Source organism: Leucopleurus acutus, assembly GCF_964270905.1.
Source record: "Leucopleurus acutus genome assembly, chromosome: 6".
Lineage (NCBI taxonomy): Eukaryota > Metazoa > Chordata > Mammalia > Artiodactyla > Delphinidae > Leucopleurus > Leucopleurus acutus.
The window spans coordinates 52,491,683-52,635,861 of record NC_139149.1 but is presented as its reverse complement, the minus strand read 5'-3'; the positions used below and the strand labels follow the sequence as shown (position 1 = coordinate 52,635,861).

At 35.9% G+C, this 144,179-nt stretch overlaps 1 protein-coding gene across 8 annotated transcripts; it reads right to left on the bottom strand.

Moving 5' to 3' along the window:
* Positions 1-51,019: 51,019 nt before the first annotated feature.
* LOC309963232 (sodium channel protein type 2 subunit alpha) lies at positions 51,020-141,052 on the bottom strand (the record flags this gene model as incomplete). 8 transcript variants are annotated; one of them, XM_082841503.1, is made up of 26 exons in its annotated part: positions 51,020-52,394; positions 54,124-54,394; positions 59,179-59,276; positions 59,645-59,786; positions 62,800-62,853; positions 64,151-64,432; positions 65,430-65,552; positions 69,256-69,429; positions 71,028-71,182; positions 79,505-79,625; positions 89,319-89,798; positions 95,350-95,706; positions 97,616-97,789; positions 103,670-103,908; positions 108,162-108,294; positions 114,048-114,434; positions 119,360-119,647; positions 121,438-121,644; positions 121,786-121,927; positions 123,491-123,554; positions 126,470-126,742; positions 127,813-127,904; positions 128,292-128,420; positions 129,149-129,238; positions 139,785-139,903; positions 140,786-141,052. In XM_082841503.1, 26 exons carry the CDS (start codon positions 141,050-141,052, stop codon positions 51,199-51,201), a joined length of 6,057 nt encoding a protein of 2,018 aa, XP_082697629.1. In that variant the 3' UTR covers positions 51,020-51,198. The 8 variants fall into 8 exon arrangements, with proteins under 8 accessions (XP_082697629.1, XP_082697630.1, XP_082697632.1 ...); XM_082841504.1 differs by having other exon boundaries at positions 114,087-114,434; XM_082841506.1 differs by having other exon boundaries at positions 114,138-114,434.
* Positions 141,053-144,179: the final 3,127 nt, after the last annotated feature.

Sequence of the window (144,179 nt, the reverse complement as noted above, 5' to 3'; positions counted from 1 at the left end):
AAAATCCCATATGCTGCGGAGCGGCTAGGCCCGTGAGCCATGGCCGCTGAGCCTGCGCGTCCGGAGCCTGTGCTCTGCAAGGGGAGAGGCCACAGCAGTGAGAGGCCAGCGTACCGCAAAAAAAAGTAAACGTAAGTTTATAAAAGGATAAAAATGAATACTATTTTTGTCACCTAAGTATTTGAAGCAAATAGCATTCAGAGGCATATATAATTAGCATTGAAATGTCTCCGCATCCTACCTTTGTTTTGTGAATTTCAGGAAAAATTCTTCTGGATTAAGGTACATACTCTCGCTTCAAGAGGAATAACAGAAGTTAAAATGTTTAAAGGCCTCTCAGATAAAAGAACTAGATATACCAGAGAAATCTTAGAGAAAACAGGAATAAAGGTAACTGTTGTCTCGTTGTGAAGATAAAAACACACCTTAAAATCATGGCAACAGGGTATAAATAAGCAAAGTCCTAGGCCATTATCAGTCTCCTGACCCTCCACCTGACATGGATCCCAGACTAACCTCTTGGTCCTCTTTGCTTTTGCCGTACTCATCTGGTTCAAACAATTATAAAAAGGGGTCTTTATCCTGCCTCTAACTTCTAGGCCTTTCCTTAAGGTAGGTTACCAAATGACTGTGCATGTTAAATATGGGCATTTTATGTGATCCTTAGTTCTAGATTCCTTCCTTTTCCCATTCCCTTCCCTTCCACTAGGAGGGTCCTGATATAATAAATCTGCCCATAGTTAGACAACACTCCTCATTTTTCTTTATTAATGTTTCTATCTGTGCACTTTCTTCCAACCAAAACAGGATCTTGGATTGGAAATTCTGAGAGTTCCTCTGGAAAACCTGATTAAAAAAAACCTTTTTTCTTCAGTCTGCCAAGGCACACATTTTATGAGCTTCCTAGATAATTGGGCCTGAGAAATAACTTTTTTGGCAAAGAGTAAATTGGTCTCAGGCCAATACTGGGCCTCTAGGAAAGGTTGCTTAAAAAGGAAATTCCAAGAGAGTTATAATGTCGGAGTGGCCTGTGACCAAATAGGCATGTTCCCCTTTTAAACGCCATTACTATCATCGAAAAATATGTGTTTTTCTACAGATGAAAACACTATTATGTCATGGTTTCCTCCTGTTTTAAGGCTTTGGGCTCAAATTATGGAAGGAGGAAAAAACTCCATTTTCATGAGATGTTGCCCAGTGTATTCCATCCTCTACTTTAAATTCTGATGTGTGAAACAAACATTCATACCCGGATAGCTCCCTAGTTACCACGCAGGTGCAGCTGCCAAACATAGCACGATTGTAACCGGTTTTGACACCAGCCATTTGTGCTTGAAGAAACGTCTGATTTTTTGCTTCCCTCACATGGTTTCCCACTCCTGTAGCAAGCAGGGGCTTTTATCGCAACACTCATTTGGGGTCAAACTACATCCATTTTTGGGAACCCACCAACACAAATGTTAATGATATGCAGATCTGGCCTTTCCTAAGATGGCATTGCATCAGCCAAACTTCATTTCCTGGGGACGTTGCTAAGACAATTCATAACTCTTGCCAAAATTCATTAATGTGCTGAGTAGACCTGACGTTATCATATGCGTGTTTGTCAAGAGCCAAAACTCTGTACATACATATTGATCATCTCCTTTTGGTGTGTTTTTCCTGACTACTAATTTCCATAAAAATAGAAAGTTTGAGGAGTCTCAACAATGTGTATTCCCTTTCAACAATATCCATCACAATATTTTTATGTACTTTCTCACTTGAAAGTCAAATAACTCACCATTCCCTAGAAATAGCCTCATGATTTAAGGCAGACTCTGCTTCCCCTGCTGGTCTTGGGTCCTCAGTTGTTACAGGTCATAAAATCTACCTCTGTGAAAAACATTTCTTTTCAAAAGTTGGCAAACTGGACACTTCCACCTCCATGTGTCTCACAAGCTGCATACCTGTCCTGGCTGATCACTTGCTGTGGCTTTTGTTTGTTTTCTGGAATTTCAAGTTTATCAGTACTTTGTAATTATGGAATATTCTATCATTTCCATGCAGTCATACATTTTATTTCCTCTGCTCTCTTGCATTGAAAAACATGGCAAAATTCCACTCAGCCGTAGAGCCTCAGACCAAATATTGCCTGGTTTACAGCCTTTCCCATTTCTTTCAGGGAGACTTGGGCAGTCTGTTTTCCCTCTGTCCTCATCTCCATTATAGAAATGCTCTTTTGTGTGGTATTTGTTTCATGCCTGATTCATGCAAGGTGGGCATGTATGGCTGTCAAATATTTTTTGAATTTGACCCACTGGGGAAAAAAAAAACAGACTTTTGTTAAAACAAGTATCCTACTTATGCCCAGATTCCAACGTAGAAAAAAAACAACCACCACACAACAATAAAGTGCCTCCTTTTTTTTTTTTTAAAAAGTAATTTTATTTATTTATTTTTCTTTATGATCTAGCTTTTTTTTTTTTAACATCTTTATTGGGGTATAATTGCTTTACAATGGTGTGTTAGTTTCTGCTTTATAACAAAAGTGCCTCCTTTTAAGAAAATCTGGGAAGTGGAATAACGTACACATTTTCTATCGACAGGCGTCATCATGTTTGTTATGGACTGAAAGTCTGTGTCTCCCCCAGATTCATATGTTGAAATTTTAACCATTTAATTCAGTAGATGGGGCCTTTGAAAGGTGATTAGGTCATGAGGGTGGAGCCCTTATGAATGGGATTATTTCCCTAATAAAAGAGGCCTCAGAGAGCTCTCTTGTTCCTTCCACCAGGAAGCAGGCTCTCAGCAGACGCCGAATCTGCTTGTGTCTTGATCTTGGACTTCCCAGCCTCCAGAACTGTGAGAAATAATATTTTGTTGTTGTTTATAAGCCACCCAGTCTGCAGTATTCGGTTATACTAGTCTGAATGTACTAAGACAAAAGCTTACACTATAACATATATTAACCTTCAGGTAATATTTTTAAAATTATAGGCCAAAAATATTACTAATGCAAACACTGGACATTCCAGATGAATGAGGTTAGCCAAAAATTTTACAACCAACTAAATATGTAATGAAGATAAGCTAAAAGTAATTAAAATTTTAAAGTAATAAATAACTTCAAATAAAAATCTCAGACAACTCGACATACTTATAACAAAATCTTCACAAAAACTGAAGAAGTTTCAAATGTCTTTATGTTTATGTGCAGTAGGATTGCAAAACTGCCAAGTGTTTTGAGGTAAATAGAACTTTTAGAAACTTAAAATTACTGAGCGGATGGATTCTCAAAGCGCCCAGGAAAAGGACAAACATTCCTAACATTGCCTATGGTCCAGCACAGTCTGGCCTCTAATACTTCACAGATTTCATTAGATTTCATGCCAGTTTCTCCTGGCTTGAGGTGTCTCAGCCATTTTGGATTTCCTTTAATTTCCTCTGCCTCACAGTCTTGTCCTCTGTCTATGAATACTTTAACCTCTAACGGCTTTTCCACTACACGCACCGATTTAAAGCTCGCTAATACTTCAGAAAGAAGCTCAAATCTAACTTTGTCAGAGATGTTTTCTCTTACCCTGTCAGATTATATCTTGTTCCCCATGGTAGTTTTGTTCTAATGTCCTGTATTTGCACTTCTGAGTACCTATTACTGTTTGTGTTTATATATTTGTATGATGATTTAGTTAGTATCTGTCTCCCTAATTAGACTCTAAGCTCCATGAGGTCAGGAGAGGTGTTTGATTTGCTCATCATTCAATCCCCAACATCTAGTACAATGTAATTAAAGCATGGGCTCCAGATCCAGACCCTGATTCCAGTCCTGGCTCTATGATGTAAATTTCCCTAAGCTTTAGTTTCTTCTTCTGTATAATGGGTTTAATAATAATACCTTCTTTGTAGGGTTTTTTTGTGTATATTTAAAAAGACAATATTTATATTTATACATATGCATATTTAGTACAGTGCATGTAACATGAGTAAATAAATGCTAGATATTTTTAAAATAAATATTTGCTGAAAGGATACGTAATAAAAATCGATATAGAGACTTCGGTACATATTAGTAGTGTGCCGATTTTAGTTTATGGATACTCAATGTAAGAAACTCTTGATAACTCAGTTCTGAGTTTGAAATCTGACCCTTGGGTGTATATAAAAAGGAGAACCCATAGAAGTTTCTATCATTTTTCCACCAGATGGAAGGAAACAGGTTAGCATGTAGCTTAGCCCTGGAAGCTTCTTAAAGGCAGAAACTAGGGAATTCTCTGGCAGTCTAGTGGTTAAGACTCTGTACTTCCACTGCTGGGGGCACAGGTTCAATCCCTGGTCGGGAAATAAGATCCCACATGCTGCACAGCCAAAAGAAAAAAAAAATCCTATCAAAAGCAGAAACTTGGGCTTCCCTGGTGGCGCGGTGGTTGAGAGTCCGCCTGCCGATGCAGGGGACACGGGTTCGTGCCCCGGTCCGGGAAGATCCCACATGCCGCGGAGCGGCTGGGCCCGTGAGCCATGGCCGCTGAGCCTGCGCGTCCGGAGCCTGTGCTCCGCAATGGGAGAGGCCACAACAGTGAGAGGCCCACGTACCGCAAAAAAAAAAAAGCAGAAACCTTTATTTATCATCAGGTCTTCATTGTTTAGCACTGTGCCAGATGTGTAAAAAGGTGTTCCAAAATATAATTGAATAAATAACACTACTTCATATCAACTTACATTCGGGTCCAAGACCAAATGTATAGTTTTATTTCTGTCAGTTTATCTTGATTTATAGGAAATGGGAGATTTGTTAAATGAGGGTAGGTCGGTAAAAGGGGTTATTGTATCGACTACTTCAATAACTTAAAACAAATCCTCCTAAACTTTGAACTGATGAAACAGATTCTAAATGCTTACATTCTTTTCAAAGTTCACAGAAAGGCAGAAACTAGTAAACCACATGAATCAGATACAATGGGCAGCAAACTGCATATAAGGTGTACATTGAATATAATACTGTATTCTGAAAACAGATTTTCTTTTTCCAGAAGTGAGAATAAACACAGCTAATAGGAAGAACTTAATAACAGAAGTGTACACTTAATCACACAGGCAGTATCTGGTGCATATTAAGCAGTCCATGAAGACGCATTGAGTAAAGGAACAGAATGTGTTTATTTTGACCTCTCTTTTAAAATGTTTAGGTCTTGATGTTACAGCAGTAGTGAACAGTAACACAGCTTGAGCAAGTACAGCCCTAAAGAGTAAAACAGCGTGAGCACAATTTGCACAGTACCCAAGGTAAAAGCAGACACGTTTAGCACAGAAAGCATACTTGGAAGTCGCCACCTACTAACTTCTTCTGGAATCATTCAGACAAGCCCACTTAGGGAAAAAAGAAAGAAAAAGAAAGAAAGAAAATGTCTGGCATTAGAAGTGCAAGGCTTGCAAATAAAGATTAACCAATTCCCACCTAGCTGGGTTTTTTCCTTATTGTTCTTATAGGGCGGGAGACTGAGAAACAAAGAACTGAATTTTGTACGTATACATCATGTACATGTACACACATACACCAAGCACACATGTTTGTTTCTGTGCTAAGTCAAGATCAGTGGTGTTTTCTATTTAGTAATATGCCTGAGAAAGAAACCATTTCTGATAAAGGTAATACAGGGATCGATACAGCATTCCTTGAACACAATATCTTTTTGAGGAAACTTAAATAGTGTGTGTGAGGGAGTGGGGAGCATGTATCCTAGTGAGAAGGGATAGAAGTTTTCTTGCTTTATTCCTTCACTTGCTGGGTAGGTGCAGACAAAGCTATGAGGCTTGACCAGCCTATCTAAACAGCTCTGTCACAGAAAAGCAACCACTTTCCTATTACTACTTGACTATTATGGAAAGTGTATAGAGAGTGAGCTGTCGGAGCATCACGTCATTATTTTCTTTCAAAAGCCAAACAACATATTCCATAAGCACATGGTGGATATCAACAGAAACTGAAATCATATATTCATAACCCAACAGGATTTATTTCATTTTGGGCCTAATGACTTCATTAGTTTGCCAGGTAGGAAAAAATTAAAAGAGAGAAGGAATAAAATCAGAGGAAGACAAAAATTATAAGAATGTATAGTGCTTAGAATAAACAGATCAAAAGCATATTGATATTCCATTGTATATATGTACCACGTCTTCTTTATCCATTCATCTGTCGATGGACACTTAGCCATGAAAAGAAACGAAACTGAGTTTTTTGTAGTGAGGTGGATGGACCTAGAGACTGTCATACAGAGTGAAGTAAGTCAGAAAGAGAAAAACAAATACCGTATGCTAACACGTATACATGGAATCTAAAAAAAAAAAAAAATGGTTCTGACGAACCTAGGGACAAGACAGGAATAAAGACACAGACGTAGAGAATGGACTTGAGGACACAGAGAGGGGGAAGGATAAGCTGGGACGAAGTGAGAGAGTGGCATGGATATATGTACACTACCAAATGTAAAATAGATAGCTAGTGGGAAGCAGCTGCATAGCACAGGGAGATCAGCTCGGTGCTTTGTGTCCACCTAGAGGAGTGGGATAGGGAGGGTGGGAGGAAGGGAGACGCAAGAGGGGGAGGATATAGAGATATATGTATGCATATAGCTGATACACTTTGTTGTGCAGCAGAAACTAACACAACATTGTAAAGCAATTATACTCCAATAAAGATGTTAAAAATAAAAGCGTATTGATAAAAGCCATATGGAAATACTAGCAGGAAGCATGGTTTCCTCATAATTGTGCAGTTCAATAAAACCTGTTTAATCGTTTTACAGAGTTAAACATGTATTATTTACTCATTCATTCAACTGACGTGGAGAATCATATATTATATTTCTGAAAAAGAGGAAGTTTCATTTATAAAACAGAAAATAAACTCCTGGTGCTTTTATGGACCAGGAACTTTAAAAGCATGATCTCTTTTAATTCCAATGACACATCAAGGTAGATATCATGGCCTCCAATTTACAGGTGGAAAAATGAGATCAGAGAAATTAAATAAATAGCATGAACTAACCCAGTAAGGAATAAGAACACAGAAACATCTGGTCTCAAGAATATATCACTAACATCTTTGAAAACCTTGAAACCTATAAAGTCTCTTGCCAGTAAATGACATACACACAATATTTTGTACACAATATGTGTCCGCTGATCCCCCCCAGCTCCACACACAGTCAGATAAGAAACCTGTGCCATTTCAGGCTTCATAGGAGTGAATACTCACATCGAGTGAGTCACCATTTTTCTTCCTTAGAATTGAAAAGTTAGTGGTAAATACACATATTCATATCAAATACTTGGATAAAGGTGGCTTACTCTAAGATTGTTTTTTTTGAAGTTTGAACAATTATTTCAAAGGAAAATATTAAAATGGTTTAAGTAAGATTTGGTAATGTCATACCCATTAATATAAAACATGGGAAAAATACATTAAGGCTCACCTCTTTTTTCAACGTATTAGGATCTCAAGCCTATAGTGTCAATGTTCGACTATATGGAACTTAATAAATAATATAATGCTATTATGCCGTTTAAGTGATTATATATTCACAGTAACAGATGTATTTATTGACATGAAAAGAATTCATAATATGTACTTTATGAGTCAACTCTTTAGTGCCTGTATATGTTTGTGTATAAGAAGAATTTTAGAAGGATGTATCAAAACATTTGTAATTTTATTTTTGAAAGCAAGGTCATGTCATGTAGGGTTTTTCCCTTTTCCTTTTGCTTATTTGCATTTTACAATTTCTATATAGTAAATATACACTATATACAATTACATAGTAAGTTAGCATAGTACATCATCACTCAAATGTCAAAACTTCACGGATATTAAAAATCATTTGGTTAAAGCCAGAAGTTCCTTTTATGACTTGGAATCATTTCAACACACAGATACTCCATCAGGTTGGAGGAGAGAGAAGATTTTTTTGCCAGGAAACTGAAGGCATCTTTCCTGCTACTGTGCTCTGCTAAAAAAAAACCTTAATCCTGACTCAAGAGTGGGGTGACATCTAGTGAAATGTTTCTGCAGACAATTGCCGGGTTATCTCCTCTATGGCTCCCTCTCCTGCCTCTTTTCTTTCAGTGCACAGTCCTCAATAACTGTTCTTTTACAAAGCATGCATGTTTCCTTAATATAGAGAAGGAAATATTTGAGTCATTCATATGCATATAAAAGATTCCTCATTTTGTGGACCTTGGCAAGAGAGAGCTGTTCAGTTTGCCATGTAAATAACACACACTCTTTTCTGTGGAAAACAATGGTAGAGCTTCAGACTTTGGATCATGATTCATCTAGCTTCTCATCTGTTAGTAGTTAATAAGATGACTCCATATTTGCTAAGGCTTAGGATAGGCAGGAAGTCCGTGTCTATAGTCAATCAGCAGGTCACAGACCAACTCTCCCGCCACCAGCAAGCTTCAGTTTTGGAGAACAGACAACTGTCCCTGTGGAGTGCCCACAGACGCAAAACCAAGTACCTTAATCCTTGGGTTCAAGACAGATAAATTAGTGATCAGTACTGAAGTTCAAGACTGGACTAGCAGGACCTGCAACTGAATGCTAAGCTATAGATTAGTGAGATGGAAACTGTTGTCTAAAGTCAGGACTGGTCCTAAAGAACAGGGTGGATAGTGGCCAAGTGAGAAAAATATTGCAGGCAGAGCTTGGCATTATACGAAATAGTCCTCTGTAATGCTCTTCCATAATTGTCTAGTCCCTTTACACCTTAATTTAAAAATTATCAGGATCCGAGTTAAAGGCTTTCCATGGGATAAATTATTGATATAAGTTTGAGATCATGACTCTTCTGGGTTTTAGAGAAACTTAAACAACCTTGGCCAGCCATAAGCTGAGATTTGAGCACTAGATATTGTGTGGCATCATTCTTGTACTAAAAAAAATTGAGATCCGCTAAAGTACAAAATTCAGAGGGTAGAATGGGGCCGGGAAGTGGTAAAAGAGGAAAGGGTTGGAGTCACATGACAAAGCTTGCTCGTCATCCTAAAGAAGTGTTATCACATGTTATCAATATTTGCCCTAAAACATGAGGTTGGCTGAAGAGCCTATAACACTGGAGATTCAGATTCAGATTCTAGTCAATAAATATCAAAAGAGTAAAATAAACAGCTTGCACACTTGCATAAAAATAGACAGTAAACCATCATACTTAAAAATCTGGAAATTAAATAAAATTGCCTTAAAGCAAACTGAAGGTACCAGTATGTACCCATTAAACTAGCAAAAGCAATAAAGATCCATTGGTGACAGGTTAGGGTAAAAAAGGTGCACATATATTTTAAGTGACATTGTAAATTGGTTCAGATTTCTGCAGAGCCATTTGTGAAAAAAGCTATACAATGCTTTCTTTCTTTTGACCTAGGAATTGCACTTTGGGGAATATACTCCCAGAAAATAGTCTAAAGGCAAACAAGTAATTTTTTCCAAGTTGTTCATACAAAGCTGTTTATGAAAAGGAAACTTTGAAAATAACTCAAATGTCCAACAGTAAGCGATAGTCCAAGGAAACTAGTGTCTAATACCATAGAATGCTAGCTGGCCTGTTAAGTTGTATGGACTACCTTAATACAGGCCCGTCTTTATAGCAAATAATTAAGTGAAGTAAGAACAAGATCTATATGTGAAATTTGGTTAGAATCATATAAATACATATGGATGTGCATGAAGGGCCATCAGAAGGGACTCAAGTGAGAGGAGGGAGTGAATTCAGATTTCTTGATATATTGAGGACTTCTGTATTTCCATTATTCCAAGATATTTACATAATTCATATCTTTTAATCTCAGATCAATCTTGTGAGGCAGATATTATTTATCCAATTCCTACACAAGAAATCAGTTGAGTAGCTTGTCCACAGTCACGTTGATGGACAAGTGACAAAGTTGGAATTTGAATACTGTCTGGGATTTCAAAATCCATGGCTTTTCAGTATATCATGTAGAACACATTCTTCTGAAGTTCTTTTAAAAAAACACTAATCTCATCACATGACCCTCCAAGGTGGATTGATTGGTTGAATAATTTTGAAAACATGTTAAAATATATCCTCCTAACGTTAATTGGCATAAGCTTTTCAATTTTTGGAGTAATTAAGCCAGTTTGCATTTACTTAAGACAGCATCTCCCAGTCTAGTAAATTCTGTGTGTGTGTGTGTGTGTGTGTGTGTGTGTGTGTTTACATTGGTACATGAGTGTATGGGCAACTGCTAACAAACCATAGAACCCTAGGTCTGCAGAACACAGTTTCGGAAATACAGACTTAAAAGTTTTGTGTTCACTAGATATATCCTTTTGATGTTAAGTATTAAAACTTAAAATATTAAAATTTATAAAAGTTGGTTATCTCTACTGCGTAAATCTCTATCTGTAGGTTCTCAGAGGATTAAATGCAAATTAGGGAATTACTCAGAGCTTAAACGGAAATAAATGTATGTATCCATATTTTCTCTCTTCCTTAAAGTGATAAGTGACAACTCTAAATATTGGCACAGAAAATTACTAAGGAATCCTTTAACAGAAGCCAGTTTGTGGCAGTTTGTCCTAGTTATCCTGTAGATAAGGATAATAAGAATTTCGATGTTCTGAAGGTCCAAATATTAACTGTCAGAGTGGACATTTAGGAAGAAGTAGAAGGTGAGGATTCTGAGTCCATAACGTGGCATGTACCGGAAACAACACTGACCCAGCACCTTGGGAGATGTTGATGAACTTAAATAAACTAACACTAGGAGCTGTAACCCTCTGAGGTCAAGTCTAGTCAGGAATAAACTTTTCACCACTGAGTGTCATTCAGAGTATTGATGTTTTTCCCAAACCCATCACTTTAAGGCCTGTGCCAGTGGCCATACTAGAGCATTCAGCCTCCCTCTCTGCCCCTGACCTTGTGTTTAAGAATTGCTTTGACAACCAGCCAGCTCTTAAACTAAACCATCACAGACATCACAGATAGATGGCTGGCTGGGATATTTGGTTAAATCCATAATCTCCAACAGCCTTTCATGGCTCTATAACTTCTTGTATTGCAAATAAACATATGTTCCAGGTAAAACAAGTGATTTGTTTTGCAAATGTAACTTTAAGACAGGTTTCAAAGGACTATTCTCCTCCCTGCCAGCCAGAGTTCAGCCTCCTATGCAGAATTCTGGTGCTCTCTGGAATGCTTTTACATTTTCTGTTAGGTGGACTCTACTACAACCTCGTCCCTGAGCATGTCCAGCAAGTGGTGCTTCGTTCTGTCAATGTCCTAATCTCCTCTACTGCTTTGAGGCCCCAGAGAACTAAAAGGACTTTAGTCTTATTGACACAAGCCACTTTATCTGGAAACTGCTGTGCTGGCCAGGGAAATAGACACTGAGAGGGAATCATGAACTCGATCAGCTTTGGCACTTAAGATGCAATTAACTAAGGCTCTCGGTTCCCTCTTCTGTAGTCAGCGCATCACTATGGAACTGAGATGGATTTGTCCCTCCTCTTTAGTTACTGATGCTGGACATCCTGGGATGCATGACAAGGACTGATATGAGCACTTAGAGGAGAACTTACCTACTTCTGGATCCCTTGTTATTTCCACCATGTATCAGTACCACTGGAGGTGGTACTTATCTCAGTGGAGCTGCACTGGGATAAGATATCTGTATGCCCACCTCCCAGATCAATTCAATCAGAATTCTTTGTTGGGCACTGGTTTTTTTTTGTTTTTTTGTTTTTTAAGTTTCCTGGGTGATCTGGGCTGAGGAACACTGATGTAGAGTCTTTTTATTAAACATTTGAAGTGTGCTTTGTGATGTATTTTGTGATTTTGGCCTTTCTTAATCTTTGCAGCCATACTCTCATCTTCAGATTTTAGCCATTTCTGGTCTGGTTGATCCTGTTTCCAATCTTGTGTAGTTTGTGAGACAAGGAGCAATGCATGATGGGCCATTTTAATATAAAATCTCTTCAGTGGACAAAATTTTATCTAAGGATATAGAAACCTTACTTTTTATAAGGAAGGTCTAGTTGATTTTACCAGTGATGTATTGGAATTTTCTCGAGACTTTAGGGAAAAAACACTTTAAATGCAGAAAACAAAATGCAATGTAATAATATAAATGCAGGGAGAGAGATTATTCTTGTAATTTCGGTAGATAATTTTCTCTTTCTCTAAATTACAAATCCTAAAGCATTCATGAAAATAATAATCTAATAGAAGTAATATAAAATATATCAATTTCCTTGCATTAGCGAAACGTTAACTGTAATTCAGAGACTGCTATGTTATTCTACACAAAAGAACTTGGAGTTATTTTAAAAATGCAGTGAAGACAAATTAAGCATTATTACTCTACATTGCATCTCAGATGTTGGGCCATATCACCTACTCAAACAAAGCCTTGTTGTCACTTTCTAATCCACAAAACAAATGCCTTCTTGCTTCCATGATCAAAGATATAAAACAGTTTCCGGACACTCCATCCCCACAGAGTACATGCTTGCAAACTTCCTTCCTGACTTGTTTAGAAAATATCTCTATCAAGTCACCAACACTTATGGTTGATAAACTGAAGTTTCTGTCTAAGATCCAGGATGGTCTTAAGGCAAGTTTTCATATTAGTCTGAACTTTAGTTTCCTCAGCTATGAAACGAAAGTTTGGTCTAAGCACATTCTGCGACCTGGTAGCTCATGGACTAATTTTGGCCTGAGGATACGTTTTTTTGGACAAAAAGTACTTTTTTTGTGTGCATCAGTTGCCAGCATTTAAAAGAGAGGATGTTACTGGACAGCTACATGTAAAAAAAAGAAACTAGAAAATTTTCTCACACCATATACAAATATAAACTCAAAATGGACTAAAGACTTAAATGTAAGACCTGAAACCATAAAATTCCAATAAGAAAACATAGGCAGTATAGTCTTTGACATCAGTCTTAGCAATATTTATTGGATCTGTCTCATCAGCGAAGGCAATAAAAGCAAAAATCAACAAATGGGACCTTGGGACCTAATTAAACCAAAGCTTCTTCACAGTGAAGGAAACCATCAATAAAGCGAAAGGGAATTTCCTCCATTTCTACTAAATGGAAGAAGATATTTACAAATGATATGTCTGATAAGGGGTTAATATCCAAAACATGTGAAGAACTCATACAACCCAATATCAAACAAACCACCCAATTAATAAGTGGCAGAGGACCTGAATAGGTATTTTTCCAAAGAAGACACACAGATGGCCAACAGGCACATGAAAAGATGCTCAACATCACTAATCATCAGGGAAATGCAAATCAAAACCACAATGAAATATTACCTTCCACCTGTCAGAATGGTTATTGTCAAAAGGACAAGAAGTAATAAGTCTTGGTAAGGTTATGGAGAAAAGGGAACCAATGTATATTGGTACAGCCACTATGGAAAACAGTATGAAGTTTCCTCAAAAAACTAAAAATAGAACTAACCATACAACTTAGCAATTCCACTCCTGGGTATTTATCCAAAAAGTCAAAACAGTAATTTGAAAAGATATATGTACTTCTGTGTTCATAGCAGCATTATTTATAATAGCCAAACTATGGAAGCAACCTAAGTGTCCATCAATAAATAAATGGATAAAGAAGATGCGGTGTATGTGTACATATATAAAATAGAATATTACTTTGTCATAAAAAAGAATGAAATCTTGCCATTTGTGACAACATGGATGGACCTGGAGGGTATTACGCTTACTGAAATAAGTCAGACAGAGAAAGACAAATACTGTATGTTTTCACATATATGCAGAATCTGAAAAACAAAACAAGGAACAAATATAACAAAACAGAAACAGACTCACAGATACAGAGAACAAACTAGTGGTTATCATAGGGGAAGGCGGTGGGGGAAGGGACAAAATAGATGAAGGGGATTAAGAGGTACAAACTGCCAATTATAAAATAAATAAGCAACAGGGATATCATGTACAGCACAAGGAATATAGCCAATATTTTATAAAAACCTTGTACGGTATGTAATCTACAAAAATATTGAATCACTGTGTTGTACCCCTGAAACTAATACAATATTGTAGGTCAACTATACTTCAATTTTTTTTAAGTTTAAAAAAATAAAATTAAAATTGGGATGTTTATATAAAAATCCATTTTTGAATTTTCTTGAAGGAACTGGCAGAGCTGGCCTACATTCTCTCTTGGCAATAACTGCCTGGATCTGAGTATGCACTGCCTCCTTTGGACGGGGCTTGTGTTTTCCAAGACAACACAGTCCTTGGCAAGCCCACTGCACCCACTGCCCAGCTCCAGGGGGCACTGGAGATTGTAACCTAATAGTCTCTTAGGTCCCTTTCAGCTCTGAAATCCTATGATTCTTCTTTTCCTAAAAGACCAACCCATAGAGGAGAGGATGAGAGGTGGGTGGAAAGGAATAGAACAAGATGAGGAGAAAGGGGACTCTTTTCTTCCACTTCCTGATTGAGTGTGGATGTATAATTTCTCTAGAATAAACAGACTTCATCACTTCAAAAATTTTATCCATAATTTCAGAGGGGCTGGAGGGTGATAAAAACATACAAACACCACTGCTGTGTTTACCAGGTGATGTAGAACTGAGAGGAACATCAAGGCAGAAAGGTAGCTACTGAATTTCACTTTTGTTGTTATTTTTTTTTATTTTTATATTTTGCAGTACGCGGGCCTCTCACTGCTGCGGCCCCTCCAGCTGCGGAGCACAGGCTTCAGACGCACAGGCTCAGCGGCCATGGCTCACGGGCCCAGCCACTCCGCGGCATGTGGGATCTTCCCAGACTGGGGCACGAACCCGCGTTCTCTGCATCGGCAGACGGACTCCCAACCACTGCGCCACCAGGGAAGCCCTACTTTTGTTGTTATTTTAAAGCATAGTTTCCTTTCAGATTATGAAAATAATGTTAATTTTAGAATCTGGAAAATTCAGAAATCTAGAAAGTAATACCAGATTGACATTCATTCAATTGAAATCTACAGGAGGATAAAATATTTTATTTCAATTGATTATAATAAGGATTAATTGTGCACCTATGTTTGTATTAGGTACTACAAGGGATACAAAGACAAACCAAAGAAATAATACTGAACTTTAGGAAGCACATAATCTACAAGGAGGAAAGAATAAAAATACACACACCACTGATGCCTTGCAATAAGATACAACTGGTAGAAGAAAAATACCAAATATAATTATTTCAAGGTCTATATTTCAGAGAAAGTTGCCAATGAAAGAATATAAAGACTTTTTTTATTTTCCAGAACAAAGAAAAAAGAAAATATTTTCAAATTTTCATTGAGTTATAACCAATTCAAAAAATAAAGAATTAAAATGGAATAATTACCTATCAATGTAATGCATATACATGATTATATTTAGTCAAAAATATTTCAAGGCAAAAACTTTTAAAGTATTGCAAAAACAAGTAGAAAATAGAGCCCATCCCTAATTACTTTTGTAGTAGAAGAAATGCAGTTAGATTTCACAGCTTACTGAATGAACATACTTTGACCCTGACTTCATGAGACCTAGAACTGAAAGTAATTACCATAATTTAAAATACCTCTGTTTGAAAGATTTTCATTCTTATATAGGTCATAAACCAACCAGAACAGGTTTTCAGTATGTTGTGAATAATAATTGAGAGAAAACTTGTCATGTCCAGACATATACTGGTAGGAAAAAAAAAAAAAAAACCCAAAACTGTCTCCTGGTTTAATTTAAAAATAATTGGTTCATTTTTCAAAGGACCTTAATTCTGAAAATGTTTTGCCATAGCATTTTTGTGAATGTAAAACCTAATGATACCTTAGATAACAAGTTCCCTAATGAAATTACCAACAATTAGATGCTACATATATTGCTTTCAAATCTACAATGTTATTAAATTATCATTGCTTTGCAAATTAATACTTGCTTTCATTTTGTAGAATGACCAAGGGGAAAATAGTTTCAAAATGAGTGTAAAACAGTAACTATGAATCACCAAAATCTGTAGCTTTTTTCCCCTGAAGTCATTTTCTCCTACATGAAAAATATGGTTTATAAGAATAAGAAAACATTTCCCCCAGCTTTTTATAGTTTTAAAGACTGATATGTTTACCATAGGCTCTTTATTTGTCTAGAAAATTTAGTGGAAACAGCATACAGTCCACTGGATAAAGCATGTATAATAAATGTGATTGTGCAAATTTACTGCTGATTTATCAAATGTACAGTTGTCAACTAAATCAATTCATTTGATGGATCAACATTTTCATTACTAAGGAAAAAACATACACCTCTGAGCTGTATACTATTCTCTGCAGACCAAAAACTGTGGTTGTCATGGCAACTGCAAACCTTGCAGAGTCTGTCATGACCCAGTAGCAGTATAATGGAAAACATCTGCTGGGAAATCACAGACTAGCGCAAGGTCTTTGGGAGGAAGTATTTGTGAGAACTTAACCTTAAAAGATTTCCTCAATTCTGATCTCAGGCTCCCCCAATACAGTATTTAAAATGGTGCTATTCTTGCCAATCTCTGCAGCACATAACTTAAGGGAAACACAGAGAGAAGGCATGAGGTTTTATTCATTGTCAATAATACAACTTTTAAGAAATTAATTTAGTTTTTAAATAGGAAATTATTATAAAGTCCCTCCCCACCAAAAACTGGGGCAGGTAATTTTCATGATTTGACCTCAACCAGTAGTCTCCAACTTAAGCGTGCATCAGAATTACATTCAGAGGTCCTTACAGCACAGAGTGCTCAGCCCCACCCCAAAGTTTCTGATTCAGTGGGTTGGGATGCGGTCTGAGAATTCGTATTTCTAAGGTTTTCAAGTCATGCTGCTGCTGCTGGTCTGGGATCCTCACTTTGAGAACCACAGATCTAAACTAAGAACCTCAAAGAACTCTAAAAGCTTGTTAGCAAATTGAATCCTGAGAGGAATAAGAAAAATGTCAGTTCTTATTACAAAGCTCACTTCAGTGATATAGACTGCAGTGGTTTCCATACTGGGTCCTGCATGAGAAATCACGTAAAAAATACAAAAGTCTGGGTCCTACTCTTAGAGATTTGGTTTTAGCTGCTCTCGGATGGAATCCAGTGTCTGGATATTTTTAACAAGCATCCCAAGTTAATTCTGATATAAGCCTGTTTTTCTACTTTGCTTGGGAATCACTGATTCAAGACAAATTGTCACTTTGTTGTGTAAAGTGGTGACCTGTAAAGCTTGTTTTAAAACTCTGATCATTGCCCCAGTAGGTCTGGATGGGACTCAGGAATTGAAATTTTATCAAGCATCACCAGGACTTGGTGAAGGTGATGACCAACATCAATCTTCAAAGGGAATTGTTCAAGACGTCTATTGAAGATGGGGAAAGAAAAAACTAAAAATATTTTATTAATTTAATTTAATTTTAATTTGAAAGCTAAGAAAGGCATTAGGCTTTACTCATACTCTGGCCCTCACAGTGAGCCCATCAGCAGGGGCAGTCATGGGTCACCTACTGAGGTAGGGAAAGTGGGTTTTTAGAATGGAGGAGGGGTTGACAGAAACATTCTCATTCAAACGTTATTACAACACAAAGCATTTCACTGGGACTCATTTAGGTGGATGTATGGATTTTCCCCCCTGATTTTCACTGGCCTAAGCCTTCAGAAAATGGACTAGTGGCTTAAAAAGAATTGTGATTGAAGACATTGCAAGTAATGCGGTATGCGGGCCTCTCACTGTTGTGGCCTCTCCCGTTGCGGAGCACAGGCTCCAGACGCGCAGGTTCAGCGGCCATGGCTCACGGGCCCAGCCGCTCCGCGGCATGTGGGATCCTCCCGGACCGGGGCACAAACCCGTGTCCCCTGCATCGGCAGGCGGACTCTCAACCACTGCACCACCAGGGAAGCCCACATTTCCTACTCTTAATGCAAGCTGTTTCTCAACCTAATTAAGAGGAATAATCTACTAAGATCCAAGAAGTTTATCAATAAAAAGAACTCTTTTCTGAAATAAATGCAGGCTATGGAAAGAGCATTTTGAAAATGGATGTTTCCATCATTACATAATTTTGTTGCTAAAAATCTGCACACTTAAAAACATGGAAAACAAATTTTCTACCCTGATAAAAAGTTTTCAAAAGTGGTTCAGTGGGTTTTGAACCATTATTTAAAGATATAATTAACACTTGATTAGTTTACAAGAAAAACTGATGGACTTCAGGGAAGATTAAATCTTGATTGAATTTCAACAAAAATCTTTAATGGACAACATAGAGAAATGAGTGGGATGGTTTGAGAAGAAAAGTAAAAAAAAAAAAAAAAGACATGGTTTTTTTGTCTGTATCTGCATCCTTTTTTTGTCAGCTAAGATGGGCTACTAAACCCAAGTGTCTAAGTAAACTGAACTTAAACTCATATCTGCAAATTCCTATATTATAAAGCGTTAGGCTAAAATATTTTTATAAATAATGAGGCACATGAAATGTTAGTTTTGTACCCTATAACATAATATATATATATTTTTAAAAAGCATTTTGTTCCCCTTCATATTAAAATAGTTATTAAAATAATGTTTATGGCTTCCTCAGTTCATTTTTTAAAAATTCTGTTGCATCCTTTGTAATGTAAGGAATATAGACATATATTTATTTATAACATAAATAAATAAACACCCATAAACTGAGGATATTTGTTTGAAAATATCTTACTGACTTGAGTATGCAGATTAAAAAAGTTTGCAGATCTGACTTTTGGAAACTGGATTAGAGAGAATACTTTTCCTTTGACCTCTAGTCAATAAGTTAGAAATTCTTCCTTTTCTCAGCTATGAGTTAGAAATATGTACCAACTGATGATAATGAAGTGGTATTAGTTATCTGGGTATTGTAAGCATTGTCTTAATGCTACCTGTTATAGATGTTAAAAACTTTGGTAATTATTAAGCAATTATTGGGCTAAAAGTAACTGACATTTATTATTCTTTTTATGAGTAAATAGTGTTTAGTGTCAAAAAAGGTTTTGGCATTATAGTTGAATGGATATTAATCAGGATCTTGAAAGTCCTAGAAATAAAATGAATATTTTAACTAAATTATAGTAACCATCCTTGGGAAACTGGTGAAAGAGCCATCAAGGAAAAAAAATGTCATTTGCTTTCGTCTATTATACACTGAATAGACTTAAAGCAAAATACATTATAAATACTTTTTAAATGGTTACAAAAATTTCACAGCACATGCTCCCCCCAGATGGAATGCACAATCTAGGTGGATGGAAAGACATAAAAGTGTATACTGTGTATCTTTTTACTTGAAGGGAAAGAATATCACCCATCTGGGTCTTTGACTGTTTCCTCTACACTAGTTGAAGGTGCACACTGTGGGTAGTGGGAAATTCTCGCCACTTCAGAGGGACAGATAGCACTGGCAACAAAGAAATGCTTTGAGAGAGTTTATGTCATAATGACCAGAATGAAACTCCAGCACCAACTCTAGATAGGCATATTCATTTTCTATTGCTGTGTAACAGATGACCAGTGTCTATGTGTCCAAAGTCCGAACACCACATTACTGTATTTTCTGCTCAATCAAGGTGTCAGCCAGAGCTGGAGTCTCATCTGAGGCCCGGGAATCTCCTCTTCCAAGCTTATATGGTTGTTGATAGAATTCATTCCCTTGTGTTGATAGAACTTATAGTGGCTCATTCTTCAAGGTCAGCAGAATGGCTCTCTTAGATACCACCTCTTTTTAAAGGGCTCACCTTGGTTAGATCAGATCCAGGAACGATAACTCCGTTCTTTATTAACTCAAAGTGAACTGATGGGTAACGTAATTGCTGGAGCGCTCTGCCATGACCAGTCCTGTCCACACTCATGGGGAGGGGATTGTGTAGGATGTGTACACCAAGGAGATGCTAATAATGGAGACCGTCTTAGAGTTCTGTCTTCCACAGCAGGCATGGATACAGTCTTTAGTCACTAAGTTTTTTGGAATCATTTATTCACGCATTCTTTGGCTTCTATTCAGTATTATTCTTTCAGCTAGGCACTGTATTCATGTTTGTGGCTTATAATCAAAAACCTAGTTTAGAATAACCTTGGTCTTTAACAGTTTAGACTAGTGTTTTTTTTTTAACATCTTTATTGGAGTATAATTGCTTTACAATGATGTGTTAGTTTCTGCTTTATAACGAAGTGAATCAGCTATGCATATACATATACATATATCCCCGTATCTCCTCCCTCTTTTGTCTCCCTCCCATCCTCCCTATCCCACCCCTCTAGGTGGTCACAAAGCACCGAGCTTTTTTAATCAAAGACCCAACCTTATACTTCTTGGCAGAGAGCCTTTAATGAAAATTAAATCATAAAGCTGATAATTTTTGAATGAGATGAGGAAGACTTTTGTTCCTGGCCGCCGAGAGTAATGGGCCGAAGTTTAGAGGACAGTGAACCTCTGGGGGTCAGGGAGCTCCATGATACCTCCTCATAATCACACCCTTCCCCTCCACCTCCATCAGGGGGAATTATTGCTCTGTTTTCTGTCATTATAATTTTGCCCTTTATAGAATTTTATAGGAAGGGGATCATGCAGTAGATAGTCTTTCTTCAGTAGATAGTCCTGCTTCATTTAGCATAAATGATTATGAGATTCATCCATGTTGTTGCATGCATTAGTTCATTCTCTTATTGCTGAGTGGTATTCCATTCTATGGATATACCACAATTTGTTTATTCACCAGTTGGTGGAAATTTGGGTTGTTTTCTGCTGGGGCTATTAAGAATAAAGCTTCGGGACTTCCTTGGTGGCACAGTGGTTAAAAATCTGCCTGCTGGGCTTCCCTGGTGGCACAGTGGTTGAGAGTCTGCCTGCCGATGCAGGGGACACGGGTTCGTGCCCCGGTCCAGGAAGGTCCCACATGCCGCGGAGCGGCTGGGCCCGTGAGCCATATCCGCTGAGCCTGCGCGTCCGGAGCCTGTGCTCTGCAACGGGAGAGGCCACAACAGTGAGAGGCCCGCGTACCGCAAAAAAAAAAAAAAAAAATCTGCCTGCTGATGCAGGGGATATGGGTTCAATCCTTGGGCCAGGAAGATCCCACATGCCACAGAGCAACTAAACCCCTGCGCCACAACTACTGAGCCTGTGCTCTAGAGCCCACGAGCCACAACTACTGAGCCTGTGTGTCACAACTACTGAAGCCCACACGCCCAGAGCCAGTGCTCTGCAACAAGAGAAGCCACGCAATGAGAAGCCCATGCACCACAATGAAGAGTAGCCCCAGCTCACCGCTAGAGAAAGCCTGTGAGCAGGAACGAAGACCCAACGCAGCCAAAAAAATAAAAAAGAATAAAGCTTCAATAAATGTACACATACAAGTTAAAATATCTAGTAATTGAATTGCTGGATTTTATGGTAAATGTATATTTAACCTGGAAAGAAATTCTTAAATTGCTTTCCAAAGTGACTCCAAGGTATTTTGCACACTCATATGTAAGGCAATATATTACCCTCACCAACACTTGATATTGTCAGCCTTTCCTTGTTTTTTGTTTTGTTTTGCTTTGCTTTGTCTAAAGTATCTTTATTCCTCATTTTCTTCTTTCTTTATATTTTTATAAAAGAATATTTTTATAATTTTGTTTTATCTCCATATTGGCTTATTAGCAATACCTTATTATTTTATATTTAAGAGGTTGCAAGGGGTAAAGTATACCTTTTTAATGTATATTATAAAGTAATATTATACCATTTTATACCATTTTATGTTTAGTATAAAAATGTAAAATTAGTTTATTTCCATTTCTCTCTATTTTTGTAAAATATTTTACTTCTACATATGCTTAAACCCTTCAACATGTTATTTTTGCACTGATTATCTTTTAAAGAACTTAAAAATGAGAAAATATATTTTTTATATTTACCTAAATATTTAACATTTCTGGTGTTCTTCATTTTTTGGTGAAGATTCAAATTTCCCTCTAACATAATTTTCCTTGTATTTGATGAACTCCTTTCAATATTTCTGGTGGTGAAGGTATACTGGTGATGAATTCTCTAAGCTTTTGTTTTTCTAAAAAGATTTTTAATTCACCTCTATTTTTGAAAAATAGTTTTGCTGAATATAGAATTCTAGGATGAAAGGATTTTTTTCCCTTTTTAAGTATTTAAAATATTGCTTTATTGTGTTTCTGACCAGAATCTGCCATCATTCTTTTCTTTTGACTTTTGTATTCAGTTTGTCTTTATTCTCTGGCTATTTTCAAGATTTTCTTTTTATGACTTGGTTTTCAAAAATTTGATTATAATATGCCTTATATGGTTTTCTTTTATTCTGTTTGGGGTTGTTAAGCATCTTTGAAGTATTATTTTATAAGTTTTATTAAACTTGGAAAACTTCAACCATTATATCCTCAAATATTTTTTCTGTTCCTACCACCTTCCTTGTGGGACACCAATTACACATAAATTTGGCCAAGTGATATTGTCTCGCAGGTCACAGATTCTCTGTTCATCTTTTTTTTTCTTCTTTTTAATCTTCATGACTTTTAACCTATCACAGCTCCAGTTAGCCAGTCCCCGTACCATGGAAGCACTTGGTAGCTTTGATCTGTCTGCTTCTGCCAACTGTGTTGACAAAGAAGCAAATAAAACTTCTCTGCAGAAGAAAGAATAATGAAGTCTATTCACTGAGAGAAATAAAATTGAGAAACAGAGAAAGCATGCTTTCTGAACTCTTGATATTTTTCTATTTCTGGATTTAAGTTCCTTTCTGAGGCTTTATTAATTCTTACCCTTGTAGTAACAGGCTCAATTCTTGCCCACAGTTTTGTTCTTGGTTTCTGAGAAATGCCCAGTTTCTTTATAATAAATCATCTTTATCTTCCTTAAGCTGGCTGAATTTAGTTTTCAACAACAATCCTAAAACACTGACTATTTTTTGTTTCAGCAGAGGAAAAGTTTTTTCAAAATGAGTTATATATGGAACCTCAATATATATAGAAACAAAAATAGAGGTGGTCTAGTGTTTTGGGTGTTGAAGGGCTCTCTGAAGATCCAGTTACTTAGCATTCCTCCCCTTTATCATGGCACTTCATTTACCTCTACATGACTGTAGGGTTTCCTGGAACACAATTTGACAACCGCTGTCCTATAGGACCACTCTAGATACTCACTATTTTCCATATATATGCTTTTTGCTTCCTCATATCTGTGTTTTAGCCAATTCTGTTCCTTTGTTCTATTACATTCTTTTCCTTAACATTTTCTTTATCTATGCTTTGATCATTCCTCAGGGTCTATGTTGCTTAAATGGTCAACCATTCTGGCAGCCTTAATCATTCTTCTGTCTTCTGAACTCTTATTCTATTTAATAACTCAAGGCATATACACTCTTTGTATTATAATATAAGCTATTTATTTAAGTTTCAACTATATTATATAAATTCTGTGAGTGCACATACCCTCTGCACTCACATGGAGCCTATTGTGGTACCTTATACTTGGTAGATACTTGATAAATATTTGTTAGTTAATTTTCACCTTTTAATTACCCTCCTGGATTTCTTTGTTTTTTAAATTAATTTATTTCTTTATTTTTGGCTGCATTGGGTCTTCGTTGCTGCATGCAGACTTTCTCTTGTTGCAGCGAGCTGGGGCTACTCTTTGTTGCGGTGCGTGGCCTTCTCACTGTGGTGGCTTCTCTTGTTGTGGAGCATGGGCTGTAACACGTGGGCTTCAGTAGTTGTGGCTCACAGGCTTTAGAGAGCAGGATCAGTAGTTGTGGCGCATGGGCTTAGTTGCTCTGCGGCATGTGGGATCTTCCCGGACCAGGGCTCAAAGCTGTGTCTCCTGCATTGGCAGATGGATTCTTAACCGCTATGCCACCAGGGAAGCCCTCTCCCAGATTTCTTTAGTAGAGTTTTAGCATTACTTTCAACACTACTCAATCTGACACACAAATAATCAATTGAATGCAGTGACTGATCCATATAAACCTTAATGGCTAAAAAGCCAGTATTAATCGAATATTTTTTAAATGGGTAAATTTCAGTTAAATTTGAGATAGGAAGTATGAAAATAAAACTTCTTATAAACATAAACATGGTGGAAAAGAAATTTTATTTTAATTTTTTTGTTCTATTGACAGAGACGTGTAGGTATAGAGATATTGTAATCATTTTCAAACTGTACTCTGCAAAGTCTTAGGAGTTCATTGAAGCCCCTTTAAGTATCACAATTGTTGGTGGATAGGTATGTATAGAAAGAGATAGAAGTGAGGAGAAGCCAAGATTTGGTGGTGTTTAAACAAATTGTCCCTTGTTTATTTTTTTTAAGTTTGAAAATCAACTAATTCCTCAGAGAAAAGTGAACCAAAATAATTCCAGTTAGATGTTATCAAATCTTTGTCATACTTTCTCCACAAAGGAAATAACTGCATGCTTATTTAAGTACTTGGAAGGAAAACTTCTAGAGAACAGTGTTGATTTTATACATTTACAAAGACTGCACAGCTATTGTTCTAAAAGACTATCAGACTTCGATGCTCTGAAAATTTTGCATGAAGCCATTACTCCATCACATCAATAGGGGAGGGGGAATAGAACTAATATTGAATAAAATTACTGTACACCAGCCAACGTGTTCAATTTAATTTAAAAAAAATTTTACAATATAATGCATGGTCAACTTTCAAAAATTTTGCATTTGTTAAGTTGTGGAGTCAGGATTCAATTGAATGCACTTATTGAGATTAACAATGAGTAAAAATAATCCAGCATATTAAAATTCTTATGTTAATTTTTTCTTGGAATCCAAAGATTTTTTATATATTCTAAGTTTATTCTTTTTAAAGAACAAAGTAGCCTCAGCCTAATTTTTATTGTTAGAAGAAATGAAACAAAATCTCGATATACAGCAATAACTACTTCTTCCTAATGGGGTTTTATAAATCACACGTGTCAAGTATAAATCATTTAATATCAACACAGCTCTTGAAGTAAGAGCAGGACAGATTTTGTATGTAATAGCAGTTTTGTGGTTGTTTGGTAATATGTATCCAAGTTTCTGCTGCAGCCATTTCTTTTCTTTTGTTAATCAACTATCAAAAATACTAAATGGGGAGGGGGGTAGTGGAGGGAAGAACTGGGAGTTTGGGAAGAGCACATGTAAACTATTATATATAGGATGGATAAGCAACAAGATCCTACTGTATAGCACAGGGAACTACATTCAATATCCTGTGATAAACTGTAATGGAAAAGAATATTAAAAAAAGAATGTCTATATGTGTATAACTGAGTCACTTTGCTGTACAGCAGAGATGGACACAACATTGCAAATTAACTATACTTCAATAAAAAAAATAAAATTAAAAAAATACTAAATGGATGGTATAGTATCCTGTGAGAGATGGTCTCTTCAATCATGTAGAAACATGCATGATAAAATAAAATATCTATAGATTTAGCATAATGTAGCATAACTGCCAATGATAAGCCCACGGATTCAAAATAGTGATAACTAAATTACTATAAAGTCACATCTTTTATAAAAATGTATTGTAATAATAATCTTTGCATTGTTCTGCCATGAACAGCAAATACTAAAGCTTTCCAAATCCCTTATACATCAACTTCCCAACCTATCTGCAACTTTCAAATATACTTGTCAAATATTAAAGATTAAGAAGGTAGTATTAGTAGTAGTAATACCAGGTGTGGAATTATGCTTTGCATTGGGAAAGAAATATGATAGATATAGTCTTTGCTCCAAGAGTTTGTAACCTAAAACATTCAATATGAGATCTGAGATAATGTCACCATTACACTAACACACACTTAATGTAGTAGCTTCTTCAGAAGCTCAGTTTTTAACTGCGAGTTGCTTAGTTTTCGCCATATTAAGTACTTAATGGAAAAGCACTCTACAAATGGGCTTTCATAAACAACTTAAAGTTGCTTGTGAAGTATTTGGGGGACAGGGAAAGCAAGTACATTTTGCTGGACAGAAAGTATATGGCCTTTATCACATTCTTAATTAGTGTGTGTTACCCCCAAAAGTTTTAGAACTATTAATATAGGAAATCAATTTGAGTACTATTTTATTGTTAATGGGAATTACTGTTGTTTTTGTATAATGTTGCCATAGCAAAAATCTGCTGAAATGCAACTTAACGATATGGATTTAGGCCTAGCTCTCTGTTTAGGTTGATATTATTCAGAATTTAGTGGATATTTACAGTTATCTTGAGCAATCTAGTTAAAATCAGGAGACACTTGCTCAACTGCCTTCAGGTGCTATAAAGTTATTAAAAATATGTAAGAAGCAAGTATGTCGAATACTACAGAGGGGCGGGAATGATATAAAACCAGAGTATATGCCTCTCGTAAAGGTAGTCAAGATTCGGCGTTTCTTTTAATACCATGCGGCTGAAGAAAACACCAATGTGTGAGCCCTGAATGGTTAAAGAATCAGAGTCACGTAAATGCACTGTTGGTGTCCCTGATGCTAATCCACGCTTCCTATGGTTCTATTGATTATGCAGAGTGAATTCAGCTCACATTTGCCAAAATTTTAAAGAGTAAATAGTTATAAAATGGTTAAATCATACTAATTCTGGTCTGGGTACGCCTGCCATTTTAATACCAATTTAGATTGCCTCAAATTTGATAAGATTGAATATTGTCTGCAAACCAAAAACTTTACCCTCTTATGTTAAGTGTTTGGGACCTCCAATTAAACTGACAAGTGACAGATTAGCAAGAAGAAAGAAACCAGATTTAATTACATGTGTATACAAGGGAGTTCACAAAGAAATGTGACTTAAGGAGGCGAATTTGGGGCTTATATACCATCTTAAGAGGGAGTTGGGGGGAGCAGAGTGGCACTTCTGGGAGAACAAATGACTCCTTAGAAGGGGATTAAAAAGGCCACTTATGGAAAAACAAATGACTTTTTAAAAGATAAATGGGCTTTAGGAGAATAGATGGGAGATAGGATGGTTGTGTAGCAATGTCTGCTTGGGTGCAGTACTGACTACTGGTCTCCAAGAAGAAATTAGCATTGCCCCCGGGAGGTGATTTGTGACAGCTGGGTTCTTTTGGGGAGGCTCTGCTTTTAGGCAGATAAGGGATTTCAGCAACTCAAAGGTCTTCAGCTCAAAATAATTTTTTATGCCACAGTGGTTTATTCTGGATCCCTTTAATATAAAGCAACAAGCTATGAATATATTTTTTTTAAAAAAAGACAGCGTGCATTGTGAAAAGTCAACATCTAAGGCTCCTTCGATTGTATCAGATTCTTATTGAAGTTCATATTTTTGCTAAGTGTAATGAGTTAGAACCACAAGTCAACAGTTTAATAAGCTTAGGGAAAAACACATTTTTTTTTTTTTTCTTAAGGAGACACTTCTGAATTGCTAAATCACAGATCACAGACAGGTGAGCCGAGATACAATAATTAGAGTAAATCAGTGGTTTATCCTTCTACTCTTTAAAAATCAGAGACTTTACAATGTTTTTCTGAACTCTGACCATCACCAATGGTGATTTAGTAGTTTTGTTTTAATTAATACTGTTTCCAAAAAGCTGAATCTGAGCAGAGTAATCTGGATTCTAATAGGGAAGTAGTTTTCTTCAAGAGTGTACACTTTTTAAAAAGATAAAAGTAAAATTTGTTCTATTTTTCACTGACTATACAACAAACCATAGATGTTCCAGAGTAAACCACTCACACCTACAAGCACCTTCCCTCTTCAGATTTGCTTCTTCCTCATCCTTCCCAGGGTCCTTTTCTTCTTACCTTCACAGTCCTTCCTTCCTCTGTAGAAGGATGGGGATGAGGTGGGATTTGTTTTACTTTCTAGAAATATCTCTGTTACCCATTGGCAGAAATTTAGAATCACAGAGCACCCATACATGAGAGATATGGGGACAGCTGCTTTGAAAACAATGAAAATGAGAGAAATGGATGAAGGTGATTTTTAAGAAGTTAGATTAGTCCTTTTCAATCATTAACAAGCATACAAATCTCCTGGGGATTTTGTTAAACTGGATATTTTGGGACTGGGAACTGAGATTTGGCATTTCTAATAAGCTCCCAGTGAAGCTAATGCTTCCATGGACCACTCTTTGCCACAGTATCAAGGAGTTGGGCTGTTACCTTTATGAAAGCACACTTTCCTTGAAGTTTCTGGAAAACACGGAAGAATTAAACTGCTTCTTATTGTTTTTCTTGCTGCTTTATTATCTTTTTGTGTGTACTCAAGGCAGGACTGGACCACATGTTGCCAGGATTTATATAGCATTTATGAAATCTGGTTCTCTGAGGTGATAATGTATCTCATAGTGGAGCATATATCATGAGGTATCTGTATGATAATCAGAAGATAAAACAACTTTGCTTAGATTCTCTCAACAGGATAATAGTATTGACTTAAAAAACAGCAACAACAACAATCTCAAAGACCATTTGTTAAATATCTATTTTGTTTCAGGCACTGTACCAGGTCCTGGGGACCCAAAGTTGACGATTACATCATCCCTGCTGGTAAAGATCTAAAATTCATCATGATCAGTGCTGCAGCAGGGTATGTATAAATGACAGGGGGAAACAGATGGAAACATAACTTGCATGTGGGGAAGACCACAAGGCCATAGAGAAGAGATGAGACTGGAGTTAAGGCTTGAATGACAGGTAAGGTTTTAGGGGGGGAGGACATTCTCTGCAGAGAAAACAACAGGTGCAAATGCGGGGAGGCACTTGCCCTTGCAGCATGGCTTTTGATGGGGATGTTATGCTCTCCATCAGACAAGTTCATTACGGAATAAATACAGTCAGAGCTGTGGTGAAAAATACTCTATTATTCACAGCAACTAATAATTGAAATAAGAAGCAAGTACTTTTTTTTTTTAAGTGCTTGAAAAGGCAAGTGGACATTAAATGTTTTATAATTACCCTCCCCACTGCCTTTTTAAGGGAAGCTATTGTCAAGGAAAGAAAAAAAAAGGAAAGAATGTGTTTTGCACCATTTGTTATAGAGGTTGCCATGGAAAAGCTGACCTTCCATGCAGGGCTCAAGGATGGGAAGTTACTAGAGCATGCATCAGAAGCCACTTCTGCGTTCAGGCACGAGACCAGTTCCACTATGGAATTAGAGACGATCTCTTTTGACTGTGTAATTTTTAGGATATCATCACATGCAGGGTAAGCCTTTTAAGAGACCAGCTTTATCGAGTCTGCTTTTTTGTTTGTTTGTTTGTTTTGTTTTGTTTTGTTTTGTCTTATCAGCCAAAATAACTGATAGACATTTATTAGGGGAACACTGAAAGCAAAACAGTGGAGTGCAAGCTTCAAATATGACTAACATTAAATTCATCGTTTGTTATATACATATTTACTTTGCAATATTTCATGCTGAGCAGTTTTCTAGGCTTTGAAACTAAAATGACAAACAAGACAGGAGTGAACCGACTCCAAGAAGCTTATATTTTAGTGGAAGCATCACTAAGCAACAGGGAGTGCTATTTCATCAGCAGTTTTCAAAGTGTGTTCCATGGACACTCTGGGGCCCCCAGTACTCTCTCAGTGGGTCCATGAGGTCAAAATGCTTTTCATAATACCACTAAGACATTATCTGCTTTCTTTCCCACTTTGTTGACATTTGCATAGATGATGCAGAAGCAATAATGGTAAAACTGCTGGTGCTTTAGCACAAAGACCATCAGTGGCACCCTACTGTCCTCCATTTCTAGTAATTTTATTCTTCCTGCCACAAACACGTGGGAAAAAGAAAGATAGAAAAAGCCAGTTTCACTTAAGAATGTTAATGAAGCAGTAAAAATTAATTTTATTAGACCTTGACCCTTAAGTACATGTCTTTTAAATACTTGGTGTGATTAGAGAGACAGATCTAGGACTTTAGCAAGCAGACAGAGTAGGAAATCCTTACTTTTCATCCTCCCATAAAAACAGATTGCTATTCATGAATAAAAATAGCCCTGGGAGGGCTCAAGCATTCAATTAAGATCCTACAGCAACTCAGTGGAGGGAAGAAAAAGAGAGTATGACGGCACAGAAAGGATTGCCGAGGAGACTGGATTGGCTGAAACATCTGGAGAAAGCGGGAAACAGAAAAGAAGATCAGGGGCTCTCAGAATCAGCATCGACACCAACCACGTGGCGGGTGCCATCAAGATCCTCAGTGACCTGCTGCACAGAGGACACCGGCAGCCTTTGTCCCCGAGGAGCTCAACAGCTCCGGTGACAGCTGCGAACTCTGCAGCTTTCCCAGCAGAGGACCCCAAAGTCTTCACCTCCGCTCTGCAGAGGGCACTGGCAGCTTTTGTCACTGCTGTGATCTGGTATAGTGCCTGGAACAGAATAGATGTTTAATAAATGGTATTTGGGAGTGTTGTTTGCTTGTTTTTTAAGTCAACAGAGTATTGCCAACCAGGGGAACTCACCCAAGCTTCAGTGTCTAGAATTTGTATTGGGTTCCCTTTACATAGGCATGAATGAGTGAGTCACGGGCCATATGATGGAACTAAATCTATACCCACCCTCCTCTTCCTGGATATTGGGCTTCTGTCACATGGCTCAAAGCCCCAACCCTCTAATTACATGGTTGGTCCTGAGTCATCTCAGCATAAACTCTCTAGGGCCCCCCTATGAGTAGGGAACTAGTAGGTCACAAGTATAAAGTGTCAGGGACCACCACCGTGAATAACAAAAATACCCTTATCACTTGGAAAATTCCAAGGATTTAGAGGCTACTTCCCAGAAACCGAAGACAAAGACCAGCTAAATTCTTCACTATACAACAGGGACCAACCCATAGGCATTGAAATATAGAGACTTGAACATGCGTGTGTTGCATGAGTAAAGACTTCTGGTCTGTGTGGCTTGACTCCAAGGTATTTTGAAACATAAAAATGAATGCTAAGCTATGGACAGAAGTTTGGGGACATTTTATGAAGCATCTTTGAAAGTAGCCTAAGAATTTTATCTTTTTAATAATAGAAAATCTCTTCCTAATACCAGATATATTTCCATATATTCCATACCTGAATTACTTCTGTTTGGTGAGACTATAGCATCTAAAAAGATTCTAACAGGGAGAATGGCCCTTGACCATGTATCTGAAGATCTACCTCATACTTATAAACTGTTTCCAATTGGTCCAAGAAAAGTCACTGAGAAACTAGCAGTTTAACAAAACTAACAAGGGCCATCCTGATGCAGTTATTTAGCTGAGTACCTATTTAGCTTCATCCCTGCGTTCTCTATCTGCTCTGGTCTCTGTTAGAGAGCTACCCATTTTTTTTCCTGACTCAATTTTTTCTCTAGGATTCCAGATTCCTGGCTCCTCCCTGAAACCTTTTTCTGTGCCTCAACTTAATGGCCCTGCTGACCTGTTAACTTACCTTAACTTAATGTTAACTTAATGTTACCTGTTAACTGACCTGCTGACCTGTTAACTTACCTTAACTTAATGTAACTTAATGTTACCTCCCAGGATGGCGACACAGCCAGAGGCCTAATTATACATCCCTGTGATCAGTGTGTCCATGCCAGGACAAGGTGCTACCTCTCAGCTCTTTAGCCTTGCACCCCTTTCCTGCGGTGCTTGAATGTTTCTTGGACAAGAGCCCTTCATTCCATTCCAGCTCTCAGCTCTCAGTCATGGGGTGAGATTCCTGCCCTTGCACACTGCTTGGGCAGGCACAATGCGTTGTACAGGATGGGCACACTGATTCTGTCACATTATATCCACAAGTACTACTTCTGCTGAAGTCATTGACTACTATACTGATTTACCCCTTTCTAAAAAAAACATGGATCCTCAGGACTGTGGTATACAATAAACCAACTAGTATCTGGTCTGGCTTACAAGAGCTTCTCAACATGGTTAAATGCTAGGTGCTAAGTGAGAAATGTGGATAAATGAAAGGAGCCCTGACTTCATAAAGCTGACAGTCAAGTGGGTAGCTTATAACTTTTTTGAATGTAAACACTATCAGTTAATTTTTAAACATATCCCTAATTACATATGGCTACTTAGTAATTACTAATCTAATAGTATATTAGTATATTGTGTATATTATAAAATATATATAAACCAGAAAATCAGAAGGATAAATTACATAATATTTTTCTAGACTTGATAATGTCTAATGTTTTTTGGACAACTCTTTATTAGATATGATTTTTTTAATCAGGTAAGATTCATTGCTTTTACCTGATTATATGGCTGAAGGAGAGGTCTAAATCGTAATAGCAGAAGTGTCATTTTCTTGTTATTATATAAATTCCACAGTTCCTTGCAGAGATCTTTTAAAGCTATTTAGGCAAAAAATCCAGAATAATTCTCTCACTTTTACACATTGGCCCCAACCTATGGTAAGTCAGGTCTATATTCTCCAATCCTTTATGTGCACAAGACGGGTTCCTATCCCAAAGGCAACCATCCAAAGTGGCCTGGAATAGAAATCTCTAAGCACAGGTAAGTCATGAGGGGAGCTAGTTTCCTTCTCTGGAATTTAAGCCAGGAAACAGAGAGAGAATCTGCAGGAGAAGACCATGTGGGAACAGAAGCCGAGAAGATACCCAGGAGACCATATTGAGGCAGGGCCATGAGAGCCATGAGTGAAGTGAAGACATGAAGGAGAAGAAGAAGCTACAAATGAGATGCACGAGCTGGGTGGGGGCTGGTGGGAGCAGAGATAAGTCTCCATCATTGCCCAAGAAGGATGTGCTCGGTTAATGAGGTGACCAAATAAATGAACCCTAATGCTGTGTGGATAATTCTACCTCACTTTGTTCAATTTCACTGCATCTCAACCATTCAACTCTTCCCGAGTTTCTGTGGGGTTCTTGCCTTCCTGATTTCCACACATATCCCTTTATTAAACTTATACAGTGTGAGGTAGTCTGAGTTTCTGTTTTTGACCAACAGACAGCACCACCCACTGATCCAGGGCCATTTGTTAATGATTTGATTACTGATTAGTAAAAAGGGAGAGATGGTGGGGGTAGGAGGGGTCTTTTTTGTCTTTTGAGTTTAAGAGGCATGTTCCAGAACTAAGGCTAGGGGATATACTCAGAAGCTTTTTATTCACTTAATTTAGAAAAAATTCATATAAGTGGGGCAAACAGAATGAACATCACACACTGCAAAAGGCTGATATGCTTCCTCGTCTCCCTGACATTCAACTGTGATCAACCTGAATGAAGCCATTCAGGAAATATCCATTCTTGTTGGGAAGATATCATGAAAGTAGGCAAACAAGTGAAAGAACAGATTGGTACGTCCTTTAAAATTCCTATTAGTAATATTCTATTATTAAAAACCCATGCTTGTGGCCAAAACAAAATCATCCAGATGAGTGTAATATAAAAGAAAAGTTTCCAGCCCAACCTCTAGGCCCTATTTCTATTGATACTTGCCAGAAGTAATGAGTAACGGTTTCATGTTTATCCTTCCAGAATATTTCTTTTTGTATATACATTTTTATACAAATAAACTCATTCTAAACATGTTATTCTTTTTTTTTTTTTTTTTTTTTTTTTTTTTTTTTTGCGGTACACGGGCCTCTCACTGTTGTGCCCTCTCCCGTTGTGGAGCACAGGCTCCGGACGTGCAGGCTCAGCGGCCATGGCCCACGGGCCCAGCTGCTCCGCGGCATGTAGGATCTTCCCGGACCGGGGCACGAACCCGTGTCCCCTGCATCAGCATGCGGACTCTCAACCACTGCGCCACAGCAACTATCCATTTCTGTTAATATAAATCTGCCTCATTCTATCAACAGTTGCGTTGTATTATATTAAGTAGTTGTCACATTATTTAACCAGAACTCTACTGACAAGCATTAAGTTATTTTCAGTTCTTTGCTCTTATAACTAATGCAGAAGCGAACATTCTTCTTTTTGTGTCATTGTGTATTTGAGTAAATATATTTAAAGGATAAACACCTACCAATGGATTTGCTGGGTAAAGGAGATATGTTAATTTAAAACGTCATAAATATTGTGAAATTGCCATCCCAAAATGTTATTTCAATTTACAAGAATCTTGTAAAAAAAAAGCCTGTTTTCCCACACCCATGTTAGACAGAATATTATCAAATTTTTTCATCTTTGCCAATATAATGGTTAAAAATGTGCTGTTTTGATTTGCATTTTTAAGCGCTAGTGATGCCAAACATCAGATATTTATTGGTTATTTGAATTTTGTTTTCTGTGAATTCTTTTTTAAAAAAATTAATTCTTTGTCATTTGTGTTGAAAATATTGTTCCACTTTATTATTTTTCCTGTTGATTTATTTATTGAATGTTATCCTGAATACGCATGTCTTTTAAAAAATATTTATACATGTTCAAGAGAATCAGTCATTTGCTTTGGACTTTGCGGATTTTTGTATACTTGGAAAGTCATTTTCTACTCAAGGATAATAAAAAAAATGACGTGTTTTTCTATATTTTTATGTTTTTATTTTAATATTTAAATTTTGGTAAATTTAGAATTTATTTTGTTATAAGGAGGGAGATTGGGATTCACTTCTCTTTCAGATGACTATACAGCTGCCCAACTATATGCATTAAATAATCCATATTTTCCCAACTGATATGAAATATCATCTATCATATCTTAAATCCTATACATATTTAAATCTATTTCTGGATTTGAATGAATATAATTGCATTGATATATCTATTCCTGTGCCAGTACAAGCGATTTAAGTTTCTGTAGCTTTGAAAATGCCTTAATATTTGGTAGGAGGTTAATTCTTTTTCTTTCAAGGGCAACTTGAAAATGTGTGTCAAAAATGACAAAGTTAACTACAATCTTTGGCCCAGCAATTTCACTTCTAGAATTTTTAACTAAGAAAATAATAAAATGTATATATAATTTTAAAATGTATGATCCAAACTTCCCCAGGTCTAACCAGAATATAGGACAAGTTGGAACACAGTAAGAGTTATAACTAGGGTGACCAACCCTTCTCCTGGGACTGAGGGATTTCCCAGGACATGGGACTTTCAGTGCTAAAACCAGGAAATTCTCAAGTAAACTAGATGGTTGGTCACCTTAGCTACCCAAATATTTCTAGTTTTTGTTCTTCCTGTTCTACATGGTCTCCAGCCTTACAACTATTTCTAGGAGGTCCCAATTTTCACAAATTTGTGTTTTGCATAAATACATATACGTGTTCATATTTACTCCCGCTGGCACTGCCACTGCCACGTTCCCCAACTGTTGCTGTTCTATTCTGTGCTACTTCATAGTTAGAGTTTCCTGCTTCTCTGTTGGGTATAGTGAACATCACTGTCTCTCTGCTTAGTACAGCATTACCTACCTGGTGGTAAGATATCTCTCAAGCTGTAAGTCTCTGGTTTCTCTGACTCTATTGCTGCCACTCTTCGGCCAAGAGCACAGACTCCAAGAGACGGATTGCCAGACTTCTAATCCTGAGACATTAGGAAGGCTACCCAGAGGACATAATGTCAGACCCAGATTGTCTAGGGAACAAATTATTTCCATGTTCCCCATTAGCTAACTGGAAGAGCTCCTCTCACTTGTTCATAGCAGGAAGCCAAGCTTCTCCCCAGGACTGGGTCTACTCTGCCTCTAAGCTGCTGAGTGAACATGGCCTGTAAACCCAGATGATTACCCAGGGGTGACACGATCTTAGACTCTGAAGTTTGGACTCACTGCCAATTTACATGTATGAATGTGTACCCTGCCACTTTTCACCAGTGAGCTTGGCGTAAGAAATGAATGACAACAGGAGACTTGAATTACTCCTCTGTGTTGAGCTAAAGTGGGACCAGAAGAAGAGTAGTAGAGCGAGACTGAGCAATAAGCATTGGGAGTGCTGCTACCCATGAGAGCAACACAGGAACTGAGGCAGAGAGACTCACGTGGCCACAGCAACACGGCAGGTGGGCGAGGCATGTGCTTTGGTGATATCAGTAATTGTTATCCCAGTGACTAAGTACTAAACACAATGATAACTTCAAACAGAAATGCATACAATTGTTAGTTTTTAACCATTCTCTGTAGCCTATTTGGACTTATATTTTTTAGCAATGAAAAGCAAGAATCAGCAATACATTATCAATCCAATTTTAAACTCTAAAGCAGGTGAGTTTCATCATAGGTCACACTATTAATATGTGTCTCATGAAATATTTTACATTTTGGAGATGTAATGAAGGTATCCAACTGGTTTAAATTTATTTAAAGGACTTAATTATTTTAGAGCACTTTTAGGTTCACAGAAAAATTGAGAGGAAGGGACAGGAATTTCCCACATATCTCCTGCCCCTACACATGCACAGCCTCCCTCATTATCAATGTCCTCCACCAGAGTGGTACATTTGTTACAATTGATTCACCTACATGACACATCATCATCACCCAAGTCCATAGTTTACATTATAGTTCACCCTTGGTGTTTTACGTTCTGTGGGTTTGGACAAATGTAAAATGACATGTGTCTGTCATTAGAGTGAACTCAGAGACTTGAAGCAGAAAAGACTCTCTTCTGCTGGCCTTGAAGAAACAAGCCATCATGGGTCTACTGCTAAAAGAAACTGAATTCTACCAATGACCACATGAGCTTTAAAGAGGACCTCAGGCATCAGGTGAGACCTCAGCCCTGGCCAATACCTTGACTACAGCCTTGTGATGTCCTAAGAAGAGGATCCAGGTAAGCGGTCCCCAAACTCCTGATCCATAGAAACTGGGAGATAATAAACATGTCTGAACCACCATGTTGTGGTTATTACTCAGAAATTGAAAACTAATATGCTATCATAAAAGTATCTGAAAATGGGCTTCCCTGGTGGCGCAGTAGTTGAGAGGCCGCCTGCCGATGCAGGGGACACGGGTTTGTGCCCCGGTCCGGGAAGATCCCACATGCCGCGGAGCGGCTGGGCCCGTGAGCCATGGCCGCTGAGCCTGCGCGTCCGGAGCCTGTTGCTCCGCAACGGGAGAGGCCACAACAGTGAGAGGCCCGCGTACCGCAAAAAAAAAAAAAAAAAAATATATATATATATATATATATATATATATATATATGTATATCTGAGAGTTATTTGGTGGAGATGACAAATAGATATTCCATTTGTTGGTTTTAGAATGACTGAATTGAAACACCTTAGGAAAATCTATATATGATTTATATATTGATTATAGAGTAGATTCTGGTATATTTCCAGATGTTGCTAAAGGCCTATGATTAAGTTTATGTTTCTGGATTTTGGGAATTTTTTTTTTTTTAGCCAGGCCCCTATTGAGTCTTGTCCCAAACTGTCTATACTGATATGCCTGCTTCTTGTTTCATAGAGGACTTAGTATCATTCTGATTTTGTTCAGAGCATGGTCTTTATAGTGTTTATCAGCTGATTCCCGAGGAAGTCTTTGCTTCCTGTTAGTATGCCTTGGAAAAGGCTGACTGCCCACTTTATAAATTAACCCAACAATGGCTGTACAATACTATAATTGTATGGTACTAATCAGAGCCCTTTGGATCAGATTTACTTTGTGGACTCGTTTTCTTGGGCTAATTTTTCCCTGCTGCAATTGGAAGTTGTTGTGTATGGTGGCAGGAAGACTTTCGTTTTGTAGGAAGAGTAACTTATTGTGTGGTTTTGGAGCTGAAAATAAATATTCCACACATGTGGATACATGACATTTCCTGTGTTACTTTGTTAAAAGCCCTAGCCACAGTAGCTCAGGGAGATTATGGTCTAATTATTTTATTCCTGATATGACTTCCACAAATGTAGCTTTATTTATTTTAATACATGATGAAGTACTTCATGAATCAGAGAAAGAAATTAAGACATGAGCTGAGTTGTATAACTAAATGTTACTGTGCTCATGAAAATATGGATAAACACTTTCAAGACTCTCTCAAGTACTTACAGTAGTAATGAAAAAGTATTTGAAACTTTGTATTTATACGAATGCTTGGACACTTTGTTCATTAAGTTTTATATGAGTCTCTGAAATGCTTTCCATTAACCTTTTCTTTAGTTTCATAATTTATTCATGTTGTTTTACTTTTTGAACTAAGAGGTCTTCTATATGCAAGGAAAGAAATATTTTCTTAATACACGTTTCACAAACTTTTTTTCTTGAAGAGGTATATTCAAATGCAAATTCATAGTTTTTCCAGGAATGTTTCCTAGAAAAAATTGGCTACTTTTTTTTTAACACCTAAAATAGAAGGAAAATAAGCAGAAAATGTTTTTGCAAGGCTAACTCCTTCTACTCCACCAAAAACTAGTCATGCTTCTCAATGGAAGCAGCGTCCTCTAGTGGATAGAGTTTCAATAATGTAAAATTTTTTTAAAAACAAATTTTCTTTGAGGTGAAATTCACATAATATAACCATTTTAAAGTGTATGATTCAGTGGTATTTCGTGTACTCACAATGTTGTGCAACCACCAGCTCTCGCTAGTTTCAAAACTTTTTAATCGCTCCATAAATAACTCATAACCATTGAGTAATCACTCCCTATTCTGCCCTTCCATCCCCTTGTAAGCTCTATTATGCTTTCTGTCTCTATGGATTTGCTTATTCTGAATATATCACATAAAGGGAAACATACAATATGCGAACTTTTGTGTCTGGTTTCTTTCATTTAGCATATTGTTTTCGAGGTTTATATCAGTACTTCATTCCTTTTTATTGTAGAATAATATTTCATTGTATGTATATACCACAATTTGTTTACCTGTTCATTCAATGGTGAAATTTGTGTTGTTTCCACGTTTTTTCTGTTATGAGTAATCCTGTTATAAACATTTGTGTACAAGTTTCTGTGTGAATATATATTTCCATTTCTCGTGGTTAAATACCTTGGAGTGGAATTGTTGGGTCATATGGTAAGTCCATGTTTAACTTTTTGAGGAACCACAAAAAGAAAAAAAAAAGGGGGGGGCCAACCAAGACACATCAGAATATGGTTTCCTAAAATACTGGCATGTTTTGCAAGAGAATGCTTGTTAGTGGGGAAAATAATGGCAATAGTTATAGCTACTTATATTTCCCTCTAATAATGCCAATCTTTTATAGAAAGCCTTTCTAGAATTGAGCATGTGGTGATAATCCCTCTTAGCCCATGAAGATTGAGTTCAATGATATGCTATAAGAGTTATCAATTAAAATATATATGATTATTTATGTATACCAAAATGTTTGAGTTATCTCCTGTTGCATTTTGGCTTCTAAATAAGTTTTTCTCCTTTTCTTGAATCCTTTCTATCTGAAAAACATGACATTTTCTTGTTTCAAATAACAGGAATTCATATATCAATTACAACAATTTGGAGGGGAAAAAACATTGCTCCCCTCCAAATTTGATATTTATAAATTTATAGTAATGTTGAGTTTTTGCATATTAAGACTCAAAGTTCAGAGAATTGAATAAAGTATAGGCTCTAGAATGGGAAGAATAGTTTATTATATAAGGTAAGTTCTTGTCTCACAGGAAAGAGAAAACATTTCCTGTTACTGGTCAGTGGAGCAAAAGAAGAGAAAAAATTAAGAGAAGGGGATTAGATATGAGTGACCTGATTCTCTCTCCCACCTCATAGTTGAAACTAATATTGGAGGTGGTGGTGGTAGACCATTACCATTCAAAGATAGATTTAAGTGACTCTCAAGCAGAGGGCATATTCTGCACTTTTCAGGACATAGCCTAAGACATTTGAAAGATGTTTAGAGATGACCCCATTTGGCAAATCCTGGGAGCAACGTGGTGCTGTCCTGTAGGTACAGGAAGAATCGAGAGGGTGGTTACAATGTCACATGGTCTGCTCCTAACAGGTACGAGGATCCAGAATTTCATTGGAGCTCTGGCATGGGAGAGGTAGAAAGCAAAGTATGAAAGAGCCAAAAGCACAGTGGATCAGAGATATCTGGAGGCACTATGTGGAAAAGAGGGAATTTGAATCAAGAAACTGCAGTGTCTCTGTTCATGTATTGAAATCCATCTGCGGCCAGCAAATGATTCCTGTTTATAGCAAAGCAAATCAGTGTTGTCAGATAGAGATCATAGATCTCTGTAAGTCAGTCCTCACTTGATCCTGCTGTTTGGGTTCTTATGGATTTTCTCATTAATTAAGGAGTTAAATGAAATCTTGGACTTTTAAAAAATTTGTATGAGAACATGGTTTTAGGTGTTTTGGGGGGAAATCATCATTTTACAGAAAATAATGTCACCCTCAAAATACTAAAATAGAAAAAAAATATTACCTTAGAAATCTATATCTAGTGAAAATATCCTTCAAAATTGAAAATAAAAAAGAAACACTTTTTGGCAAATTAAACTTCAGAGACTCAATAAGAGTGGACCCACAGTAAAGAAAATACTAAAGGGAGGTTTTTTTCAAGCAGAAGACAAATGATTCATAAGTAAGGAAATTCAAGAAGGAATAAAAAGCATTAATATTATGGGAAATCTAAGTGAGTATTGGCTGTAACAATAATGCCTTCCAGAGTTTAAATATAGGTTGTGTTCCTGTCTTGCTACTTGTTTGGCCTGGGGCATCCAGCACTGGAGCTTCCTGGCCATTGAGTGGAGCTGGGTCTTAATGTTGAGACAGATATCTCTGGGAGAGCTCTCACCAGTTGATATTACGTGGGGCCAGGAGGTCTCTGGTGGTCCAATGTTCTGAACTCGGCTCTCCCACCTCAGAGGCTCAGGCCTGACACTAAGCTGGAGCATCAAGACCCTGTCAGCCACACAGCTCAGAAGAAAAGGGAGAAAAAAAAGAAAGAAAAATAAATAAATTAAATAAAAGTATAAAAAAATGATTAAAATAACAATTTAAAAAGTAATAATAATAAAAAAGAGAGCAACAAAACCAATAAATAAATCTACCAATGATAACAAGCGCTAAAAACTATACTAAGATAAACATAAAAATCAGATACAAGTCAGTTGCAGACAGCAAATCCCAAGTCTACTGTTGCTCCCAAAGTCCACCGCCTCAATTTTGGGTTGATTCGTTGTCTATTCAGGTATTCCACAGATTCAGGGTACATTAAGTTGATTTTGGGGATACAATCCAGGGCTCCTGAGGCTGCTGGGAGATATTTCCCTTTCTCTTCTTTGTTCGCACAGCTCTTGGGGTTCAGCTTTGGATTTGGCCCCGCCTCTGCATGTAGGTTGCTTCTGTTCCTGCCCAGACAGGATGGGGTTAAAGCAGCGGCTGATTAGGGGGCTCTGGCTCACTCAGGCCAGGGGAAAGGAGGGGTATGGTAGTTATAATTGGAATGCGAGGCAAGCCTGTGGCAGCAGAGGCTGGTGTGATGTTGCAACAGCCTGAGGCATGCCGTGTGTTCTCCCGGGGAAGTTGTCCCTGGATCACGGGACCCTGGCAGTGGCGTGTTGCACAGGCTTCCAGGGTGGGTGTATGGATAGAGACCTGTGCTTGCACCCAGGCTTCTTGGCTGCTGCAGCAGCATTAGCGTCTCATGCCTGTCTCTGGTGTCCAGGCTGATAGCCTCGGCTCGTGCCTGTCTCTGGAGCTCATTTAGACGGTGATCTGAATCCCCTCTCCTCGCGCACCAGGCAACAATGGTCTCTTGCCTCTTAAGCAGGCGCAGACTTTTTTCCGGACTCCCTCCCGGCTAGCTGTGGTGCACTAGCCCCCTTCAGGCTGCCAACCCCAGTCCTCTCCCTGGGATCCGACCTCCGAAGCCCGATCCTCAGCTCCCAGCCCCCGCCCGCCCCGGCGGGTGAGCAGACAAGCCTCTAGGGCTGGTGAGTGCCGGTCGGCACAGATCCTCAGTGTGGGAATCTCTCCACTTTGCCCTCTGCACCCCTGTTGCTGTGCTGTCTTCCGAGGCTCCAAAGATTCCAACCCCCACCTAGCCCATGTCTCTGGCCGCGAAGGGACTTCCTAGTGTGTGGAAAGTTTTCCTCCTTCACAGCTACCTCTCAGACGTGCAGGTCCAGTCCCTATTCTTTTGTCTCTATGTTTTCTTTTTTCTTTTGCCCTACCCAGGTACGTGGGGAGTTTCTTGCCTTTTGGGAGGTCTGAGGTCTTCTGCCAGCGTTCAGTAGGTGTTCTGGAGGAGTTGTTCCACATGTAGATGTATTTTTGATGTTCTTGTGGGGAGGAAGGTGATCTCCACGTCTTACTCCTCTGCCATCTTGAAGGTACCCCCCTAATTTATTTTAGAATTTAATAAGTCACAGAAGCATGTGGCAGTTGGTGGGGTAGCTAAAAACAATATAATAACAAAATGTATAAAATTTTAAAAAATACCAATAATGAATCCAAAAGAAGTCATCAATTTAAATCCAAATGTATTGTGTGTGTGTGTGTGTGTGTGTGTGTGTGTGTGTGTGAAAGATTGTTAGATGAGGATTGTCAGACTGGATACAAAATAAAACATCCATATTCAATATTGAATATGAAGTTACAGAAACATTAAAGGTAAAACAATGAAAAAAGATATACCATGCAACCGCCATCTAAGTGAAAGCCACTGTAGATATAGTAATATCAGACAAAGTGAATTTAGGGCAATTACTAGAGATTATTACTAGCAATTATTATGACTATTATTACTAGAAATTAAGGAGCCTATTTCATAATGATAAAAGGGTCTATCTACTACAAAAATGTAGCAATTATAAATTTTAGGTGCTAATAAATATCAAATAACCAAATAAAAATCAAAAAATATATAGCAGAAGTTAACAGGACTTAACAGTGAAACAAACAAATTCATAAATACATTGGGAGATTTTTACATACCCTTTTGGTAAATGATTGAAGAAACAGACAGAAGAAATCAATAAAGATGTATTCTGAATGAGAAGGCCAATAAACTTGATCTTTTAAACATATAAAACACTGCATCTAATAAATAAATAATGCATTTCATTTTCAACTATACATGAAACTTATGTTACATTTGATAGATGCAGAGCTGAAAAGCAATTCTTCTCAAGTGTTAAATGGTTAAAATTATTCAGGGTATATTATCTGAATAAACAGAAATTAAATTGGAAGTCAAAACAAATATATCTAGATATTCCTGAAGTATTGGAAATTTAGCAGTACTCTTCTAAACTTCCAATAAGATAAGACGAAATCACAATAGAACTTAGAAAATATTTTTAACTGAATGGTAACAAAATAAAATATAACAAAATTTGTAGATGTTATTAAAGTCATGCTTAGAGAGAAATACATAGCCTAAATGCATTTACTAAAAAAACAATAAAGGCTACAAATCAATTTCAATAATTTAGAAAATAATGGAAAATAAAAATCATAGAAATAGAAGAAAGTTATAAATATAAATGCAAAAAAAAAAAAAAACCCAATGAAATAAAAAGGATATACAGTAGAAAAGATGTCAAAAGCCAAAAGTTGGTTCTTTGAAAGATTGAATAAGAAGAAGAAAAAAGTCACAAAATACCAATATCAAGAATCAAAAAGGGTCATTAATACAGATTCTACAGATTTGTAGAAGATAACAAAGTTATAAACAACTTTATGTGAATAAATTTGAAATTTCATTTGAAATGGACAAATTCCTTGAAAAATTTGTTACAGAAACTGAAACAAGAAACAGCAAATCTGAATGGTTCTCTATTAAAGAAAAAAACTAAAAACTTGTACACAAAACCAACTCAGCCCCAGAAGCCTTCACTAGTAAATTATCCAAACAGTTAAGGGAAAATTAATACCAATCTTAATCTCTACCAGAGAACAAAAAGGTGAAAACCTTTTTCATCTTGTTTTAAGAGGTTAGCATAACTTTAAAATCAAAATCTAACCAGCACATTAAAAGAAAGAAAAATTACAAGCCAAACTCTTTCACAAAAATAGATGTAAGAATATGAAACAAAATATGAAAAAAAAGAAACACAGCAATATATGAAATTGATAATGAAAGTGACCAAACTGAATTCAATTCCAGGAAAATAATTAGATCTAACATTCTAAAATCAATGAATGTTATTTACTGCAATATAAAAATAAAGGAGAAAAACACTATGAATACCTAAATATAATACAATAAAAATTTAATAAAATTCAGTATTATAAGTGGTTTTAAAACTTCTTAGAAAATTAGGAACTGAAGGGATCCTCTTTAAGATGATAAAGGATAGCTATTTTAAAAACCTACACCAAACAGCATACTTAATAGTGAATTATTAAAATCTTCCCCATACTCAGATCAAAAGTAAACAAGCTAACCATTATCATCATACCTCTTAAATGTTATAATGGATGTCTAGTCAGTCCAGTAAGGAAAGAAAATGAAAATGATGGTAGAGGAATTGAAAAGAGCAGAAATCAATGGAACAGAAAACTGAAAAACTGTAGAGAAAATCAGTAAACCAAAAGTTAGTATTTTTGAATACATTAATAAAATTGAGGAAATCCCTAGATAAGCTAATCAAGAAAAAGAGATAAATTACAAATTTTCAATATCAGAAATGAAAAAAGGGATATGACTAGAGAGGCCACAGACATTACAAGAATAAAAAGGGAGTGATTTGAATAATTTATGCAGTAAATGCAATAACTTAGATGAGGAAATTCTTAGAAAAATGCAACTTATCAAAAGGAAAAAAAAAAGGAAAAAATCTCAGTAGCCCCATATCTGTTAAAGAAATTAATATCTTTAAGTTAAAATTTTGCACAAGGAAGATTCAAGTTACAGATGGCTTTACTAGTGAATTCTATCAATATTTAAGTGAGAAATAATTCCACTCTTACAGAAATTCTTTCAGGAATGAATGAACACTTCCTAACTTGTTTTATGAAGACAGCATTATCCTGATACAAAAAATCTGACAAATTATCCAGAAAAAGCACTAAAAATAAGAGAGAGACATTAAGAGACATGGGAGAAAGATTTAGAAATTTCAACATGTAATCCTCAAAAGTTCCAGATGGAGAGAATAGAAAAGTATGGGATGAGAAAATATTTCTAATGCTAAAAGCTAAGAGTTTTCCTGAAATTGTCTTAATTAAAGATACTAATAAATATCTTCAAATTACATTAGCATAAATTCTAAGTCAGATTAATAAAAGTAATTTTATAATGATGCAAAAAATTTAAAAACATCAAAAATAATTATAATATAAGCTAATGTATTAAAAATGTGGCTGACTAGTCATTTTCAGGAAAAGAAAAACTGAGTGAGTTTGCTATCTACAAACTTTGCTAACAGAATTCCTCATCTATTTCAAGAAGGAAATAGAACACAAAATGAAGAAGTAAGCAAAAGAAGCAAATTTAAAGAAAGAAATGGATTAACATCTAAATAAGTCTAAATAAGCACTGCCGGGCTTCCCTGGTGGCGCAGTGGTTGAGAATCTGCCTGCTAATGCAGGGGACACGGGTTCGAGCCCTGGTCTGGGAGGATCCCACATGCCGCGGAGCAACTAGGCCCGTGAGCCACAACTACTGAGCCTGCGCGTCTGGAGCATGTGCTCCGCAACAAGAGAGACCGCGATAGTGAGAGGCCCGCGCACCGCGATGAAGAGTGGCCCCCGCTTTCCACAACTAGAGAAAGCCCTCGCACAGAAACGAAGACCCCACACAGCAAAAATAAATAAATTAATTAATAAACTCCTACCCCCAACATCTAAAAAAAAAAAAAAAAAAGCACTGCCTACATAAATCCACAATAATAATGTTTAATTCATTGGGTGCCAGACAAGGTAGAATTAAAATAGTAGACAAAAATAACACAAGAAGTGAGCAATGATATGAAATCAGTCTTGGAACATCATTGCTCCAGATAAGGGTGCAACTATTGATTATATTTCACTAATTAAGTATACATGTTAAAATTTAAAAGTAATCACTTATAAAAAGAAATAAGGAAGAAGGAAGGAAGGAAGATAATGTGCATCTTCACAATAGTAGAGATGGGGGGAAAATGATGATAACAAAATTAATGCAAAAGAGGACAAAGCAAAGAAGGAAGAAACAAAGAAAAAAGCTTGAAAAATAGAAAGCACAAAATAGTGATAAAAATAAAATAAAATACATCTGTACCTAAAATAAATGTAAGTAGATTAAGATAGGCTATTAATAGAAAATATCAAATTGGGTTTTATAAAATAAAAGCTAGGTATATTCTTTTAAAAATATGTACTAAAAAGATAAAAACACAGACACCTTTAAAAAAAAAGAGATGGGAAAATGAGATCTCTGTAAAATATTAGCAAAAAACTGGCAAGGTACCCTTATTACTATCAGCTTAAATAGGTACAGATGTATCTGATTTCACTGCTCATTCTACTGCTTGGAGCAATCAATCACTTCTCATTGCCAACAGAATAAATTCCAGACTCTTTAGCATAACTTTCAAGCTTCTTCACCTTTGGCTACAACCCTCCTTTGGACAGTTAAGTTCATGTTTGATCTCTCAGCTCCTATCATAAAGCTGATATGTAGTAGACTCAAATATTTATTTAGTTCAGATGAAATAAAAAAACTCACGAGGGACTTCCCTGGTGGCGCAGTGGTTAAGAATCCGCCTGCCAATGCACGGGACACGGGCTTGAGCCCTGGTCCAGGAAGATCCAACATGCCGCGGAGCACTAATCCCATGCGCCACAACTACTGAAGCCTGTGTGCCTAGGTTCCGTGCTCCACAACAAGAGAAGCCACCACAATGAGAAGCCCGTGCACTGCAACAAAGACTAGCCCCCACTCACCGCAACTAGAGAAAGCCCACGTGCAGCAATGAAGACCTAACGCAGCCAAAAATAAATAAATAAATAAAACTCACGATTCATGCAATCATAACATTTACTTGCATAATGTCCTCTTCAACTTTTTCGTAGGTGTTTTTTCTTTTAAAAAAAGAGAGGAGAATCACATTTATATTGTGGATCTGACATATTGACAACTAAGCAAAATTTCTTTCACCCACACCTCTTCCTTCCCTCTTCCCCCACTATTGCTGTACATATTAACAACAAAAGACTTTTTTTTCAGAGGATAATTCATGAAGCACCCCCTCCTATTTCTTATACTCCCCTCCTTTCCTCGACTTTCCCATTTTTCTTCCCTCTTCTTCCTTCTCCTCTCCCTTTTCATCCTCTCCCTTCTTTTTTTCACTCCTCCCTTCTCTTTGTACATTGATCTGTATTATACCAGAGCTTAGGAAAACAAGTGATGATGAGGGGTGCCCAAGATAAGAATGGAAGCCTTTCCTGTTTAGATGTGACTTGACAATGACAAATCGAATGAACGTTTTATATAAGCTGCCTCCCATTGTCCAGATTTAATGGTTCTTACCCAACAGGGCATCTGGAGGACTATTTCTATGAATCCATACCGTTTCCTAAACCACCCCCATACGCACTAGGGATAGATGGGGTGCCATTTTGTATGTGTGTGTATGTATAATTTGAAGATCTCTAAACTATTCTGATAGAATTCCCTTTCCACCAACTACAGTCCTAGAAAAGAACCCCTGATACAAATGGGTCAATGTCACACTTCAAGATAAACACCTCTTGGGACTTCCCTGGTGGCGCAGTGGGTAAGACTCCACACTCCCAATGCAGGGGGCCTGGGTTTGATCCCTGGTCAGGGAACTAGATCCCACATGCGTGCCACAACTAAGAGTTTGCATGCCACAACTAAGGAACCCGTGAGCTACCACTAAGGAGCCCTGGAGCTGCAACTAAGGAGCCCGCCTGCTATAACTAAGACCCGGCACAACCAAATAAATAAATAAATAAATATTTTTGAAAAAAAAGATAAACACCTCTCTCCTACTGTATAGCACAGGGAACAATATTCAATATCCTGTGATAAACCATGATGAAAAAGAATATGAAAAAGAATACATATGTATAACTGAGTCACTTTGCTGTATGGCAAAAATTAAACACAAGATTGTAAATCAACCATACTTCAACAAAATAAAAAAAAAGATAAACACCTCTCTCACTGCAAGATAAACACCCCCAAGGCCATCATATCGGGAACTTGTATATGATGACTTATACAATGAAGTGCTGAAGGGAACAGGTGCATTTTCTGCAGAACATTTTTTCATATTGAGCAAGGATACCCTAACTCATTGGTCCTCGACCCTAAGTATAAACCAAAATCAATGGGGAGCCTTAAAAAAATTAGATGCTTAAGTTTCATCCCCAGAGATATGAATTCAATTGGTCTGCTTTTGGTTCAAACATTGGCATTTATTAAAGCTTCTCAGGTATTTCTAATAGGTAATCAGAACTCAAAAACATTTCAAACTTCTCATAATTAAATGGAAAAACCAAATCTGTGTCATTTGGGGAATTTTGTTTATATATTATAAAGAGTGAGATCTAAGCTCACTTGGAATTTTTGCTTCCAAAATTATAGAAATGAATATGAAGATATTATATGAACTTTTTCTAGTGCAGCAGATTATTAGGGGCCTAAGTGTACAGATCTGTTGTCTACAGACTATAATAAGCAAGAGATTTGGTGAACAGAAAAGAAAAAATGAGAATATCCTTAATGAAAAATACTGAGAGCCCAAGGAAGTGATGGAAAAGTATATAGAAAGTACATCAAGAATACATAGGGAAGGAACCAAAATGGAAAAGAGAATAACAAAACAAAACAAAGCAGTAGGTAGACGGGAAGGAGAAAGGATGCACAACTTAAAATGCTAGTCAATCTTTTATTAATTTTTGTAATTTTCCACTACTCTATCCAATACCATATCTAGGTTTTGGGCCAATATTAAAACTAGATATCCAGTACACTCTTCTTAATTAATTTCCATTAAACGAAAAAATTTAAAGATGAATTATTATATTCAATGTGTATTTTTACATTTTTTCTGACAGATCATTTTACATGATAGAAATTTACCTTTAAATGGCATTTCAAAGATAGAAACAATGACAGAACAATTAAATACAAAAACAAAAGCAAAAACTTTATTCTTTTGGCTTGATTGTAATGTGGTTTACCGTTCTTTATGGTAATAGCATTTTCCTGCATGCATTTCACCAACATACTACAAGTCAATAGCCTTAGTGTAAAGAATCTACATTTAATGTTGCTTGTGAAAGAAACACAAAGTGTTTTGCTGTAACTGGTAATATAATTTCACTTATATAATTTTTGTTGAAAAGAAAAGCTTGGACCTCATATCATATCTGATAAAGTTCTAATGCCATATGGGTCAGTAAGAATAAGATCGACCTGTGTGAACAAACACTGGAAAAGACTGATGATTTACTGAATAAAAAGACTAGGTGGAAACATCTGATTCAAGCGATGCCAAGAATATCAACTGATCGTTCCTTAAGCCTCTTTTGATAATAAGGCATCACTATTTGAAAGCAAATAAATGCTGAACTCAGTCTGAGATTTGTTTCACATTGAAATGTGTGCGAAGTTTACTGTACTAATAAAAAAAAGCAGGAACCTACACTGCATGTTAGTCTTTGTTTCTTATTTTGTGAAGTGCTTTAATTTAAAAGTGCTAGGAACAGAAACTAACAGTAGTGACTGTGACATCAACCTGAAGATACTTTTAATTTCTCATTTTATGTACAAAAAGCTGAAAAATAAAATAAAATGAACTTTGTACAGTATTTATATTTTCTTAGAAAACTCTAACCATATATTCTCAACAGAATTAAGCAGCTTGCAACATGTTTGTACATCGGACTTTTTACCATAGAGTATTCAATTAAGATTGGAAGGATAAAAACCAAGAAGCTCTTTATTGTTTGCTGCAACCTATTGCTTAATGACACGAAGAATGAGGTCTTGATAGAGCAATTTGCTTCACTTTACCACTGACATATATGGCTTCCCATATTAGACTTCTGAACAGTGGAAGGAATAAGATGCAGCAGCAGAGGCAAGATAAACATGCAGCAGTGACAGCTTCAAACTATAATGGAACCAATTACATCATATTACCTGTTGAAAGCTTGCAAACTATACTTACTGTGGTACATATTTGATGCAATAAATACTGTGCTTAAGTCATCATTTTTGTTTGCTCAAACATGCACCACTGGGTAAAATTACTATTTACAAAGCAGACTTTTATTTTTTAAATTGACATGTACTATGTCAACCTTACCAAGAGCAGAAGATGGCTAAACAATACTGCAGGAAAAAGCAGAATCAACTTTATAAAGTGATGGGAGGGGATGCTTTTTGGTCAATTCAGGTTTTAGAAAGGACTGATAGGATATTTTTTATTTTACGCCAAAGGACACTTATCAAAAATGTTAAAGTCATGCTGCCAGGACTCTGAATGACTATGTAATGGTGTGTGTGTGTGTGTGTGTGTGTGTGTGTGTGTGTGTGTGTGGTGTGTGGTGTGTGTGTGTATACATATATATGTATATACACGCACATATACATATATACAGGTACATGTAATGGATTATGAAAAAATAAAACAACTTTTTAATGCTTGTGAATTCTATGAAACATTTACAGGCACAGTAAAATTTTTCTGGATGAGACACCTTAAAAACATGAATAGCTATTTAAGCACCTCAAAAATCTGAAAACATCCTGACACAAGAAGTAAACTCTTTCCTTTTGTGATGTGATTTCTTTTCATGTGAGAATGAGAAGTGCAGCATGCCTTCATTTAAAATATATCCAGTTATACAGTAGAGAAACATAGAATTTCTTACCTTTACTCCCTCTCCCCAAACATAAACCCATTTACAAAAATAGTCACATATAATAGTAAACAACCTGTGAATTAAAAAGAAAGTGATAAATTCACAGCATACATTTCATAAAAATATGGCAGGTGTGGCAGTTAGAACATAAACAGTGGTGACAATTACTGTTATCAAGTGTCACGTGTTGAATTTACATAAAAATTTAACTTCCCTCCCCCCTTTAAATTGGTTCCTAGAGTCTGAGTAGCCATTACTCTCTGCTCTTCAGCAGTGTCAGCTGGTTGTGAACACAGAAACCTCCTGTCGATGTTGTTTCTCTGGTTTGTTGAGTCTCAGTTTGCTGACCAGAGGCCCCTGTCTTGTTATAGGCACTGACCTTAAGTATACAGTTGTAAAAACAGTCAGTTTGGCATTGACCTCCTGTGGGAGTCCTGTTGACACAAACACATCACCATCACAGGCTGTAAACAATTGATCACAAAATGGAATATTTTTTGTTTCTTTTTACTTTTTACTTTCCCTGATATCTTTCCCTTTGTCTTCCTTTTCTGACTTGTCTTTTTCAAATTTTTCTTTTTCTGGTTTGGTCACACTGTCATAGGAAGGTGGAGACGTGGTAGAAGGTGTCACATCGGTTTTCTCTGGAGTTGAATTCTCATTTAGTTTATCAGTGAGGATATCTTCTTTGATGGGTGTTCCATCACCTTCCTTACCTTTGTCCTTCTTATATATACATGAAACTTTTTTAACTTTTTGCTTCAAGAGGTAGCGTCTATAAGCCCTCTGGATAACAATAGCAGACACCTCCTCTTGTTTGCGTTTCAAAGTGGTTGTAATGGGCTCATAGGAGACTTTGGAGGGGTTGGATGCCATGAATCTCTCTTCCATCTGTATTCGAAGGGCATCCATCTCTCCACTCTCACCCAAAACACGCTTTGTGAAGGCAAATAAAATGTCGAGGCAGTGGATCCTGTCCCCACTGACCATGGGCAGATCCATGGCAATGAGCTGGACTTTGTTCGGTTTTGCTATGAGAAGAGGAGGATCCAGGGCAGCCGCAAAATCAGAGAGCTTGGAGAACTCTATGAACTGTGTGGCATCAGGATCAAACTTCTCCCAAACCTCATAGAACATCTCAAAGTCATCCTCACTCAGGGGCTCTGCACTTTCTTCAGTAGCAACACTGAAGTTCTCCAGGATGACAGCGATGTACATGTTCACCACGACCAGAAATGATATAATGATGTAACTGACAAAAAAGAAGATCCCCACAGATGGGTTCCCACAATCTCCCTTAACTGAGCTGCCAGGGTGATCTTTTTCAGGGTCACAGTCTGGAGGTCCACTATTAAGAATAGGTGCTAGCAATCCATCCCAGCCAGCAGAGGTGGTAATCTGGAACAGGCAGATCATGCTGTTGCCAAAGGTCTCGAAGTTGAACATGTCATCAATTCCAACCTCCCTCTTAACATAGGCGAAGTTGGACATCCCAAAGATGGCGTAGATGAACATGACCAGGAAGAGCAGGAGGCCGATGTTAAACAACGCAGGAAGGGACATCATCAAAGCAAAGAGCAGCGTGCGGATCCCCTTGGCCCCTTTGATCAGACGCAGGATTCGGCCAATCCTGGCAAGACGGATCACTCGGAACAGGGTAGGGGACACAAAATATTTCTCTATCAGCTCAGCCAGAAACATACCTATGGAAAGCCAAGATAAAACAAAAATAAGGTTATACTTAATGGCAACAAATGAAAATTTACATTTCTAAGATAAGCACTAACTAGTTTTACAAAATGTGGACATGAGAATTAGGTATACACATACACACACACACACATTTACATACACACAATCTGTAATATTTGTTTAGCAAAATGAAACTGGTATGTTTAGTGTTATAACATTAACACCTTTATACTAACTGAAGGTACTAATGGTCATTTTTTCTGGTTCAAGAAAAGCATCCATAAAGGACACAATGTATATGGCAGCCAAGCACAGAAATTTATGTTTCTTTTTTTTTTTTTCTTTGCGGTACGCGGGCCTCTCACTGTTGTGGCCCCTCCCGTTGTGGAGCACAGGCTCTGGAGGCGCAGGCTCAGCGGCCATGGCTCACGGGCACAGCCGCTCCGCGGCATGTGGGATCTTCCCGAACCGGGGCACGAACCCGTGTCCCCTGCATCGGCAGGCAGACTCTCAACCACTGCGCCACCAGGGAAGCCCAAGAAATTTATGTTTCTTAAATACTAGTTCTAGTGTTTGCATAAGATTTAATGGATAAAGCATATGATTTTTGGATCAGGAATATGAGAGTTCTTATTCTTCTGAGATCCATCTTATTTGGGAGGCGGCAGCACAACGTACTGGAGACAATCCAGGCTTTCAAGACAGACATACTTGGGACTGAATCCTGGCAATGATTTTATGCATTGCTAAATGATGATAATAGGTACTTTTGTTGTCGTTGTTAGGCTTAACATTTACTAAGTCTTTTCTTTGTGCTAGGCACAGTGCTAAGTGCATTTACTTTCATAATCTCATTTAATCTTCATAACACCACTTCACAAAAATGTTCCTTGGAAAACTAAGGATTGGAAAGGTGAGGTACTTGCCATAGGTCACAGAGCTGGTAAGTAGTGAAAATAGGGAAGCGCTCGGTCAGGTCTGTATGACCCAGGAGTCTCATCCCTTAATCACTGTATTATCCTGCATACCACAGTCGTCAGGATCAAATGGAATGCTACCTTGTCTTTCTATTTAACCAGCAGAAGTGTATAAATAGTGGAATACTATTTGTCTCTCTATGTATATGTTCTCTTTCCTCAAACAAGCAGAACCTTACTTCTAGCACCTGATTTAATGTCCTACACACAAACACTTAATATGTATTGATGAAATGAATTTGCTTTGAATTTTTGAACAAAATATGTACTTGTGAAAAAGAATATTACACACCATAGAAAACTATCTGAACCCAAAGATAACATGAAGCTTGTATGAGTGTGAATATATATAAACACACAACATGATATTCCAATTATCAAGGACAATTATTTATGGACTATTTGACTACTTGTAAGGATTTATATGTGTACGTGTGTGTGAATTGTTTATTCAAAACAATACTTGTCTATACTACAGGAGTATGACTGAGTACAGGAGTATTATGCTAAAGTTGCAGTTATTTTCTTCTGAAATGAGACAAGATGATAAATGAAACCTGCAGAATATAAATTCCTTTTTTTATACATCATTTCATACACAGCATGCAATTAGAGAAATGACAAGCTGAAAATGGACTAATAATTAGACTTTTATTTGAAATTTCGGGGTGAATGAGTAAGATTAGCGGAAAAAACTTTAAAGCTTTAAAACACAAATTTTCACTACTAAATTCCTTAACTGAGTAAAAGCAGCTCTTCTTACCTACAATGGAGAGAATGACCACCACAAAATCAAAAATATTCCATCCAATGGTGAAATAGTAATAACGAAGAGAGATTAGTTTCAGCACACATTCTCCAGTGAACAGAACAATAAACACCAGATTAATCCAGTACAGAATGTTTGTCATTTCTTGACTCTGGTCATCAGTTTCTACCATCATGGTGACCATGTTGAGGCAGATGAGGATCATGATGCTGATATCAAAGACTTGTTTGGTTACAAAATCAAAGACCATCCCTTGAAATTTGTTCTGAAACAAAGAGTATGTAAAGTTCACTTAGAAACTGAAAAAAAAAAATCAAGTTCAACTTATCTGATTTTAATATAGCAATATGAAAATGTAGCTTTTATTAGAAACCACTATGTTTGTTTTACACTTGGAAGAAAATGTGTATATTGGAATATCCAGCTCTTTCCAAATGTATTTGTTTTATTTATACTGTTCATGATACCAGATTTTATAAACTGATTTTATGTTAAGAACCACCTGTTAAGTTTTCAGTGCCCAGAACATCACCATGTGTACAATGGACAGTTAGTAAATATTTGCCACTATAATGAGTCTTTGTTATTGCCTGTGTTGGGGGTGAGCATCAAAATTAACTTTGAAGAACTAATGAATAAGTACTTCTCTTGCTTTTCCTGTCATTCCCCCCCCTCCAGTTTCCCCCTTTATATACCCCCCAACCCCCAGCAAAGCCAAAGCGTCTTAAATTCTACCTTAATTCTACCTCAAGGTTCAGTTGAGAAGATGTTTCTAGAATTATAGTTCAAGAAAAAGGACATTAGTGGAATAGTTGGTGAAATCCAGTTAAATTCTACATTTTATTTTATGGTATTACAGCAAGATTAATTTCTTAGTTTTGCTAACCAATCTATGGTTATGTAAGAGGTTAAAATAAAGGAAAGTAGGGTGAGGATTTTGTGAGGTAACTCTTCTATAAGAATAAATTATCTTTAAAAAATTACAGTTCACAATTCAAATGTTCAAACTCTGCCCTATTCAATTTGGACCTTATTCCAAGCACTAACTGGTCTTACATCTTGTTTATGAAATTAAGTCCTCATCTTGTAAACCAATTAAGCCCACTGGACCCTATTTTCTTCCTTTTTGCCCCTATCTGCTTGGTATTGAGGCACTCTAGAGCTTGGGCCTTGGCTTACCTCTGCTAGGTTGTCCTCTACCTTCTCAACTAGAACTACAGACGTTCTGCTACCTCTATGCTCATAGTCTGCTTTCGCAGATCGACACATTTATTGGTCTGGATTCTCTATGTTAGTGTTTGGTCCTCTCCCTAGTAGAAGCATCCATTACTCCCTATTGAAATTCTGGGACATCAAACACCACCTGTTTGTTATATTTTGCTATTTTCTCTGAATACATATTTAGCCTGCTGGGTTGGACTTACATTGTTCCAGCTGGGTCTGTCCTTCTAGGGCCTTCTTCAACCTAATAAATGCATCTAATTCCAGTTCTAAACACTTCGTTCTTAGCTCTTGTGTACTGAAGTTTACTTTTCCAAGGCTAGTTATGGTCCCCTTATTTCTACCCTTCTGATACTTCCTACCACTCTTGTACCATATCATTTTATCTTGTTTATCTGTCTCCTCTGTCCTAACACTTCTGTCAAGGGATATTATCAGACAGCCCTTCTCAGTCTGGTGAATCCTAACTCAGTTTTAAGTTTTAAGCACTCTGTGATCTCAGAGAACTTTGTGCTTACATTTGTCATAAAAGTGATGACATTTTATGACATCAATTGCTCTTATTTAATTAAAACCTTTTTCTCTTCCACAGATATAGCACCTACAGTGTAGTAGATTCAAAATTGCATAAAATCAGAAACTTGGTGTTTATTTTCATATCAGTATGATCAATAAAAAGCTCCTTAGATTCCCTGTCCATTTAGTTTTCCAGTGGATTACCTCAACATACAACTCCAATTCCCAGTTATAGATCACTGTCTCCAATTTAAATCCCAGAATATGCTGGAGGAAGCTATATAACCTTGGAGGCCTTGTTCACCAAAGATTTATGTTCTCTCACTTTACCTTGACCCTTGACAATGATTAGCAATCCTTTGTCCCTCACTTGGTCCCAGGATAATTTCAAACTTCTCAGAAATTTCCCATTCTCTTGCCCTCTATTCTTCTTTTTTGAGAACACCAAAGTCAACTGGTGTAAAGAAACTCTTCTACTTCCTTTTTCATTTCCTATTATCTTGTCTCCCGCACCTATCTTTTTTATATATTACTCCAAATTCATTGGAGGACTCAGTCCCTTTTGCTCTCTAACCTAGACTACACTGTTCTTGAGCCACATCCTGCGCAACTTTATTCTATATTTATTCCCTTTCTCTTCAATCTCTTCTTCTTCAGAACTCCTGCTTTGCTCTGCACCTGATCTCTCAATCTTTAGAAACTTTATTTTACTACTTCTTCTAAACATTCATTCTCTTTCAGACTCCCTTTTTGATTGTAAAATTCTGTAAACTAGCATCCCCAATTTTTTCTCCATTCATGTCCCTACTTCATATTCTGCATGACACCATTATTCATCCAGTTGTGTGAGGCAGAAACTCATAAGTCATCTTTGTTGCTTCCTTCTTCACCTTTCATATTCAATTAATAAACCTTTTAATTTCATTCCTGTGATAGCTTACAAATCCATCCATTTTATTCTTCTCCATACCACTCTACCTATCATCTCTGAAATAGTTCCAAAACGAGTCTACAATGCACATACTGCCTCTGTCAGTGCTGGTTGAGTGATATTCACAAAACCCAAACGGACCAGGTCCCCTTCAATGACTTCCCATTGCTCTAAGGACAAAGACTACTCTTGAACATGGCCTATGAAGCCCAGAAAAGTGTGGACCATCCTAACCTCTTCATTCTCCCCATGTCCCAAATGAACCACCACCCTCTGCACTCCAATTCACTGGCTTTCCTACCTCAGGGCCTTCACCTATACATTCCTCTTCTCTTCCCACATTGCCTACTGATGCTTCCTCATTCTTCTCCATGCCTCAGCTCATGCTTCAGTGAAGCCTTCCCTAACTTCCCTGATTCATCAGTCCCCTCTTTCTTATCAGCTCTCATAGCCAAATGGATCTTTCCTTCTTGGATATTTCTATATTTGTTGGGGTGACTATTTGATTACCAAATAGACTCTTTATTGCTCGATATTTAAATCCAAATGTTTAGCATAGTACATTGTTAATAAATGACTGAAAGGATGGATTTTACCAAATCATTTCTTAATTTGCCAAATTGTTGCCAATAATAGTCTAGTTAAGTGCACTGATCATTTCCTGTGCATCCCTGTCCCTGTCCAGGCAAACCTATGTCATTTGATGTAATTAAACAGCCATTTAAAAATTTCTTTCTCAATCATTTATCTACATATATATGTTACCTATTGATAAATCTCACTCCTTCACTGATTTACCTCTTCCTATAATGGTGAAGTGCCCAAGGCTTCATGCTCAGAACTTTTGGGGTCTTTTTTTTTTAATATATATTCTAATTATCTTTCAAAAATGAATCTAAGCTTCAGAGCTCAACTGAATTATGTCTGACAATGACAACTCTAAAATCTTTGTCTCATATTCATAAGACCTAATTTTTCCAAATGCCTTTATAAGACTTTATGTTAGTGCAATCAGTAATTTCACAAAACATTAACTGTTTTACATTTTTCATTATCTACATAATGAAATGTAGATAACAATAATCCTCCCTCTTTTCCTATATTTTATAGCTGCCTCATCCCACTGAGTCTTCTTGTTGGCTCATTTATTTCCTATGTTCCAGTCCTACTGGCATGACCCCATATTGTGGACTCATCTTCTTGTATATAAGGGTTCATCTTCTTGTCCAAGGCCCAGCACTATTTTGTCTCTAACATCTTCTCACGCCAGTCTCTAAAATTCTTTTTCTTCACATTACTATGCTGTTCACTTAATTATATTATATTTTCATTTGGCTTAATTAAGATCGATTTCTTCAGACTCATAGTGGTAACCTTGACTCATTTAACCCAGAAAACCTTGTGTTTACTACTCACTATTTCAAATATATCACTATTCTCCACTGCAATATTTATTTCCATGGCTTTGGAGTATATTTTTTTTATATAGGGCATTACTCTGCTTTACTCCCCATCCATTCAAGTTGTATTATTTCTCAAAGAGTAGGCTCAAATTGTCCATTCCTAATGTTTTGTCCAATATAACTATCCACTTTCTTTGAGCTTTTGGCTAACTTACAAACAAAACATGGGCATGGCCAGTTTTAGCTTGGCCAGTTTTACATCGTCACTAATGGAGTCATAGAGTCATGATTCCTTGGGAACACTGGATTGCCTTGTACCATGTATACCTTGGGGGAGGACTTCTGAAACATAGAAAAACTCAGGAACTCTCCTGACAACAATTCCTCGAAGCAACCAAACAGAACCAGTAGCCATTGGCAAATATACAATTGGAATAGCCATGAAAAGTCTTAAAGAATGATGTCATCTGATTTAGGGGCAAGATGCTAGGAGGAAATAGATTTTTCTTAAAAACCAGGAAAAAACAAGACCTGTGACTTTTTCCATTAATGATCCCATTCAATCTGCAAAGTGGGACAGAATATGGGACATATCCAAGAGGTACCAATTATCCCAATTGGTCCCCACTGCACTCTGAGAACATTCAATATTCCCACACTATGTATATATGAATATGTTTTCTTCTCTGCATTATTAGAAGCTCCTCAGAGACATCAATCCTATGGAATAATATTGGCATATAAGTCTGAACATTATTATTAATATGTATTTTATGTCTGTATATAAAATATATTACATAATTTCTACATAGTATGTATATATAAATTACAAATACTTAGGCTATTTAGGCTAGCTAGTCACATTGCTAAGGCAAAACTTTGTTTTGCAAATGCACAAAAATTAGTATGTAGCAATTTGGGCTGTAAAAGTGATAGATAGCATAGCTTTTATTGATGATGAAAGTATGTTATTCTTACAGCAGGTCGAGGTATGGGCTTTTGTGGTTTCTTTGAACCCAGTTTTTTCATTGCATTGTAGTATTTCTTCTGTTCTTCTGTCATAAAAATGTCTTGACCTCCAAAGTAAAGAAATGAAAGAAAAACTTGTAAAAATCACGTTCTTTGCTAGCTACAAAATTCATCTTAGTAATTGTGTGAAAAATGGCTCCACATCCTATTCTAATGCTACTAATTAATATACGTATTTTAGAGATGCATATATTCAATGCATAAATTATGCCATATTAGTCAGATTTCTATACTGGAAATATCAGTACATGCTATCTGAATTATCAATCACTTAAAAACTCATAGATGATTAAGTCTCTCAAAACAATTTCTGGATTTTATATTCTTTCTTTTTGTTGACTGCATTTGGAGCCAAAAGGAAACGGTGTGATATGTTTAGTTCACATTTTAGAACAAAGATGAAGTTTTAGTATACTTATCTTCTTTTTCTGTTGGTTGAAGTTATCTATGATGACACCAATGAAAAGATTCAGAGTAAAGAATGAACCAAAAATAATAAAGATGACAAAATAAAGATACATGTACAGATTGTCTTCATACTTGGGTTGTAATTCTACCTACAAAATATGAAAAATGATAACTATTAGATCTACTCCATGTTTCATAAAAAAGACATCAGTGAATTTTTGATTCTCAAAGCATGTCTCTATCACTGGAAATTAAAAAAAATTAAACAGATTTTATGAAACATCAAATTTAACACCTATTGAAGAGTCTCTAATAAGGTTCACTGACTTAAGAAAATGAAACAACTCATAGAAAAGTCTGAATAATTAAAATTAATTTCACCCAATAAATGCCTAGATTATGAATGCACTTGCAATGCAGTTTCAAGACCCCAATGGGGCATGCAAAGTGAGGATTTCCTCTTCCTACAGAAGAGGTGTTGTAGTCACACTGTTCTATGTTAAAAACTTTCAGATTTTACCCTCTCTGACTCAGCTTCTTCATTCTGTAAAATGGACAAATATAGAACCTACTCCTCATATGGTAGTTGGGAAGGTTAAATGTTACTATTGTATATGAGAGGTGTTAGAACAGCACCTGGTCAACAGTAAAAGGTTAAGAGTAAAGGTTTGATTTCTATTACATATTTCTGTTGATAGACTAGAATTATTACTGTACGTGTGGACATAGGTACATCAGTAGGATCTTTCCATTCTGAAAATGAGTCTATTGATTCATCCTATTCTGCCGGCCTTAGGCATTGTTTTTGTAACAATGATGCCCTCTCTCATCCAGCACAGTTCTGATGAAAAAAGTATGATGGCTGGTTTAAGCTTTGGCTGTAATCTGTAGTTCAGGTCTCACAGGACATTGTTCTAACCAACTCAGTTAACTAGTCACAGGTGACAATGAATGCAGGTAATGACCCATTGTGTCATGAAATCAATTTAGAGGGTAATGGCCAACATGGAATTTTTTTTTCCTAATGAAATAGGGTAAAATAGAAAATATTGGAAATATTGTAAAACTGCCTATTCTTTGATAAGACTTCTATTTTATTTATGCATCTGTGTAGTGGACAGTGATATAAAATATTTTAAAATGTCTTAAAATTAAATACTATGTAAACACAAAAGTGCACAGTACATAAGTGTTAGATGTAATAAACTCTTTTAAAGTAAACTTTACAACCCAAGATGTCAGAAACCCTTGGTATATCCTTCCCAAACATAAATTCTACCATCCCTGCTAGAGGTAATCATTATCCTGACTTTTACAGTAATTATTTCCTTGCTTTTTCTCTAGAGTTAGAACCTAAGTATGCATTCTTGAACAATAAGGTTAGTTGTATCTACATTTTGTCTAGTAGACACATTTGTTATAACAGTTACATTTTAAGATTCATCTGCATTATTATGTATACTGGATTCATATATCATTTTCAATACTGTTTAATATTCAATATTTGCCTATTTCTACTACTTTTGAGTTATTTCCAGTTTTTCACCAATGAAAAAAAAGTTATGCTCATTCTTTTTTTTTTTTTTTATGCTCATTCTTATACATAGATTCTCCTATATATTACACAAGTTTCTATAGAATATATTGCTAAAAATGGAATTGTGGGGTTAAAGAATATCTTGAACTTTAATGAATAATGTTGGTAATGCTCAACTTTTTTAAAGGAATATTTATCCATTTCCCCCCAACCAGCATACTAGAGTTCTTGCTGCTGTTTATTCTTAGCAGCACTTGGTACTGTCAAACTTTTTAATATTGCCAATCAGGAAGGTTTGTAAGTAATATCTAATTTTGGTTTAAATTTGCATTTCTTTATTAACTACTGAGAGTAAGAGTGAATAACTTGTCATAATTATAGTGGCCAATTGGACTCCATCTTTTGTGAAGTGCTTGAATGCTGAGGGGTTACATAGCAGATAGTGTATGCTAGGTTATTAAGGAGGAAACTGAAAGCAAGTTGTGTGTCATGTAGGTTATTGATAAGAAAGGTGGAGAGAATTTTAAATGAATTAATCAAATAGGTAGGAAACCACTGCAAAAAATGAGATAATGTAAGAAAGCCAGCACAGTGAGTGGTAATACATAATAAATTGTAACTATTATTCAAAAAAACCCATAACTGGGATTCCTGATAGTAATAGATACAATGCAGGGTGTTAAGCGCTTTCATTCTTTTTTTTTTTTTTTTTTAAATAAGGTGAAAAAAAAATCAGGAATTCTTTCTAAGTTACCACCTGGTTTTTGGTGTCAGGGATATAATATTTTGAGCTTAATTACTATACTCTGGCAATATATCAGAAGCCAATCTCTTTTTCAAAATGTGATTTCCTCCCTTATTGTTAGTGAGAAATTAATGGAGATTATACAAAAAATTTCAAAAGTGCTGATGTGTATAAGGTAGATTATGAAAGCCCCTTTTTCTACCACTTCCTAGAGAGAAACACCATTAGGATTTTTTTTTTTTTTTTTTTTTTTTTTTTGCGGTACGCAGGCCTCTCACATTGCGGAGCACAGACGCCGGACGCGCAGGCTCAGCAGCCATGGCTCACGGGCCCAGCCGCTCCGCGGCATGTGGGATCTTCCCAGACCGGGGCATGAACCCATGTCCCCTGCATCAGCAGGCGGACTCTCAACCACTGCGCCACCAGGGAAGTCCAGGATTTTTTTTATATGTTTATTTTGCTTTCTGTTTGCTTTTTTCACCACTAGTCAGATCCTTCCTATCAGAGGAAAGATCAAAAGCTGGAAGAAATCTGTGACAGATGAAGAAAGTGCCTGTGCAGGCTTTTAATTCATGGCCAGAACTATCAGAACCAAAAATAAGATGTCTCATTTTACAAATAGAGTCAACAAATTTTTAAGTGCCAGGTACCATGCTAGATACTAGGAAAGATATGTTAAAAGATTCACAGTGAGTAGAGAAATACATTTAAATCAAATTTTGGAAAGTGTAATATAAGGTTGAATATTTTATTTTTCTAATATAGATGTAATCTATAAATTAACCTATGATTTCACTTTATTGACAATATCACTAAATAACAACACTTCAGAAATATTCACTGGATCAAATTAAACAATTTTCTCTCTAAACAGACTTACATTTCGTGAATCAACAGCTGCATACATGATATCCATCCATCCCTTAAATGTGGCCTGTAAAAAAAGTCACATCATTTAATTTTTTCCCTCACAAATTATAATTCTAGAAAAGAGATTAACTATCAGATTGATTGACCAAGATTCATTCAAAACGGGTATATAAAATAGTTTTGAATTAATATTTAAACTCTTTGGGCAAAGTTTTATAACATATGCATTGAAAACTCTTCCTTTGCATTCTTCTATAACATCTTTTTATGCAACTTTAACATCTATAATGAAATCATGATGGATTACAACAATATGCTATCATAAAAGCAATTATCAATAACTTTTGACTCTGCTGTATCTAAAGAATATAACATGAAATAATTTCACGTATATAGTACTACCTTCAGACAAATGAAAAAATATGCTGTGTTGTTTGATCTTAATGCTTTCTTTTCTGCTCATCCCTTTCTAAGTGGTATTATCACTAACCATCAATCATGATGGTTTGTTCTTGAAACTCTCCTCAGTATTGCTAAATATACTATTTTGAGGCAGTTATTCTAGAAAAAGCAGCATTATAATCTGAAGCAAACATTATATTCAATTGCAATTTACTTTTTAAAATATTTTGGTTCTGTGTGTTTGTGTGGGCATAGTAATCCTGAAGACAAGTCTTGTACATTTTTTTTCAGTTCCTTAGTGCCACAGGACCCTGCAATATTTACCTAGTGTTGGGTATTGTGTAGGTGGATCATCTCAGGGAGCATGTGGACATGACTTAGAGTGGTCAATTGAGAAGTTGAATGGATTTTTATGAAATTATAGCAGACATAGTAGACTTGATAGGAAGGTCTTCATTTGCAAGAGAGCAATCTCCTATCTGAAAGCATTCAAGCAGCAGGAAGGAAGAGGGGAATCAAGGTAGAGTTCGTGTGAGGGTACATTTGGTTACGGTGTTGGTGAAGGTTGGGCGGGTGGAGACTTGGCGAGGGTTTAGAGACTGTCTGGTACCTGAGAAGGACAGAAATCTACCACGCCTCTCCCCACCACCTTTCAACCCCACCCTCAGGCCACTGCCTCTACTTTGCTCAGATTAGGGATGGGGGAAAACAGTAGGAACCTACACAGAAATCTCGGTAACAAAGACCTGTGCTGGGAACCTAAGGCTTAGTCTGAGAGACTATAAACTTTGTAGAGCTGTCCAGTTTTCAACATGGCGCAGAAAAGACAGTTCGGCCATGACTGAGGAAGAATCTAGGCAAATGGGCTTGAGGAAGTATGTATTTGCAAACACTGAGAAAGAAGAATTTTGGACTCCTTTTCATAATACATCACAGTGAATAATAAGGTGGTTACTTACTACTTGAAGTAGAGAAAGATACCCGAGTCCCACATTATCAAAATTGACTTTCACATTCTTCCACCGGGCAGTTTGGTTGCTCTCTATGAGGGCCTTACACTCACTGTAGTTGTTGACCACGCTGACATCAAACATTTCTCCAGTGGTGTAGTTAATACAGTGATAAAACTTGCCAGCAAAGAGATTCACTCCCATGATACTGAATATTAACCAAAAGATCAGACAAACCAGAAGTACATTCATTATGGATGGAATGGCTCCTAAAAGAGCATTGACAACAACCTGGCACAGAAATGAGATGGAAAAAGAAGTGAAGAGAGTCAGATCTATGGAAGGACTAGGAATTTAGGTCATTATATATGCAAACTTGATATAGAAAATATGAAAATCATTCTAGTACTGAAAGTTTGATTCTCTTTTTAAAAAATTAAAACAGCTACTTCAAAAACAGTAGATTTTAAATTGGTAAAGTGAAAAGAATTTAAGAGCTAGCCATTCCTTTCTATGCAATCATGTGCATACAAACATAGGAGCACACACACCTACACACATCATCTGTTTCTGGTTGTTTTTGCAACATTCAGAGAAAGTCCTAAGTAACTATTTTAAAATATCACAAAAAAAAGCATCTAAAAGTTCTTTTTTGAATAGCTAAATGTAGGGAGACAGGGCATCACCATTTCCTCAGTGCTGAGGGTATGTGGTCTCAGGTTTTGTGCCCCAGGGGATGACAAATGGCAGCACAAATTCCTCTGCGTTCTTTTGTACCACCTTTCTAAATGAGTGTTAGATTTCCACAGCTGACCTACTTTTTAGCCATCTCAGCCTTCGTTTGAAAGCTAAAAGGCCAGATTTGAACTTTAAAAGGCTCAAAATACATCATATGGAACAGGGAAGAAAAATGATGAGGAACGATGTGGTGGTTTCAAATTACAGTGAGTGGGATTTTGTGCACCTTTATAAATGGAAGGAATATAACTAATCTTGACTCACATCAGAAGCCTATACAACATGCTAGAAATTTCCCACAGAGTGAACAACTCTAATTAGAAGCAATCTAATTGTTTCTAATCAGAAGCAACCATTCAGGCATTATGTTCTGTGAGTGCCTCCAACAATGTCAAGTTTATGGATGTCTGACAAATATTACTGATTGATTGGCTATGTGAGTCTGAACGTAGAAGACACAAATTCAGCATGGATTTGTCATGTCTAAGGTTCAAAGCAGCAGTTTGTTCTCAATTCTAATTCCAACAAATTCTAAAGCATTTGGTCTTACCCTCATTCCTTCAAACCGGGATAAGGCTCTCAATGGCCTCAGAGCTCTTAGTGTTCTGAGGGATTTGATGGCACCAAGTTCTGAGTAACCCAAAGCATTTGCAGTTAAGCTAACCAATGAGACCTATACAGAAAAAGCAACACAGTTTTCTCATTTACAAATAAAAATGCTTATACAATTCAACCTTGCTCTATGTAATAAACCAGTAGTTCTCAAACTTTGGTATCAGAATCACCTGGACAGCTTGCTGTAAACACAAATCGCTGGCCAAGGTTTGAGGTAGGGCCTGAGAATTTGCATTTCTTCGAGTTCCCAGGTGAGGCTAATGATACTGGCCTGTGAGCCACACTTTGAAAACCACTGCTATAAACTTATGAAAAAGAAGAAGCTATATGTGTTTTTTTTTCAAGATTCTTGACAAGAAAATTTTTAGAAATTAAATGTAAAGCAAGAAAAAGAATGACACCGAAATGAAATTTTCATCTATAGATCTGTAAAACTTTATCATTCCTCATATTACTGAGCAGACCTGAAAGAGAAATTAAAACTTAGTACAAGTATGCAAGTAAACTACGCAAACCACTATTGACTCTGAATATAAACACATTCAGAAAGATCTAGGTTTCTAAACAGTGGCTTAGTCTTCCTGTAAATGTCAGTGTGAGGGCATAAGATCATTAATTAGGGAAAATTAAAATAATTCATTAAAAAAATGTTGAGATTTTAGTACAACTAATTAGAAATTGTCAGAAAAATGTTTTCTTTAGTCATTTACACAGATGACTAATGCAGTTGATAGAAGTTCTAAAATCTCAACTAAAAAGGAAAAGAACTGCCATAGGTGGCACAGAAATGTCTGATTTCCTTTGAAAATACATAGAAAACTCATTAAAGCCATATAAACTAAAAAAAGATATTTTCTCCTAAAGTGCAACTGAATTTCAAAAGTAGGAAACTGAAAACAGATGTGTAATATAGGTTTTAAGAATATGGTGTTAGTGTATATTTAAAAAATACATTTTTTAAGAAAAATAAGTGAAGCACAGAGAAAATTTTTACAACAAAACTTGACTTATTTGAACTAATTTTGCACATGTCCTCTGAGATAGAAAAACCTTTAAATTTAGAAAAAAATAATCTATAAAAATTTCTGAGGTGGTTTTTATATTTTTCCTAGAATCTAAACTTTTAGGCTTTGTAAGTCTCCTCTTCACAGATAACTGAAAAATAGTTACTGAATTATCATTTGTTGTGAAGATCTTCTACATATAAAACAAGAGGACATATAGTACTTTATCTTCTCTAAAGACAAAATGAAAAAGAGGCATAAATTAAAGGAGGAAAGATAAAAGTTAGACATAAGAAAAAAAATTCTGACACAGGGCAGTATTTATTGGCTAGAGAAGTAGTAAAATATTCAAATTTACATGCCTTGTGTAGCTGAATATGAAAAGGAGATACCTGTTTCTCTTTTTTTTTTTTTTGCGGTACGTGGACCTCTCACTGTTGTGGCCTCTCCCTTTGTGGAGCACAGGCTCTGGACGCGCAGGCTCAGCGGCCATGGCTCACGGGCCTAGCGGCTCCGCGGCATGTGGGATCCTCCCGGACCGGGGCACAAACCCGTGTCCCCAGCATCGGCAGGCGGACTCTCAACCACTGTGCCACCTGGGAAGCCCCCTCTTCTCTTTTTGATCTTTATTGGTCTTTGGCCTGTAAATAGTAATCTCCTTCTATTCCATCACTGACACCTCCACCAAATTTCTCTCCCAGAAAGAGCGAGCTTTTCTTGTCACTTTCCATAGACAATTCTTTAGCGGCTTCATTACTAAATCGTAAATCTAAATCTCTTTGTATGGCATCTCAGGTCCTTCAACCTCTTCTCCAACTTACCTTTCTTACCTTATCATCCAATTACAGAACGCTTTCCCTCACTTGTTTTGTGAACAAGCCCTGCTTGGCATGCATCAGTGTCTTTAAGGCTTTGGTGTCCTTCCCCTCATCTGTACCTGCTGACATATCATCCCTCAAAAGCCAGCTCACACTGCCCTGGCCTCATGAAGCCTTTGCTCCTTCCTCAGTGAAGCAGATGGCACTTTTAATATAGATGTCATCTTCTCGCTGTATACTATCTGTCCTCACTAGTTGTCTGTAAGCTCCCATAGGCCCAGAAAAATGGCATTCATATTTGTCTCTTCCATAACAAAATAGATGCTCAATAAATATATTTGACATAAAGCAAAGTATGGATTAGTTTAATACATTATCATAATAGTTTTCTTAAATCTAAGAAGGTAAATATCAGGGTATGCTAGGTAATATGAGTAGCAGCTTATAGACTTCAACTAGATTTCTCTTAAGAATTTCTTCATATTTAGGTAGTGTTGACTTAATGCCTTTATTATCACATAGATATATTAAATGCCAGATATTTTTATTAAAAATCATAACCACATACAGAAAATAAAGAAAAGTATCATCCATAATCTCATTATACAAATAAAATAACTGGTACTGTCTTGGTATATTTTTCCTTTGTTTGTAATGTCCACACAGATGTGGTTTTAAGTATTAGTTATTGTCTTATTTCATTGCCAGTAAACTTTTGATATAATTCTTCATGTAGCTCTATATGTTATTTAAGAATAGATTTGCTTTAGGCAGATTCAAGGGAAAAAAGATATTTTTGTCTCTTAAATTCAAAGAATTCTCTTTGTCTCTTACAAATTTTTTCCTCTGTTTGGTGATCAGAAAACTCCTACTAAATTAAAAGTTGATATATTTTTCACCTGAAGTTGTAAAAAATAATTTTCTCCATGAAAGGGTCCATTTTTTTCTTTGCTAGCAACATATGTAAATTTTATATTTCAAAATACATCTTTAATTGCCAAGGAATTATTATAATCAACAGAATATTATCTTTAAAGTACACTACTTAACACATTGTGCTTTCCTGAAAATTCCAGAGCCCTCCTCCTCCCTTAGCTCTGAGCATCACCCGTCCCCTCCCCGCAGGTGTTCTGTCCCCTATTCTCACTGGCTCGCCTAGTCTTTTCTAGACAAAAGGCCTTTAAGTTCCTTTCTAGTCTTTCAAAATGGACTATTAATTTAAAAGGGGTTTAAGAAGTAAATCTCCAAAACTAAATGAAAGTGATTTAAATTTTTTTTTTTAGTTAAGATATTATATGCATTAAAAAAGGTGAGATCTTCCTCAGAATTTTCCCTCAAAAATCAGGGAATAACCTCATATTCATATTTTTAAAGCTTCATATTCTGATACTGCATCTTTATTTTCAACACCATCGTGGTTTCACTAAACTTTTAAATAATTGGTCCAATAGCCAATCTGTTTCTGCCATCATACAAATCAAGAAGTGTCTCTTGCTATTTGGACTTTCAAATTTTTTGGAATTAGTAATCCACCTGTGGGACAAACACTTTGCAACAGGCTCTGGTGATGATGAATACAGTAACATCAAAGATGCCCTTGAAGAATTTAAATACAGTTATTGTATGAAATGTGAGAGTGATAAAAGCAAAACTTCTATGGTAATATATTATTTTGTACAACTTGGAATCTTAAATATTAATTTAAACTAAATCAATACATACAATAAGTTCCATTTGACTGTTTCATCTCTGAAAGTATATACATTTAAACCAGCAAAAAAATTGTTTTAGGGCATTTTCTTATTGGGAAGATGGGAACCATCATTTATATTTGGGGCCATGCAGTACTTACTGAGTGCCTTTTATGTGCCAGGCACCATTGCTAGCACATATCATTCACATGCCAACAGAATGAATCAAGAATGTGCAGAATACTCACATCGACAATCAGGAAATCTAGCCAGCACCAGGCATTGGTAAAATACACTTGAAAGCCGTATGCAACCCACTTGAGAAGCATTTCCAGGATGAATATATAAGTGAAAACTTTGTCAGCATATTCTAACATGGTCTTAATGGTTTTTCGCTGTTCAATATATATATCTTCAAAGGCCTGTAAGTGAAAAAGCTTCACTGAATTTCATTTTCATAAACTGTCTCTAATTGGTATTTTATTAGAGAAAAACGTGCTGCAAGCCTGTTCTCAGGTGCTTAAGGGTGGAACACTTTGTGCTTCCCAGAGCTGCACTTTGCTTTATAGTTATCTATATGCAAATGACTGTTGACTGAGCATTTATCAACCAATTAATTCAAATAATTTTTAAATTTTGGTATCAGGGTACCCCAAAAGAGCTTAAAAGTTTTGAGACACTGCCAGCTGCTTCTCTCTACAGCAGGAGGCAGAAAATCATCTGCAAGCAGATCTGCTTTGTTCAGTGCAGAGTTGTGGACTGTAGCATTTCAGTAATGCAAATGTAAGGCAAGGAGCCCCCTTAGCCTGGGAAAGGGGAATGGATTATGATCTCTAGTTTTCTCCTCTATCTCTCTTGCTCAATCTGGGCATGTGTGTGGTGTATATCTAGAACCTCCCTTTGCCATTATTTTGCAGAGCTCTTTGGAAAGGGAGGGGGACTTCATTTGCAGGAGTCCCTAGGCCTTCTGGAATGAAAAGAGCATTTATCTGATTCAGTCCTCTTACAAGAAAAACTATCAGGGTAACCTGGTGGTCTGGATCAAGGAGAAAGGAGAATTTTTTTTTTTTTTTGGAGAAAAGGGGGATCTGGGCTTGTAAGTGGGGCTCAATACAAGGGCCTAAATGCTTTTCAACTCTATCTATAGCTGAAGCTAGAAGCCCCTCAGAAGCCAGCCTTTGTGCATGTTGGTGCATTTTGGTGATCTCTGACTGGGTGTAATTGATAACAGTGAGCTGCTACAGCAAGGGCACTAGTCACCAACAAGATGTCACAGTTCCCTCTCTACTTGGCATTAAAACACAGAGCTGACCTTCTTTGCTCCAAGTACATGACAGGCTGCAGAATCCTTAATCAAATCAGAGGTGGGCTTTGAGGCCTCCAGATATAATGCCATGATCCTCCTACTAAAATCAACTCACCAAACACTAGCAACTAATAGAAAAATAAACAAATAAAAGAAATGTAACCACATTTACATTACCAAATGGAAAACGGGACACACTGTTTTCATTATATTAATCAATATTTTGACCAAATTGACCATTCTGTGGAATGAAATCAGATATAAAATAAGTTTGTAATGCTTTCACTTTGCTACTCATTGGTAATTAAGTTAGTTTACTATTTGCCATTCAATGTGATTGGCACTAGTGAATCAGCATGAACAAGACAGGTGGGTTTTATGTAGCAGTGGAGCTTATGTTAAACAGTTTGATATTTAGCTGATAATCCTATATCATGTCTACATACTCATTCTTAACAGGAACTGGTTCTGATGACTAAAAGAAAGATCCTTCCTTAAATATTCACAAAAAATCATACTGATCTAAATTTGATTCAATTTGAGGCCTATTCCAGAACAATGAAAATTGCTATTTAAGTACTGTGCTAAAAATGTCATACAATGTCTCTCATATTCACAAACACCTTGCTGTAAAAACATGTAAGAGGAGGTTCATTAAGGGGAAAGGTGAAGGATTTCAGGTAAAAGTAAAAGAGCAAATCATATTTCACCTACCAGTGCCCCACTGCTGAGTAGAATCATGAAGACGATGAAGGTTTCAAACCAGTTATGCTCCACTATCTTATAGCAAGTTTTTCTCAAGTTCCACCAGAGTTTCCCTTTGCCTTCTTCTATGCTTATCTGACAACACTTAAACTTCCGCACACAGTCTGAAATATGTCAAAGTAAATGAAGAAAAAAATTACTCTTTGATTATGTATATTTGTGTTGGTGTGAGATTCATCTACATTATTACCTGATATATTGTAAATAACTAGTTTTTAATATGGCTTTCACTTGTAGAAATAGAAATCATCTATACTTTTTTTACTCATTCATTCAACAACATTTTTTAGTGTTTATGGGACTATTATAATGAATTATATTGCATTATAGAAACATATTATAGAACAACAGAAAGAAGTAAAATCACCAAAAGTTGATATTTCCATCCTATCCTTATCCTATGAGTATGATTCCACTCATATACAGACTTTATATATATTTGATTTCTAATTAGTTAACAATGGTATAATATAAACATTTCCCTTTTTGTTACAAGTAAATAGAATTTTGAAAGGTTTCACATGCTTCTCTAAATAAGATTACCAGACATAAACAAAATTTATATAAAGATTCCACTATTATTGAATTTTTTTTGTATTTTATTTATTTTTTTATACAGTAAGTTCTTATCAGTTATCCATTTTGTACATATTAGTGTACATATGTCAATCCCAGTCTCCCAATTCATCACACCACCTATTATTGAATATTTATGTTTCTTTAACTCTAGCTATTATCAGCAATAATGTAATAGACACCTTTGCAGTCTACTATATCAAAGGCTTGTCAACAAATATTTATTGAATAACTGTTTATTCAAGGAATTATATTGGACAAATTATAAAACTAGAATGTGTGAAACACAGCCTTGTTCTAAAAAGAATGTGTATTTTGAGTAGGGGAGATTTGCCCACAGATATTACAGTTATAGAAAGCAAAATAGGTATTGTGAGAGTTTACTAGCAGATTAATTTCTAATACTGCGCTCACTTTGGCAACACATATAAAACACTGGAATGATACAGAGAAGATTAGCATGGCCCCTGCACAAGGATGACAGGCAAATTCATGAAGTGTTCCATATTTTTTACAAGGGAATCCCCATAAGGTTAACAGCTGATCTTTCAGCAGAAACTCTGCAAGCCAGAAGGGAGTGGCAGGACATATTGAAAGTGATGAAAAGGAAAAACATACAACCAAGATTACTCTACCCAGCAAGGATATCATTCAGATTCAACGGAGAAATTAAAACCGTTAGAGACAAGCAAAAGCTAAGAGAATTCAGCACCATGACACCAGCTTTACAACAAATGCTAAAGGAACTTCTCTAGGCAAGAAACACAAGAGAAGGAAAAGACCTACAATAATAAACCCCCAAAATTAAGAAAATGGTAATAGGAACATACATATTGATAATTACCTTAAATGTAAATGGATTAAATGCTCCCACCAAAAGACACAGACTGGCTGAATGGATACAAAAATAAAACCCGTATATATGCTGTCTACAAGAGACCCACCTCAGACCTAGGGACACATACAGACTGAAAGTGAGGGGATGGAAAAAGATATTCCATGCAAATGGAAATCAAAAGAAAGCTGGAGTAGTAATTCTCATATTAGACAAAATACACTTTAAAACAAAGACTATTACAAGAGACAAAGAAGGACACTACATAATGATCAAGGGATCAATCCAAGAAGAAGATATAACAATTGAAAATATTTATGCACCCAACATAGGAGCACCTCAATACATAAGGCAAATACTAACAGCCATAAAAAGGGACATCAGCAGTAACACAATCATAGTAGGGGACTTTAACACCCCACTTTCACCTATGGACAGATCATCCAAAATGAAAATAAATAAGGAAACACAAGCTTTAAATGATACATTAAACAAGATGGACTTAATTGATATTTATAGGACATTCCATCAAAAATCAACAGAATACACTTTCTTCTCAAGTGCTTATGGAACATTCTTCAGGATAGATCATATCTTGGGTCACAAATCAAGCCTTGGTAAATTTAAGAAAACTGAAATCTTATCAAGTATCTTTTCCGACCACAACGCTATGAGACTAGATATCAGTCACTGGAAAAAAATCTGTAAAAAATACAAACACAGGGAGGCTAAAAAATATGCTACTAAATAACCAAGAGATCACTGAAGAAATCAAAGGGGAAATAAAAAAATACCTAGAAACAAATCACAATGAAAACACGATGACCCAAAATCTATGGGATGCAGCAAAAGAAGTTCTAAGAGGAAGTTTATAGCAATACGATCCTACCTCAAGAAACAAGAAAAATCTCAAATAAACAACCTAACCTTACACCTAAAGCAATTAGACAAAGAAGAACAAAAAACCCCAAAGTTAGCACAAGGAAAGAAATCGTAAAGATCAGATCAGAAATAAATAAAAAAGAAATGAAGGAAACGATAGCAAAGATCAATAAAACTCAAGGATGGTTCCTTGAGAAGATAAACAAAATCAACAAACCATTAGCCAGAATCATCAAGAATAAAAGGGAGAAGACTCAATAGAATTAGAAATGAAAAAGAAGAAGTAACAACTGACACTGCAGAAATACAAAGGATCATGAGAGATTACTACAAGCAACTATATGCCAATAAAATGGACAACCTGGAAGAACTGGACAAATTCTTAGAAAAGCACAACATTCTGAGACTGAACCAGGAAGAAGCAGAAAATATAAACAGACAAATCACAAGCACTGAAACTGAAACTGTGATTAAAAATCTTCCAACAAACAAAAGCCCAGGACCAGATGGCTTCAGAGGCGAATTCTATCAAACATTAAGAGAAGAGCTAACACGTATCCTTCTCAAACTCTTCCAAAATATAGCAGAGGGAGGAACACTCCCAAACACATTCTACAAGGCCAGCATCACCCTGATACCGAAACCAGATAAAGATGTCACAAAGAAAGAAAACTACAGGCCAATACCACTGGTGAATATAGATGCAAAAATCCTCAATAAAATACTAGCAAACAGACTCCAACAGCACATTAAAAGGATCATACAACATGATCAAGTGGGGTTTATCCCAGGAATGCAAGGATTCCTCAATATACACTAATCAATCAATGTGATAAACCATATTAACGAATTGAATGAGAAAAACCACATGATCATCTCAATAGATGCAGAAAAAGCTTTTGACAAAATTCAACACCCATTTATGACAAAAACCCTCCAGAAAGTAGGCATAGAGGGAACTTACCTCAACATAATAAAGGCCATATATGACAAACCCACAGCCAACATCGTTCTCAATGGTGAAAAGCTGAAACCATTTCCACTAAGATCAGGAACAAGATAAGGTTGCCCACTCTCACCACTGTTATTCAACATAGTTTTGGAAATTTTCAAACAGCAATCAGAGAGGAAAAAGAAATAAAAGGAATCCAAAATGTTAAAGAAGAAGTAAAACTGTCCCTGTTTGCAGATGACATGATCCCATACATAGAGAATCCTAAACATGCTACCAGAAAACTAGTAGAGCGAATCAATGAATTTGATAAAGTAGCAGGATACAAAATTAATGCACAGAAATCTCTTGCATTCCTATACACTAATGATGAAAAATCTGAAAGAGAAATTATGGAAACACTTGCATTTACCATTGCAACAAAAAGAATAAAATACCTAGGAATAAACCTACCTAAGGAGACAAAAGACCTGTATGTAGGAAACTATAAGACACTGATGAAAGAAAATAAAGATGATACAAATAGATGGAGAGATATACCATGTTCTTGGATTGGAAGAATCAATATTGTGAAAATGACTATTCTACCCAAAGCAATCTACAGATTCAATGCAATCCCTATCACACTACCAATGGCATTTTCCACAGAACTAGAACAAAAAGTTTCACAATTTGTATGGGAAAACAAAAGACCCCAAATAGCAAAAGCAATCTTATGAAAGAAAAACAGAGCTGGAGGAATCAGGTTCCCTGACTTCAAACTATACTACAAAGCTACAATAATCAAGACAGTATGGTACTGGCAAAAAACCCAGAAATATAGATAAATGGAACAGGATAGAAAGCCCAGAAATTAACCCATGCACATATGGTCACCTTACCTTTGATAAAGGAGGCAAGAATATACAATGGAGAAATGACAACCTCTTCAATAAGTGGTGCTGGGAAAACTGGATAGCTACATGTCAAAGAATGAAATTAGAACACTTCCTAACACCATGTGCAAAAATAAACTCAAAATGGATTAAAGACCTAAATGTAAGGCCAGACACTATAAAACTCTTAGAGGAAAACATAGGCAGAACACTCTATGACATAAATCACAGCAAGATCCTTTTTGACCTACCTCCTAGAGAAAAGGAAATAAAAACAAAAATAATCAAATGGGACCTAATGAAACTTAAAAGCTTTTGCACAGCAAAAGAAACCATAAACAAGACAAAAAGACAACCCTCAGAATGGGAGAAGATATTTGCAAATGAATCAACGGAAAAAGGATTAATCTCCAAAATATATAAACAGCTCATGCAGCTCAATATCAAAAAAACAAACAATCCAATCCAAAAATGGGCAGAAGACCTAAATAGACATTTCTCCAAAGAAGATATACAGATTGTCAACAAACACATGAAAGGATGCTCAACATCAGTAATCATTAGAGAAATGCAAATCAAAACTTCAATAAGGTATCACCTCACACTGGTCAGAATGACCATCATCAAAAAATCTACAAACAATAAATTCTGGAGAGGGTATGGAGAAAAGGGAACACTCCTGCACTGTTGGTAGGAATGTAAATTGATACAGCCACTATGGAGAACAGTATGGAGGGTCCTTAAATAACTAAAAATAGAACTACCATACAACCCAGCAATCCCACTACTGGGCATATACCCAGAGAAAACCATAATTCAAAAAAAGTCATGTACCACAATGTTCATCGCATCTCTATTTACAATAGCCAGGATATGGAAGCAACCTACGTGTCCATCGACAGATGAATGGGTAAAGAAGATGTGGCACATATATATAATGGAATATTACTCAGCCATAAAAAGAAACGAAATTGAGTTATTTGTAGTGAGGTGGACAGACCTAGAATCTGTCATACACAGTGAAGTAACTCAGAAAGAGAAAAACAAATACTGTATTGTAACATATATAGAGAGAGAGTCTAAAAAAAAAAAAGTTCTGAAGAACTTAGGGGCAGGACAGGAATAAAGATGCACATGTAGAGAACAGACTTGAGGACACAGGGAGGGGGAAGGGTTAGCTGGGATGAAGTAAGAGAATGGCATGCACATATATACACTACCAAATGTAAAACAGACAGCTAGTGGGGAGAAGATGCATAGCGCAGGGAGCTCAGTTTGGTGCTTTGTGACCACCTAGAGGGGTGGGATAGGGAGGTTGGGAGGGAGATGCAAGAGGGAGGAGATATGGGGATATATGTATACGTATAGGTGATTCACTTTGTTATAGAGCAGAAACTGACACACCATTGTAAAACCATTATACTCCAATAAAGATGTTAAAAAATAAATTTCTAATACTGAGCTTTACAGAAAAAGTGGACTTGGGGCTAGACTTTGAAGGATGTGTAAGAATCAGGTCTAGTACATGGAGCTGTAAAGGAATGCAGAAAAAGTGATATTAATAAACCTTGGTGATGGAAAAGTCTAGAAATTGTATGAAGCAGAGAATTGGGAGTCAAGACTAGAAAAGACACTCTAAACCCAATTTCAAAAGGACTCGAATGATTCAGTTAGAGAACTTAGATTTTATGTGCTATCTAATGGGGAAAACATTGAAGGATTTATTTGGGAGTTATGGAGATTTACCTGATAAGAATACTGATTTAGAATGATCTTTACCTGCACAAGGCAGTGGATGACTAGAAGAGAGAAGATGGAAAAGGAGTCCAGAGTCTATGAGATTCAATCAACTTAACATTAAAGAAAGTGAAAGCAAGGGTAATGCTAGTGATAGTGGTCAGGAATCAAAAGACACTGCTGAGTTGACAGGACCTGGCAGCACACAGTATATTGGGGAGCTGGGGTGTGAGAGAGGAGTCATGACATAGAGTTTTAACCATGACAGAGAGCTCTCCTTCAATGAATAGAAAAATGGAAACCTCATTTTGAAGGAGCTTAATATTTTAATGCATAAATGTTTAACAGATGCTACTTTATAATGTCAGCCAGATCATATCCTTTGTTTCATGAAAATTTAATGAAGTCCCCTTAAATGTTATTAGTTTCTCAAGAAAGAAAGAAATAGCATTGTATTTCTTGTTTCTTTGAGGCAAGATCTTTCTCACGTTTCTGACTCCCAAAGGATTAAGAAGAATTACATGCCCTGAAAATATTTGTTGTAATGAATTAAATGGAACTGGATTTAAGGGTTTTTTTTTCCCCTAAAGAGGATATGGGATGAAAAAACACTGTTTAACATAAAAAGACCAACATTAGTGGGAAGGATAAATGCCAAATTTGGGATACTGATTCACTTCTGAGAGAAAAGCAAGGGAATGGGATACTGAAAGGGTACAAAAGGGGCCAAATCTGTATCTGTTTTATTCCTAAATAAAAAGTCTGAAGCAAATATTACAAAAATATTCAAATTGTTAAAGTTGGTTGGTGGGTGTCTATGTATTATTTTTGTTTTCTATAATGTTATGTTGGTGACATTTCATACTTAAATGCTTTTTTTAACTTCACAAAAGACAAATGCTGATACTACCATAAATATTATTATGCATATATTGTGACCCTAAAAATAAGCTAATGGTCTGGGAAGGAGTAATAACTAATGCTACAGAAATTATTTTTGTGATATACCACTTAAATGTTTCGTGAAGTCATAATTTTTTTCATAATCAACGTCACTGAAATGTGTGCAGAATTTTGGAGGAAACAGTGAAGAAAAGTGGCTTCCCTCATAACTTATGCTGAACAAATAGCTCTTTCTCTGAAATAATTTAAAAATTGACAATTAATATATAAATATTTGTTTTCTCCAATGCGTTTAAGTCCAAAAGCAATAGGTGTATGTAACATAATCATCTGCAAAAGCCTTCAATCTCTTGACCTCAATTTTGATTTCTAACATTTGTAAAATCACATATTTTTAAAGTTAGCTTAAGTCTAAATTAAAACTGCTTTAACGTTCTTAAATAAAATGAAAATGAATGAAACACTTTTAGAATTAGTTGTAATTAAATAGCATTACTACAGTCATTGTTATTAAAATAAACTTTTGCTTAAGCAATTACTTTTGAATCTGGGTCTAAGACATAGTATGAATTGTTAAATAGCTGTTAACTAAAAAAAATGAGTTAAGAATGAAGTGATTCCTAGGGCTTTAGAGAAAAAGTTCTGTACCTATGATAGTGATTTATATAAGAAATATAAGGAATTTCATACTCTGTAATATCGCACTAATTTTTTATGCCTCTTTGTATGTAGCGCATTCCCACATTGAATCTGGATTGGTGACTCTGCTTTGGTGAACAGGACAGAAGCAAACCTGATGTAAGTGGAGGAGTAAGTGCTTGGCATTTAGGCTTCCTCTCCTGCTCCTTTGCTTTCGCTATGAGAACAAGCCTGGGCCAGTGTGTGGATGGAGCTGAGTCAGGCAGCAGTCTCATCTAAGACCTCAGCCGTATGACTAATCTTAACCAAGATCAGCAAAACCACCTAGCCAGCCATGGGCTTGTGAGCAAAAATATACGTTTTTTTGTTATATGATAAGAAGTTCTGGGTGGTTTGATACACAGCATTATTGTTCAAGAGATAACTGATGCATACCTCAAATAACATAATTTTAGTTTTCTTCACAAAATCCTCTTAGTATTACTCCAATGGCATGAAGCCCTGTATTATATGGCTCAGTATATTTTGGCATTTCATTATCTACAATCTAGTATCATTCGGAGCTAATAAAAAATATTTGACCTTGACAGATACAGGTAATTGTTATTCATGGACAGTTTGAAATATACATTAATCAATTCATACCCATTATGACCTGACAAAACAGTAAACAATAAATTACTTCTTTGATTTAAAATTTTTTTCTTTGTTTTTTTAAAGCTAAAGAGAGAGATGTATGATTTGGCTTTCTCTCCTATCAAAGATTCTAGAAGGCCACCAAAAAACCCAGATAGTTAACAGCATTTCTTAAAGTGGAACAGAATTCACAAAAATAGAATATCTGATTACATAAATTAAATCTTACCTTTTCAAAAATCATCTGTGTTTTGATATAGAAAAAGCAACGAACAGACAAGTAAAGGAACAGTTGCTGGATAGATATGGACGATTAGAGCGAGCCCGGGAGGGAGAGAATAGATGGCTAGATCAGAGAAGTCTAATGAGCATACACACATTGTTTCCTCACCTTCCGTAAAACAGGCTTCAGGTTCCAGAGATTCTTCAGGTTCAACCTCAGGTTGTTCTCCCTCAGCGGGAGCTCCTATGTCAACAGTGCTGCCTTCAGATGAACTAGTTGCATTTAGCTTCTGAAAATCAATTCCACAGAAAAGCTTTTAAAATATTTTCTTTAATCTACAATATAAAAATTTCAAGGGCGTGCCCTTAAGTCTTCTGTATTCATTTCCTTGATCTGTAATTTAAGAATATCTTAAACATAATGCCAGTCCGCTTTAGTAGAAGTGGGGGTCACAAGATTAGATACAGCACCACAAAATTTTTTCCTTTAAAAATATGGTGCTAACAACTTAAATAATTTTTGATTAAGCTCCTGCATAGAGAGAGATTCTGAAATAAAATCATGCAGAGAGCTTACGTAAGCTGCCAGAGTAGTATTGTGGTCTGTGATCTTGCTTTTGTAAATTAGTTTGCAAATGGTCTAGTTTGTTTTATTCTAAAATTGTGACCCAACCAACAAAAGCTGTATGAGTGTATTTTCATGTCAAATGCAGAAAAGATTTGATCAGATGCACATAAACAGCAACAATCTAAATTTACCCACTTTTCATTGACATGAAAACATATACCACTTGTTGTTATTAAATATATTCTATAGTTTTCTAATTCTGAAGACAGCAGCACATTGTTAGCTTTATAGCAAGAGCTGATATTTTGCATTCTCTTTGGCCAATGCACTCCTGTGTTTCATTGTGCATTTGGAAACTACTTGTTACTCTGGCACTCTTACCTCTCCGGTTAATAAAGGCAGAAATGAATCTTTGGTTGTTGTTTTGTTTTCCTTTAGGTTAAATCAAATACCACCAAAAGAAAAATATAATAGAAAGAAGTTGTTTTAAATCTTGAAATACAACAAACTTTAGCCAGGTCAGGTCGTTCATGGGATCAGTATAAATGAAGGGATCCAGTCTTTAACCTGGTCTTCAAATGCTGCAGGAATGACACAGGGCCAGGTATGAGTGCCACATGGAATCAGAGTAGTTTGGGCCACAGCATTCTCGGACCTGTTACAATGTTATTACCATTAGTGCATAACATTAGGAAATGGCTGAGCTGATAGGAGCTACTTTATAGAGGGGATAAGGTAAGCATATGATAAAATGCACATTGAAATATGTTGAACCCACTCTAAAATAGATGTTGTAGTCAGTACTGGAAACATTATATTTGGGCTAAGGATTCTATGGATTTCCGGAGGAAGCTGGTTCCTTTATTTCCTGAAAATAATTTTCTTTATATAAAATATTTCCTTGGCATAGTGGTGCTGATAAAGTAAAAATGTTTATATAAGCTATAGATAAGATTGAAAATGCTTTTGTGTGTGTAATTTAACAATACCAATGATAGAAGCATAAATATATATGTATCCTCAATTAGAACTCGTTCAGGATTATTTTTAAATCTAACCAAACTACTTAAATCAAGGATTATATATTATAAGGTGCCTGAAGTTTGTTGATTTCTTTTTCTACTCACCAAGTATATCACAATACTAGACACTCAATTATAATATCTTTACTGTTAAAATTTGAATATATTTTGTTTTAAATGAAATAGTATATGACTTTTTCTCATTTCCTGTCCTTGATCTTTTGATTAGACTCTTTCTTTGATAAGTGTAGCTGTGTTTATAAACATGTAATTGACTAAGAAATGGCTAAATTAACCTATCAGTCCCATCCATCTGATTCACATAAAGCTGTTACACATTAGGGACCTGAAAATACTGATCTTATCATTTACTGGATATTGAAACATGACATAGGTAATCAGAATAAGTGAAGCTTGGTCATATATAATCTAACTACAAACAGCCCACAATAACAAATGGAAAACATTCCTTTTAGGAAAAAGGATAACACTGCAATTACAGATTGGGGGATGACCTGGGGGTAAATGAGAATCCTTATTCAGGGTGCTCCACATTGGCAAATGACTGCATCAGAGCCTGCATCAGTGCTGGCTATATTACACGTCAGGTACTCAACAATTTTTAAAAAATGAATGAATGAATGAACTTCTTCATAACAGAATGAAGGCTAGTCCTTGACAGTGATTGGGAGAAGTCACCAGACAACACATTCCAGGGAATCTTGGTTCAAAAGTTTCCAGAGGATCTCTGTAACATCAACTACAATGCCTTTCATTTAGTGCAGTGCCTTAGTACTGACATAGAGTTAATAGATATCTTTTTAATTGAAGCCAAACATTTATATATTTAAAGGTCAAATCATTACTTTTTCAAAAGTACAACATAAAAGTATTCTGCTTTTCTAGAAGATGTATCTCACCAGACAATCTTTCGAAGCAAAGATCATGCTTTTGCCACCTCTGCATCCCTAGGACCCATCACAATGTTTGTGTTTAATAGATGTTTATTGGGTAAATGAATGAATGACCAATGCATGCACTATTTTATTCTACCACTAACTACTTCTAACACCTCCTATCTAATACTTACTTTTACATTCAAGGGAATACATATAATATTCTCATGTAAGTACAGAGAAACACAAATCCTTCAAGATTCTAAATTGTGTAGGTAATGACCAACAACCCTTAGAATCTGAAGTGCTGTCTAAACATCAGGCTTCCAATTAACCAGACCTATGATGAAACTATGAAGTAAACTGTACTTTAACTCTGGAGTCAGGAAAACTAAAACTGACTCATTTTGACAATGTTTTTCCTGTTTCTACTCTATGTACATGGATCTACAATCCCAGCAAAGAATGAAACCTCTCTAAGGAAAGGCAATATCTCATCCTCCTCCATCTTTTCCCTGATGTGGAACAGTACAGGATCTACCGGTCACATTTATTACTTGAATAACTTTATTTGGTTTACAAATAAAAAATCTAGGGTACACATTAATCCTCAACACCAACCAATCCAGTGTCTAGTTAGAGAAGGAAATGTGGCTTTAATCATCTTGTCAAAAGTCATACCAAGTCAGTAGCTGGACTCTAGGTCTTCTGTACCCCACTTTGCTAGGATTCCCTAGAGAATTTCTTTGATGATCCATAAGTTAAGCCAATCTTTATCAATTTAAAACATTTAGTAGATGTGATATGTAATTAAACATCGTAGGTTCAAGATAGTGTTGGGATACTGTTGATTCCCATGTTTCATGACCATGAACTTAGTATTGGTTTCTTATATTCATATCTTTATATGTATTAATGTAGAATGAAGCTAAACATATGTTGGGATATTTTATAAACAAAAGTTTACTTTAAACAATAAGCCTGAGATATAGGTAAGAAATTCTGATTTATAAAATCTTTCTTGATAACATCAATTCAATGACTTCCTTAAAATCACATAAGAGGCAAATATCATAATATCATAAAATATGTTGACGAAAACAGTTAAAATGTATAAAGAGCCAATAAAAACCAAATGAATCAAATTAAGAATATAAAACTCTTCAGCTTCAGATAAGGTCATAATTATGATTAATTTTAACTACAGTGCAAATTCACCAATTAGAATTATCAAATACACATCATTTTATGGAATTATTAGTACTCATATACTTAAAAGAAGAATTTTCAAATAAAGACTATTTGTAAATTCTCCAATCTAGGCACCATTCACTGTAAAATGCCACATGAGTAAGAGACCAATATATTAACTACTTAGAAATAGAACCAGTTTTTTATTTTCAAGTTCTATTCTTCCCTTTGGTAAAATTTAGATTTTTAGGTTCCTTTTTTATTATTTGTGCTTATTTGCTGGAAGACAAGTGGACTGAATGATGTTGTTAGAACAGCCCTTCCTTACTCAACCTTTAAGAAAATATGGATGTTCCCTCAATGTCAGGATAGTCAAGAGATCAAACAGGAATAACAAACTGTTATTTGCTATGCCTGGCATTGACAATCATTTATTTTCAGATGAAAATATTAGCTGAACTTTTTTTTTTAGTGAAAACTTCATGTTACAGGGCTCTTACTATTGAAAATCTGCTGGATTCCTCTAAGTGCTGAGGAATTATAATCATAGGAGTTAAACAGGGCAGAATCATATTTTGCTTAATGATGTAATAAATAAATTTCAAGACACACAGTATTTCACTTCACGTTTTTAAACATTATACTTCTAACTTTTACTTTCCAAACTATTGTTAAACATCTACATGCCAGACTCATAGTCCTTCTTTCAGAAAGTAAAAGTATTTTTGAAAATAATTAATCACAACAGAAAAAGGGAGGGAAAACATCACTTCTTGTTAAGTTTTTCAAAGGCACACTTTTTTTTCTCATTATGAAGTTAAGATATATTTTTGAGAAAACGTAATTAGTAAATATTGTATATATTTTGGGGAAAATGTATATTCTTAACTTAGTCAATAAAAGAAATTGGAATTTTTTTTAAAAAAGAGATAATTCAAATATAAATTAAATCAAATATTCCATATCTAACTATTTTGGTCACCACAAATGGCAATCTTTTGTTCCACATGGATCCTAATCTGTACTTAAAGAACTCTAGGTCATTTTACATGAAAAATCTTAACATCGAAACAATGCAAGTGATGGTTATGCTTACTTTGGAATAGGCCTAAGGCCAAAGTGATACATTAATATTAGAAAGGAACTGCTCTTCTTAATAAGGAAGAAGGCAAAATCAAAACTATCATTATCATCATACTATATTATCAGATAATCATTTTTGTCTCTATAATAGATACATTATAAAATTCTATAATCCATAAATAGCAGGGTCTTAAATATGTCTTGGGATGGCAAAAGGAACCCTTATGTCGTGCTGACCTACCCCTCAGCATATTAACAGTGCCCCAAAGACACATGTTTGGTCAATTTTTTCTTACATTAAGGATATTTAGAGCTTTTTTTATCCTTTAATCACTATCCCACTGGAAAACTTTCCTTTGAAGACTACACATTCTCCAGTATAAAATTATAGATGGGTTTCTATTGAAACCACTCTACCACTGCTTACCCAAACCATCTCTACACATCCTTCTCTCCCTTCCTACCCCTTGTGTTGGAATTCAGTATGCTACTCTTTTAGGGAGCAGACAATGTTTTCTGGCCAGAGACATATTCAAGGAAGTTGGAAAGTGTAATAATGTGAGGGTGAGAATAAATGAAGTCACTTGCATCAGTTCTACTTAGTTTGTGTTCCACCACACTTACTCCAGCTAAATCTCTTAAATACTGGTAGATGATATTCCTGATTGTCACTTTCCCTCATACACCTCTCTACACAGGAACTTGGAAAATGATACTCAGAGAATAAGAAAACTAACTTACCTCTTTCTAAGAAACTAGGAAAAACAAGCCATTATCCTAAGGAGTCAAATCTCACACTTTTCTGAAGAATTAACATATAATAGGAAAAAATAATTCTCTCTAGTCCCTGTGTATATGTTTTTAGTATGTATCTGTGTTTAGTTGTGAGCATTTTTTACCTTGGGTCTCACTTTATATGACCAATGATATTGGTTTCATTCCTCCAATATAAGGCATTATCTTTCATGAATGTAGAGTGCCAGTGACTGAATATTTTGTTCTAAGATATAAAAGAATGTTCCCAAAATGGCATGATTATTGCTCCTTCCAAAGAGGCAAATATGCTTATGTTAGGGTTGTTTTATGATTTTAATGGTAGAAGGAGAGGAAACTGCATCTAAGTGACAAAACATTTAATTAACATTTCTTGAAAATAACTAAGTTGGGTTGAGCAATTTGGTTAACATATTTTAGCACAAAACTGTGATTTCAAATCAGGAAATGAAAGGTCCTCCAAATGGAGCCCATAGAAAGGTGTTACATTCACTGCCTTAGTTGCGTGACTAGGAGGTCCCTTCATTTAATAAACACGAAAGGAGCAAAAGCTCACACTGATTCTCTTCCTATATGAATTTGCAGTGCATGATATATTTAAATAATATTCTTCAAGAGAAAGTTTCCCAGCAGGTCTGGATGAAATAAAAGAGAGACAAAAACACCAAGTACAGAGGAGCAACACGATGAAGAAAGTGGATTCCAGATCTCTTTTCAGAATGAATATACCACCTATAACACTTATTTCCTTCCTTCCTTCCTTCCTTCCTTCCTTGCTTCCTTGCTTCCTTCCTTTCTTTTGGTGTATAAAATGTATTTCCTTTTCTTTCATTCTCAAGAGTTTTAGGGGTAAATATCAACAGATTCTCCAAGGGAATTGTATTCTAAATACAAAGAACTTTTGGTAAATTGCTAAATAGGGAGATGGCATTTTCTCTGAAATGAAGCAGATAAAAATTGTACCCATGCTGGTAGCAGCCAAAACATAACATTCCAATTCATTTACATTCTAATCACATTAAAACATCCTTTAGGAAGTTTGCACATGAATAAGGGATTGCTTTAATTTGCAGATTACCCTTCAGAAAAATTTAATATGACACTGAACAAAAAAATACCAACAAAGTACACTCATTGGGGCTTTGTTTATTTAAGGAAAGGGCAGGGGAGAGAAAGCTTTCTGCAAGAGTTTTTCAAAGAGTATTTTATATTTCTCCTTTTAGACCCTTAGCACGTTCAAAACTCTGTAATGTTAAATGGTAACTAAATAATTCATAAAGGCATGCACTTTTACTTTTCACTGAATGTAATTTCTATAAAAATCTATGTAAGAAAATTAGCAGCTAACTCATTTTTTAAAAAAAGTTAGGGTTGCCAGACTTGCCTGACCATGCTTTATGACTCAGCATAAGAGCAGCTGTGCATGTTTTTATTTTACTGCCAATGGATGGGCAAGGAATGTAGCTGAGTAACATGCAGGCCAGTCAAAATTCATTTAGAAACTAATTATATTTATATATGTATAACTTGCTTGGGTAACCTGGGTAAAAGTGGTGGCACGAGCCTCTGGCTGGTTAAAAAACACCAGAGTTGCGTTCTTGAAGGCTCCAGCTTGATTTTACCCCTGTGAGAAGTAAGAACGGTAAGCAGTGAAGGTCACCATATTGCACTAGTAAATTTCACTTTGAAAAATAATCATTGCGGCTTCAACATTATTAAAACTCTATAAGAAAAATCAATCATTCAAAATCGCAAAGTATGAAAGGAATTACATTATATATAGTCAAAATAACATGAGTTAAAACATATAATTAAGATATGAATTTAAAATAATACACTCTAGAGAATCTACAGAAAGCCGTCAAAGAATCACACAAATTTGGCAAAGATAAAATAGAAGAGGATTTAGTTCAAACACCTAAACAACCTCTGGGTCCACTTGGTTAGTCTGCCCTATAAAAAGGAATTCATTAGGCATTCCAAAAATTAAATTTAATTTTTCAAATCATTTAGAAAAGAATGTCAATTAGCCTTATTCCATTTATTAATACTCCACATGTGATATTTAACAGCACAATCCAAACCTACCAGTTAAGAAAATGACCAGACAAAACTAACTTGAAGGCAGAACACTAAAAAGATATCTGAGGTGGGAATATTTGCAATTCTTGAATAATTATGTCAGTTCTCTTTTGTTTTCTAGTGTAGAGTTACAAGGTAAAATACCAAAAAATTAAAACATGCACATAGTCCTTTCCTAGACTATTGCTCTAATCCTTTATTTGTCTGTGAGCTTATATTTAGGAAGTCTGATATAAAGCCATAATTAAAAATTTCACCAAGTAATAAATTTTAGCACACAAGTAACAATCACTATGATGGGAAAGTATTGAAAGGACTCTACAGCTAAAGCAATAAAATAATTCTGTCTACTTTCAACTGGCAGATCAGTTCTCTGCCTCCAATTCCAAAGTACTGACTTCACATATATTACTTTGGAGTACCTAACTCAAACAGAAAACAGATGAAAAAGCTCAATGGTAACAAGAGAAACTGGGAAGAGTTTGGATTTTTCCTTCTATAAGCCCCACCTTAACTAGATAATTCTCTAATGTCAAACACAATGGTTTGAGATGAGGCAAAATACATGCTCCTTTGGAGAAGTCTGAGGCTTTAAAATTTCTGAAAATTAGGAAGACTGGATGATGAGTTAACCACACCTCAAAAGATCCTCAGCCGGAAGTTTAAATTGACTGATGGCTTCAACATTTGATTCTCCATAATTCATTCTTAGTTAATACATTTTTTACTAGCTAAAAATAAAAATTGACTTCCGTACTCTAAGGGAGATATTTGCTATTAGGTATAATGTCAAAATAATGAGAGGGGAATATATATTAAAATTTAATGACCAAATTCTATCTTCCAAATGCTGACTTTAGTTTCTAGTAATATACAATGCCAGAAGTTAGTCCCCACCCTTTCAGCATAGCCCAATCAAATACGCTTATTATCCAACATTTTATTAACTAGATCTTAAGATATTAGTCAGTTTTAAAATAATGATCTTATTAGTGAACAATTGAGTTCAACTAATTACAGCAATTATTTGTCCCAGGCTATAAGGTTTTAAAATTTTCCCCTTTAATCTCATCTGTTATTTTGTGAAACTAGTAGCTATGGCCTTGTTACCTATATGCTAATTTTAGTACCTATATTTAAACTTTCTCTGAATTTCACATTTAACATCTACTTCTATGTAATCACTGAATTAGCAATACTACCTATCTTACAAACAAGAACAAATGGAAATAGCGTCTTCTTCAGTAATCTTATAGAATAAATATAGTAATACTGATTGAAATATCTAAGGTTCCTTTCTTAGAAATATATTTTTGCTCATAATTTTATTAACTGATCCCTAATTTTTGTGACTTTGTTGCACTACTTAAACTGTACCCTTCAGCATCTCAAACTCCCCCAAATCATCTTTCTTAGGATGAGAATAATAATAGAGGTATTTTTGTTCCCTGCCAATCACTTCAAATGACAAAAAAGAATGAATCTTTGTTTTTCATTGTTATTTTTATTTGTTTATACAAGCTTTAATTGTTGGGAATTCTATCTTAATTTTTGTGTAGTTAAACATCAAGGTTTTAATTCCTTCTCTTTATTCCCAACTCTGTGCTTATTAACCTATAAACAAACCAGGAACATATCCTGGTATTTACACTCTTCTAGTAAATCAAAGAATTCTTTAAACTACCAAGACTCTTAACTGTAGTTGGTAAATTTAGAATTTTACATTCTATAATGTATCAAGGCTTTTTGTTTGTTTAGAGAGCATGTACCGGGTTCAGTAGGGTTAAAAACATTTTCAACCTGATTCTTCATCACTACCTTCACTTCCTTTAAAAAATTATTTACTTCAGGAAACATGAAACTATATGTAAATATCAAGTCAATATCCCAATCATACTTCCATTAATAAATATGCCTGTGAAAACTAAATAAGATCACAGTTTATAAATTATTCCATAAGAGCCAAGAATGTAGCAAAATGAGAATTGGAACTGCCCTCTCACCAAGTATTGTTCTAGTACATACAAAAAAACCACCATTGTGAGAGAATTATAAGGAAGAAAGTGTAATAAACTGAGGCACTGTTCACAAATCAAAAATTATTTAAAATCCGCAAAAATTCATATTAATCTGAATATTCATATTATCAATAATTCAAAATGGTGAATATTTGAAAAAATGAGTCAACATATCATTTGTCTAGTTATATATTAAGGTACTGTCAATTTATCTATCGCCAATTTTGCCACAGAAATTGTGTCAATAGATATTTCCTATTTTCTTACAGAAAGAAAATATAATTTTTAAAAGTCTGATAGTTTAAAGCATACATAACACCAAAATATCTTCTGACATAGAAATTCCTACCTCTTTGCTTTCCTCCATATCTGACTCGCTGCTGAATTCTTCAGTATTTAAATTTTCAAAGTCAGATTCTCCGACAGCAATTGGTACAGTCACAGTGAGGCTGGGGTTGTTTATAAAGGACATGTAATCACTTTCATCCACAACATATTTTTCTACACTGCTGCCTATGCCACTGGTCGTTCCATTTCCATCTTTGAGATAATTGAGGTCTTTGCCTATTTCTATGGTGGTATGGTTGGAAATACAGCTGTCTTTTTTGTTATTTAGATCTTCAAGAGGTTTAATTTCATCTAAAGCTTTCTGCTTTCTAACAAAGGCTTTCTGAATAAATTCACGTATTTTTCTTTTAACATAATCAATTCCTTTCTGCATCCTTCCCACAGCAATCTGGAGATTATTCATTTCATTATCATCATCAGTGGCGGCAAGATTGTCAGAACTGAATGAACTCAAGAGTAAGGCCAGGAAGAGGTTCAGAACCTAAAACACAATAGGAAAATTGGTGATCAAAACATTCTGTTGTTTCTATTGCTCCGAACTACAAATTTTCCAAACCTGTTCTTACACCTCACTTTTTGCTGATAGGTATTCTTTCTAGTTTATGGTAAACTATCCTGGAAAAAAAAACAGGTGAATGAAATAAACACCTGGCCAATATAAAACAATACTATTAACACTAATTCCTTTTTAATCATTGCAAAATTACTGAAACCACTGTTGCGTAAAACTTCTATATTAAGTTCAATTCCAAATTTAAAATTTTAGCTATCTAGATATCTATACAGTGAAAAAGAAAAAAACCTTTTATTGGGATGTTAAGAATTTTCCCCATGTAACTTGGGTTTTCCAGGACACTGATAATTTTTTATAGTTTTATTCCTGAAGCCAAAGATGATTCCAATATATTTAAATATGATTTTATTTTTATGTGTTTGTACCAATTTTTGCACTTTGGATAACTTGTCTATTTAAAAAATATATATACCTACTGCTAGATCAAAGTTCCCAGTTTTTGGTTCAGAAAATAATGGCCACTAGATTTATACAGTGGTTGGAAATACTATAAAGAAATGGTTAGAGACCACTAATTAGTCTATAACTTGGGTCTCCAAAAATAGGACCCACTGATATGAGTGAGTGAAAAGATTAGTGACCATAAACCCACTGTGTACACTCAAAAAGAGGCAATTTACTAAGGAACAGAGTACTCCCATAGGCACAAGACCAAGTAATATAATTTTTTTCAGAATTTGATTGATAATGTTCATGAGTCCCTGACTATTCAAGCATACAGAACAAAAAAGAAGGATATGGCCCTGAAGGGATCCAAAGACAAAAAGTAAATAGTACAGAAGAGGAATCCTAGAAAAAATTTTAAGTAAAACTCCAATGAAAAGATTGCTGCATTCTTGCTATATTCCTATCTTTCCAATAAGCTAATGAGGCTCAGAGTTCCTTTGTCTAACCAGTACGAGTTAGTCTAACCAATTGTGGTAAGAAAGGTAAAAACCTATAAGACCCAACAAGGACTGCACATAATTCTGTGAGTCTATATTGACATCTTTCAATTGCTATACCACGTCTGCTAGTATTCATACTAAGACCTGCTCCTTCACATCAGAAATTTACCAATAAAGTTATATTTTATTGTGATTTGCCTTGAATTTACTTTTTGGATGAAAAAACAGATGCAAGAGAAAAAAATTAAATGCTACATTTGGGTTTTATCCATTATAAAACAATTTTGGTACCATAATTTTTTTCTAGATTTGATTTCCTAAGGTTTATTAATGAACTTTTCTATTAGGAACTTTTTCTTGACAAATATCAATCAACCTTCCCAGAGTGAGATCCAACTTATAGTTCCTCTTCAAAGCATTGGAACAGGTATCTACTTGTGTCATTTACTGTTATATCTATATGGCCTGCTCCCCTTTCTCATTAGAATTATAATGTTGGTTAAGAATCCAGTTTCTGTCAATTTTCCCAGTGCTAAGCTTACAAGATTGTTGTAAGGATTCAATTAGAAAATCCATGTGGCTCTCACAAAGCTACTGGCACATGGTAAACCCTTGAGAAAGTTTAGCTGTTATTATCACTGTTATTAATACTACGATACAACCTACCCTCTGTTATACTATCTTTCAATTTATCTTTTTTCATGGAAATGTTTGTGTGAGCAAGTTAATCTCTTTCTAGGGCTCCTTTGTTACCATAGGGGATTGATCTGCATAACAACTGGCCAAGGTGTTGGTTGTGATCAAAGGCAATTTAAGGGAATACAGTTCAACTAGCTTACTCAGGGACTGAAACCTGGAAACCTGTCTCACACGTGGTCATGGGCAGACCTGATAGCTCATTGAGTGAAAATGACTCACACGTCCCCCAGTCTCTTGGAATAATAATTTCCATTTGGGGTTCAGGATTGAAATATATTGCACGTATCAATACTGTCTCCATCCTGATTCTTTTTTTTTTTTTTTTGGCCGCACCACGGGCACGCAGGATCTTAGTTCCCAACCAGGGATTGTGCCCCCTGCAGTGGAAATGTGGAGTCCTAACTACTGGACCGCCAGGGAAGTCCCTCCATCCTGATTCTTAATTGGTGAGAAGAACCCAAAACTTTCACATCCCTCCTGTGTGCTAATGCTCCACCTTCTCTTAGACACAGACGAGACTGCGGTGGCTACTTCTAGAAGTGGTAATCTTCAAAAAATCGTATTTTCCTTCTGCAGCACTTGCCTTGAACGTATAAAAGGATTTCTGGCCATAGTGTTAGCAAACCAAGAATAATAGCCTGGGGAAAAGCAGTCTGTGGCCAAACCTCTGTCTTGTCTGTGGACTAGGCAGTGGTTACTCACACTTCTCGTGGTGGAGCACCATACAGAAGTTTACATGTGTTAACAGGAAGTTATGTCGGCTTGTCTTTGGGGGACATTATCCTTTCTGGTGAGGATGAGAAGGAAGGATTGTAGGAGGCACTGCATCAGTTTCAGTCAGTCTTATTTAAGCAAATGTGATATGAACACATTTCCTTAATAGTGGTAAACATGACAGATACTATTACTACCTAGTTACTCCAGAAAAAATATCCAAGATATCACAAAAGGAGGACTATTTTTTAACTTATAGTAAAAAAAAAAGGGAGATTCTTTAATTTTTTAAAAAATGTACAGAACTTAGGGCTTCCCTGGTGGCACAGTGGTTGAGAATCCACCTGCCAACGCAGGGAACATGGGTTTGAGCCCTGGTCTGGGAAGATCCCACATGCCGCGGAGCAACTAAGCCCATGCACCACAACTACTAAGCCTGCGCTCTAGAGCTTGCAAGCCACAACTACTGAGCCCACGTGCCACAATTACTGAAGCCCGTGCGCCTAGAGCCCGTGCTCCGCAACAAGAGAAGCCATCACAATGAGAAGCCCGTGCACTGCAACGAAGAGTAGCCCCAGCTCGCCGCAACTAGAGAAAGCCCGCGCACAGCAACAAAGACCCAATGCACCCAAAAATTAAAAAAAAATTTTTTTAAATGTACAGAATTTAAATTTATGCCAATAGATGGAAATTATTATTTTATAGGCTATATCTTTTTATGCATATACAGCCATCCAAATTAATACTAAATGTCATCCATAGGTATGGATACTTCCTGAAATTCTCTTTCAACTTGAGTCTTCCATACAGTTAGAGACATGTGTCTTATTTCAGTAAACTAATAGATGACATGTGATATGTTGAGTTTCCTTCTCTTTAAGTTCACTCTGTGTTTTCTGGCTACATGAATTCTACCAAAATCCCACTTGCTCTTTGTCACTTTCCTGATAAAAAGCCATCTGTAGCTCTGAATTGCCTACAGAAAAACTCCAATTTTGTTATGCAAAGTCAGCCTTTTCATAAATTGAACTCTACACAGTTTGGCCCCAACTTTACTTTCTACTACTCCCACTATGAATTCCCTGTTGCTTGTGTCTGGTCTGCTCACTCATTGTTGTCATAAAGGGTTCTGTTCTCTGCCTTTTATTCTTTTCTTCCAATGTATGCCAAATATATAAATGAAATCAAATCAAATCTAAAATCAAACCTATGACCTTTTCTTTGTTTCTTTTCTATTAACCCTATGACCATTTCTTTCTGTTCTATGCAATATTGCACTTTTCTGAAAGCAAGCAAGTTGTATTCGGAATTGTGGTGGCTTTAAAGTAAATCTACAGGGGAATTCCCTGGCAGTCCAGTGGTTAGGACTCCACACTTCCATTGCAGGGGGCATGGGTTTGATCCCTGGTTGGGGAACTAAAATCCTGCATGCCACGCAGCATGGTCAAACCCAAAATATATATATATAAATTATTCGATACTCTTCTCTTCAAAAGTGAAAGCCTAATCCCTTTTTCTTAAGTGTGAGTTCTTTTTAGTGACTAGCTTCTAATGAATACAATATGGCAGAAGTGACAGTACGTGACTTCAAGATTAGAACATAAAGAGGGCTTTCTCCTTGCCCTTTGTTTTGTGTCACCTGCTCTGGGAGAAGCCAGTTGCCATGTCATGAAATAATCAACAACCCTATGGTGAGATACATGTGGAGAAAAACTGAAGCCTTCTACCAACAGCCAACAAAGAGGAATTGGGACCTCCTGCCAATAGCCATGAGAGTGAGTCTTCTTAGAAGCTGATCCTCCTGTCTTAGTCAAGATAACTGAGTTCCCTGCCAACATCTTGACAGCAACCTTATGACAGACCCAAAGCCAGAAGCACCCAGATAAGGTGCCCCTAAATTTCAGACCCACAGAAACTATGAAACAATTAATAAATGTTTATTGTTTTAGGCCACTGTTCATATTTTGGATTGTACACTGTTCATGTTTGTTGTTATTTTAAGAAGAGGTCAGAATTATCTAAGCTAATACTGAGAAGGTTGAAATCTTGGGATAAATAGAAATATTTTGCTTTCCCCCCCCCCCTTTTCTTTTCCTCTGGGGAACTGGAAGTTGCTTTGATGTGAAAGGAAATTAAGTCTATAAATTGTATACTTTAAAATATTGGTTATGACTATTCCACTGGACTGGGGCCTAATCAAGCACCTTAGTATAATAACTTTATATTTAAAGTATAAGAGCCTGATCCCTCTTAGAGAATCTACTGTCCTTTTTTCCCCAACCACTGGGTCCACTGTTCCCTGGCTTGGGACAGTCTACCTTTCTTCTTACCGAGCTAAATCTTACATCTCAGTAAAGATATTTCAGGTCTGAACTCCTTAACAAAGCCTTGCCTGATCATCCTTGCCACTGTAAAGCAAAGTTTCCATCTTGTGAACTTGACATATAACACTTCACTTTCACGTTTTTTCACTTACTAGTTCCTATTTTTACTCCTGCTTAGGTAAATGTCATATCACAATGCCATATATATCTTCCTATCATCTTTCCCATGCCTCCAGGACTCAGCAGAGATGTGTTGGACATGGTTCATTTTACACAGAAATGATAAACAAGTGATTCTTGAGTCAGTGTTACTTGTTCATACTGTAGTTTCTAGGCAACAATTACCTTATGTGCTTTTAATGGACTGAGATTATCACTATTTTTTTTAAACTCCAACTTGTAGAGAACCCAAATTTGAAACATTTTCAAGTGATACTATTATTAGTACTTACAAATAAAATGAATGACTGCTCTTCATGGCACTTCCATGCTTTAGTACAAGAACTGAAATATAAAAGCCAAAACTGGCCCTCTCCATGATCAGTAAGAGGTACAGAGATGAAGAACAGCTTTGGTTCAAAAGACATTTTAAGAGTTTATGTTGCATATCAATTATAGCTCAATAAAATTGGAAAAAATAAAAATAATGAATAAGGAAATATTTAAAAAGAGTTCATGTGGATTTCAATAGTCTGAGCTATACCTGACTCCTGCCATGATGAAAATTGAGAATTGATTTAAAAAAAAAACATTCAAAACATTCCTCAGTTGAACATACTTTTTCATGGTTACATTGTCTTTTACTGAAAATGAGAAAAATGTTTTACCACATACCACCAGGTTTCCAATGACCATGACCATCATGAAGACAGTAAGGCACATGGTTTGACCGGCGACCTCCATGCAGTCCCACATGGTCTCTATCCACTCTCCACACAGCACTCGGAACACAATCAGGAAGGAGTGGAAGAAGTCATGCATGTGCCAGCGCGGGAGTTCACAATCATTGGAAATCTTGCAGACACATTCTTTGTAGCTCTTACCAAAGAGCTGCATGCCGACCACGGCAAAAATGAAGACGATGATGGCCAACACCAAGGTGAGGTTACCCAGAGCCCCCACTGAATTGCCAATGATCTTTATCAGCATGTTCAGAGTCGGCCAAGATTTTGCCAATTTGAAAACTCTGAGCTGGAAACAAAAGCAAGAAGGCCATTACTGCTCTGCATTCTGAAGAATCTGCATATTTGTTTATAGGAAAAATCTACAGTATCTCAATTTTAGGTGATGGATTATTCATGTGCCAAACTATTATCTGGCAAATGTATTAGTTTGTTACCATGGGATATTTTTCATTTTGAAATAGTTTATATTGTAAATAAAATAATTATACAGTTTTTCATCAGCATTCAAAGAATAAGATTCACCAAATATTCCTGAATCTTACATAAGCATTTATACTATTCTTTTTGTTTTTCTGTAAGGAACTGAGATATCTAACATTAGTGGTGATTAATTAGAAAAGACTCTTTCAGAAACGTAGAGGCTCTCATTATTTAAAAGCCCAAAGTGGATATATTTTTCAGTGTACTTGAAATATAATGCTGAAATGCACAAGTGCAAACAACACTTATATAAGGTACAAGAGAAAAACCAACTAATTTCTTTAAATCTCTGGACTGCTATATCTGTAGCTTCCTGTAATATTAGGCTGTATTTTAAAGGATATTTATTATATTCAAGGAAGAAATACTTGGACTTGAGTAAAAAGCTGTATTTTGTCAACCTTTATGTCTTCAGTGATTTAATTAATCAACTCATTATAGTGTGGAATGGCTCTCCACTACTGTACCTGACACATTGGTTGTATTAGAAGCCTCTAGAGTACCATTTACCATTAAATAGCAGCATCATTTTATTTCCGATGCTTCCGTAAATGTCAGGTCAAGAGTAGTGCATTATTTAATGGCAACTAAGTGACCCAAAGGAGCAGATATAAGAACCAAAAATTTTAATGTATTCCCAGAGAATAATTAATGCAAAAGGGCCTGATATACTAAGCAAGACACTGATGATATTATGCCTTCTATCTCCCCAAACTGCATCACATTATCACAAAGATTTACTAAGCTTCTTAAAAGTAGTTGCCCATATTTACTTGTTATATTATCATTGCTAATTTTTGTTTTGTTTTTTTTTTTGCATCCTTCTAGCTTCAAATCAAGATCTACAGCTATCCATGAAGACTAGGAAAGGAAATCACAGCTCTAAGGATCTTAACACAAATTTGAAAGTGGTAAGGGAGTTTCTAAACAGACTTCACAACAAAGTCTTGAAACTAATCACTGTTAAGATAAGTTGCCTATAAGAATCTGTCTTTACTAACTATATACAACCTCTGTTGTTTCAAAATAAATCACAAGAAGTTAGAGCCAACTCAAATAAACAGCACAATAAAACATACCAAACTTCAAATGGCAATGTGTCAAGTGATATTTTGTCTCATCTGTAAAAGATCCATAAACTTTGAAATATAAAGATCAAATGAAAGACCCTTTCTTTAAAATTAAAGTATAACACAGGCAACTCTTCTCAGAGAGTGTATTTGGTGACTTCCTGACCTGGCTGAAGGAGCAGATGTATAGGAGCTCTGTCTTCTTTCCCTGTACACTCTACCCAGTCCCGGGTCTTGGCTTCTACGGGGGCAAAGTGGGCAACTCCATGATCCCTTAGCCTCTGGTAGAAAGATGAGCCCACCCAAAGCCCCAACCAAGCCTTATCATGGGTAAGCAAACCCTATATAGCTGAGAGGTACATATTGTGTTGTTTAATTTGATATGCGTTTATCTATGACCTCCATTTTCTCTCTCCCCATTAACCTTGCCATTCAATTACTAAGGACAGAACTATTGCCTGTTCATTTGAATAAACTTAATCTATGCATTAAAACTATGAGGAAGAAGAAATTACCACCTGCTTTGTTAGAAGTATATTCAAATAATATTAAGGCTATGGGAAATCTTGTAATTTTTTTCTAAAAAGGAGTGACTACTAATTAAATTATTTATAAAAACATTATGTTTACTCTCAGTTAATTTACCAGTCGAAATGATCGGAGAACTGACAATCCTTCCACATTTGCCAAACCAAGTTCCATTAAACTAAGGCTCACAATTAAACCATCAAAAATATTCCAGCCTTCTTGAAAGTAATAATATGGATCCATGGCAATTATCTTCAGAAACATTTCTGCTGTGAAGATCCCAGTGAAGACCTAAGGGAGAAATGTTTATTACACAAGTGAAGACTCCTGAAAACATAAATAACTATTGAGCAATTTAATTTAGTCCCAACAAATCACAATTCAATTCTGAGTTTTAAAAATTGGTTTGGGGGCTTCCCTGGTGGCACAGTGGTTGAGAGTCCGCCTGCCGATGCAGGGGACACGGGATCGTGCCCCGGTCTGGGAAGATCCCACATGCCGCAGAGCGGCTGGGCCCGTGAGCCATGGCCGCTGAGCCTGCGCGTCCGGAGCCTGTGCTCCGCAACGGGAGAGGCCACAACAGTGAGAGGCCCACGTACCATACACACACACAAAAAAACTGGTTTGGGTCCAGGAAATTAGTATCCTCAAATGGTTTGTATTCAAATCAATATTTAATTGTTTACTATATTTAAGGTTTATCAAGTGATAAAGAATTAAGACAATAAAATTAATATTCTTCTCCCTAGCCCTCCAAAAACTCACCAAATAATTACCTAATAGTTTGGTTCCCTCCCTTGGCCCTGCGGGCAAGGCTGGTGCTAAAAAGGCTTTATATTGGCTGTAATAAACAAGGTCACCACTAGCCCCATAGATGTTAAGGATGCTTTTTAAAAAAAAAATTATTTTCCTGGCCAAAGAGAAGCAGCATTCTCTACTCTCCATTTTCTTCCTCTACAACTATTTTAAATTTTCCACGTGTCTTCAACCATTTTTCTTTATTCTCCACTCTCAGTACTTCTGCATCTCAGAGGTAATGGAAGTCAGTCAACCTGAACTTACTCAGTTTCCTTATATCTACCAAACTACTTACATCCACACCATACTTTGCTTTTTCTTTTCCTGTTAAAAATTAAAGACATGTCACTGCTTTGCTCTAATTTCTGCAGCTGCAATTATGTATCTTCTTTGGACTTCTTGAAGAATTCACTTTCTCAATTAACCTGTAGTTTCAACCTCTTCCTGCTACTGACTGCTTCATTTTGGGATTTTACAAGTATCAACAGATACTCAGTCCCTCTCCACCTTAAAACTACCACCAGCATCATAAAAGAAACTCTCCTTGCATTCTACTTCCCCCATTAGCTACCACCATCTGTCTTCTCTTCATAGCCCAACTTCGTTAAGAGTTTGTGTACTTGTCTGTACTCACTAGTTCCATTTCTTTAACTTACCCCCTGACCTGCCAGCAGCACAAACTGCTTTAACCAATTTCACCAACATAACCGAAACTGCCATTGATAAATTCAATTGAACTTTTAATAGTTATCTTGCTTGCCTCTTTAGGAGTTTTTCACAACGTTGTCTGTTCCTTGTTCCTTAAAATAGTTTCTGTCCTGGCTTCAGTGATCCACATCTCCCTGGATACTTCTCAGTTGCTTTTCCTCCTCCAACAAATCATTCAATACTGGATTTTTTCAGAGGCTTTTCTGTCCTCAACCTTCTTAATCTAATTTTCTTTTTACAATAACTTTACATTTTGAGATCTATTTTCCCATTCAAGCATATCCCCTGAATTCCAGAACTACATCTTTATTTCCTTATTCAACACCTCCACTGGATAACTGTCTCACAGGTACCTCAAATTCAACAGGTCCAAAATTCATTTCATCACTTTCTCTGCACAACCTTGCTTCTCTTCTGATATTTGTTAACTCAGTAAATGGAATGACTCTCTACCTCGGTGGCCAGCTCAGAAACATGAGAGTCTTGCTAACTTTTCCAAATATCTCTTGAATACTTCAAGTTGAAATTCACCCATGCATGTATTACCAGTTTTTCCTCCTTTTATTGTTGAGTAGAATTCTATTGTTTGAATATCCTATAAATATTTAAATAATGTATAGCACTTTTTGTCTCTTTTCCAAGAAATCTTGGCCACCCCAATCACATGTGCTAATATTTTCATATATTTTATACTTACATATGCTATAAATGCTTGCTTTAAATAATCAGTTGTCTTTTCAAGAAATTAAGATAAGGGAAAAAAAACAGTATTTTCTATTTACCCACATTTATTCATTTCTAGTGACCATCATTCTCAAATTTCCATCTAATACGTTCTTCCCGTTCAGCCTGAAGAACTTCCTTTAGCATTTCTTGCAGCATAATTCTGGTGTAACAACTTTTTTAAGGTTTTGTTTATATTAAAATTCTTTATTTCACACTAGTTTTTGATAGATAGTTTCACCATAGAATAATGTTTTAACTTCTTTTTTTCATCAGGCCACTTTCTTATGGCCTGAACTGTTTCTGACGAGATGTTAATCCCTTGTATATAATATATATTTTTCTTCTGGCTGCTTCTAAAAGTTTCTTTTGCTTTCACAGCTTGGCTAAGATGTGCCCAATGTAGTTAATTTTATATTTATCCTTGTTGATGTTCACTGAAATTTTACAATTTAATATTAAGGTGTCTAAGTTAATATCTTTCATCAAATTTGAGAACATTTTGGCCATTATTTCTCCAAATATTTGTTTTGTTCCATTCTCTCTTTTGTCCTTCTGAGTCTCCCTTATGTAAATATTAGACCACTTGATGTTATTCTGCAGATTAGTGTGACTTAGTTCATTTTTCCTGTAAGTTTTTCTCTGCTGTTCAAATTGGATAATTTCTACTGGTTTGCTTCAAGTTTGACACTTTCTTCTGACATCTGCAATTTTCTTTTAAACTCATCCAGTGAATTTTTCATTTTAGAATTTGTACTTTTCAGTTATAAAATGTCTAGATAATTCTTTTATATAGTTTCCATTTTTTCTGCTCATATTCTCCATCTGTTTATTCTTGACGACCATTTTTTTCCTTCAATTTGTTAAATGTATTTATAATAGGTCCTCTAAAGTCCTTTAATGCTTATTTTAGTAATTCAGCCATCTCTGGACCTATTTCTATTGAGTATTTTTTTCTCTCAACTCAAGTTACAGTTTCCTATTTCTTCATATATCATGTAATTTTTTATGTGATGTGAATAATGTATTGTAGAGAGTTTTGATTCAATTATTTTCCTCTAAAAAGTACTGATTTTTGTCCTAGCAGGAAGTTAAATTATAGGTTGGCCACTTTGAACTTATGGTAGTTAGGTTTAATACTTAAGTAGGGCACAGCTATTTTGGTTTGCTCTTTGTCCTAGTTGAATCTTCTGGTTCTCTGACATAGCCTTTACTCCTTAAGTGTAACCCCTTTGGGGTTTTAAAGGAAAGCCCAAAGTCTTTGTTCAATTTCTCCATCTTGGTCAGCTTTAAATTCCAAACTCTTGGGAAGTATTTCGTTCTATTCTTTTTTTTTTTTTTTTGGAACAATTTGTGAAGGATTGGTGTTAATTCTTTAAATATTTGGTAGGATTCACCAAAGAAATCATCTGGGCCTAGGCTTTCCTTTGTGGGAACATGTTTTGATTACTAATTCAATTTTTACTTGTTATAAGTTTTTTCGTATTTTCTATTTCTTCTTGAGTCAGTTTCAGTGGTTTGTTACTTTCTAGGAATTTTTCCATTTCCTCTAGGTTATCTAATTTGTTGGTACAATTATTTGTAGTACTCTGTATACTCCTTTCTATTTCTGTAAGATCAATAGTGATGTCCCCTCTTCATTCCTGCTTTTAGTAATTTGAATTTTCTCTCTTTTTCTTGGTAAGTATAGCTCAAGATTTGTCATTTCTATTGCTCTTTTCAAAAAATCAACTTTTAGGTTTGTTGATTTTTTTCTGATGTTTTCCTATTCACTATTTCATTCATTTCCACTCTATTCTTTATTATTTCCATTCTTATGCTAGTTTAAGATTTAGTTTGCTCTTCTTTTTTCTAGTTTCCTAAGATAAAAATATAGATTATGGATTTGAAGTATTATTTTTTTACTATAGGCATTTACAGCATAAATTTCCCTCTAGGCACTATTTCAGTTTGGTGTGTTTTCATTTTCATTCATCTCGAAGTATTTTCTTATTTTTCTTGTGATTTCTTTTTTAACCTATCGGTTATTTACAAGTCTGCTTTTAATTTCCATATATTTATAAATTTTCCAAATTCCTGTTTATTGATTTCTAATTTCATTCTATTTTTGTGAGAAAAAATACTTTGATTTCAGTCTTTTTAAGTTTAATGAGGCTTGTTGTATGACCTACCTATCGCTTATGCTGGGGAATATTCCATATGTACTTGAGAAGAATGTGAATCCTGTCTATATATTTTCTACTATTTCATTATCTTCCTTAACACATAGGACAAGTCCTATTTTGAACTGTCCATTTGTTGTTTACGTCTTTCCAGCATCCACTCTCTCTTCTTCTGATAATGGTAGACCTAATTTTCTTCTTCATAATTGTATTCATTTACTCTGTTTCCAGTGATAAGACATGGTTCTGGTTTTGCCAAATAGGGCATTCTAACCCTAGAATCAGATTAACTGACTGACTTAGAAATGGTCACGTAACTCCAACCAGGCCAATGATATTCAATTCTTGGGCTTTTGTTGGAACCACTAGTTAGGAGGCACAATCCTTCTGCTTAAAGAGCTGTGTCAGGATAAAACTTGGTAGACTGTTGCCATCAATAGAATACCCAGCCAGAGATGAAAAAACATACTGGGAAAAAGTTGGCAAGAAGCTAACTCCCAATGACATTGACTGAGAACCTGAATCTAGCCAGATTAAAATGTGGATCTATGCCCAAATGGACTTTAGTTACTTGAAGTAATGAATTATCTTTATTTTTGCTTAAGCCCATTTGAGTTGTTTCCTAATATCCACCTCCATAACGCTTCTTTGATCTCTTGCTCACTTTTTATAGATAATGTTGAAGTGATTCCTATATATGTGAAAAAATTTGGACTAGGTAATGTTATTGTTCTTTCCTAAAGTTTTGTGATTTTTGGCCAGAGCTTAAAATAGTCTCCGAAATATCTTTTAGAGTTTCTGATACAGTATTCAGAGCTTCCATTGCTCTGTGAATTTCTCATGGGTATAGTTTCTCCCACTGTAAAATGCAGACATTCATAGTATCTACCTGAGGACTGACTTCGTGGGAACCTAGAGAGAGGGATTTTACATAAACCATTTAATACAATGCCTGGTACAAAATAAGTGGTCAGCATATATATGTTAACTTTATCAGTTAAGAGCTATCTGGATTATAATAAAAAAATAGTGGATACTTCAGAGTCTAAAAATATTGTGTATTATACTTCAGAATATATCATTTACTATCTATATAGAACCTGTTTATATGTTCATTTATCAAGTTGGGAGGTTCATGAGAACTTAATAAGCCTCATATTGATATTAATATACTTTTGTTGCCTGAATTTATTCATTTTGTTTCTCTGTAAAAGACCACTTTACTTTCATTTCTATCATTCTACCATGTATCCATGAATGTTAATACAAAATTTTAAGTAAAAATGTATGCAAAAATTAATCATTTATAAATTCTTAAATTTATAGGACAAATTCAAACAGAAATAATAACCTCTATGATGTTTCCTCTCTTAAAAATCCATCTTCTGTTATGAACAGATGATATTTCAAAATTATCTGACTTGGCATATTTTATAATTTGTTTGGCAAATGTAGACATGTCTGAAGGAATCTATTCTAAATACCTGAGAAACACATCAGGATTTTATCATAAATCAATATCCTCCATAATTCATAATAATCTTTGTAATGAATGGGCAATTTATATTTAATTCTAAATCAAACTATACATAAAATCTTTGAATCTCTTCCACTGCTAAAGTGTAGCAGTATATTTTTGTTATAAAAAAGTGATGCTGAACTTTTGCTGTCCAGGTATATACGACAATTAATTCATATTTAATTTGAGACTGATATGTGAAATTCATTAAGGCAATCATGAACTCTTTCAATGGGTAGAGTAACCCTCAGTGAGCCTTACCAGGTTCCCGACTGACAGCACACTGCTAAACTGCTCCGTCATGGGATAGTGCTCCATGGCCATGAAGAGGGTATTTAAGACAATGCAGATGGTGATGGCCAGGTCAACAAAAGGGTCCATCACAACCAGGTTGACGAGATGTTTCACCTTTAACCATGGCTTACAGCAGTCCCAAATCAAACACATGTTAGCAAATTTATACCAGCAGGGTGGGCATTTCTGTCTGGATTCTTCAAGTTCTGGAAGAAAAAGGTTAGAATACTTATGAAAACTGCTTCCTTCCTATTAAGCAGCCTTTGGTTTAAACTGAAAGTGATTTTTAAAAAATCTAAAGTTGTTAAAAGGCATTATGGGTTAATCTGATGGTTGAGCAGGAAAGCACTTACAATGGATTAGCTGTCATAAAAAGTGTGGGCACAGAAAGGCTAGTAAACTTTCCAAATTTATCTTGGTTAAACATGGTTTCCAAGATTCTATCTACAATATTAAATAGTCTGCTAATTATCTTTAAGGCTATCAGAAATTAATGGGTAGAACTTGTGTTAAGTATACTTAAAGCTCATCTATGTTCCAGATAGAGCAAGACATATATTATCAAAGAACACCTCTCAGGAGATGTCTTTAAAACCTTTATCAGTCATGCTGAATCTCAGTTTCTTGGATTAGATATGTTCTTTGTGTATTTTAATGAGATAGTTTTGTCAGTGTCACCAGTCTTAGTTAAGAAGTTTCTAGTTAAGCCTAATTAGATATAGGCCTGTATATTAAACTCAGCAGTATTTCTTAATTTAACTAGATGGCACAAAAGAAGAGGAAATATCAAACCTAAGAAACTGAGAACTTCACTGTTTCACAAAATGGGACTTATGTACTACTGGTAAAATACAAGAGGAGCTTAGGTAGAACATATGTAGAATTCATAAATTTTAATGGTATGCATTTATTTTAATATATTAAAATGTGTAACTATCACACCAAACCTATGATATAAGATTTCATATAAAAATACATTTATTTTTAAAAAATACAATGATTTCAAAAAGAATTTCAACTAAATAATAGGAGAGAAAAGACAGAAATGCACAGATCTATAAGGTGATACTGTAAATACTGAAACTTAGTAAATAATGGCAAAGAATTTGGGAGAATTAGGAAGTGGGTAATTATCTGCTCTTTTCCTTTGGTATATTTCTCTCTTAATCAACTCTTGAGTGAGAAAAGAATTCAGAAGTTGTTGTTTTCTGCCAATATCATTGCTGCACTCTGTTACCTGCTCTGCCAAATGTAAGACCATCACCGATTAGCACTAAAATAGAGGAAAAGATTCTTTGTTCATCCATAGCATGACTCTGGTTGGTCACTTTAGTATTACTACTGTGGCAACTGGAATATCCCTCCAAACCTGGTACAGTTTACTAAGAATTAAACTTTTCAAGAGAGTTTATGCAATGGACAAACATGACCATGGGTAGTGATTTTTGCTTTGCTGATAAACATTCACTACCAATATTATAAAGTTTACTATTTCCCTAAAGTAAATTAATTTCCTTATTATTTTTAACAGAATTCCATGAGATGTAGATTCTTCAATTGTCTCTTCATATACTGAAATTCTTCAAGCACCCAGCTTATTTCCTTTTCTCTTAAATGTAATTTTGTAAACAGTAAACAATAGTTGAATTGTAAATCAGAAGAAAAATATAAATATAGTTATTATGCACTGTTTTGTAGAAGCTTTTAAGACTCCCGAATAAACTCATATTTATACTGAAGGTAAAAAGGCTTTACTACTTACAGTAAATAACAAAAGAGAAATGAAAAAGCTCTTTGCCTATGTACAGTCAGAATAAGTATTTTTTAAAATGTTACTTGTAATTTAGCAGATAAAGAGAAGCAAATAGAAACTGTGGAAAAAAGTAAATCAGAGAAAAGTTCAAAATGCAGCCAGTGTTGCTCGTCTTGACACCAGGAAAAAGTGGAGCGGAGTTGTTAAATTCTAAAATAAAATCATTCAATTATTCATGCTAAAAAAGAATATCACACTTTGAAACAAAACAAAGCACTCAGGGAGAACTACAGCCACGTCTCCATTTTTCCTGGGTGGGTGATCCACACTGAAAATCATTTACAGCCCAGTTTAGATCTTTTGCTGGCTCCCCTCAATTCCTCAGTGCTTGTACCTCACCCTCCCACCACCTTCCCAAGGATTTGACCTGGAAACATTTCCATATGGTTTTTGCATTTAAAAAACGTGAAAAGCAAACAATTCATTTTTCCTTATCTCCTACAGTGTCATTAAGTAGGAGGCCATTCATTCATTGCCTGGACAATGGAGACTTAGCTGTAGTTCAAAAGAAGGAAAACAAAAGTTGCCAGCCTGGATTAACAAGCCTGGCTCCAAAAAGGAAAGGTGAACTAAACCATGATTAGACATAGAAGGAAGGATCTCCAAATAAACAGATTATGTCAACCTAAGACACCTTTCCACTGCTATTAGGAACAAAAAAGGATTATATTAAAGACAGCTCTAGTTGCACGTATATGCTATGTACTGCTAACAACAAGCCTTGATTAATGTCAGATTCAAAATGTTTAGATATAATCGAATAAAAAAAAGTAGGCTTTGCATTCTACACAACCAATGAAAACTCAGCCATTTTCCCCACATAAATATAAAGTTAAAAGCTCTGCAGATATTAAAACCAAACACTCAGTCTCCTGCTTCCTAAGTTACACTTATCTCTAGGACATCCTTTTCATTCTAAGCAAGTCCATGAGACACATTTGCATGGAGGGCGACGTGGGTGCACTCATTTTTAACTCCGTATCTTAATTAGTGGACAAGTCCAATCTTGTGGTGGTGGGTTGATGTTTTTTAAGTAATTTCTTAAGTTAGCCCAAACTTAATGCTATCAGAAGTTCAAAGTAGGACTGTTAATTTAGACTTACCCTGTCTCCTTCTCTACTTCTCGCTTTAGGGAGCAGACATGCTGCTGACATCGGTAGCAGAACCACTGGCAGCTTCCTCTCAGTGGTTTTGCTATGGCAAGGAGCAGAAGACCAGAGAATCTTCAAAAGATTTACCTGGAGGGACAGGGAGGAGCAAGCTACTGGCAGCTGGGGGGGGAGAGGGAGTGCAAGCTAACGCAGGCGAGGTTGGGGAAGAACGTACTGAGTTTAATATTCCATAGAAATCAGTGAAAAGATTTCTGATATTGCATTAGGACATTATGAAAATTGGGTCCTGCAGTAACTGACATGGCTGTGATATGTAAGGCCATCTACACTGTGAGATTTTCCTAGCTGTGACTTTTAGGCTTTTGGTACTGATATTAGTATCACGGGATCTTTGCCTTCAGACTGGAAAATAATTATTGCAAGAATCTATCCAGTGTCAAGAGAAACTATAACTAACGGGAAGAAAGGCATAAGCACATGTTCGCGCTCTCTCCTTCATTCTCCATCTTTCTTTTTCCTTTGACACATCTACACACACACACAAACACACATACACACACACTTCGGAGGGGAAGAAAAGGGAGGGGTTATAAAAGAGAAAAGGAGAGAAGGGGAAAGGACAGCAAGGGAGGAGGATAGAATATATTTTACATGAAAGTATTTTCCAAGTAGCTGAAGTTGATGATGTTTGAATTCACTTACAGTATGGAAAGGCACAAACATGTGAATTAACAAAACAACAATAAAACAACCAATAATAATATTTATTGACTGTCTTCTACATGCCAGGTGCTTCTACATACATAGGTACTTTATATACGAGGCCTTATTTAATCTTTACAACTTTAATCTAAACGTCATTATCCACACTTTACTGATGAAGAAACAAGTGTAGAGTCTCAAGCTAACACACAGAGCCAATGATTGATCGCAAATCAAGCTGTCCTCAAAGTCTTTATTTTGGAATTATAAGACCCAGACCTCTAAACAATATATTCACTACTCACGTATAATCTGCAACTAAAGAGAAAGCTGAGATATTGTAATATCTGATCAGAGAGAGACAAAAGTAGTTTTACAAAATTTTGAAAACTTTGCTTCAAAGAGGTTAATATCAAACCCTAATTCTCATTTTTTCATTTATACATCTGGTTAAATCAAAAGAGTTTATAGCTTGAGTCTCAAGCAGTTAATACAATTTAAATGGGTTAGCATCACCATAAAAATAAACATTTATCATTACATTCCTTTTTATGTCATGCACATAAGAAGCTTCAACAACTTAGAACTTAATCTACCAAAGTGGTATTCCAAGTATACCTCGAATTTGCAGTAGATTCCTGGAGGCTAAATGTAAAAATCTGTATGAGACAATAGAATCCATGTGTTGTACATGGATTTTACTTTTATTTAGTAAAAGACATAATGATGATTTGGTGTCAAGTCAGGAAGAATTTTCTTGGAACTTATGAGAGTTTTTTTCATCATTACCAGAGCACCGCAAAGTAATTGTGTTGTAAGACTTTTGACATACCTTCCATGGTGTTGGTCAAAATACTAGCCATACTCGTTGCTCTTTGCTTTGCTGTAGGATCTTCCAACAGATCCATGGAAACATGATAAGAACTGGACTGTCTCTTTCTTATTTCCGTTTCAGTAGCCGTGCCCTAAAAAAAATTTCATATGAAATAACTATTATTTTTAAGGATAGCAAAATCCAAAGTGTTCCTGTAATAGGTGTTACTTAACTAAGTATTCACCATGCTTTCTCAGATGTAAACAGCTCATTAAGACATTGCCGGAATCATCATTCTTGGAAGTGTTTAAAGCCCATGATATTCTCAGCTTTCAGGGATGCCTGGGTTTGTGATCAAGATGGACTTTTCTAATTCTTCCATCTTGGAGCTTTGGGCTGGAGGGATCATGCCTATTACAGGATAGATAACCTTTCAGCATTTCAGCCAGTCCTATCTAGGACTTCAAACTGAAGCATATCACTCCTTGATTTACTCACAGGTTGAGCTATTAGATCTTTATTTATATACATTCATGTGGTTTAATGTATGAAAAGAACTTTAAAGGCTTCCCTAATATGTTCTCCTAAAATGAGAATTCCACTTTAAAATGCTTCTGTTCATTATAGACAGGTAACATTTCCCAACATCCTTAAAAATAAAACTAATTTTTAGAACTATCTATAACTTTGTCTTACACTTACAAGACAACCCATCCTTGGCATTGAAACTCTAATTTAAGGCAAAACATCAAATTGGGGGGGGAGGGTCTTTGATTTTTAGCAATGTTGTAATGACTTGACATGTTTCTATTCCAAAATAAACTCAACAGAATTTCAATATGGGCAGAAATTTATTCCTACGTCAGGAGCTCAAATAATGAAGTTAATGGTCACAGGAAAAAAGGGCAAAACTCAAGCATTCCTAATGTGGGTCTGAGTGCTAATAATAAATAAGAAGTCACTTTTAGTTCTCTGAGGATTTTCCTTATTTCTAAAACAGTAATATGAGTCCTGTTCATCTACTTCATTGTGCTATGAATATTTAACATTATTTTATTAACCTGCATTCCTCTAATGCATACATATCAAAAGCAGACTTTCCACTCAATTGATAGGACTGTCATTAATGGGAATAAACATTCATTTAGGTTGCTCTAAAATTAATTTTACTGTGAAAGAAAAGTAAAATTAATGAGAAAAGAAATAACCCCTCTCTGAAACTAAAGCTCTTTAAATCAAAAAGTTGCCTCTCAGAATTTAAAACATTTTGCATTGTCAGAGAAAGGCAAAGTTGGAAGGAAAAAATAGGGTCACTTATGAATTTGGTAAAGTAGCAGGATATGAAATTAATGCACAGAAATCTCTCATTCCTGTATACTAATTATGAAAAATCTGAAAGTGAAATTAAGAAAACACTCCCATTTACCATTGCAACAAAAAGAACACAATATCTAGGAATAAACCTACCTAAGGAGACAAAAGACCTGTATGCAGAAAATTATAAGACACTGATGAAAGCAATTAAAGATGATACAAATAGATGGAGAGATATACCATGTTCTTGGACTGGAAGACTCAACATTGTGAAAATGACTATACTACCCAAAACAATCTACAGATTCAATGCAATCCCTATCAAACTACCACTGGCATTTTTCACAGAACTAGAACAAAAAAATTCACAATTTGTACGGAAACACAAAAGACCCCAAATAGCCAAAGCAATCTTGAGAAAGAAAAACGGAGCTGGAGGAATCAGGCTCCCTGACTTATAGGAATCAGACTATACTACAAAGCTACAGTAATCAAGACAGTATGGTACTGGCACAAAAACAGAAATATTCATAAATGGAACAGGATAGAAAGCTCAGAGATAAACCCACGTACATATGGTCACCTTATTTTTGATAAAGGAGGCAAGAATATACAGTGGAGAAAAGACATCCTCTTCAATAAGTGGTGCTGGGAAAACTGGACAGGTACATGTAAAAGTATGAAATTAGAACACTCCCTAACACCATACACAAAAATAAACTCCAAATGGATTAAATACCTAAATGTAAGACCAGACACTATCAAACTCTTAGAGGAAAACATAGGCAGAACACTCTATGACATAAATCACAGCAAGACCCTTTCTGACCCACCTCCTAGAGAAATGGAAATAAAAACAAAAATAAACAAATGGGACCTAATGAAACTTAAAAGCTTTTGCACAGCAAAGGAAACCATAAACAAGATGAAAAGACAACCCTCAGACTGGGAGAAAATATTTGCAAATGAAGCAACTGACAAAGGATTAATCTCCCAAATTTACAAGCAGCTCATTCAGCTCAATATCAAAAAAACAAACAACCCAATCCAAAAATGGGCAGAAGACCTAAATAGACATTTCTCCAAAGAAGACATACAGATTGCCAACAAACACATGAAAGAATGCTCAACATCATTAATCATTAGAGAAATGCAAATCAAAACTACAATGAGATATCACCTCACACCAGTCAGAATGGCCATCATCAAAAAATCTACAAACAATAAATGCTGGAGAGGGTGTGGAGAAAAGGGAACCATCTTGCACTGTTGGTGGGAATGTAAATTGATAGAGCCACTATGGAGAACCGTATGGAGGTTCCTTAAACAACTAAAAATAGAACTACCATACGACCCAGCAATCCCACTACTGGGCATATACCCTGATAAAACCATAATTCAAAAGGAGTCATGTACCACAATGTTCATTGCAGTTCTATTTACAATAGCCAGGACATGGAAGCAAGCTAAGTGTCCTCTGACAGATGAATGGATAAAGAAGATGTGGCCCATATATACAATGGAATATTACTCAGCCATAAAAAGAAACAAAGTTGAGTTATTTGTAGTGAGGTGGATGCACCTAGAGTCTGTCATACAGAGTGAAGTAAGTCAGAAAGAGAAAAGCAAACACTATATGCTAACACATATATATGGAATCTAAAAAAAAAAATGGTCATGAAGAACCTAGGGGCAAGATGGGAATAAAGATGCAGACCTACTGGAGGATATGGGGAGGGGGAAGGGTAAGCTGGGACAAAGTGAGAGAGTGGCATGGACATATATACACTACCAAATGTAAAATAGATAGCTAGTGGGAAGCAGCCGCATAGCACATGGAGATCAGCTCTGTGCTTTGTGACCACCTAGAGGGGTGGGATAGGGAGGGTGGGAGGGAGGGAGACGCAACAGGGAGGAGATATGGGGATATATGTATATGTATAACTGATTCACTTTGTTATACAGCAGAAACTAACACACGATTGTAAAGCAATTATACTCCAATAAAGATGTTAAAACGAAAAGAAAGAAAGAAAGGAAGGAAGGAAGAAAGAAAGAAAAAATAGGGTCGCTTAAAGATCATCTAGTCCCTTCTGCTCTATATAAAATTATATGTGTAATCCTATATCTGTCTAATTTTTAGTGCTAGATTCCAAAATCTCTAATGATATTACCAAGGAAATTCTTTCTTAAGTTACATTGCTTCAGTTGAATTTATGTGTAAAGTGTAGGATATTGTGTGCTTTGGAGGGTGGCATTTGTTTGCAGCTCTTTATTTTCTGTTCTCTTTTCCTCTCTGCAGTCTTGCAAAGTCCCTTCTTTGGCCTGCACTTTCAGCTCATGTGACACCATATGTTGCAGCTCATGTTGCAGTGCCCTGCCTCACACCTGACTGTAGCACTGAAGGATGGACACAAGGCAGCAGGAAATAGAGATCACACTAGGCTTTGTTTCAAACTGCCCCAATTTGCCTTCAGAGATTTATCCCACCCTCTCTGATATGACAGGATTTTGTGGTAATTATTGATAAATGCTAAATATCTTCTGACAGACTGACATTCTCTTTGTATTTATGCAAAGAAGTTGTGGATTTATTTTTGTTTGTTCAATTAACCTTTATCAAGATCAGTGATACTCATACTTTATTATGTGTAAGAACCATGTGAGATACTTTTCAAGGAAGAAGAAATTCCTGATCTTGCTCTCCTCGGCCTTTTGGTCTGAGTAAGTGTGGGCCCAGAAATCTCCATTTCTTTCTTTAAACCACTTTATTGAGGTATTATCAACATGTAAAAAGCTGTATATATTTCAGGTACGCAACTTGATGAGTTTGGGGATAAGTATACACCCATGAACCATCACCACCGTCAGGTCATAAACATTTCCATCACCTTCTAAAGTTTCCTTCCACTCCTCTTATTATTGTTGTTGTTGCTATTTGGGGTAAGAACACTTAACATGAGATCTACCTTCTTAGCAAATTTTAAATTTACAATTCAGTATTGTTAGCTCTAGGTCCTATACTATATAGTAACATATCCAGAATTTATTTATCTTGCATAAATGAAATTTTGGACTCTGTGGTCATCAAACTCAGAGAAGCAGACAGTAGAATGGTGGTTGCCAGGGGTGGAGGGAGGGGGAAATGAGGAATTTCCACTTTGAAAAGTATCCCACGGAATTCTGATGTAAGTAGTCTGAGGATGAAATATATTTTGAGATACACTGGGTTAAAATGAAAGATTTTGTCTCCTTGGCCATGTCTTCTTTTCCATTTAAGAAAATTAATGGGAGGTAATATTGCAATACGCATAGAATGTAGGTTCAGTAGTCAGCATACCTGGGGTCAAACCCTAGCTCCACCATGCACAGGCCTCAGTTTCCTCCTTATAAAATGAGGATAATATTAGTAACTACGATAAAGGGCTGTTGTGAGGACTAAATGAATTAATGCATGTAAAGTGTTCTGGACAGTATCTAGTACATAGTTAGCCATGATTATTTTTTAAGAGAAGTTGACATTCCCTTTGCATTCTTCCAGTTTCTTTCACAACAGAGTTCTACTTTTTTCATGATTTGATCTGACTCCAGGATACCTGGACATTTCTCTGGGAGAAAGTGGTGGGGAGAGGCTATGTGAAAAAAGTGAAGATCAGTGGCTATGTCTATAATCCAAGGTAAGAATCTCCTCTATTAGGTGACTGAAAGCTGACTCTATATGATTTTAATGTAGCTTAAAGAGCTCGTCCAACTATAATGAGTAGAATTGTGTAAAAATAAAAAATCATACTGAGAAGATTTTAATATGACTCTGTAAGCTATAAAGTATAACCAATGACATTGCTAGAATATTTTTATATTGGCAAATGAAATCTTATTTAATACCAAACTTAAAAAGCACCTACGTTTTACAAAGGAAATGTCAATAACATATCCCTGTAAGTGTCTGGTATTTAGTTGAAACCCTTTTTCATATGCATGATTTAGGGCCACTATGTTAATTAAAAAATTCATGACGGTAATATAAAAATTGAAATCTGCCCTAACAATTACAACACATGACTTTACCAGGTACTTCGAGTGGCTTCTTTTTTTTTTTTTTTTTTTTCGAGTGGCTTCTTTACCACACAGATGTACAATGGTCATTTGACTGGGTGCTAAAAATGTTACAGCACTCTGACCTTCCAAGAGGAAGAATGTTGCATTGCAGGATTTAGATGTATTTAGTAATACTATCTACTTCAAGTGGAAGTATCAAGTTCTTCTTTTAAAGGAACAGAGATAACAAGATCCTTAAGATAAGTATTTATATCATTTCTTGCATTTACTTTGCTTATATTAACTAATCATAATGCATGATAAATTGTTGCTATACTTTTTGGCAAGTTTCATTCTGTAGTAATAATGATGAAGGAATACTTTTAATTATAGTCTATGAGACCCAACCTACATTTTTAATTCATTTGAGAAAAGTCTGAATTGAACAATTTGACAAAATAAGTTCATAACTTATTTCGGCCTTTGAACGTTAGATTCTGTAAAATTCACACGTGTGGATATCTAAACCCATTCCTGCCTGCAACCAACCACAGCTCCCTCGCCAACAGCTGCAGGTTTCACTGGCCTCACCTCTGGCAGGAGCTGTCCAGCAGGAGATGTGAGAGCAGAAGGGCCCCCGACCAGGGAGACCACGCCGTTGCAATCCACAGCACTGTGCATCTTCCCGTTCACGGGCAGAACGGGGAGCACCCTGGAGGTGCGGCTGGCCTGGCTGACGTTGCTGGGGCGCCGCTCCCCGTGTCTGTGCGGCACAAACAGAGAGTCTCTTCTGCTGTCATTGTCTTCGAAGGTGCTGTGCTCATCATCGGCAAAGTCATTCTCAGAGCCAATATCCTTGGCTCGACCTCTGAAGCTGAAAAGGCTCGCCCTACTGTTGCGTCTTGGAGAGAAAAGGGAGCCACGGATGCTCAATAAAGACTATCAATAACAAGAAAGGAAACAAACAAAAAACAGATGAACAGAATTAAGTGCTGGTGTCCTGAACAATATGAGCCTGGACTCTTCATTTCATAGCTGTTGACTCACCAAAGGTGAGGCATTGGACAGGTGGAAGCAAGGGCTCCTGTGGCAACTGCTGGTGGGGTTCTGGCACTTTCTACGAGGTACAGGTCTTTTGTTTTGCTCTCCCTTTTCCTCCTTTCCTTGATTTTCATCTTCTGAGCTCTCATTTTCTACCATTTTCTTCTACTTTACCCATGACTTCAGATAGTCATAAGTACCCCCCCTAAAGACTGTTTTGTCTCATTTCTGGCACCTAGAACTGAAATCTTTGCTAGACCCTTCTCTAGAAACTATTCTTATTTAACAATCCAGTGGAAAGCAATTAAGTACACAACTAAGTTTTGATCCTTTGAAGCCCAAACTACACCAGTAAGAGTTCACTAGTGCCCACACCCAGATGCAGATCTCACTCACCAAGGAAAATAAAACCAATCTTGCTAGTAGGTCTGTTTAATTATAGTACAAGGAGCAACTTCTCTCCTTCCCTTTGCATATTTTATAACAGTCCTCATGAATAATTTAAACAAATCTAGCTGAAAGAACTGTACGATTCATTCCCTGATTTTCACTCTTCTGTCTCAAGAAATCTAAAGAGCACCATATTTACAAACCTGGTCTTCACTAAGTATCTGGTCAAAACCATTTGACAATTTTCTAGATGACTACAAGGTCATTGTTATCATTCAGTTTACTTTGATTCTCAAACATAGTACCACTGAGCACAACGAATCATTTCCTGTTTATTACTAGTCTATTTTTATAACCTCACTCTAGTGAGCACTTGTTTCTGTTTGTCCAATACCCATTTGTTCTTTTTCTGTTGACAGTACCCCGATTATCTCCAAGAACTGCTCCCCAGGCAAGACCATGGCCCAGGTCTAGTCAATGAGTGTATTCCATGCCTCTGGCCATAGAGCCTGGTTTGAAAATGGGTAGGAGACCCTGCATGGTCCCTTGACAGTCACCAATTTCTTGTACAATTGTGGAGAAAGAGGTGCATTTTCGATTGAGGTTGCTAAAAAATATTGAATGTAAGTTTGGAGCCATGGTGGGCATCTTATCAGCATATTGGAGGAGCCTGGAGATGTGGAGTAATACTTGGCCCTGATAACATGTTTTGAGCCTTTGCATCTAGCTGTGCCTAAAGCTACTCATTGATATCATTTATATAATTTAATCCTCTTTTTTGCTTAAGCTGGCTTAAGTTGGATTTCTATGATTATTAATAGAATACCAACTTTATCATTTAACCATTACTAGTTTCATCTTTTTATCTCCAAAGGATTTAAAGCTAACTAAAATTATTATTTTGTACCTATATATTTTTTACATTCCCTGACTAATAAGTATACATTTAATTTTATTTTCAGCTAAAGAATGATTTTCTCAATAACATCTATAAACATCTATAAAACGTCTATGATCTTTAAACACTATCTTATGTTATATGATCTTATTCATTATGTACAGAAACACATCTAAGAATACGGATCTGCTCCCACAGCAGAACTTATTTCTTCTTTTCCTATACCCATGTTTTTTCATCCTGTTATCAACTTCATTATTCTTTTCTTTTATCGTTTCCATATGAGTATTATTTTTTTTTTATTTTTTAATATTTATTTATTTATTTGGCTGTGCTGGGTCTTAGTTGCAGCACACAGTATCCCTGACCAGGGATCAAACCCGGGCCCTGTGCATTGGGAGTGTGGAGTCTTAACCACTGGACCACCAGGAAGTCCCCAATACGAGTATTTTTTAAACTTCTCCTACACTATCCAATTTCTTTCATGTCTCCTTTCTCTCCTTTCACAAGGGACTTTAAATTAGCTATAAGGACATAAGAGTTACAGAATTTCTGACCTACTGGTTATCATTACCTCAAAAAGAAGCCAGATAAGAAATGCTTGGCAATAAGAAATAAAGTAGAAATTATGTATACATACCACTCTTAGTAAGAGTTTTTATTTTAACTACAATTACTCCCCTCAATTAGAGCCAATAGAAGGGCTGGAGAGAAATGTTATTAAATTGCACACAGTGTTTCTCAAAGTTCAAAGGTGAATTATGCCACACAAGAACATAGTTTACATACGGCAGCTATATGAAAAATGAGTGTTTCCCATCTGTTAGCATCAACTTCCACTGTTTACATTGATTACATAAATCCATAGCAATCAAATGCTATACCACAAATAGAGGATGGACAGTAAGAAAAAATCTGCCATACCAAATGGATCTCTAAAAACTCCTCGTTTATCACAAATATGGAGGGAAATAATAACTTCAGAAAGTCAACAGTATCTTATAAAGGCTTCAAAATAAAATATTCAGGCTGTCCTGAGACGTCATTAGAGATTGCACTCTTGACTTTCTCCTTTCCCTTCTCCCACACTAACAAGTCATATTGAAGTCTAAAAATTATTTCATACAATCCACCTACTCTACTGAGAAAATTATAATCCTATGATAAAAGTATACATTATATTTTTTTCAATATGAAAGTAGAAATGATTACCAACACAGTTGCCTATCATGTCACTACAAAACAATAGTTTTTAATACTTTGGGGCCTTAGGCCCTTGAAAAATCTAACAAAAGCTATGGACCCTTCATTACTGTACCCAGGTTAAGAACCTGGTTCACTATTTTCAGTAGTACTTACAGGGTCTTGCAAAGTGGGATTAATATGATTTCAGCATCCCTCCCTTTCTTCCTCTTCCTTTATCCCTCTCTCTCTCTGTGCCTCTCCATTGCCCTCTCCATCTTCTTAGTTACTTGTCTACTTCTTTATCAGATAAAAATCTTTAGTTCTATTTTTATACACACACCACTTCAGAAACGAATATCAATTTGAGCCAGATATTACATGTTGTATGAGTGATCACCTATAATGCCCAACTAGGAAGCAGAGATTTTAAGAAGACAGTATGGGGAAAATGTTATGTCTTTGGACAAAATTTACAGAAACAGATGGGATAGAGCCTAACATTTTCAGACTTTACTATTTTGCCTAGAATTAGTTCTACAGGACTTGAAATGAAGCAAATTGGAATAACTCTGTGGTATCTGTTGGTTTGCAGTTCAGATTTAGATAGTTTTTCCTCAGGTAAGTTACTTTCCTTCTTTCCTCCTTCCCTCCTTCTCCTTTTCCCTTCCTTCAAAATAAACAATGCTCTAAAAAGGGGATTTGATTTTTAAAAATTCACATTTATTAAGATTAGTATCTCCACTAATGTAATCATAATGATTGTGACAACAACATGAATAGGGGTAAATGTTGATATTTATTTAAAAACAAATTCTACTTCAAATTTGAATTCAACCTCACTAAGCCTTTAATTTATCCTATCTTATAATGTTACCTGGACTTGGAATGAATCAGGCTGACATAAAAATTTATATGTATTAAACATAAGGCTATGTGAGACTGTGTATACTAAAAAATGTACAAAGAGCATGTATAATCCTAAATATACGTATCTTTTAAATGAAATCAAATTGTAAATTTCCTCAACAGTTTCTTAAGATTTTTTTAAATATTTTTATTTCTTTTATTATTATTATTTAAAAAAAATTTTTTGGCCATGCCACATGGCATGCGGTGTCTTAGTTCCTTGACCAGGGATCGGACCTGCACCCGGCTGCATTGGAAGGTGAAGTCTTAACCACAACTGCCAGGGAAAAAAAAGATTTTTTTTTAAAGATATTCTTTCTAGTCAGCCTGATACAGTGGAAAGTTCAAGGGTATCAGTGTCAGACCAAATCTGAATGCCGCTTCAACCTTTAATAACTAGATGACATTGGGCAATTATTTAACTTCACTGAGCCTAAAAAATAGTGAAAGTAGTACTATGCAGGGCTGTTAACATTAATTATGGTAGAGTAAGAAGAATGCCAAGCACAAAACAGGCACTCAGCGAAGAATACCAGCCCTCCCCTGTCTTCACATCTGCAGATTGGGGATGAAGATTATAGTACCACCCTAGGGCTGCAGTGAGTGGCTTCAAGTAGAAACATAGGTGTTAGCTATTATCACTGTTATCGGTGTTGTTCAAACTGTGACTGTTAACTGTATGGATATTAAGCTTTCACTACTGAAAAACTGTATTTCTGGTAATTCTCTTGGTAATTTCAAAGACAATTAAGGATCCTAAATTTCAAAGTTTCAGCAGCTTGTGTTGGTACATAAGCCAGAAGCATCTAGATATCATTTTCTACACTATGTAAGTCAAGGTATTCTTTTCATGCAAGTCTCATTAAACATGAGACAAAGATAATCAAGAGCAATTAAGCACAACTGTTTACTTAGTGTCATAAATCTTCAGTGCATGTCTACCTAAAATTCTTGATTACATTTTTAGAAAAATTTTGCTTCGGTTTCCCTTGAAACAAGGACACGAAGAATACACTCCTCATATGAAGTTCGCACATGCAGGGGAACAACTGTACAGATGGTCTGAAAGAATCCACTCTTCACTTTTAGGAACCTGTCACTCAGAAAACCTACAATTCACTGGGTCCAGGCACCACAGCTTAGAAGGGACAGTAATCATCTGCTGATTATTCCTCATGTAGAAAATTGCCCTGAGAAGTCTCAGAATCACAAGGCTTCCCAAGCCCAGTGGGATCTATGCTCTAAAAATGCGTTCCTGAATTCCAAAAAGTCGTAAAACTCACAAATTCCTTGAGGTGATAACCAAAACACTCAATGATCATTACCATTCTGAAAGCATTGTGCCATCCAGGAAGAAGGCAGTTTTATCTAAACAAGTTCTGGCAAATCTTAAAAGAACTGTGTTTGTTATGACAATGCAATTTACATAATCTAATATTTTTACCTGGTGTGGAGAGGAAAACCTCTTTTCATATGTCAGCCTGCTTCCTTCTAAGGAAAAACGGAAACCTTTTCTTCTTATGCTGTCTTCAGATTCAGATTTGTGGACCCCATCTTCCTTCTCTTCTTCTCCAGACTGTTCTTTCTGTTTCTTTTTCTTCCGTCTGTTTTTCAGCTCTTTTTCACTCTTGGAGCTCAACTTGGATGCTACTGAAGAACTTTCTGAGAAAACCCCTATCCCACCAGCACCACTGAAGTCTCTTGATTCAGCAGATGCTGCTGCAGCTGCTGCCTAGAAGGGTTCAAGGGAGATGGTAGTTGTATATACACTTTGAAAAACTCTATCTATGTTACTGCTTACTTTAATTTTGGTATCATGAATATGTGATTTTGAAAAATGATTCTCCATTCTAGTATGTATTTGTAAAACAATGCATTGTCGTTAGACCGATTAAAGAATTAAAATGAAAAGAAAAGTGGAAGATGATACATGTGACTTTAATGAAGATCTTCAACCTGTAGCCTCACACTACACTTTCTAATTATCTAATAAGATGAATACAATACTCAAATATCATGATTTTTTCTGTGATTTAAACAATATCATAAGAAGGAAAGAATTTAAGAACTAAAGGTTTCCTATTTTTTGTTTTTTTTAAATTTTATTTATTAATTTATTTATCTATGGCTGTGTTGGCTCTTTGTTTCTGTGCGAGGGCCTTCTCTAGTTGGGGCAAGCGGGGGCCACTCTTCATCGCAGTGTGCGGGCCTCTCACTATCGCGGCCTCTCTTGTTGCGGAGCACAGGCTCTAGAGTGCAGGCTCAGTAGTTGTGGCACACGGGGCCAGTTGCTCCGCGGCATGTGGGATCTTCCCAGATCAGGGCTCGAACCCATGTCTCCTGCATTGGCAGGCGGATTCTCAAGCACTGCGCCACCAGGGAAGCCCTAAAGGTTTCCTATTTTAACCTGATCCATCACACTTCCACTTGACAATGACTTTTAGTGCCAGTCTAAATTATTAAATTTAATTCAGTCAAATATTTTGTTTCAATAAACCTTTTTTTCTCTTTGACTTAAAATGATTATTTCACTAAGAAATGCACAACAAAAGCAGATTATAGATTGTATATAAGAAAATCCCAGATCATGGCATCTGAATGAATTTGTAAATTTCAACAATACAGTTACTGGACAGAAAAAGTGCTCAATGTTGTTGCTGCTATCCCAGTATATTTTATCTGATCTTTATTACATATTGATATTGTAAATTTCAACAGTTCAGTTATTGGAAAGATAAAGTACTCAGTATTGTTGCTGCTAGCCCCGTATATTTTATTTATCTGATCTTTATCACATATTGATATTCAGGATATTCTGTGTTAAAAGGGAACTGTACTCTACATTCAAGAAAAGATGAATATAGGCAATTGGATTAGTGACATTAAGTCAAACAAACATAACTAGAGAAATTCTTGCCTTATTTTGAAGCCTCAACAGTCCAAATCATAGGATTTACAGAGTGGTAGGCAAAGAATGTAATGATTTAGTATGTTTATGTACCAGTGTTTTCCTTATGCAATCCACAAACTTGCATTTAAACACTTGAAATAGAAAATAAATATTAAATAGGTCTTTGTCTTTGTTCCAGACTCTATGAAATAATCTTCTCAGTTTGACCCTGGTTTTCTGACCTTTCCCACCTCTAGCAACACTAACGAAGAAGCAATTATAACTGAATTCTGCTTCCTCAGAAGATTAATACTTCAACTGAAGGCATGTAGGTATAACTACTTTGTGAGCTTGAGTGAATAAAAGGTCACAAGGGAGAAAAAAAGGTCAACAAAGTTCATTATAATTCATCATGTTTGGATGCCATTACTATTGACCGTAAATAATCATCAAAACAAAATAATAATCTCCTAATAACCAAACAGGCTCCTAACACTTACCAAAAACATATGACTTGTTTCGAACATGAATTACCACTGCTGATTTCGTGTGTTAAATGACTCTGATCTCGACAGTGTGGTCAGAGAGCTGAGATAAACAAACACAAAAAGGCTCGAAGTTTGCTACTATACCTGAGCTTCTTCTTGTTGCTTTTTTAATTGTTCAAGCATCTGCTGAAATTCAGCTTCCTTCTGTTCAGCCTCTTCCAGCGTTGCCTGATTCTGTTCCTCATAGGCCATGGCCACCACAGCCAGGATTAAATTTATAAGGTAGAATGAGCCCAAGAAAATGACTAGCACAAAAAATATCATGTATGTTTTCCCAGCAGCACGTAATGTCTGCAAAAATGGAAGAGATATTTTGTTAAATTTTATACAGGATGTTATGAGCTCACACTCTAAGTAATAAAGTATATTATAGCAATTCTCTTGATCTCAGTATTTCATGCTTCCCAGAAGAATCATTTTATCTGTTCTCACCAGTTGATAAAGGTTTTCCCAGAAGTCTTGAGTCATAAGACGAAATAAGGACAAGAAAGCCCAGCTAAAGGTGTCGAAGCTTGTGTAGCCATAGTTGGGGTTTCGACCAGCCTTCACACAGATGTATCCTTCTGGACACTGGCTGTTATTAGGTTAAAGGAAAGAGAGGAAGTCAGTAACTATAAGTTGGATGGCTGGCTTTCCTGTTTTTATAGATGCCAATATCCATTTTATGAGACACCAGGGAAAGCAGATTTCTCTCACTTTAGCCAGTGCTCAACCCAGCACTTAAGTGGACTGATTTACATAACAACAGAATCCGCTCAATCTATTTGTGGATTCCTCTGTGATTCATGATTGTCATTATTATATTTATCATGTCTCCATATAAAAGCAATCATATTATGATTACTATCTTCTGGGATTTGTGAACATGAACAGAAAAATAAGTCTACAGGGAAAAATTTGATTTTCACTGAAGATATCTAGAGGCAGAAGTGTGCTGAATGTGGAGGTAGGCAAGAGGGCTAAAGAAAAGATGGTGGGGGCACATTGAGAGGAATGAATGAGTCTGCAGAGTGAAGATTTCATAGTATGACCTTAATGATCAAGCTGACCTGGCCTCAATATTGTGCCTGACACTTCTGGGCTGTGAGACTTTGGGCAAGTTTCCCACACTTGCTAGTCTTGGAGAACCCTCATATGTAAGAAAGGGCTAATAACAGAACCTGCCTCCCAAACTTACAATCATTGAATACGATATCATATGTAAAACATTTAGTATAGTACAGAGAAAGAGTTAAAATCAGTCTGTTTTAGTTATCACTAAGATCTGGAGATAAAGGCAGCACAATCTTTATCACATGAGCCAAATGCAAAGCCTGATGCTGATACCATTGGGAATTTTGCTACAGGTATTAGCTACTAATGTCCACAATATCATCTTCCACAGAAAGAACATTAGATTTCTGTCTATGATTCTAAAATCTTGTCAACTAGAGAAAGGTAACTATTTCTCTGAATTTTCCTCCTTGCTTTAGCTCCAGGTACAATACTTCTTAATAATAAGCATTCACATGATGCCAATCATAATAATTAAAAGTACTTATTGAATGCTGTAATAGCTAAACATTCATTAATCCATTTAATTCTCACAGCCACCCTATAATTATTCCTATTTATCACATGGGGAAATCAAGGCAAGGAGAGGTGACGTTATATGGTGAAGTCTGGGTTTGAATTCATGTAAACTCTCCAGTCTATGCTGTTAACCGCTTTGCTGAAATATGCTAAACATGTACTCACCACACCTCAGATATTGACATTATCTTCAGATATCTTACATTTTATGCCATGGAGACCACATTAGCTTATATAGAATATCACACTTATAAAAGAACATGCTTATGAATTCTATTAACTTAAGCTTCTTATGTATATGTACTGCTTTTCCCTATATTTTCCGTTGAACTAATTTGCAAGATTAGCTGTGACCTAGTATGGAAAAATAATTGCTGCGTATGAGTGAGTGTGTGAAGGAGGTGAGAATCCACACTTATCCCAGCTATTATGAGAGTCAGCGTGAAGTGGAATTTACGCAGGGCTTTGAATGAGGAGCAAGCGGGGGCTGGATGGGTGGAAGGTAGCAGGTTATTAAGGCCGATGCAACAGTGTGGACTGAGACTCAACACAAAACATCACTTACCCTGCATCTGAGCTGTTGCCACAAAGCAGAGCATCATTTTGCCCTTCCAAAAAATAGAAGTGACCTATTTAAAAGAGCAAAGAATAGAAAGTCATTAAAAAAAAAAACCTCAAAACACTTCAGCCATTGTGCCTAGGTAACAAAGCTTACCTTTTCTTAAACCATGATGAAATTGATAAAATAATAAATGCATATAGGGCTAAATGAAAATATTTTAATAATAATCGAATATTAAACAAATATCAAAAAACATTTTTGATTAAACAAATGTTTAGAAAATTGATTTAGAAAGAAATTTTTTGGTAAGGAATAACTATTATAGCATTCTCTATCAGCATTTATTGCAAATATAAACTCAAATTGCTTGGGATAATTCAAAAATTAGCTGTCCAATGAAGGCTGTTTGGCACAAAAAATGAGAGATAGGAAAGCCCTGTTGCTTCTAAATGCTGCCATGAAATAACACTTTATTTTACAACTATGCTTTGCCTGGACCCAAACTAGATTCAGACCTTTGTTTTCCCTACCAATTTTAACTTAATTTCTTGTGAAAAGTGGACTGAGCTGTTTGCTCTTTCCATGATACTGTAAGTAAGTGTTTTGCTTTGAGTTTTGTCTTGAATACTGTCTTTCAAGATAAATTTGCTTCTTTGGAGATATGTATTTTCTAAGTATACTTATTTTTTATTCTTAAGGAATACCTTATATATAAATTTAATAAGTTACAAAGATGATCTCAGGAAACATACACATATATAAACATACATATTTACATATTCACATACAAAAACATACAGACACATATACATTAAAAAAACACACATAACCCCCACAAAAAAATTTTACTATAGTTTTCAGGAATACTTAAAAGCCTATATTCAAGGAATACTCTAATATATTATGTAGGTCAATCTGGGTCATAGTTTCACAAAAAATTTTAGATCCTTACCTCATAACATATATCAAAAAATCATTCTAGATATTTAGGAATTAAAGATTTAAAGACAAGTCCATTAATATAATATAAAAATATGTAGGTTTTCTTTTCAATCTAGACTATACAGGTGGCTGTTTAAATGCAGAATATCTAGGTGAAATTTTTTATTATTTCTGAATCCAGAAGCATTTTATAATCTTAACTATAGAAAAAAAGAAAACAAATTTGATGACTTGATTGCCTAAAAATTAGAATCACTTAGGGATCAAAAACAAACAATAAGAAGAAAAAACAAGCTAGAGAATATATTCGCCAAAAAAAGTCAAAATGTTAACATACTTGATAAATTATAGAGATCTTATGAATTTCCCAAAATATACTATCACCTGATAGAATAACAGGTAAAAATGTCAATAGATAATTCACATTACATTAAATATATAACTTGCTAATGATACTAATAAACAATTATAGATTCTACTACATTAATAATTAAAAAGAGGATACACTTTTCCTTCTATCAGAAGATGTTAAAATATGGTAATAATCAATATTAATGAGAATTCAGTATGATGGCCACTGCTATAGGAGGTATATAGTGGTCTGACCTCTTTGGAGAGCAATATGACACTATGTCGCCCTAGCCTGAATGTTGTCATACCCTTTAACCCCCCAAAATTCTACTAATAGAAATCTATCTGAAGGAAACAATCAGAAATAGAGAAAAGATTTATGTGCAAAGATTGTCACTGTGCTGTTATTATAACATTAATAAATGGGAAATTTCATAAATAATGAAATCATTTGTTTTATTTATTCACTTGTCCAAAGAATCTTAATCTCTTCAGTAAAAATCTTCATGAGAATACTAATTCTTAAAACATTAATATAATGTGAGAAGTGATAAAATTTCACATGGTTCTAAAAACCATGAAGGATACCTCAGACTAAGTATCCCAATGGAGTATTGATAATCAAGAGATCAATGGAAGTAGGCTAGCTAATTGCACAAGGAGAAGGAGGCGGGCTTCCCTGGTGACACAGTGGTTGGGAGTCCGCCTGCCAATGCAGGGGACATGGGTTCGGGCCCTGGTCTGGGAAGATCCCACATGCCGCGGAGCAACTAAGTCCATACGCCACAATTGCTGAGCCTGTGCTCTGGAGTCCGTGAGCCACAACTACTGAGCCTATGTGCCACAACTACTGAAGCCCACATACCTGGGGCCCGTGCTCCACAATTAGAGAAAGCCCCGCACAGCGGCGAAGACCCAACGCAGCCAAAAATAAATAAATAAAATAAATTAATTAAAAAAAAAAAGAGAGGGAGGGACTTGGACATTCCAATGACAGAGGGGCAGGCTTCAATGATAAGAAGTTATACTAAATCATAAGTATATTCTGATGTCCATCTCTAAAATAAAATCAAACTGTATTGATAAACAACTCTAACACAATGATTGATACCAAAGAGATAAACTGGAATAAGAATATTATAAAGGTAGGCTTTGAGTTTACACTTTCTCATCAATAAGTAACTTGCTGGACTGAGGTTGCTTAACTTTCTGATGAGCACACAAATTCAGATTTCATCTTAGTTTCTCCATTTCCAGATACATCACATGCACTCAATACATATATTGAGTCAAACCAAATAGGGCCAGATTATTTTTTCCTCAGTCTTCTTAATAATCCATTTCAGCAAAATACATTGAATAGTTCAAACTACTGATTTATTTATTAAGATGACTGAAAACTCCTGATCAATCCCCAACAAATGAATATTTTTGTTTATAAAGCATTATACTGTATTGCTGTCAAGACTGGTTTAGGAAAAGAACACATCTTCAAATGGTAACTTTTATCACGTTGATTGAAATATAAGGAAAAAGGAGTAAGATACCATTTGATTTCTGTATCATATATATTATCTTAAATTGGTCTAAGTAATTTGGTTCACATCAAAATTGAGACAATTTTCACTATATATATATTTTAATATTTAAAGGACTAAACAGCTTAATGGTCAAAAGAGTATATCTTACTTTTATCTTCAATATATTCATCCCAGTTAAACATGCTCACTGTCCTATTGAAAGTGGTACCATTCCCATCCAATGAGTTATTAAAGAAGGAAGTGATGTTTATTTCAAAGGAAGAATTATCTGGGGGCCATTGCAAACATTTGTTTCGCAGGTTGCCCATAAACAGCTGTAATCCTATTAGTGCAAACACGCTCAGACAGAACACAGTCAGGATCATTACATCTGAGAGCTTCTTCACTGACTGGATTAGGGCGCCCACGATGGTCTTCAGGCCTACACATAAAATCAAAGGGAGGAATTTAAATATACTATTCGACAGCTACTTCACAGACAAAAACATCATGAGCTTGTCCTGGAAAATAAAGATGTCATGCAGAATGCCAACAATATTAGTTTAATGTTTGTGATCGAATAACATTTTCATGAAAAGCCTGCTAGCCGGTGAAAATGAATGAAAGCAGAATTTGTACGTTCATTAGAAAACCGTGAATGGAAATAAACCAAAAGTGTATTTCCAAATACTCCTTAGAGCAAAAGAAATGGTTTTGTTATTCATGCTTAAACATCAACCTTGTATAAATTTTTTGCCTTTATTTGCAGATGTCTTACTCCCTAACCTCTTATTGATTTTATAAAAATCTATATGAATAAAGTAGTAAGAAATCTTGAAGTCACTGAGTTATGAGGTTATATATTTGTGAATTCTGCAAGCTTAAGTATGGGTTAAAAAAGGAAGACATCTGAAAACTGAGCCCCATGCAGCACTCATGCTATCCCTTGCTCTTTCATTTATCTGAAGTTAAGAAAATTACCAGTTTTAGACCTAACTGGTCAAATCTGCAGCAGTTTGAATGCCTTACAGTTTAGCTTCTACGCAGAAAGCTTGATGTTACAGGACGCAAACCATGTAGCCTGTTACTGCAAATGCCTCATGCAAAAACTTGTTAAACTCAAAGGCTGATTTAGAACAGATCATTTTAAAGAAAGCAACTAGTAAAAGCAAAGAATCAAATCCACCCAAAATATGATGTACTGATTCTTGCTTTTTTACAAATTTATTTGCAATAGGTGAGAAGCAACAAGGCTTACACACAAAAGCTGTGATTGTAGCACCAATGCTGCTAAAGTCAGCCTCGGTGTTTAACCTAGCTCTCACCTGGAATGACTGAAATTGTTTTCAGTGCTCGGAGAACTCTGAATGTTCTCAACGCTGAGACATTGCCCAGGTCCACAAACTCTGTCACATATCTGTAATAGGGAGTTCACACACAAACACAATAACAGAACACAAGAAACAGTTGGAGATATAAGGGGCCTACCACCTTATACCAGTTTCTTCTTACCTGGAATTACAGAAATAGTTTTCAAAGCTCTCAAGACTCTGAAAGTTCGAAGAGCTGAAACATTGCCTAGGTTTACAAATTCTGTTACATACCTGTAGAATTAAATCAGAGTTATTCAGAATTTAGGGAAATCTAAGTCTAAGTTGGTCTTTCATCAAGATCTTTCAACTTCAATGAGTGTTGCCATCAGATTTCCCAATTAAGAGAAAAATGGCATTGTCATCAATCATATTCTCTGTTACTTGGGAAATTTATTTTATTGCTTTACAGCACTAATTGAAATCAAAGCCATGTAATTTACTATGATAGTCCCTAATTCTCCAAAGTGCACAATCTGATTGGAAGAAAAATATCCTAAATTCACATAAGAACCAAGAAAAATGCTTGATCTGTTAAGGGAAACCACCAAGGAGAAATACAGTGTAGGCTCCCACTATTGATTTACTCTTCCCGGATAGGAAATGTATTAAGATACTTACGCAAAAGTAATGACTGTGAAATCCAACCAATTCCACGGATCCCGTAGAAATGTGAAATCTTCTAAACAAAAGCCCCTTGCAAGTATTTTTATAAGTGATTCAAAAGTGTAAATTCCTGTAAAGGTGTACCTGAGAGAAAATAGCCAAGCCCACATTAAAGATCTAGTAGGTAATTTACATGTACATATCTTAAAGGAGAAAAACAACAAATACAAATTAGAGGCTTCCATATAGTTCTATATTCGTCTCCCTATAATGTAGACCTTAGGTAGTACTTAAGGAAGAAAGAAACATTACATTCTGAAAGACATTCTCATTGACTATAAATGAGTATTGTACTTGCTACATTAATTCACTTGAAAGCCCAAATAATATGGTTCTATATGAAAATATTACCTGAAATACACTAGTTTTGGTCTAATTTAAGGAAAGTTATTAACAAAAATAAATGAAGATTTTTTGTCTAATAAAATGTGCATCATTAACAGCAATGAAATATATACTAATAAAACATAGAAAGGTGATAGCCATGAGGAAAAGAACATACAAACTAGGTATAATTTTTATCATCAGATATTAGTAATCACTGATTACCTTTGAAAGAGTGTGAGACTCATAAGGAAGATAAAGAGCTACAAATATTGGCAGTCAAATCAGTGCAGTAATTGGAGCAACTTAATGAGCCAGTGCAAGCTTTGTCCTACAGAAAATCAGTGGTTGAAATGAACTTGAATTACTGTCTAACTGGTTTGTAGTAGCTAGTATGATTTGCTAAAGAAACTGATGAGGTCTCAAGATGTTAAATGCACATAAAGGGACAACAATATTGCAAGATTTTTTTTAAATCTTCTACTTACTCCACATTCTTTGTCCAGTCTGGAGGATTACTCATGGTCATAAATACACAGTTGGTAAGAATAGTGCACATAATGAGCACATTGAATAAAGTAGAAGAATACCGTCAAGGAAGACAAAATTCAGTGGAAAATTTCACTTTCATACACCATTATGTCTTTCACCACCATGAAGTTTAGAACTTTTATGCCCTTATTATTTTATTATTGAGTTTGCTTTTTCCATTTCTGTAATTTTAACAACTCCATAACCAAGTCATGTCAGGCCAAGCCATCAATTATTTGGAGGCTACTTATGTGATTTTAGTAATGAAAAAGATTAAATGAAAAGAAATTAGCTCATTGGTAAATAATTTATCAATTTAAGTTTTTTTCTTTCTTTAATGACAGACTCAACGACTGAAGTGCAAGCTCAGCATGTATGAAGACTCTGACAAAAATTCAACAAGAGAATACCAGTAATTACAGTCGTCCCACAGTATGCGTGGGGGATTGGTTCCAGGACCTGCAGCGGATACCAGAATCCACGGATGCTCAAGTCCCATAGTGGGCCCTCTGTATCCATGGTTTCTGCATCCTCAGATTCAAGGAACCATGGATCCTGAACACTGTACACCACCTACTGTTGGTTGAATCTGCGAATGTAGAACCCATGGATATGAAACCCATGGATGGGGAGGGCCGACTGTAACTGAATGCATTATAACTCCATCCTAAGGGTCATCTGAGTGGAATACTTTCAATAAAATTCTTTCTAAGTGGAATATATAATATACAGTGATTGCTCGTTAAATTCTGAATAGTAAGAGAAGATGGCTGGTGTTAGTACTGACATTTCTTGGGTTTGTAACTGTGGCCAAATTACTTATAATTTCCCTAAGCCTTGGTTCACTTTGTTATAAAAGGGAGAAAGAATAACCATTCCACAGGATTGCTGTCAGGATCAAATTAGTTAAAATATATTAAACCTCCTACAACTTAATGTGCCTTGTACATGGTAGATACTCAATAAATTACTTTCTTAATTTCCTAAATCATAGAGAACACTATTTATGAGAAACATGTGGTTTGTTTCACTCTACCCCACTTTGCCTGTGTAGACATAGCCAATGCAGTTCACTCTCCTTTATACTGAAAAACAGCAACAAAAGCTCTTTAAGAAAACTTTCAGTAGTAATACTTGAAATAACTTTCTTTCACAGTTAATAAAAAGCACAAGAAGGATTCAGCTGTACTTATGCAAAACAAGAGCTTTATCAATATAGATTTAGAAACTGTATAAAAATTCCAGTGAATAAATGCTATTAATATCACTTCTCACTCTTTATTTTTATTTTTATTTATTTATCTTTTTTGTGGTACGCAGGCCTCTCACTGTTGTGGCCTCTCCCGTTGCGGAGCAACAGGCTCCGGACGCGCAGGCTCAGCGGCCATGGCTCACGGGCACAGCCGCTCCGCGGCATGTGGGATCCTCCCGGACCGGGGCACGAACCTGTGTCCCCTGCATCGGCAGGCGGACTCTCAACCACTGCGCCACCAGGGAAGCCCTCACTCTTTATTTTTATTATAAATCTTCACATTACTTACACATAGTAAAATATCAGCACGATTTTAAGTGTAGTAAAATAGAATAGTGTTGTGTTATCTATATGTTGTGTTATGTATTATGTGTGAATCTATAAAGGAAGCTTCTTTGCACCCGCAACTGACTTTAGTCAAAGCAATCATTGATTTTTCATTTTGACTGGCAGTGATGCAAGGCACGTGCTTGATTCTCAGCTTGTTAAAATGCATCCACATGAAAACAGTCATAAGTGAACGGTGTGGATCAGCCACATGAGGGCACTACAACCTAGAGAACACAGAAAAACACCATTTCAAAGAAGAAACATTTTTCCTTTACTGCTACAAAGAAACAAAGAGTAAGACAAAATTAAAGATGACTTGCTATTAGTATATAAAACTAGAGGATCCTCTGTGTCTGTTAGGCTGCTAGGCTCTACTGGAGAAAATGACTCCCCTTGGTCGGTTGGCGCCATTCAAAATACATGGTTCCCAGCCTCACCCACACTCAACACAGTCTAAATATTTCTCCACTTCACTGCACCTCCTACTCTGCAAAGACAATTCCAAATATTCTCCACTCTTCTCTGATCTCCAATCTTCTTCCTTCCCTCCCCGTTTCAAACTCATGACCTTATTTCCTACTTCACTGACAGAAGAAATAGGATCAGAATGCCATATCTTTACTTCCCACCCCCCAAATTCACAAACCTCTCTGTAATAAGATCCTTTCCTCCTTCTTGTTTCAATGGGGGGAGTTTTCAATCCCTCTACTCATACTCTGGACACCTTCTACCTTTCCAGAACACTTCAGAAATCTCTTATCTCTTCCTTCTCTTACCTTTAACACTTCCCACTCTATCTACCTCTTCCTATCAGCACAAACTTGCTTAAGTCTCTCTTATCTTGGAGGAAAAAAAGAAAATACTTTCCTATAATCCACAATCCTCTAAGTACTTACTACTAACTACTTCTCTTTTCCATTTCACAGCCAAACTTCTTGGAAGAGATGTTTATCTTTACTTTCCCTCATTTATCCATCACATCCTTAGCCTACCAGTTTTCTTTCTAAATATGACAAACATCTTCATATTTTGTCCCTGAAAACAAAAGGGTAATTTTGAGTTCTTATTTGACTTGCTCTCTCAGCAGCATTTGACAAGCATGATTCTTCCCCCTTTCATTATGTTCTCTTATTTTTGCTTTCATGAAGTCCCAATCCCTTCATTTTTCATGTCTCATGGACAATTTTTTTGTATCCTTTGAAATGTTATATTTCCCTTTTTGAAAAGGACATCGGATATCCAAGCCATTTTTCCCTCTCCTGCTATATTTATCCTAGTAAAGCTCATCAACATACATAGCTCCAAGTACATTTACATGCCCACTGATGTCAAGTATTTCTCTCCAGACTAGCCCTCTCTTCTGAACTCAACTGTCCATGGTACCCAATTGTACATATTACATCTGCATTTATGTTTACTCATTTCATTGACACTTCAAATTTTTTCAGTTCTAAAACTAAACTAAAAATCTTTTCATCCTATTTCTCTGCTCCTCTAAAATACTGCCCCTTTGACATCTCTGTATCACAGAAAATGGCTCATGATCCAGCCAGGAACCTAGGAGTGATCTTGCATTTTTCTCTTCCTTAAACCTCCACATTCAACTTAACGCCAAATATTGTCAATTCTACCTGCTATGCCTGGGTTCAGTGAACTTTTCCCCCAATTCTCATATCACTACATAGCCCAGGTGTCCATCAAATCTAACCTAGATTACTGCAATTTCATCTAAACTGGTCTTTCTGAATCCATGTTTGACTCCTTTCAATCCTTTCTGCATACTGTACCAAATGACCTTTGTAAATGTAATTTCAATAGCTTTCCACTACCTTACGATGGTGATCAAATATCTTACAAAGAGTGAAGAGTCTAGGAGATCTAACTCCTCTCTACTTCTCCAGTTTCAGCTTCTTTACTCTTCATTCCACTCTCTCCAGTCCAATATTATTGCAATTGTTTTAGGTCATGGAATTAAATAAGCTCTTTTTCAAGTCAGGATCTTAGCAAATATCACCTCTTTTCCCTGGACATGCTCTCTACTTCACCTAGCCAATTCCAGCTTTTTCTCCAGCCCTCAGATTAAAAGTTATTTTCAGTAAAATGCTGTGCACAATAGCACATTTCCTGATTAGGTCTATCAGTAATACATACTTGTAGCACCTGATACCATTCCTCCAATGACTGATTTTAACACTGATTTTTTTTCTGCTAGGCAGTCAACTTCACAAGGGCCATGTCTATATTGTTCACCACCATACCCTTGCCATTTTGCAGTGTCCGTTGACTATTGAATGATGTCAGTTCAGAAGATTGTTTATTACTAAGTGAAGTAAATTTTCCCTTTTTAATGATATATTTATTAATATGGATCAGAAATACAGCATGAAACTTGTTTTCACATACATCAAGTTCACAAGTTTCTACACTTTTTTTGAAAAAGAGAACACTGGATAAATATAAAGTGGAAATTGATAGCCTCATGAGATTTATGTCACATAACAGACTAAGCCATGGTTTTATGACCCTTAAAAATATTTACTCCTTATAATGGTAAAAATTAAGTATATATAATAATGTAAAATATATATTCAAATATTAATAAATAATAGAAAAAGTGAATATTACCCAGTAAGTCAAAATTAATAAATCATTACACTCAAACTCGTGTTTTTCACATTGTATGACTATCATTTTAATAATAAAAATATGCTTAAGTTAAAGATCCTGACAGATGCTCAAAAAGGAAAGCAAATAAAACTATTTTGCTTTTAAACTAAATAAGAGATAACTAGAATCAGGTTTTTATGCTATTAGTTTAATAGATAATCTCTAAATAGAGAGTTTCAAAACCCATTACTTTTTAAAATTACTATAAATGTATTTTATCCGTCACATATCTTTAAGATTCTCGGAGTTTGGTGAGTGATTGAAATAGTAGGATTTCAGATAATGATAACAAATATACAAATATGGAAAAAAATGTAGACATGGTATTGGTGATACCATACATTGAAAAAGTATAGAAACTCCATGTCAAGGTAGATTTCAAGGGGTTAGAACTAGTAACAAAATGCATATATTTATTTTCTAAATATATATTCCATGACATCAACTAAAGTATATTTTTCGAAAGAACAATGAATCCTAGAATAGTATTTCCTTAAGAGACTTTGTATATAAAATAAAATAGAGGTAGGTTAACCTCATATAATATCAGGAAAAAAAGGATTTTAAAATCTATTAATTTCTCTATACCAGGTATTAATAAAAATGTGTTAACCTTTTGATTGATACTAACCCATCAGTTGGCAAGTCTAAAATATTTCCTATGTGTGTAAGATGAGGAAAGACTTCAAGTTTATACTGAAAATGGTTTATGTAACTTTTGACATGGAAACTAGATGTCTACCCCTATATCCATGTAGGCAGGATGAAGCAGCATGAGTTTTAAAGTGATGAACTGTGGATCAGATGCATCCTTTACCAAACACATGGGCTTCAGCAAGTTAATTCTTTAAGGCTCAGTTTTCTTGTGTAAATGCAGATAAGAGTCCTAATACTTTTCTTAGAGGATACAATCATTTTTATTACTATTAATCATTTGTTTATTTAACATAAAAATGTAGGGTGTTTCTTTGTTATTCTTTTTTTTCTTTGTTATTCTTAAGGAGAAGACATTGTTTGTTCTGTCCAGGGGCTTTGTAATAATACATTATATCCAGAGAAGTTGCAGAGAAATTTTCAACTTAAAATATATACGAACTAGAGGTAGAAGATAGTTTTATGTAAGAGGTTTTCTAACATAAAAATGGAGAATTCAAAGCAAAGTAAGACAGGCCTCTTTCTACATATTGATGCATATTTGTGAGACAGCAGAAATATTGACTAAATGTCACGTATATATGTGACACACACATAATGTTAACTCTTGAGTTGTTTAATTTTGTTATTAACAAATTCCTAACTATGTGATAATTTTGAGCATTAAAGCAGGAAAAATAGAAATCATAAGCTGTTTACCCTCCTTTCCCTTAGACCTATATAATTTTGGGGATTTGATTTCTACATAGATGAAAACTGTGATTTTTTAATTTCTACATAGATACCATATAATTTTGGGATGAGCTAAAAAGCTCGCTTCCTATTTAATGAAATAGTAAGTTGGAGCCACTGAAAATAACCTTTGAAATACACAGAGACAGAGATACTGGCAATGCCCCCAGTACATTATTTATACCCGAGGGTTCAGAAATCAGTTATCTTCTGTTAGATGGAAATTGCAAAAGACCTAACCTGAAGTTTTAGCTCTGCCACTTATATAAAATGTAGTCTTAGAAAAAGACTAAACATGTGTGGGCTTCAATGAACTCATCTGCAAAATGAGAAGGCTGGAACTGACCACATTATGTTTTGGTCGATTAACAGCTCCTAACTCTGGTGCTGTATAAACATTTTGTTTGCAAAATCAAGCCTCAAGACAGCAGAGATTTGTACAGAATTCTTTGTGGAATTCCTTAAACAATATGAGAGTGCTCCTTTGCTAATCTTGCAGCAGCTGCTCCTAGAATTGTAGCTACTACTACCAACAATAGCTGTCCTGGCTACCAGTTATCATGTTCCTACCAAGTGTTAGTCATGGTGTCAGGTACTTATGCAGTTATTATTACTGATGTATAAATAACGATTGCAGTTTTATAGATGGAGAAACTGAGATTCAAAACAGTTGGAGTAACTTGGCCCAAGGTCATGGAGCCAGTAAGTAAATCTCAGAGGTGGGGGTTTTCTGAAACCAAAAGCTGTGTATTTTCCTACCCCTTATGAATGACAGGTAGTTCTGCATTATTGTGTGATTTGGAGTGTTTCAGGTCTTTGCCATCACTTTAAATACCATCCATACACTGACATCTCTCAGTTATACCTCCAGCCCAACCCTTTTCTGAACTCCAGACTTGTATTTCCATTTAACTTCTCAACTCCTCCACTGAATGTTTAATAGACCCCTCAAAAAAAAAAATATATGTTCAAATCCACACTTTTGATTTTAACCAGCATATCCCTCCACCTAATGTTGTCCCAAGCTCAAGTAACTACATTTTTCTTTCTTGACCAGACTAAACACTTGGAGTCTTCCTTAGCTCTGCTCATTCCCTCACACCCCATGTCCAACTGCTCAGCATATCCTGTTCAGCTCTTCTGAAAAACACATCTGAATTTGATGACATCTGCTACCCTCATTGTTTCCACCAAAGGCCAAGCCACCGGCGTCCCCTGCCTTCATAATGGCAGTAAGCCCCCAATCTATCTTCTTGCTTCCATTCTTTCCCCCCAGGCAGCCTGTTCTCCACGCAGCAGCCAGAGTGATCTTTCTCAAATTTGAGTCAGGTGATGACACTCTTCTGCTGAAAACCCTCCAGTCATCTCTCCCCATCTCATGCAGCATAAATTTGGTGTCTTCACCACAGCCTACAGCTTCAGCTCCGACCTTCACTCTCACTGACCTCATCCTCTCCTACTCTCTGCCTTTCCCACTCTCCTCCAGGCACTCTGGGCTCGTGGCTGATTCTAGAGCACACCAGGTACACTTCCACTTTTATCCTTTGCCTTCATATTTGCTATTCCCTTTTCCCCTCAGATTTCCATGTCTCACTCCCTCACTTCCTTTGGCTCTCTATTCAAATGCTATTTTTTTCAGAGAGGACTTCCCTGATCATATGATTTAAAACAGGACTTGCCACTCTTCTCTTTTTACACTGCTTTATTTTTCTTAATAGCACTTATCACTAGCTGATTTATTTTTATTATCTCTCTCCTCTCAAACACACACATACACATGAATGTAACCACATGCGAGCAGGGACTAGGTTTGGCTCTATGTTGCATCCCAGTGTCTAGAAGAACATCTGCCACACAGTAGGTACTTAGTAAATATTTGCAAATGAACAAATGAATGAGTAACAAATGCAAAGTAAAGGAGAGTGTGCTTATTAAAGTAAAATAATAAAAACTGACATGCAACACATTGAAAATTCTGATAGGGAATTTTAGGAATATGGATTATTTTTTACTTGTTTACTATCTAGAAAATATAACCATATTTTATTTAACTATTGAAACAAGGTAATGGGCACATCAACAGCATTTTCAGTTTTCAAAATATACCCTGACAAAAATATAGTAAGCTAAGATTTTTCTGCCAAAATCAAGAAACAAAGCTAATTTGATATGCAACAGCTCCTAATGAAGATAACAACTCTTTAAGAAATAAGTCAGGATTTTCGGTGGAAATAGAGATACCAATCTAGGTTTAAAATACAAATTTCTTGATTGTGACTGGCCATATTCTGGATTATAAGCTAATGATAATAAATACACAACAACCTCTTAACTGTGCCCAAGACCCACCATTACCAACCCCAAGCATTGTTATCTTATAGCAAAAGACACTTGAAGTCAGAAAACCAGGATTTGAGCTTAGGATTTGTGTTGTGAGGAATAAGACAAAATCACTGGGAAAATCACCTGCAAACTGTACAGTATTATTTACATCAAAGTTTACTAGGATCTCTAGGCAAATGTGCCTTATCACCAAAAGACTGAAGAATGTGTCTATCAGTCTACCTGCCTTTTCTCATATCTCTACTCCAAGGTGCGATATCTGAAATATAGTATTTTAATTCAGGCAGTCAGAGATTTTTAAGAATCTACTTTTTCTACGTTGGAAGAAATCTGTAACTATATGCCATTTGTAACGTTCTGGGAGAGTCAACCGTTCAGTTTGGCAAATCTTAGATTTACCTGGCTGCCTTCACATTTCAACTTGCACCACTGCAGGCCTCCTAACAACTTTGCCCCTTGGAGGTTTTCTTTTTTACTGGGAAGCAAGTGCAAACCTTCAAATTAAATTGTATCTTGATTCCTGAATAGCCCCCACCATAAACTCGGTCCTCAATGCCCAGAGTCTCTGATCAGAACTTCTAAAACTGCTCTCATCCTCTACCACTGGAAGTCTCTTTTCCCAGACAGCATTAAGTTAGGGCTCCTGGGTCTCCTAATATAGAATTTTTTGGAGTGGAGATTATAGATTTTCAAAAAAAATACTATCTCCCCACAGAAGTTTTAAAACAACAAAAACAACAAAAAATCCTGCCTTTTCCTTTAACATTGGGCTTTCTTAATTTTATTTCATCATTCAGTCTCAAGAAAAATAGATTTTTCTGACCTCTTCAAACCTTCCATTTTGTCACTTGTTTTGCATCTAATTATTTAACCTCTTGACTCATTTGTCACTTATTTATTCAATATGTACTCTCTCAGTATTTACTATGAACAGAGCATTGGGCTAAGTCTGAATTTTCCACATAATTTCATGTATAAATTGTGATTATATAGGGATGTACAATTATTTTTAAATATAATAAATAATTTATGGAAAGATTTATTCAGTGCCCAGATTATAAATACTCAAACATAATAATGGACCATAATTTATAGTTCAAGAGACTCAAATCTAAATCTCAATTTCATTATTCATTCCTAAAGCTAACTCAAAGCATTTTTTCTCCCTGTACAACTGGGTTCTCTTACTTGAAAAACAGAAGTAAGGAATCATTATTGCTTAAAAAAAACTCACAAGAAATTATTAAATGTTAAAATATGAAATTAACGTATGAAATTAAAATATGTTGATGTCTATGCAAAACTGGGGGCGGGGGTGGAAAAGGAATGACCTAGAGGTTAAAAGGAAACTTAATTCCAGAATGCCACGCTTCTAAAGACATCATTTGCCACAATGCCAGGCAAGTCTGGGGACATGCTTTACAGCCCCTCCACCCAGAAATTAGATGACTTCCCTGTACCAAGCTTATCCCATCTCTTGAATTCCTTATCTTTTCTAATTCCCTACCATATCTAATTCAAATATTTTCTGGGCCTGCTAGAGGAAGTTAAGTTTTTACTTTGTAAGCCTTAAAGCCAAGCCCTGGGCTGACCATGTTATAAATTGCAGGCAATGACTCTTTCTAATTAGGAAACAAAATTTAAAGTTGTCCTACCTGAGACTTTGCTTAACTTTCAGTTTCCCCTTCCTTACCTCTAGTTCCTGATATATATCAGTTCCTCATCCCAAGGCTTCTGTGCGCTTCCTGTAAATGCCTCTGCGTAGCACAGCCAGTCTTGCAAACCTTTGCTTCCTTGGTTGTTGCAGGGCTGGCTGTCAGCCAGATCACTGTCCCTGGCCTGGAATGAAACTTCTCATTCACAACTACTCTATTTACCTTCAGGAGTAAATCAAATCACCATCTCCCACCAAGGCGTCATCAATCCCATCTCTAGGAAGTAGATACTTCATGAGGAGAATGAAGCATGAAATGAGGATGTATATGTATAAATAGAAATTAAACCTTTGGAAAGAGATAATTGTAGCAGGACCTGAGACTTGAATAAAACATAGGAACAAGTGACCCAAAAAAGTGACATTTGAAAGGCTAATGTGTATTCCATCACAATTATAAACATTTATAACTCAAAGCTTTCAAATGCTAAAATGAAAAGCAGAAAGTAGTAAAATTCAGATGAAAAAGATATAAAATTATATAATTCAGATTATGCATATATTTTCCAAATATAAAGTAGTGAAGAAAATTAACTCACAGAATTTACCCATTTTATAGATAACCTTGTAAAATTTGAAGACTTATAAAAGGAGAGCCTGGTAATACTGTCAAAATTAATGAAGAAGTCTTGGGTGTAGTAGGCAATTCAGAGGGAGAAGAGGAGGAAAGAAGAAAGAAAGAAGTAGTAAGTCAGGGAAAGAAGAAATACTTGGAAGATGGGGCAAAGTGTTTCACTTACCTATGATCCCATTTTGCAATAATGTAAACTGTTGAGTAAGAGGGAAAAAGAAAGAAAGAGCACATAACATTGCCAACCACGCATATTTCTGAAAAATTCCCAACTCAATAAGTCAGTCAAAGAGCAAAATCATATTAAATGACTATTTGAAAAAAGGATATGAATGTACCAAAATCTTAATAGCTAATTTTCTAATAGGGTTGAAGGGAGTTAAAATGTACAGGGCAGGGGTGGCACTGAACCGAGAGATTGCTTTCCCTTTATTCAATACTATAAACGTCTGAAAAAGAAAACAAACACATAAAACAGAATTTAGAATCTTAGTATTAAAATTAAGAATATTTTAAGAAAAAAGTGAGACAACTTTTTAGAAATATTGTCTTATAAAATAATATAATAATATACTAATTACCAACATATGACATGATGCTGTGTACTTTCTCTATAAACTCTCCTAAATTTCGTAAGTGATATGAGGATTTAAGAACATAAAGAAAATCTGTAGTCACTGCCATAGGAATACTTAGCATCCTTATCAAGTTTTAATATCAGTATTTTAAAACTGTAATTATAATCCACAAAGAGCTCAAAAATGAGGCTTTGATTCGTTTTTCTGTTAGATAAAAATTTTCTCAGAGGAACTTCAGGGTTTTCCAGAGGTGTTGTTTGATCACACTCTTTTTTGGGCACTTAAAAGCCACGTGCTTTTATTTCTTCTGGGGGGAGCCATGGAATGGGCAAAGTTTATGGTGTGAAGGAATAAACCTGCTGAAGATCAAAGTACCTTATGTAGAGCTAGATATTGTAAAGAGGAATTTGGATACTACTCCTGGAAATATTTTTAATGCATAAAAAAATATACTCCTTGTCTTAACTTTCTGCTTCACCACACTGTAAGGTAAACAGACTTTTGCCCTTCCTCATTTCCCCCACTGCAGGATGCCCCTTCAGTTCTCTGCCTGTCCTGGACATGGGTTCAAATGAGTGCTTCCAAAAGGCTTCTAGGGTAATGGGGCCATTACATGGTCAAGCCTACCTAGTACCCTAATGATACTTCAGACAGAGGGGAGGAGGCGCAACATTCTTCACCTGACATCCCTGGCCCTAGCCCGGAAGCAATTAGGAAGTAGGGGAAGTAAAGGCAACTTGACTAAGAACTCACTTTCTTATTGATATAGTAGGGGTCCAGGTCCTCCAGGGGCTCTGACACCATCTCTGGAGGAATGTCTCCATAAATAAATGGAAGGGATTTTCCTGCTTCCAAGTCACTATTTGGCTTTGGGCCATTTTCATCATCTTCATCCTTGCGTTCTTGTTTGGGTCTCTTAGCTTTCTCTTCTGCAATGCGTTGCTCAATAGCAGCAAGGGATTCCCTGGTAAAGAAGCGGAAGCTGTCAGGTCCTGGCGGTACCAGCACTGATTGTGCCATCTTTTCATCCTGCTCCTTTAATCACTGTTTAGCTCCTTGCATAAGAAAGTGCTATGGAAACGAGAGAGAGATAGAGAGAGAGAGAGAGAGAGAGAGAGAGAGAGAGAGAGACAGAGAGACAGAGAGAGAGAGACAGAGAGAGAGAGACAGAGAGAGAGACAGAGAGGGAAAAAAAGCAACGGTCATTAGGATAAAATGTGACTGTGGCCAATTACATGATACTGAGATAAAATATATAAACCAAGCTATCTGTAATATTTTACTAAGGAAGCTGCACTTGGCACTCGGGGGATTCTCCTGCATGCATTCATCTGCTTGCATGGAGATCTATCTTTCACATTCAGTAGGTGTCTATGAGGTAATCTAATCTCCCACTCCCAAAATGTTTTAAGTGAAAATATCCAACTCAGAGCTCGGAAATGGAGAATACTGGTTTGTGCTTGCTGTTTCACTTGTGTGAATATTTTGGCAGCCATCTTTTTCAGCATCCCTTCTGAAAAAAATATCCGAGATCCATAACAAGAGATGAATAATTATCAAAAATTGCAGAACCTGGGCTGTGCAAAGATCTTGCATGTATCTCTCCATTTTTTTCCATGTTCCCTTTGGCCTACTTTTCCACCTCAAAGAGCTTATTCAAAATCAACGCACCTGGTAAAGAGCTCTGGAAATCCTGAAATGCCAGGCTGTGGAAACATAGGTAGATACTGCTTGAAAGCAAGGGAGCGGGAAGGAGCAGGGAATGCCGGATTGCATTTGGAACTGCTCGGAAGCTGCACAGGAAGGGACCCAGCTCCTGCCAAACCAGGCAGGAAGTCACCCACGTCAAGAGGTCTGGAGCTTGGACCCCCTGGTTTAGCAACCTGCTGCTAGCTAGTGTAATTGCTTCTTAGATTAACAAATTTGCAGTACCTTAGGAAATACTGTAGAGATAGCTCATTTTCTCAAACAGTGCCCATTTCTTAAGAATCCACGTAGCAGATTTGGACTTGAAAAAAATAGTAAGTTTAAGATAGTTTATCTTTTACATGAACTCCTATTATGCTGGTCTTTGTGATAACATAAATGGAGTTTTACTGTATTCTAATCATATTTTACTGGGCTAACATATATAGCTCAAGAGAGCACACCAATCATTTCAAACGTTATCTCTGAATCAGTGGCAAGAGTTTCTATGCTTTTTGAAATAATACAACCAAAATCTTGACTCCAGAATGCCATCTATATACAATCACTTATCTGTTTTTCCTTCTTTTAAAATATCAATCCATTTTAACCCTTACCCTACAGGAATGAGAATTACCATTTAATTACATGAGGTGCATTTTCTAAAAGTAAAATTCATTCACATCCAGATCATTTCTGTAGATATGCTAGATCAAACAGGGAAATCTAAAATAACATAAGTTACTGTACCATTTCCACATTTTTTTTTTTGAAGTAGACCAGGACCTTTCAGCCACCAGCTAGAAGACTGCCCTCTCAGTATCACAGAGCCTCCAATACCTCCCTCATTTTCCTCACCCATCCCCAGAGACCCTTAGGCCTAGTGACAGGCATAGGCATGAAGAAGGTCCCTGCACATTTCAAGGAGGAACCTGCCATGCCTGGATGCTCTAATAGAAGAGACATGCTAAAACATGCAGACAGCAGCTTCAAAATGAAAGTGGTCCTCTGCAGATTCCCCCAAGGATTCTACTGTAAAGGTAAAGAAGCATCACAGAGAATAAGCATAATAAGAATATTAAAACATTACCCCTGCAGAATCTTTTACACCCAGAGTTTAGGATTGATAAGCTGGCACCATGAAGACTGCAGCTAAAATTCCATCATGCTTTTTTTCTTTTTTTCATTTTTTTTTAATTCTCCTTCAAAGACCACACCTAACTTCCTGTGAAAGGATTCTGGTAACTGAAGTAAGAACAGGCATTTCCTGTGCGGGGACTACAAAATGGCATTATTATAACTACCACTAGAGGGCGGGGAACTGTGAAGAGAAACCCCTCAGTGTACACACACAAGCATGTTTGAAGCAGCCCAAAGCTCTCAGTAATGGAGCTCTAATCTTCTACAAGCTTTTCTTAGAACACAACATTAAGACTTAGCTGGTTTGAATTACTAATTTTGTTAACTGATAATGCTTCCATTCATGCTTTTTATTTGCTAAGCCAAATTGAATCGACACAAATAACTCAAAGTAAAAAGAAAGTAAATAAAGAAGGGTTAAAAATAAAAACTCATAAAACAGCAATTATATTAATGAAAGTCTTACATACATGAGCTTTAACATTAGCCTCAGCCCCAGAGTATCTGAAATCCAATCAAGGGCTTTGATAGTTCAACAAAGAGGTGGCCTTTGTGCTATCTAAATTAACTTTCTCTAGAAATAAAACTAAACTAATGGGACACCAATATTATTTTATCTCTAATTTAAGCGGCTGAAAAGAAACCAGAACAAAATGAAAGCCAGTGAGATACTAGATGCCAATACTTAGTTTAATAACATAGTTAAGATTTGCAGGCTAACTATGTGCCTGTCACTGACCGGGCTGAGTCTGTATGCACTATATCATTTAATCCTCCCTGTAACTCCATCAGATAAAGGCTTTCGTGATCCTTATTTGAAAACTGAAGAAAGGAAGTACACTGAGGTTAGGAAAAGTTACCTAAGATCACACAGGCAGGATTCAAACTTAAAATCTGTGAGCTTTATTCAGCCACAAACAAAATAAAAACAAAAACAAAGAATAAAAACACCTCATGGAACTAAATCCTAAAATAAAGATTAAATAAAAATCAGTAAGTGGCATCAATTATAATCAGAAACAGTCATAATGATTAAGTCAATATATTTATTACATATTTTCTAGCTTCACCATTTCCATTAGAAAAGGTATTTGATTGAAACAAGCAAGAATAAGATATAGCCAAAAAGAATTTTTTAATTCATTCTAGCATGTCTGTTTTGGTTATAGAAGCAAAAGAATGACCCAAAGTGGCTTAGGTAAGAGAAAGAAAGAAAGGAAGAAAGAAAGAAAGAAAGAGAGAGAGAGAGAGAAAGAAAGAAAGGAAGGAAGGAAGGAAGGAAGGAAGGAAGGAAGGAAGGAGGGAAGGAAGGAAGGAAGAA